The sequence below is a fragment of the Macaca fascicularis genome, chromosome 13 (assembly GCF_037993035.2).
Source record: "Macaca fascicularis isolate 582-1 chromosome 13, T2T-MFA8v1.1".
Lineage (NCBI taxonomy): Eukaryota > Metazoa > Chordata > Mammalia > Primates > Cercopithecidae > Macaca > Macaca fascicularis.
The window spans coordinates 28,290,972-28,435,150 of record NC_088387.1 but is presented as its reverse complement, the minus strand read 5'-3'; positions in this window follow the sequence as shown (position 1 = coordinate 28,435,150).

Sequence of the window (144,179 nt, the reverse complement as noted above, 5' to 3'; positions counted from 1 at the left end):
TTGTCCCTATAGACTTCAAAGGGATCCGAAATATCTGTTCTCAGATTCCACAGAAATTAGGCTAGCAAAGAGATCCACGAAATACAGATGTAACTCTGTGAGATGAATTACCAGAACACTGAGCAGTTTCTAAGAAACCTTCTTTCCAGATTTCATCTGAGGATATTTCCTTTTTCAACATAGCCCTCTATGGCCTTCCAAATATCACTTTGCCAATTCCACAAGAACTGTCTCAGCGAAAGGTTTCTTGAGGGGAAAGCTGTAACTCTGTGAGATGATTTCACAGAACACAAAGAAGTTTCTCAGAAAGCTTCTTTCTCTTTGTTATCGGAGGATATTTCCTTTGGCCCTATAGTCTTCAAAGGGATGGGAAATATCTGTTCTCAGATTAAACAGAAATAAGGCTAGCAAAGAGATCCACGTAATACAGATGTAACTCTGTGAGTGGAAGTCACATATAACAGAGCATTTTCTCAGAAAGCTACTTTCCAGATTTCATCTGAGGATATTTCCTTTTTCACCATATCCCTCTAGGGCGTTCCAAATATCACTTTGCCAATTCCACAAGAACTGTCTTAGCGAAAGGCTTCTTGAGGGGAAAGCTGTAACTCTGTGAGATGATTTCACAGAACACAAAGAAGTTTCTCAGAAAGCTTCTTTCTCTTTGTTATCGGAGGATATTTCCTTTGGCCCTATAGTCTTCAAAGGGATCCGAAATATCTGTTCTCAGATTCCACAGAAATAAGGCTAGCAAAGAGATCCACGAAATACAGATGTAATTCTGTGAGATGAATTAACAGAACACTAAGCAGTATCTCAGAAAGCTTCTTTCCAGATTTCATCTGAGGATATTTCCTTTTTCACCATATCCCTCTAGGGCGTTCCAAATATCACTTTGCCAATTCCACAAGAACTGTCTTAGTGAAAGGCTTCTTGAGGGGAAAGCTGTAACTCTGTGAGATGATTTCACAGAACACAAAGAAGTTTCTCAGAAAGCTTCTTTCTCTTTGTTATCGGGGGATATTTCCTTTGGCCCAATAGTATTCAAAGGGATCCGAAATATCTGTTCTCAGATTCCACAGAAATTAGGCTAGCAAAGAGATCCACGAAATACAGATGAAACTCTGTGAGATGAATTAACAGAACACTAAGCAGTTTCTCAGAAAGCTTCTTTCCAGATTTCATCTGAGGATATTTCCTTTTTCACCATAGCCCTCTATGGCATTCCAAATATCACTATGCCAATTCCACAAGAACTGTCTTAGCGGAAGAATTCTTGAGGGGAAAGCTGTAACTCTGTGAGATGATTTCACAGAACACAACGAAGTTTCTCAGAAAGCTTCTTTCTCTTTGTTATCGGATTATATTTCCTTTGGCCCTGTATTCTTCCAAGGGATCCGAAATATCTGTTCTCAGATTCCACAGAAATAATGCTAGCAAAGAAATCCACGAAATACAGATGTAACTCTGTGAGATGAATTAACAGAACACTAAGCAATTTCTCAGAAAGCTTCTTTCCAGACTTCATCTGAGGATATTTCCTTTTTCACCATAGCCCTCTATGGCGTTCCAAATATCACTTTGCCAATTCCACAAGAACTGTCTTAGCGAAAGGCTTCCTGAGGGGAAAGCTGTAACTCTGTGAGATGATTTCACAGAACACAAAGAAGTTTCTCAGAAAGCTTCTTTCTCTTTGTTATCGGAGGATATTTCCTTTGGCCCTATAGTCTTCAAAGGGATCCGAAATATCTGTTCTCAGATTCCACAGAAATTAGGCTAGCAAAGAGATCCACGAAATACAGATGTAACTCTGTGAGATGAATTACCAGAACACTGAGCAGTTTCTAAGAAACCTTCTTTCCAGATTTCATCTGAGGATATTTCCTTTTTCACCATAGCCCTCTATGGCCTTCCAAATATCACTTTGCCAATTCCACAAGAACTGTCTTAGCGAAAGGCTTCTTGAGGGGAAAGCTGTAACTCTGTGAGATGATTTCACAGAACACAAATAAGTTTCTCAGAAAGCTTCTTTCTCTTTGTTATCGGAGGATATTTCCTTTGGCCCTATAGTCTTCAAAGGGATCCGAAATATCTGTTCTCAGATTCCAGAGAAATAAGGCTAGGAAAGAGATCCACGTAATACAGATGTAACTCTGTGAGTGGAAGTCACATATAACAGAGCAGTTTCTCAGAATGCTTCTTTCCAGATTTCATCTGAGGATATTTCCTTTTTCACCATAGCCCTCTATGGCGTTCCAAATATCACTTTGCCAATTCCACAAGAACTGTCTTAGCGAAAGGCTCCTTGAGGGGAAAGCTGTAACTCTGTGAGATGATTTCACAGACCACAAAGAAGTTTCTCAGAAAGCTTCTTTCTCTTTGTTATCGGAGGATATTTCCTTTGGCCCTATAGTCTTCAAAGGGATCCGAAATATCTGTTCTCAGATTCCACAGAAATTAGGCTAGCAAAGAGATCCACGAAATACAGATGTAACTCTGTGAGATGAATTAACAGAACACTAAGCAGTTTCTCAGAAAGCTTCTTTCCAGATTTCATCTGAGTATATTTCCTTTTTCACCATAGCCCTCTAGGGCGTTCCAAATATCACTTTGCCAATTCCACAAGAACTGTCTTAGCGAAAGGCTTCTTGAGGGGAAAGCTGTAACTCTGTGAGATGATTTCACAGAACACAAAGAAGTTTCTCAGAAAGCTTCTTTCTCTTTGTTATCGGAGGACATTTCCTTTGGCCCTATAGTCTTCAAAGGGATGGGAAATATCTGTTCTCAGATTCCACAGAAATTAGGCTAGCAAAGAGATCCACGAAATACAGATGTAACTCTGTGAGATGAATTAACAGAACACTAAGCAGTTTCTCAGAAAGCTTCTTTCCAGATTTCATCTGAGGATATTTCCTTTTTCACCATAGCCCTCTATGGCCTTCCAAATATCCCTTTTCCAATTCCACAAGAACTGTCTTAGCGAAAGGCTTCTTGAGGGGAAAGCTGTAACTCTGTGAGATGATTTCATAGAACACAAAGAAGTTTCTCAGAAAGCTTCTTTCTCTTTGTTATCGGAGGATATTTCCTTTGGCCCTATAGTCTTCAAAGGGATCCGAAATATCTGTTCTCAGATTCCACAGAAATAAGGCTAGCAAAGAGATCCACGAAATACAGATGTAACTCTGTGAGATGAATGAACAGAACACTAAACAGATTCTCAGAAAGCTTCTTTCCAGATTTCATCTGAGGATATTTCCTTTTTCACCATAGCCCTCTAGGGGCTTCCAAATATCACTTTGCCAATTCCACAAGAACTGTCATAGCGAAAGGCTTCTTGAGGGGAAAGCTGTAACTCTGTGAGATGATTTCACAGAACACAAAGAGTTTCTCAGAAAGCTTCTTTCTCTTTGTTAACGGAGGATATTTCCTTTGGCCCTATAGTCTTCAAAGGGATCCGAAATATCTGTTCTCAGATTCCACAGAAATTAGGCTAGAAAAGAGATCCACGAAATACAGATGTAACTCTGTGAGATGATTTAACAGAACACTAAGCAGTTTCTCAGAAAGCTTCTTTCCAGATTTCTTCTGAGGATATTTCCTTTTTCACCATAGCCCTCTTTGGGCTTCCAAATATCACTTTGCCATTTCCACAAGAACTGTCTTAGCGAAAGGCTTCTTGAGGGGAAAGCTGTAACTCTGTGAGATGATTTCATAGAACACAAAGAAGTTTCTCAGAAAGTTTCTTTCTCTTTGTTATCGGATTATATTTCCTTTGGCCCTACAGTCTTCAAAGGGATCCGAAATATCTGTTCTCAGATTCCACAGAAATAAGGCTAGCAAAGAGATCCACGAAATACAGATGTAATTCTGTGAGATGAATTAACAGAACACTAAGCAGTTTCTCAGAAAACTTCCTTCCAGATTTCATCTGAGGATATTTCCTTTTTCACCATAGCCCTCTATGGCCTTCCAAATATCACTTTGCCAATTCCACAAGAACTGTCTTAGCGAAAGGCTTCTTGAGGGGAAAGCTGTAACTCTGTGAGATGATTTCACAGAACACAAAGAAGTTTCTCAGAAAGCTTCTTTCTCTTTGTTATCGGAGGATATTTCCTTTGGCCCTATAGACTTCAAAGGGATCCGAAATATCTGCTCTCAGATTCCACAGAAATAAGGCTAGCAAAGAGATCCACGAAATACAGATATAACTCTGTGAGATGAATTAACAGAACACTAAGCAGTTTCTCAGAAATCTTCTTTCCAGATTTCATCTGAGGATATTTCCTTTTTCACCATAGCCCTCTAAGGGCTTCCAAACATCACTTTGCCAATTCCACAAGAACTGTCTTAGCGAAAGGCTTCTTGAGGGGAAAGCTATAACTCTGTGAGATGATTTCACAGAACACAAAGAAGTTTCTCAGAAAGCTTCTTTCTCTTTGTTATCGGAGGATATTTCCTTTGGCCCTATAGTCTTCAAAGGGATCCGAAATATCTGTTCTCAGATTCCACAGAAATAAGGCTAGCAAAGAGATCCACGAAATAGAGATGTAACTCTGTGAGATGAATTAACAGAATACTAAGCAGTTTCTCAGAAAGCTTCTTTCCAGATTTCATCTGAGGATATTTCCTTTTTCACCATAGCCCTCTATGGCGTTCCAAATATCACTTTGCCAATTCCACAAGAACTGTCTTAGCGAAAGGCTTCTTGAGGGGAAAGCTGTAACTCTGTGAGATGATTTCACAGAACACAAAGAAGTTTCTCAGAAAGCTTCTTTCTCTTTGTTATCGGAGGATACTTCCTTTGGTCCTATAGTCTTCAAAGGGATGGGATATATTTGTTCTCAGATTCCACAGAAATTAGGCTAGCAAAGAGATCCACGAAATACAGATGTAACTCTGTGAGATGAATTAAAAGAACACTAAGCAGTTTCTCAGAAAGCTTCTTTCCAGATATCATCTGAGGATATTTCCTTTTTCACCATAGCCCTCTAGGGGCTTCCAAATATCACTTTGCCAATTCCACAAGAACTGTCATAGCGAAAGGCTTCTTGAGGGGAAAGCTGTAACTCTGTGAGATGATTTCACAGAACACAAAGAGTTTCTCAGAAAGCTTCTTTCTCTTTGTTAACGGAGGATATTTCCTTTGGCCCTATAGTCTTCAAAGGGATCCGAAATATCTGTTCTCAGATTCCACAGAAATTAGGCTAGAAAAGAGATCCACGAAATACAGATGTAACTCTGTGAGATGAATTAACAGAACACTAAGCAGTTTCTCAGAAAGCTTCTTTCCAGATTTCTTCTGAGGATATTTCCTTTTTCACCATAGCCCTCTTTGGGCTTCCAAATATCACTTTGCCATTTCCACAAGAACTGTCTTAGCGAAAGGCTTCTTGAGGGGAAAGCTGTAACTCTGTGAGATGATTTCATAGAACACAAAGAAGTTTCTCAGAAAGTTTCTTTCTCTTTGTTATCGGATTATATTTCCTTTGGCCCTACAGTCTTCAAAGGGATCCGAAATATCTGTTCTCAGATTCCACAGAAATAAGGCTAGCAAAGAGATCCACGAAATACAGATGTAATTCTGTGAGATGAATTAACAGAACACTAAGCAGTTTCTCAGAAAACTTCCTTCCAGATTTCATCTGAGGATATTTCCTTTTTCACCATAGCCCTCTATGGCCTTCCAAATATCACTTTGCCAATTCCACAAGAACTGTCTTAGCGAAAGGCTTCTTGAGGGGAAAGCTGTAACTCTGTGAGATGATTTCACAGAACACAAAGAAGTTTCTCAGAAAGCTTCTTTCTCTTTGTTATCGGAGGATATTTCCTTTGGCCCTATAGTCTTCAAAGGGATCCGAAATATCTGCTCTCAGATTCCACAGAAATAAGGCTAGCAAAGAGATCCACGAAATACAGATGTAACTCTGTGAGATGAATTAACAGAACACTAAGCAGTTTCTCAGAAATCTTCTTTCCAGATTTCATCTGAGGATATTTCCTTTTTCACCATAGCCCTCTAAGGGCTTCCAAACATCACTTTGCCAATTCCACAAGAACTGTCTTAGCGAAAGGCTTCTTGAGGGGAAAGCTGTAACTCTGTGAGATGATTTCACAGAACACAAAGAAGTTTCTCAGAAAGCTTCTTTCTCTTTGTTATCGGAGGATATTTCCTTTGGCCCTATAGTCTTCAAAGGGATCCGAAATATCTGTTCTCAGATTCCACAGAAATTAGGCTAGCAAAGAGATCCACGAAATACAGATGTAACTCTGTGAGATGAATTATCAGAACACTAAGCAGTTTCTCAGAAAGCTTCTTTCCAGATTTCATCTGAGGATATTTCCTTTTTCACCATAGCCCTCTATGGGCTTCCAAATATCACTTTGCCAATTCCACAAGAACTGTCTTAGCGAAAGGCTTCTTGAGGGGAAAGCTGTAACTCTGTGAGATGATTTCACAGAACACAAAGAAGTTTCTCAGAAAGCTTCTTTCTCTTTGTTATCGGAGGATATTTCCTTTGGCCTTATAGTCTTCAAAGGGATCCGAAATATCTGTTCTCAGATTCCACAGAAATAAGGCTAGCAAAGAGGTCCACGAAATACAGATGTAATTCTGTCAGATGAACCAAAAGAACACTAACCAAGTTCTCAGAAAGCTTCTTTCCAGATTTCATGTGAGGATATTTCCTTTTTCACCATAGCCCTCTATGGCCTCCAAATATCACTTTGCCAATTCCACAAGAACTGTCTTAGCGAAAGGCTTCTTGAGGGGAAAGCTGTAACTCTGTGAGATGATTTCACAGAACACAAAGAAGTTTCTCAGAAAGCTTCTTTCTCTTTGTTATCGGAGGATATTTCCTCTGGCCCTGTATTCTTCCAAGGGATCCGAAATATCTGTTCTCAGATTCCACAGAAATAATGTTGGCAAAGAGATCCACGAAATATAGATGTAACTCTGTGAGATGAATTAACAGAACACTAAGCAATTTCTCAGAAAGCTTCTTTCCAGACTTCATCTGAGGATATTTCCTTTTTCACCATAGCCCTCTATGGCGTTCCAAATATCACTTTGCCAATTCCACAAGAACTGTCTTAGCGAAAGGCTTCTTGAGGGGAAAGCTGTAACTCTGTGAGATGATTTCACAGAACACAAAGAAATTTCTCATAAAGCTTCTTTCTCTTTGTTATCGGAGGATATTTCCTTTGTCCCTATAGACTTCAAAGGGATCCGAAATATCTGTTCTCAGATTCCACAGAAATTAGGCTAGCAAAGAGATCCACGAAATACAGATGTAACTCTGTGAGATGAATTACCAGAACACTGAGCAGTTTCTAAGAAACCTTCTTTCCAGATTTCATCTGAGGATATTTCCTTTTTCAACATAGCCCTCTATGGCCTTCCAAATATCACTTTGCCAATTCCACAAGAACTGTCTCAGCGAAAGGTTTCTTGAGGGGAAAGCTGTAACTCTGTGAGATGATTTCACAGAACACAAAGAAGTTTCTCAGAAAGCTTCTTTCTCTTTGTTATCGGAGGATATTTCCTTTGGCCCTATAGTCTTCAAAGGGATGGGAAATATCTGTTCTCAGATTAAACAGAAATAAGGCTAGCAAAGAGATCCACGTAATACAGATGTAACTCTGTGAGTGGAAGTCACATATAACAGAGCATTTTCTCAGAAAGCTACTTTCCAGATTTCATCTGAGGATATTTCCTTTTTCACCATATCCCTCTAGGGCGTTCCAAATATCACTTTGCCAATTCCACAAGAACTGTCTTAGCGAAAGGCTTCTTGAGGGGAAAGCTGTAACTCTGTGAGATGATTTCACAGAACACAAAGAAGTTTCTCAGAAAGCTTCTTTCTCTTTGTTATCGGAGGATATTTCCTTTGGCCCTATAGTCTTCAAAGGGATCCGAAATATCTGTTCTCAGATTCCACAGAAATAAGGCTAGCAAAGAGATCCACGAAATACAGATGTAATTCTGTGAGATGAATTAACAGAACACTAAGCAGTATCTCAGAAAGCTTCTTTCCAGATTTCATCTGAGGATATTTCCTTTTTCACCATATCCCTCTAGGGCGTTCCAAATATCACTTTGCCAATTCCACAAGAACTGTCTTAGTGAAAGGCTTCTTGAGGGGAAAGCTGTAACTCTGTGAGATGATTTCACAGAACACAAAGAAGTTTCTCAGAAAGCTTCTTTCTCTTTGTTATCGGGGGATATTTCCTTTGGCCCAATAGTATTCAAAGGGATCCGAAATATCTGTTCTCAGATTCCACAGAAATTAGGCTAGCAAAGAGATCCACGAAATACAGATGAAACTCTGTGAGATGAATTAACAGAACACTAAGCAGTTTCTCAGAAAGCTTCTTTCCAGATTTCATCTGAGGATATTTCCTTTTTCACCATAGCCCTCTATGGCATTCCAAATATCACTATGCCAATTCCACAAGAACTGTCTTAGCGGAAGAATTCTTGAGGGGAAAGCTGTAACTCTGTGAGATGATTTCACAGAACACAACGAAGTTTCTCAGAAAGCTTCTTTCTCTTTGTTATCGGATTATATTTCCTTTGGCCCTGTATTCTTCCAAGGGATCCGAAATATCTGTTCTCAGATTCCACAGAAATAATGCTAGCAAAGAAATCCACGAAATACAGATGTAACTCTGTGAGATGAATTAACAGAACACTAAGCAATTTCTCAGAAAGCTTCTTTCCAGACTTCATCTGAGGATATTTCCTTTTTCACCATAGCCCTCTATGGCGTTCCAAATATCACTTTGCCAATTCCACAAGAACTGTCTTAGCGAAAGGCTTCCTGAGGGGAAAGCTGTAACTCTGTGAGATGATTTCACAGAACACAAAGAAGTTTCTCAGAAAGCTTCTTTCTCTTTGTTATCGGAGGATATTTCCTTTGGCCCTATAGTCTTCAAAGGGATCCGAAATATCTGTTCTCAGATTCCACAGAAATTAGGCTAGCAAAGAGATCCACGAAATACAGATGTAACTCTGTGAGATGAATTACCAGAACACTGAGCAGTTTCTAAGAAACCTTCTTTCCAGATTTCATCTGAGGATATTTCCTTTTTCACCATAGCCCTCTATGGCCTTCCAAATATCACTTTGCCAATTCCACAAGAACTGTCTTAGCGAAAGGCTTCTTGAGGGGAAAGCTGTAACTCTGTGAGATGATTTCACAGAACACAAATAAGTTTCTCAGAAAGCTTCTTTCTCTTTGTTATCGGAGGATATTTCCTTTGGCCCTATAGTCTTCAAAGGGATCCGAAATATCTGTTCTCAGATTCCAGAGAAATAAGGCTAGGAAAGAGATCCACGTAATACAGATGTAACTCTGTGAGTGGAAGTCACATATAACAGAGCAGTTTCTCAGAATGCTTCTTTCCAGATTTCATCTGAGGATATTTCCTTTTTCACCATAGCCCTCTATGGCGTTCCAAATATCACTTTGCCAATTCCACAAGAACTGTCTTAGCGAAAGGCTCCTTGAGGGGAAAGCTGTAACTCTGTGAGATGATTTCACAGACCACAAAGAAGTTTCTCAGAAAGCTTCTTTCTCTTTGTTATCGGAGGATATTTCCTTTGGCCCTATAGTCTTCAAAGGGATCCGAAATATCTGTTCTCAGATTCCACAGAAATTAGGCTAGCAAAGAGATCCACGAAATACAGATGTAACTCTGTGAGATGAATTAACAGAACACTAAGCAGTTTCTCAGAAAGCTTCTTTCCAGATTTCATCTGAGTATATTTCCTTTTTCACCATAGCCCTCTAGGGCGTTCCAAATATCACTTTGCCAATTCCACAAGAACTGTCTTAGCGAAAGGCTTCTTGAGGGGAAAGCTGTAACTCTGTGAGATGATTTCACAGAACACAAAGAAGTTTCTCAGAAAGCTTCTTTCTCTTTGTTATCGGAGGACATTTCCTTTGGCCCTATAGTCTTCAAAGGGATGGGAAATATCTGTTCTCAGATTCCACAGAAATTAGGCTAGCAAAGAGATCCACGAAATACAGATGTAACTCTGTGAGATGAATTAACAGAACACTAAGCAGTTTCTCAGAAAGCTTCTTTCCAGATTTCATCTGAGGATATTTCCTTTTTCACCATAGCCCTCTATGGCCTTCCAAATATCCCTTTTCCAATTCCACAAGAACTGTCTTAGCGAAAGGCTTCTTGAGGGGAAAGCTGTAACTCTGTGAGATGATTTCATAGAACACAAAGAAGTTTCTCAGAAAGCTTCTTTCTCTTTGTTATCGGAGGATATTTCCTTTGGCCCTATAGTCTTCAAAGGGATCCGAAATATCTGTTCTCAGATTCCACAGAAATAAGGCTAGCAAAGAGATCCACGAAATACAGATGTAACTCTGTGAGATGAATGAACAGAACACTAAACAGATTCTCAGAAAGCTTCTTTCCAGATTTCATCTGAGGATATTTCCTTTTTCACCATAGCCCTCTAGGGGCTTCCAAATATCACTTTGCCAATTCCACAAGAACTGTCATAGCGAAAGGCTTCTTGAGGGGAAAGCTGTAACTCTGTGAGATGATTTCACAGAACACAAAGAGTTTCTCAGAAAGCTTCTTTCTCTTTGTTAACGGAGGATATTTCCTTTGGCCCTATAGTCTTCAAAGGGATCCGAAATATCTGTTCTCAGATTCCACAGAAATTAGGCTAGAAAAGAGATCCACGAAATACAGATGTAACTCTGTGAGATGATTTAACAGAACACTAAGCAGTTTCTCAGAAAGCTTCTTTCCAGATTTCTTCTGAGGATATTTCCTTTTTCACCATAGCCCTCTTTGGGCTTCCAAATATCACTTTGCCATTTCCACAAGAACTGTCTTAGCGAAAGGCTTCTTGAGGGGAAAGCTGTAACTCTGTGAGATGATTTCATAGAACACAAAGAAGTTTCTCAGAAAGTTTCTTTCTCTTTGTTATCGGATTATATTTCCTTTGGCCCTACAGTCTTCAAAGGGATCCGAAATATCTGTTCTCAGATTCCACAGAAATAAGGCTAGCAAAGAGATCCACGAAATACAGATGTAATTCTGTGAGATGAATTAACAGAACACTAAGCAGTTTCTCAGAAAACTTCCTTCCAGATTTCATCTGAGGATATTTCCTTTTTCACCATAGCCCTCTATGGCCTTCCAAATATCACTTTGCCAATTCCACAAGAACTGTCTTAGCGAAAGGCTTCTTGAGGGGAAAGCTGTAACTCTGTGAGATGATTTCACAGAACACAAAGAAGTTTCTCAGAAAGCTTCTTTCTCTTTGTTATCGGAGGATATTTCCTTTGGCCCTATAGTCTTCAAAGGGATCCGAAATATCTGCTCTCAGATTCCACAGAAATAAGGCTAGCAAAGAGATCCACGAAATACAGATATAACTCTGTGAGATGAATTAACAGAACACTAAGCAGTTTCTCAGAAATCTTCTTTCCAGATTTCATCTGAGGATATTTCCTTTTTCACCATAGCCCTCTAAGGGCTTCCAAACATCACTTTGCCAATTCCACAAGAACTGTCTTAGCGAAAGGCTTCTTGAGGGGAAAGCTATAACTCTGTGAGATGATTTCACAGAACACAAAGAAGTTTCTCAGAAAGCTTCTTTCTCTTTGTTATCGGAGGATATTTCCTTTGGCCCTATAGTCTTCAAAGGGATCCGAAATATCTGTTCTCAGATTCCACAGAAATAAGGCTAGCAAAGAGATCCACGAAATAGAGATGTAACTCTGTGAGATGAATTAACAGAATACTAAGCAGTTTCTCAGAAAGCTTCTTTCCAGATTTCATCTGAGGATATTTCCTTTTTCACCATAGCCCTCTATGGCGTTCCAAATATCACTTTGCCAATTCCACAAGAACTGTCTTAGCGAAAGGCTTCTTGAGGGGAAAGCTGTAACTCTGTGAGATGATTTCACAGAACACAAAGAAGTTTCTCAGAAAGCTTCTTTCTCTTTGTTATCGGAGGATACTTCCTTTGGTCCTATAGTCTTCAAAGGGATGGGATATATTTGTTCTCAGATTCCACAGAAATTAGGCTAGCAAAGAGATCCACGAAATACAGATGTAACTCTGTGAGATGAATTATCAGAACACTAAGCAGTTTCTCAGAAAGCTTCTGTCCAGATTTCATCTGAGGATATTTCCTTTTTCACCATAGCCCTCTATGGGCTTCCAAATATCACTTTGCCAATTCCACAAGAACTGTCTTAGCGAAAGGCTTCTTGAGGGGAAAGCTGTAACTCTGTGAGATGATTTCACAGAACACAAAGAAGTTTCTCAGAAAGCTTCTTTCTCTTTGTTATCGGAGGATATTTCCTTTGGCCTTATAGTCTTCAAAGGGATCCGAAATATCTGTTCTCAGATGCCACAGAAATTAGGCTAGAAAAGAGATCCACGAAATACAGATGTAACTCTGTGAGATGAATTAACAGAACAATAAGCAGTTTCACAGAAAGCTTCTTTCTCTTTGTTATCGGAGGATATTTCCTTTGGCCCTATAGTCTTCAAAGGGATCCGAAATATCTGTTCTCAGATTCCACAGAAATAAGGCTAGCAAAGAGATCCACGAAATACAGATGTAACTCTGTGAGTGGAAGTCATATATAACAGAGCAGTTTCTCAGAAAGCTTCTTTCCAGATTTCATCTGAGGATATTTCCTTTTTCACCATAGTCCTCTAGGGCGTTCCAAATATCACTTTGCCAATTCTCAAGAACTGTTTTAGCGAAAGGCTTCTTGAGGGGAAAGCTGTAACTCTGTGGATGATTTAACAGAACACAAAGAAGTTTCTCAGAAAGCTTCTTTCTCTTTGTTATCAGAGGATATTTCCTTTGGCCCTATAGTCTTCAAAGGGATCCGAAATATCTGTTCTCAGATTCCACAGAAATAAGGCTAGCAAACAGATCCACGAAATACAGATGTAACTCTGTGAGATGAATTAACAGAACACTAAGCAGTTTCTCCGAAAGCTTCTTTCCAGATTTCATCTGAGGATATTTCCTTTTTCACCATAGCCCTCTATGGCATTCCAAATATCACTTTGCCAATTCCACAAGAACTGTCTTAGCGAAAGGCTTCTTGAGGGGAAAGCTGTAACTCTGTGAGATGATTTCACAGAACACAAAGAAGTTTCTCAGAAAGCTTCTTTCTCTTTGTTATCGGAGGATATTTCCTTTGGCCCTATAGTCTTCAAAGGGATGGGAAATGTGTGTTCTCAGATTCCACAGAAATTAGGCTAGCAAAGAGATCCACGAAATACAGATGTAACTCTGTGAGATGAATTAACAGAACACTAAGCAGTTTCTCAGAAAGCTGCTGTCCAGATTTCATCTGAGGATATTTCCTTTTTCACCATAGCCCTCTATGGCATTCCAAATATCACTTTGCCAATTCCACAAGAACTGTCTTAGCGAAAGGCTTCTTGAGGGGAAAGCTGTAACTCTGTGAGATGATTTCACAGAACACAAAGAAGTTTCTCAGAAAGCTTCTTTCTCTTTGTTATCGGAGGATATTTCCTTTGGCCCCATAGTCTTCAAAGGGATCCGAAATATCTGTTGTCACATTCCACAGAAATTAGGCTAGCAAAGAGATCCACGAAATACAGATGTAACTCTGTGAGATGAATTAACAGAACACTAAGCAGTTTCTCAGAAAGCTTCTTTCTCTTTGTTATCGGAGGATATTTCCTTTGGCCCTATAGTCTTCAAAGGGATCCGAAATATCTGTTCTCAGATTCCACAGAAATAAGGCTAGCAAAGAGATCCACGAAATACAGATGTAACTCTGTGAGTGGAAGTCATATATAACAGAGCAGTTTCTCAGAAAGCTTCTTTCCAGATTTCATCTGAGGATATTTCCTTTTTCACCATAGCCCTCTAGGGCGTTCCAAATATCACTTTGCCAATTCCACAAGAACTGTCTTAGCGAAAGGCTTCTTGAGAGGAAAGCTGTAACTCTGTGAGATGATTTCACAGAACACAAAGAAGTTTCTCAGAAAGCTTCTTTCTCTTTGTTATCGGAGGATATTTCCTTTGGCCCTATAGTCTTCAAAGGGATCCGAAATATCTGTTCTCAGATTCCACAGAAATAAGGCTAGCAAAGAGATCCACAAAATACAGATGTAACTCTATGACATGAATTAACAGAACACTAAGCAGTTTCTCAGAAAGCTTCTTTCCAGATTTCATCTGAGGATATTTCCTTTTTTCACCATAGCCCTCTATGGCATTCCAAATATCACTTTGCCAATTCCACAAGAACTGTCTTAGCGAAAGGCTTCTTGAGGGGAAAGCTGTAACTCTGTGAGATGGTTTCACAGAACACAAAGAAGTTTCTCAGAAAGCTTCTTTCTCTTTGTTATCGGAGGATATTTCCTTTCTCCCTATAGTCTTCAAAGGGATGGGAAATGTTTGTTCTCAGATTCCACAGAAATTAGGCTAGCAAAGAGATCCACGAAATACAGATGTAATTCTGTGAGATGAATTAACAGAACACTAAGCAGTTTCTCAGAAAGCTTCTGCCCAGATTTCATCTGAGGATATTTCCTTTTTCACCATAGCCCTCTATGGGCTTCCAAATATCACTTTGCAATTTGAACAAGAACTGTCTTAGGGAAAGGCTTCTTGAGGGGAAAGCTGTAACTCTGTGAGATGATTTCACAGAACACAAAGAAGTTTCTCAGAAAGCTTCTTTCTCTTTGTTATCGGAGGATATTTCCTTTGGCCCTATAGTCTTCAAAGGGATCCGAAATATCTGTTCTCAGATTCCACAGAAATAAAGCTAGCAAAGAGATCCACGAAATACAGATGTAACTCTGTGAGATGAATTAACAGAACACTAAGCAGTTTCTCAGAAATTTTCTTTCCAGACTTCATCTGAGGATATGTCCTTTTTCACCTAGCCCTCTATGGCGTTAAAATATCACTTTGCCAATTCCACAAGAACTGTCTTAGCGAAAGGCTTCTTGAGGGGAAAGCTGTAACTCTGTGAGATGACTTCACAGAAAACAAAGAAGTTTCTCAGAAAGCTACTTTCTCTTTGTTATCGGAGGATATTTCCTTTGGCCCTATAGTCTTCAAAGGGATCAGAAATATCTGTTCTCTGATTCCACAGAAATAAGGCTAGCAAAGAGGTCCACGAAATACAGATGTAACTCTGTGAGTGGAAGTCACATATAACAGAGCTGTTTCTCAGAAAGCTACTTTCCAGATTTCATCTGAGGATATTTCCTTTTTCACCATATCCCTCTAGGGCGTTCCAAATATCACTTTGCCAATTCCACAAGAACTGTCTTAGCGAAAGGCTTCTTGAGGGGAAAGCTGTAACTCTGTGAGATGATTTCACAGAACACAAAGAAGTTTCTCAGAAAGCTTCTTTCTCTTTGTTATCGGAGGATATTTCCTTTGGCCCTATAGTCTTCAAAGGGATCCGAAATATCTGTTCTCAGATTCCACAGAAATAAGGCTAGCAAAGAGATCCACGAAATACAGATGTAATTCTGTGAGATGAATTAACAGAACACTAAGCAGTATCTCAGAAAGCTTCTTTCCAGATTTCATCTGAGGATATTACCTTTTTCACCATATCCTTCTAGGGCGTTCCAAATATCACTTTGCCAATTCCACAAGAACTGTCTTAGTGAAAGGGTTCTTGAGGGGAAAGCTGTAACTCTGTGAGATGATTTCACAGAACACAAAGAAGTTTCTCAGAAAGCTTCTTTCTCTTTGTTATCGGGGGATATTTCCTTTGGCCCAATAGTATTCAAAGGGATCCGAAATATCTGTTCTCAGATTCCACAGAAATTAGGCTAGCAAAGAGATCCACGAAATACAGATGTAACTCTGTGAGATGAATTAACAGAACACTAAGCAGTTTCTCAGAAAGCTTCTTTCCAGATTTCATCTGAGGATATTTCCTTTTTCACCATAGCCCACTATGGCATTCCAAATATCACTATGCCAATTCCACAAGAACTGTCTTAGCGAAAGGCTTCTTGAGGGGAAAGCTGTAACTCTGTGAGATGATTTCACAGAACACAAAGAAGTTTCTCAGAAAGCTTCTTTCTCTTTGTTATCGGAGGATATTTCCTTTGGCCCTATAGTCTTCAAAGGGATCCGAAATATCTGTTCTCAGATTCCACAGAAATAAGGCTAGCAAAGAGATCCACGAAATACAGATGTAATTCTGTGAGATGAATTAACAGAACACTAAGCAGTTTCTCAGAAAGCTTCTTTCCAGATTTCATCTGAGGATATTTCCTTTTTCACCGTAGCCCTCTATGGGCTTACAAATATCACTTTGCAAATTCCACAAGAACTGTCTTAGCGATAGGCTTCTTGAGGGGAAAGCTGTAACTGTGTGAGATGATTTCACAGAACACAAAGAGGTTTCTCAGAAAACTTCTTTCTCTTTGTTATCGGAGGATATTTCCTTTGGCCCTATAGTCTTCAAAGGGATCCGAAATATCTGTTCTCAGATTCCACAGAAATAAGGCTACCAAAGAGATCAACGAAATACAGATGTAATTCTGTGAGTGGAAGTCACATATAACAGAGCAGTTTCTCAGAAAGCTTCTTTCCAGATTTCATCTGAGGATATTTCCTTTTTCACCATAGCCCTCTATGGCGTTCCAAATATCACTTTGCCAATTCCACAAGAACTGTCTTAGCGAAAGGCTTCTTGAGGGGAAAGCTGTAAATCTGTGAGATGATTTCACAGAACACAAAGAAGTTTCTCAGGAAGCTTCTTTCTCTTTGTTATCGGAGGATATTTCCTTTGGCCCTATAATCTTCAAAGGGATCCGAAATATCTGTTCTCAGATTCCACAGAAATAAGGCTAGCAAAGAGATCCACGAAATGCTGATGTAATTCTGTGACATGAATTAACAGAACACTAAGCAGTATCTCAGAAAGCTTCTTTCGAGATTTCATCTGAGGATATTTCCGTTTTCACCATATCCCTCTAGGGCGTTCCAAATATCACTTTGCCAATTCCACAAGAACTGTCTTAGCGAAAGGCTTCTTGAGGGGAAAGCTGTAACTCTGTGAGATGATTTCACAGAACACAAAGAAGTTTCTCAGAAAGCTTCTTTCTCTTTGTTATCGGGGGATATTTCCTTTGGCCCTATAGTATTCAAAGGGATGGGAAATATCTGTTCTCAGATTCCACAGAAATTAGGCTAGCAAAGAGATCCACGAAATACAGATGTAACTCTGTGAGATGAATTAACAGAACACTAAGCAGTTTCTCAGAAAGCTTCTTTCCAGATTTCATCTGAGGATATTTCCTTTTTCACCATAGCCCTGTATGGCATTCCAAATATCACTATGCCAATTCCACAAGAACTGTCTTAGCGAAAGGCTTCTTGAGGGGAAAGCTGTAACTCTGTGAGATGATTTCACAGAACACAAAGAAGTTTCTCAGAAAGCTTCTTTCTCTTTGTTATCGGAGGATATTTCCTTTGGCCCTATAGTCTTCAAAGGGATCCGAAATATCTGTTCTCAGATTCCACAGAAATAAGGCTAGCAAAGAGATCCACGAAATACAGATGTAATTCTGTGAGATGAATTAACAGAACACTAAGCAGTTTCTCAGAAAGCTTCTTTCCAGATTTCATCTGAGGATATTTCCTATTTCACCGTAGCCCTCTATGGGCTTCCAAATATCACTTTGCAAATTCCAAAGAACTGTCTTAGCGAAAGGCTTCTTGAGGGGAAAGCTGTAACTGTGTGAGATGATTTCACAGAACACAAAGAGGTTTCTCAGAAAACTTCTTTCTCTTTGTTATCGGAGGATATTTCCTTTGGCCCTATAGTCTTCAAAGGGATCCGAAATATCTGTTCTCAGATTCCACAGAAATAAGGCTAGGAAAGAGATCCACGAAATACAGATGTAATTCTGTGAGTGGAAGTCACATATAACAGAGCAGTTTCTCAGAAAGCTTCTTTCCAGATTTCATCTGAGGATATTTCCTTTTTCACCATAGCCCTCTATGGCGTTCCAAATATCACTTTGCCAATTCCACAAGAACTGTCTTAGCGAAAGGCTTCTTGAGGGGAAAGGTGTAACTCTGTGAGATGATTTCACAGAACACAAAGAAGTTTCTCAGAAAGCTTCTTTCTCTTTGTTATCGGAGGATATTTCCTTTGGCCCTATAGTCTTCAAAGGGATCCGAAATATCTGTTCTCAGATTCCACAGAAATTAGGCTAGCAAAGAGATCCACGAAATACAGATGTAACTCTGTGAGATGAATTAAAAGAACACTAAGCAGTTTCTCAGAAAGCTTCTTTCCAGATTTCATCTGAGGATATTTCCTTTTTCACCATAGCCCTCTATGGCATTCCAAATATCACTTTGCCAATTCCACAAGAACTGTCTTAGCGAAAGGCTTCTTCAGAGGAAAGCTGTAACTCTGTGAGATGATTTCACAGAACACAAAGAAGTTTCTCAGAAAGCTTCTTTCTCTTTGTTATCAGAGGATATTTCCTTTGGCCCTATAGTCTTCAAAGGGATCCGAAATATCTGTTCTCAGATTCCACAGAAATAAGGCTAGCAAAGAGATCCACGAAATACAGATGTAACTCTGTGAGATGAATTAACAGAACACTAAGCAGTTTCTCAGAAAGCTTCTTTCCAGATTTCATCTGAGGATATTTCCTTTTTCACCATAGCCCTCTATGGCGTTCCAAATATCACTTTGCCAATTCCACAAGAACTGTCTTAGTGAAAGGCTTCTTGAGGGGAAAGCTGTAACTCTGTGAGATGATTTCACAGAACACAAAGAAGTTTCTCAGAAAGCTTCTTTCTCTTTGTTATCGGAGGATACTTCCTTTGGCCCTATAGTCTTCAAAGGGATCCGAAATATCTGTTCTCAGATTCCACAGAAATTAGGCTAGCAAAGAGATCCACGAAATACAGATGTAACTCTGTGAGATGAATTAACAGAACACTAAGCAGTTTCTCAGAAAGCTTCTTTCCAGATTTCATCTGAGTATATTTCCTTTTTCACCATAGCCCTCTAGGGCGTTCCAAATATCACTTTGCCAATTCCACAAGAATTGTCTTAGCGAAAGGCTTCTTGAGGGGAAAGCTGTAACTCTGTGAGATGATTTCACAGAACACAAAGAAGTTTCTCAGAAAGCTTCTTTCTCTTTGTTATCGAAGGATATTTCCTTTGGCCCTATAGTCTTCAAAGGTATGGGAAATATTTGTTCTCAGATTCCACAGAAATTAGGCTAGCAAAGAGATCAACGAAATACAGATGTAACTCTGTGAGATGAATTAACAGAACACTAAGCAGTTTCTCAGAAAGCTTCTGTCCAGATTTCATCTGAGGATATTTCCTTTTTCACCATAGCCCTCTATGGCATTCCAAATATCACTTTGCCATTTCCACAAGAACTGTCTTAGCGAAAGGCTTCTTGAGGGGAAAGCTGTAACTCTGTGAGATGATTTCACAGAACACAAAGAAGTTTCTCAGAAAGCTTCTTTCTCTTTGTTATCGGAGGATATTTCCTTTGGCCCTATAGTCTTCAAAGGGATCCGAAATATCTGTTCTCAGATTCCACAGAAATAAGGCTAGCAAAGAGATCCACGAAATACAGATGTAACTCTGTGAGATGAATTAACAGAACACTAAGCAGTTTCTCAGAAAGCTTCTTTCCAGATTTCATCTGAGGATATTTCCTTTTTCACCATAGCCCTCTATGGCGTTCCAAATATCACTTTGCCAATTCCACAAGAACTGTCTTAGTGAAAGGCTTCTTGAGGGGAAAGCTGTAACTCTGTGAGATGATTTCACAGAACACAAAGAAGTTTCTCAGAAAGCTTCTTTCTCTTTGTTATCGGAGGATATTTCCTATGGCCCTATAGTCTTCAAAGGGATCCGAAATATCTGTTCTCATATTCCACAGAAATAAGGCTAGCAAAGAGATCCACGAAATACAGATGTAACTCTGTGAGATGAATTAACAGAATACTAAGCAGTTTCTCAGAAAGCTTCTTTCCAGATTTCATCTGAGGATATTTCCTTTTTCACCATAGACCTCTATGGCGTTCCAAATTTCACTTTGCCAATTCCACAAGAACTGTCTTAGTGAAAGGCTTTTTCAGGGGAAAGCTGTAACTCTGTGAGATGATTTCACAGAACACAAAGAAGTTTCTTAGAAAGCTTCTTTCTCTTTGTTATCGGAGGATATTTCCTTTGGCCCTATAGTCTTCAAAGGGATCCGAAATATCTGTTCTCAGATTCCACAGAAATTAGGCTAGCAAAGAGATCCACGAAATACAGATGTAACTCTGTGAGATGAGTTAACGGAACACTAAGCAGTTTCTCAGAAAGCTTCATTCCAGATTTCACCTGAGGATATTTCCTTTTTCACCATAGCACTCTATGGCATTCCAAATATCACTTTTCCAATTCCACAAGAACTGTCTTAGCGAAAGGCTTCTTGAGGGGAAAGCTGTAACTCTGTGAGATGATTTCACAGAACACAAAGAAGTTTCTCAGAAAGTTTCTTTCTCTTTTTTATCGGAGGATATTTCCTTTGGCCCTATTGTCTTCAAAGGGATCCGAAATATCTGTTCTCAGATTCCACAGAAATAAGGCTAGCAAAGAGATCCACGAAATACAGATGTAATTCTGTGAGTGGAAGTCACATATAACAGAGCTGTTTCTCAGAAAGCTTCTTTCCAGATTTCATCTGAGGATATTTGCTTTTTCACCATAGCCCTCTATGGCATTCCAAATATCACTTGGCCAATTCCACAAGAACTGTCTTAGCGAAAGGCTTCTTGAGGGGAAAGCTGTAACTCTCTGAGATGATTTCACAGAACACAAAGAAGTTTCTCTGAAAGCTTCTTTCTCTTTGTTATCGGAGGTTATTTCCTTTGGCCCAATAGTCTTCAAAGGGATGGGAAATATTTGTTCTCAGATTCCACAGAAATTAGGCTAGCAAAGAGATCCACGAAATACAGATGTAACTCTGTGAGATGAATTAACAGAACACTAAGCAGTTTCTCAGAAATCTTCTTTCCAGATTTCATCTGAGGATATTTCCTTTTTCACCATAGCCCTGTATGGGCTTCAAAATATCACTTTGCCAATTCCACAAGAACTGTCTTAGCGAAAGGCTTCTTGAGGGGAAAGCTGTAACTCTGTGAAATGATTTCACAGAACACAAAGAAGTTTCTCAGAAAGCTTCTTTCTCTTTGTTATCGGAGGATATTTCCTTTGGCCCTATAGTCTTCAAAGGGATCCGAAACATCTGTTCTCAGATTCCACAGAAATTTGGCTAGCAAAGAGATCCACGAAATACAGATGTAACTCTGTGAGATGAATTAAAAGAACACTAAGCAGTTTTTCAGAAAGCTTCTTTCCAGATTTCATCTGAGGATATTTCCTTTTTCACCATATCCCTCTATGGCATTCCAAATATCACTTTGCCAATTCCACAAGAACTGTCTTAGCGAAAGGCTTCTTGAGGGGAAAGCTGTAACTCTGTGAGAGGATTTCACAGAACACAAAGAAGTTTCTCAGAAAGCTTCTTTCTCTTTGTTATCGGAGGATATTTCCTTTGGCCCTATAGTCTTCAAAGGGATCCGAAATATCTGTTCTCAGATTCCACAGAAATAAGGCTAGCAAAGAGATCCACGAAATACAGATGTAACTCTGTGAGATGAATTAACAGAATACTAAGCAGTTTCTCAGAAAGCTTCTTTCCAGATTTCATCTGAGGATATTTCCTTTTTCACCATAGACCTCTATGGCGTTCCAAATTTCACTTTGCCAATTCCACAAGAACTGTCTTAGTGAAAGGCTTTTTCGGGGGAAAGCTGTAACTCTGTGAGATGATTTCACAGAACACAAAGAAGTTTCTCAGAAAGCTTCTTTCTCTTTGTTATCGGAGGATATTTCCTTTGACCCTATAGTCTTCAAAGGGATGGGAAATATCTGTTCTCAGATTCCAGAGAAATTAGGCTAGCAAAGAGATCCATGAAATAGAGATGTAACTCTGTGAGATGAATTAACAGAACACTAAGCAGTTTCTCAGAAAGCTTCTTTCCAGATTTCATCTGAGGATATTTCCTTTTTCACCATAGCCCTCTATGGGCTTCCAAATATCACTTTTCCAATTCCACAAGAACTGTCTTAGCGAAAGGCTTCTTGAGGGGAAAGCTGTAACTCTGTGAGATGATTTCACAGAACACAAAGAAGTTTCTCAGAAAGCTTCTTTCTCTTTGTTATCGGAGGATATTTCCTTTGGCCCTATAGTCTTCAAAGGGATCCGAAATATCTGTTCTCAGATTCCACAGAAATAAGGCTAGCAAAGAGATCCACGAAATACAGAAGTAATTCTGTGAGAGGAAGTCACATATAACAGAGCTGTTTCTCAGAAAGCTTCTTTCCAGATTTCATCTGAGGATATTTGCTTTTTCACCATAGACCTCTATGGCATTCCAAATATCACTTTGCCAATTCCACAAGAACTGTCATAACGAAAGGCTTCTTGAGGGGAAAGCTGTAACTCTGTGAGATGATTTCACAGAACACAAAGAAGTTTCTCAGAAAGCTTCTTTCTCTTTGTTATCGGAGGATATTTCCTTGGCACAATAGTCTTCAAAGGGATGGGAAATATTTGTTCTCAGATTCCACAGAAATTAGGCTAGCAAAGAGATCCACGAAACACAGATGTAACTCTGTGAGATGAATTAACAGAACACTAAGCAGTTTCTCAGAAAGCTTCTGTCCAGATTTCATCAGAGGATATTTCCTTTTTCACCATAGCCCTGTATGGGCTTCCAAATATCACTTTGCCAATTCCACAAGAACTGTCTTAGCGAAAGGCTTCTTGAGGGGAAAGCTGTAACTCTGTGAGATGATTTCACAGAACACAAAGAAGTTTCTCAGAAAGCTTCTTTCTCTTTGTTATCGGAGGATATTTCCTTTGGCCCTATAGTCTTCAAAGGGATCCGAAATATCTGTTCTCAGATTCCACAGAAATAAGGCTAGTAAAGAGATCCACGAAATACAGATGTAACTCTGTGAGTGGAAGTCACATATAGCAGAGCTGTTTCTCAGAAAGCTTCTTTCCAGATTTCATCTGAGGATATTTCCTTTTTCACCATAGCCCTCTATGGGCTTCCAAATATCACTTTGCCAATTCCAGAAGAACTGTCTTAGCGAAAGGCTTCCTGAGGGGAAAGCTGTAACTCTGTGAGATGATTTCACAGAACACAAAGAAGTTTCTCAGAAAGTTTCTTTCTCTTTGTTATCGGAGGATATTTCCTTTGGCCCTATAGTCTTCAAAGGGATCCGAAATATCTGTTCTCAGATTCCACAGAAATAAGGCTAACAAAGAGGTCCACGAAATACAGATGTAATTCTGTCAGATGAATTAACAGAACACTAAGCAGTTTCTCAGAAAGCTTCTTTCCAGATTTCATCTGAGGATATTTCCTTTTTCACCATAGCCCTCTAGGGCGTTCCAAATATCACTTTGCCAATTCCACAAGAACTGTCTTAGCGAAAGGCTTCTTGAGGGGAAAGCTGTAACTCTGTGAGATGATTTCACAGAACACAAAGAAGTTTCTCAGAAAGCTTCTTTCTCTTTGTTATCGGAGGATATTTCCTTTGGCCCTATAGTCTTCAAAGGGATCCGAAATATCTGTTCTCAGATTCCACAGAAATAAGGGTAGCAAAGAGATCCACGAAATACAGATGTAACTCTGTGAGATGAATTAACAGAACACTAAGCAGTTTCTCAGAAAGCTTCTTTCCAGATTTCATCTGAGGATATTTCCTTTTTCACCATAGCCCTCTATGGCGTTCCAAATATCACTTTGCCAATTCCACAAGAACTGTCTTAGTGAAAGGCTTCTTGAGGGGAAAGCTGTAACTCTGTGAGATGATTTCACAGAACACAAAGAAGTTTCTCAGAAAGCTTCTTTCTCTTTGTTATCGGAGGATATTTCCTTTGGCCCTATAGTCTTCAAAGGGATGGGAAATATCTGTTCTCAGATTCCACAGAAATTAGGCTTGCAAAGAGATCCACGAAATACCGATGTAACTCTGTGAGATGAATTAACAGAACACTAAGCAGTTTCTCAGAAAGCTTCTTTCCAGATTTCATCTGAGGATATTTCCTTTTTCACCATAGCCCTCTATGGAATTCCAAATATCACTTTGCCAATTCCACAAGATCTGTCTTAGCGAAAGGCTTCTTGAGGGGAAAGCTGTACCTCTGTGAGATGATTTCACAGAACACAAAGAAGTTTCTCAGAAAGCTTCTTTCTCTTTGTTATCGGAGGATATTTCCTTTGGCCCCATAGTCTTCCAAGGGATCCGAAATATCTGTTCTCAGATGCCACAGAAATTAGGCTAGCAAAGAGATCCACGAAATACAGATGTAACTCTGTGAGATGAATTAACAGAACAATAAGCAGTTTCACAGAAAGCTTCTTTCTCTTTGTTATCGGAGGATATTTCCTTTGGCCCTATAGTCTTCAAAGGGATCCGAAATATCTGTTCTCAGATTCCACAGAAATAAGGCTAGCAAAGAGATCCACGAAATACAGATGTAACTCTGTGAGTGGAAGTCATATATAACAGAGCAGTTTCTCAGAAAGCTTCTTTCCAGATTTCATCTGAGGATATTTCCTTTTTCACCATAGCCCTCTAGGGCGTTCCAAATATCACTTTGCCAATTCTCAAGAACTGTTTTAGCGAAAGGCTTCTTGAGGGGAAAGCTGTAACTCTGTGGATGATTTAACAGAACACAAAGAAGTTTCTCAGAAAGCTTCTTTCTCTTTGTTATCGGAGGATATTTCCTTTGGCCCTATAGTCTTCAAAGGGATCCGAAATATCTGTTCTCAGATTCCACAGAAATAAGGCTAGCAAACAGATCCACGAAATACAGATGTAACTCTGTGAGATGAATTAACAGAACACTAAGCAGTTTCTCCGAAAGCTTCTTTCCAGATTTCATCTGAGGATATTTCCTTTTTCACCATAGCCCTCTATGGCATTCCAAATATCACTTTGCCAATTCCACAAGAACTGTCTTAGCGAAAGGCTTCTTGAGGGGAAAGCTGTAACTCTGTGAGATGATTTCACAGAACACAAAGAAATTTCTCAGAAAGCTTCTTTCTCTTTGTTATCGGAGGATATTTCCTTTGGCCCTATAGTCTTCAAAGGGATGGGAAATGTGTGTTCTCAGATTCCACAGAAATTAGGCTAGCAAAGAGATCCACGAAATACAGATGTAACTCTGTGAGATGAATTAACAGAACACTAAGCAGTTTCTCAGAAAGCTGCTGTCCAGATTTCATCTGAGGATATTTCCTTTTTCACCATAGCCCTCTATGGCATTCCAAATATCACTTTGCCAATTCCACAAGAACTGTCTTAGCGAAAGGCTTCTTGAGGGGAAAGCTGTAACTCTGTGAGATGATTTCACAGAACACAAAGAAGTTTCTCAGAAAGCTTCTTTCTCTTTGTTATCGGAGGATATTTCCTTTGGCCCCATAGTCTTCAAAGGGATCCGAAATATCTGTTGTCACATTCCACAGAAATTAGGCTAGCAAAGAGATCCACGAAATACAGATGTAACTCTGTGAGATGAATTAACAGAACACTAAGCAGTTTCTCAGAAAGCTTCTTTCTCTTTGTTATCGGAGGATATTTCCTTTGGCCCTATAGTCTTCAAAGGGATCCGAAATATCTGTTCTCAGATTCCACAGAAATAAGGCTAGCAAAGAGATCCACGAAATACAGATGTAACTCTGTGAGTGGAAGTCATATATAACAGAGCAGTTTCTCAGAAAGCTTCTTTCCAGATTTCATCTGAGGATATTTCCTTTTTAACCATAGCCCTCTAGGGCGTTCCAAATATCACTTTGCCAATTCCACAAGAACTGTCTTAGCGAAAGGCTTCTTGAGAGGAAAGCTGTAACTCTGTGAGATGATTTCACAGAACACAAAGAAGTTTCTCAGAAAGCTTCTTTCTCTTTGTTATCGGAGGATATTTCCTTTGGCCCTATAGTCTTCAAAGGGATCCGAAATATCTGTTCTCAGATTCCACAGAAATAAGGCTAGCAAAGAGATCCACGAAATACAGATGTAACTCTATGACATGAATTAACAGAACACTAAGCAGTTTCTCATAAAGCTTCTTTCCAGATTTCATCTGAGGATATTTGCTTTTTCACCATAGCCCTCTATGGCATTCCAAATATCACTTTGCCAATTCCACAAGAACTGTCTTAGCGAAAGGCTTCTTGAGGGGAAAGCTGTAACTCTGTGAGATGATTTCACAGAACACAAAGAAGTTTCTCAGAAAGCTTCTTTCTCTTTGTTATCGGAGGATATTTCCTTTCTCCCTATAGTCTTCAAAGGGATGGGAAATGTTTGTTCTCAGATTCCACAGAAATTAGGCTAGCAAAGAGATCCACGAAATACAGATGTAATTCTGTGAGATGAATTAACAGAACACTAAGCAGTTTCTCAGAAAGCTTCTGCCCAGATTTCATCTGAGGATATTTCCTTTTTCACCATAGCCCTCTATGGGCTTCCAAATATCACTTTGCCATTTGAACAAGAACTGTCTTAGCGAAAGGCTTCTTGAGGGGAAAGCTGTAACTCTGTGAGATGATTTCACAGAACACAAAGAAGTTTCTCAGAAAGCTTCTTTCTCTTTGTTATCGGAGGATATTTCCTTTGGCCCTATAGTCTTCAAAGGGATCCGAAATATCTGTTCTCAGATTCCACAGAAATAAAGCTAGCAAAGAGATCCACGAAATACAGATGTAACTCTGTGAGATGAATTAACAGAACACTAAGCAGTTTCTCAGAAATTTTCTTTCCAGACTTCATCTGAGGATATGTCCTTTTTCACCTAGCCCTCTATGGCGTTAAAATATTACTTTGCCAATTCCACAAGAACTGTCTTAGCGAAAGGCTTCTTGAGGGGAAAGCTGTAACTCTGTGAGATGACTTCACAGAAAACAAAGAAGTTTCTCAGAAATCTACTTTCTCTTTGTTATCGGAGGATATTTCCTTTGGCCCTATAGTCTTCAAAGGGATCAGAAATATCTGTTCTCAGATTCCACAGAAATAAGGCTAGCAAAGAGATCCACGAAATACAGATGTAACTCTGTGAGTGGAAGTCACATATAACAGAGCTGTTTCTCAGAAAGCTTCTTTCCAGATTTCATCTGAGGATATTTACTTTTTCACCATAGCCCTCTACGGCGTTCCAAATATCACTTTGCCAATTCCACAAGAACTGTGTTAGCGAAAGGCTTCTTGAAGGGAAAGCTGTAACTCTGTGAGATGATTTCACAGAACACAAAGAAGTTTCTCCGAAAGCTTCTTTCTCTTTGTTATCGGAGGATATTTCCTTTGGCCCTATAGTCTTCAAAGGGATCCGAAATATCTGTTCTCAGATTCCACAGAAATACGGCTATCAAAGAGATCCAGGAAATACAGATGTAACTCTGTGAGATGAATTAACAGAACACTAAGCAGTTTCTCAGAAAGCTTCTTTCCAGATTTCATCTGAGGATATTTCCTTTTTCACCATAGCCCTCTATGGCGTTCCAAATATCACTTTGCCAATTCCACAAGAACTGTCTTAGCGAAAGGCTTCTTGAGGGGAAAGCTGTAACTCTGTGAGATGATTTCACAGAACACAAAGAAGTTTCTCAGAAAGTTTCTTTCTCTTTGTTATCGGAGGATATTTCCTTTGGCCCTATAGTCTTCAAAGGGATCCGAAATATCTGTTCTCAGATTCCACAGAAAGAAGGCTAGCAAAGAGGTCCACGAAATACAGATGTAATTCTGTCAGATGAATTAACAGAACACTAAGCAGTTTCTCAGAAAGCTTCTTTCCAGATTTCATCTGAGGATATTTCCTTTTTCACCATAGCCCTCTATGGCCTTCCAAATATCACTTTGCCAATTCCACAAGAACTGTCTTAGCGAAAGGCTTCTTGAGGGGAAAGCTGTAACTCTGTGAGATGATTTCACAGAACACAAAGAAGTTTCTCAGAAAGTTTCTTTCTCTTTGTTAACGGAGGATATTTCCTTTGGCCCTGTAGTCTTCAAAGGGATCCGAAATATCTGTTCTCAGATTCCACAGAAATAAAGCTAGCAAAGAGATCCACGAAATACAGATGTAACTCTGTGAGATGAATTAACAGAACACTAAGCATTCTCTCAGAAAGCTTCTTTCCAGACTTCATCTGAGGATATTTCCTTTTTCACCATAGCCCTCTATGGCCTTCCAAATATCACTTTGCCAATTCCACAAGAACTGTCTTAGCGAAAGGCTTCTTGAGGGGAAAGCTGTAACTCTGTGAGATGATTTCACAGAACACAAAGAAGTTTCTCAGAAAGCTTCTTTCTCTTTGTTATCGGAGGATATTTCCTTTGGCCCCATAGTCTTCAAAGGGATCCGAAATATCTGTTCTCAGATTCCACAGAAATAAGGCTAGCAAAGAGATCCACGAAATACAGATGTAACTCTGTGAGATGAATTAACAGAACACTAAGCAGTTTCTCAGAAAGCTTCTTTCCAGATTTCATCTGAGGATATTTCCTTTTTCACCATAGCCCTCTATGGCGTTCCAAATATCACTTTGCCAATTCCACAAGAACTGTCTTAGCGAAAGGCTTCTTGAGGGGAAAGCTGTAACTCTGTGAGATGATTTCACAGAACACAAAGAAGTTTCTCAGAAAGCTTCTTTCTCTTTGTTATCGGAGGATATTTCCTTTGGCCCTATAGTATTCAAAGGGATGGGAAATATCTGTTCTCAGATTCCACAGAAATTAGGCTAGCAAAGAGATCCACGAAATACAGATGTAACTCTGTGAGTGGAAGTCACATATAACAGAGCAATTTCTCAGAAAGCTTCTTTCCAGATTTCATCTGAGGATATTTCCTTTTTCACCATAGCCCTCTAGGTCGTTCCAAATATCACTTTGCCAATTCCACAAGAACTGTCGTAGCGAAAGGCTTCTTGAGGGGAAAGCTGTAACTCTGTGAGATGATTTCACAGAACACAAAGAAGTTTCTCAGAAAGCTTCTTTCTCTTTGTTATCGGAGGATATTTCCTTTGGCCCTATAGTCTTCAAAGGGATCCGAAATATCTGTTCTCAGATTCCACAGAAATAAGGCTAGCAAAGAGATCCACGAAATACAGATGTAACTCTGTGAGATGAATTAACAGAACACTAAGCAGTTTCTCAGAAAGCTTCTTTCCAGATTTCATCTGAGGATATTTCCTTTTTCAGCATAGCCCTCTATGGCGTTCCAAATATCACTTTGCCAATTCCACAAGAACTGTCTTAGCGAAAGGCTTCTTGAGGGGAAAGCTGTAACTCTGTGAGATGATTTCACAGAACACAAAGTAGTTTCTCAGAAAGCTTCTTTCTCTTTGTTATCGGAGGATATTTCCTTTGGCCCTATAGTCTTCAAAGGGATCCGAAATATCTGTTCTAAGATTCCACAGAAATAAGTCGAGCAAAGACATCCATGAAATACAGATGTAGCTCTGTGAGATGAATTAACAGAACACTAAGCAGTTTCTCAGAAAGCTTCTTTCCAGATTTCATCTGAGGATATTTCCTTTTTCACCATAGCCCTCTATGGCGTTCCAAATATCACTTTGCCAATTTCACAAGAACTGTCTTAGCGAAAGGCTTCTTGAGGGGAAAGCTGTAACTCTGTGAGATGATTTCACAGAACACAAAGAAGTTTCTCAGAAAGCTTCTTTCTCTTTGTTATCCGAAGATATTTCCTTTGGCCCTATAGTCTTCAAAGGGATCCGAAATATCTGTTCTCAGATTCCACAGAAATAAGGCTAGCAAAGAGATCCACGATATACAGATGTAACTCTCTGAGTGGAAGTCACATATAACAGAGCAGTTTCTCAGAAAGCTTCTTTCCAGATTTCATCTGAGGATATTTCCTTTTTCACCATAGCCCTCTATGGCATTCCAAATATCACTTTGCCAATTCCACAAGAACAGTCTTAGCGAAAGGCTTCTTGAGGGGAAAGCTGTAACTCTGTGAGATGATTTCACAGAACACAAAGAAGTTTCTCAGAAAGTTTCTTTCTCTTTGTTAACGGAGGATATTTCCTTTGGCCCTGTAGTCTTCAAAGGGATCCGAAATATCTGTTCTCAGATTCCACAGAAATAAAGCTAGCAAAGAGATCCACGAAATACAGATGTAACTCTGTGAGTTGAATTAACAGAACACTAAGCATTCTCTCAGAAAGCTTCTTTCCAGACTTCATCTGAGGATATTTCCTTTTTCACCATAGCCCTCTATGGCCTTCCAAATATCACTTTGCCAATTCCACAAGAACTGTCTTAGCGAAAGGCTTCTTGAGGGGAAAGCTGTAACTCTGTGAGATGATTTCACAGAACACAAAGAAGTTTCTCAGAAAGCTTCTTTCTCTTTGTTATCGGAGGATATTTCCTTTGGCCCCATAGTCTTCAAAGGGATCCGAAATATCTGTTCTCAGATTCCACAGAAATAAGGCTAGCAAAGAGATCCACGAAATACAGATGTAACTCTGTGAGATGAATTAACAGAACACTAAGCAGTTTCTCAGAAAGCTTCTTTCCAGATTTCATCTGAGGATATTTCCTTTTTCACCATAGCCCTCTATGGCGTTCCAAATATCACTTTGCCAATTCCACAAGAACTGTCTTAGCGAAAGGCTTCTTGAGGGGAAAGCTGTAACTCTGTGAGATGATTTCACAGAACACAAAGAAGTTTCTCAGAAAGCTTCTTTCTCTTTGTTATCGGAGGATATTTCCTTTGGCCCTATAGTATTCAAAGGGATGGGAAATATCTGTTCTCAGATTCCACAGAAATTAGGCTAGCAAAGAGATCCACGAAATACAGATGTAACTCTGTGAGTGGAAGTCACATATAACAGAGCAATTTCTCAGAAAGCTTCTTTCCAGATTTCATCTGAGGATATTTCCTTTTTCACCATAGCCCTCTAGGTCGTTCCAAATATCACTTTGCCAATTCCACAAGAACTGTCGTAGCGAAAGGCTTCTTGAGGGGAAAGCTGTAACTCTGTGAGATGATTTCACAGAACACAAAGAAGTTTCTCAGAAAGCTTCTTTCTCTTTGTTATCGGAGGATATTTCCTTTGGCCCTATAGTCTTCAAAGGGATCCGAAATATCTGTTCTCAGATTCCACAGAAATAAGGCTAGCAAAGAGATCCACGAAATACAGATGTAACTCTGTGAGATGAATTAACAGAACACTAAGCAGTTTCTCAGAAAGCTTCTTTCCAGATTTCATCTGAGGATATTTCCTTTTTCAGCATAGCCCTCTATGGCGTTCCAAATATCACTTTGCCAATTCCACAAGAACTGTCTTAGCGAAAGGCTTCTTGAGGGGAAAGCTGTAACTCTGTGAGATGATTTCACAGAACACAAAGTAGTTTCTCAGAAAGCTTCTTTCTCTTTGTTATCGGAGGATATTTCCTTTGGCCCTATAGTCTTCAAAGGGATCCGAAATATCTGTTCTAAGATTCCACAGAAATAAGTCGAGCAAAGACATCCATGAAATACAGATGTAGCTCTGTGAGATGAATTAACAGAACACTAAGCAGTTTCTCAGAAAGCTTCTTTCCAGATTTCATCTGAGGATATTTCCTTTTTCACCATAGCCCTCTAAGGCGTTCCAAATACCACTTTGCCAATTTCACAAGAACTGTCTTAGCGAAAGGCTTCTTGAGGGGAAAGCTGTAACTCTGTGAGATGATTTCACAGAACACAAAGAAGTTTCTCAGAAAGCTTCTTTCTCTTTGTTATCCGAAGATATTTCCTTTGGCCCTATAGTCTTCAAAGGGATCCGAAATATCTGTTCTCAGATTCCACAGAAATAAGGCTAGCAAAGAGATCCACGATATACAGATGTAACTCTCTGAGTGGAAGTCACATATAACAGAGCAGTTTCTCAGAAAGCTTCTTTCCAGATTTCATCTGAGGATATTTCCTTTTTCACCATAGCCCTCTATGGCATTCCAAATATCACTTTGCCAATTCCACAAGAACAGTCTTAGCGAAAGGCTTCTTGAGGGGAAAGCTGTAACTCTGTGAGATGATTTCACAGAACACAAAGAAGTTTCTCAGAAAGCTTCTTTCTCTTTGTTATCGGAGTATATTTCCTTTGGCCCTATAGACTTCAAAGGGATCCGAAATATCTGTTCTCAGATTCCACAGAAATTAGGCTAGCAAAGAGATCCACGAAATACAGATATAACTCTTTGAGATGAATTAACAGAACACTAAGCAGTTTCTCAGAAAGCTTCTTTCCAGATTTCATCTGAGGATATTTCCTTTTTCACCGTAGCCCTCTATGGGCTTCCAAATATCACTTTGCCAATGCCACAAGAACTGTCTTAGCGAAAGGCTTCTTGAGGGGAAAGCTGTAACTCTGTGAGATGATTTCACAGAACACAAAGAAGTTTCTCAGAAAGCTTCTTTCTCTTTGTTATCGGAGGATATTTCCTTTGGCCCTATAGTCTTCAAAGGGATCCGAAATATCTGTTCTCAGATTCCACAGAAATAAGGCTAGCAAAGAGATCCACGAAATACAGATGTAATTCTGTGAGTGGAAGTCACATATAACAGAGCTGTTTCTCAGAAAGCTTCTTTCCAGATTTCATCTGAGGATATTTGCTTTTTCACCATAGCCCTCTATGGCATTCCAAATATCACTTTGCCAATTCCACAAGAACTGTCTTAGCGAAAGGCTTCTTGAGGGGAAAGCTGTAACTGTGAGATGATTTCACAGAACACAAAGAAGTTTCTCAGAAAGCTTCTTTCTCTTTGTTATCGGAGGATATTTCCTTTGGCCCAATAGTCTTCAAAGGGATGGGAAATATTTGTTCTCAGATTCCACAGAAATTAGGCTAGCAAAGAGATCCACGAAATACAGATGTAACTCTGTGAGATGAATTAACAGAACACTAAGCAGTTTCTAAGAAAGCTTCTGTCCAGATTTCATCTGAGGATATTTCCTTTTTCACCATAGCCCTGTATGGGCTTCCAAATATCACTTTGCCAATTCCACAAGAACTGTCTTAGCGAAAGGCTTCTTGAGGGGAAAGCTGTAACTCTGTGAGATGATTTCACAGAACACAAAGAAGTTTCTCAGAAAGCTTCTTTCTCTTTGTTATCGGAGGATATTTCCTTTGGCCCTATAGTCTTCAAAAGGATGGGAAATATCTGTTCTCAGATTCCACAGAAATAAGGCTAGTAAAGAGATCCACGAAATACAGATGTAACTCTGTGAGTGGAAGTCACATATAGCAGAGCTGTTTCTCAGAAACTTCTTTCCAGATTTCATCTGAGGATATTTCCTTTTTCACCATAGCCCTCTATGGCGTTCCAAATATCACTTTGCCAATTCCACAAGAACTGTCTTAGCGAAAGGCTTCTTGAGGGGAAAGCTGCAACTCTGTGAGATGATTTCACAGAACATAAAGAAGTTTCTCAGAAAGCTTCTTTCTCTTTGTTATCGGAGGATATTTCCTTTGGCCCTATAGTCTTCAAAGGGATCCGAAATATCTGTTCTCAGATTCCACAGAAATAAGGCTAGCAAAGAGATCCACGAAATACAGATGTAACTCTGTGAGATGAATTAACAGAACACTAAGCAGTTTCTCAGAAAGCTTCTCTCCAGATTTCATCTGAGGATATTTCCTTTTTCACCATAGCCCTCTATGGGCTTCCAAATATCACTTTGCCAATTCCACAAGAACTGTCTTAGCGAAAGGCTTCTTGAGGGGAAAGCTGTAACTCTGTGAGATGATTTCACAGAACACAAAGAAGTTTCTCAGAAAGTTTCTTTCTCTTTGTTATCGGAGGATATTTCCTTTGGCCCCATAGTCTTCAAAGGGATCCGAAATATCTGTTCTCAGATTCCACAGAAATAAGGCTAACAAAGAGGTCCACGAAATACAGATGTAATTCTGTCAGATGAATTAACAGAACACTAAGCACTTTCTCAGAAAGCTTCTTTCCAGATTTCATCTGAGGACATTTCCTTTTTCACCATAGCCCTCTATGGCGCTCCAAATATCACTTTGCCAATTCCACAAGAACTGTCTTAGCGAAAGGCTTCTTGAGGGGAAAGCTGTAACTCTGTGAGATGATTTCACAGAACACAAAGAAGTTTCTCAGAAAGCTTCTTTCTCTTTGTTATCGGAGGATATTTCCTTTGGCCCTATAGTCTTCAAAGGGATCCGAAATATCTGTTCTCAGATTCCACAGAAATAAGGCTAGCAAAGAGATCCACGAAATACAGATGTAACTCTGTGAGATGAATTAACAGAACAGTAAGCAGTTTCTCAGAAAGCTTCTTTCCAGATTTCATCTGAGGATATTTCCTTTTTCACCATAGCCCTCTATGGCCTTCCAAATATCACTTTGCCAATTCCACAAGAACTGTCTTAGTGAAAGGCTTCTTGAGGGGAAAGCTGTAACTCTGTGAGATGATTTCACAGAACACAAAGAAGTTTCTCAGAAAGCTTCTTTCTCTTTGTTATCGGAGGATATTTCCTTTGGCCCTAGAGTATTCAAAGGGATGGGAATATCTGTTCTCAGATTCCACAGAAATTAGGCTTGCAAAGAGATCCACGAAATACCGATGTAACTCTGTGAGATGAATTAACAGAACACTAAGCAGTTTCTCAGAAAGCTTCTTTCTCTTTGTTATCGGAGGATATTTCCTTTGGCCCAATAGTCTTCAAAGGGATCCGAAATATCTGTTCTCAGATTCCACAGAAATAAGGCTAGCAAAGAGATCCACGAAATACAGATGTAACTCTGTGAGTGGAAGTCATATATAACAGAGCAGTTTCTCAGAAAGCTTCTTTCCAGATTTCATCTGAGGATATTTCCTTTTTCACCATAGCCCTCTAGGGCGTTCCAAATATCACTTTGCCAATTCCACAAGAACTGTTAAAGCGAAAGGCTTCTTGAGAGGAAAGCTGTAACTCTGTGAGATGATTTCACAGAACACAAAGAAGTTTCTCAGAAAGCTTCTTTCTCTTTGTTATCGGAGGATATTTCCTTTGGCCCTATAGTCTTCAAAGGGATCCGAAATATCTGTTCTCAGATTCCACAGAAATAAGGCTAGCAAAGAGATCCATGAAATACAGATGTAACTCTATGAGATGAATTAACAGAACACTAAGCAGTTTCTCATAAAGTTTCTTTCCAGATTTCATCTGAGGATATTTGCTTTTTCACCATAGCCCTCTACGGCATTCCAAATACCACTTTGCCAATTCCACAAGAACTGTCTTAGCGAAAGGCTTCTTGAGGGGAAAGCTGTAACTCTGTGAGATGATTTCACAGAACACAAAGAAGTTTCTCAGAAAGCTTCTTTCTCTTTGTTATCGGAGGATATTTCCTTTGGCCCTATAGTCTTCAAAGGTATCCGAAATATCTGTTCTCAGATTCCACAGAAATAAAGCTAGCAAAGAGATCCACGAAATACAGATGTAACTCTGTGAGATGAATTAACAGAACACTAAGCAGTTTCTCAGAAATTTTCTTTCCAGACTTCATCTGAGGATATTTCCTTTTTCACCTAGCCCTCTATGGCGTTAAAATATCACTTTGCCAATTCCACAAGAACTGTCTTAGCGAAAGGCTTCTTGAGGGGAAAGCTGGAACTCTGTGAGATGACTTCACAGAACACAAAGAAATTTCTCAGAAAGCTACTTTCTCTTTGTTATCGGAGGATATTTCCTTTGGCCCTATAGTCTTCAAAGGGATCAGAAATATCTGTTCTCAGATTCCACAGAAATAAGGCTAGCAAAGAGATCCACGAAATACAGATGTAACTCTGTGAGTGGAAGTCACATATAACAGAGCTGTTTCTCAGAAAGCTTCTTTCCAGATTTCATCTGAGGATATTTACTTTTTCACCATAGCCCTCTACGGCGTTCCAAATATCACTTTGCCAATTCCACAAGAACTGTGTTAGCGAAAGGCTTCTTGAAGGGAAAGCTGTAACTCTGTGAGATGATTTCACAGAACACAAAGAAGTTTCTCAGAAAGCTTCTTTCTCTTTGTTATCGGAGGATATTTCCTTTGGCCCTATAGTCTTCAAAGGGATGGGAAATATCTGTTCTCAGATTCCACAGAAATAAGGCTAGCCAAGAGATCCACGAAATACAGATGTAATTCTGTGAGATGAATTAACAGAACACTAAGCAGTTTCTAAGAAACCTTCTTTCCAGATTTCATCTGAGGATATTTCCTTTTTCACCATAGCCCTCTATGGCGTTCCAAATATCACTTTGCCAATTTCACAAGAACTGTCTTAGCGAAAGGCTTCTTGAGGGGAAAGCTGTAACTCTGTGAGATGATTTCACAGAACACAAAGAAGTTTCTCAGAAAGCTTCTTTCTCTTTGTTATCCGAGGATATTTCCTTTGACCCTATAGTCTTCAAAGGGATCCGAAATATCTGTTCTCAGATTCCACAGAAATAATCCTAGCAAAGAGATCCACGAAATACAGATGTAACTCTTTGAGATGAATTAACAGAACACTAAGCAGTTTCTCAGAAAACTTCTTTCCAGATTTCATCTGAGGATATTTCCTTTTTCACCATAGCCCTCTATGGCGTTCCAAATATCACTTTGCCAATTCCACAAGAACTGTTTAGTGAAAGGCTTCTTGAGGGGAAAGCTGTAACTCTGTGAGATGATTTCACAGAACACAAAGAAGTTTCTCAGAAAGCTTCTTTCTCTTTGTTATCGGAGGATATTTCCTTTGGCCCTATAGTCTTCAAAGGGATCCGAAATATCTGTTCTCAGATTCCACAGAAATTAGGCTAGCAAAGAGATCCACGAAATGCAGATGTAACACTGTGAGACGAATTAAAAGAACACTAAGCAGTTTCTCAGAAAGCTTCTTTCCAGATTTCATCTGAGGATATTTCCTTTTTCACCATAGCCCTCTATGGGTTTCCAAATATCACTTTGCCAATTCCACAAGAACTGTCTTAGCGAAAGGCTTCTTGAGGGGAAAGCTGTAACTCTGTGAGATGATTTCACAGAACACAAAGAAGTTTCTCAGAAAGCTTCTTTCTCTTTGTTATCGGAGGATATTTCCTTTGGCCCTATAGTCTTCAAAGGGATCCGAAATATCTGTTCTCAGATTCCACAGAACTAAGGCTAGCAAAGAGATCCACGAAATACAGATGTAACTCTGTGAGATGAATTAACAGAATACTAAGCAGTTTCTCAGAAAGCTTCTTTCCAGATTTCATCTGAGGATATTTCCTTTTTCACCATAGACCTCTATGGCGTTCCAAATTTCACTTTGCCAATTCCACAAGAACTGTCTTAGTGAAAGGCTTTTTCGGGGGAAAGCTGTAACTCTGTGAGATGATTTCACAGAACACAAAGAAGTTTCTCAGAAAGCTTCTTTCTCTTTGTTATCGGAGGATATTTCCTTTGGCCCTATAGTCTTCAAAGGGATGGGAAATATCTGTTCTCAGATTCCAGAGAAATTAGGCTAGCAAAGAGATCCATGAAATAGAGATGTAACTCTGTGAGATGAATTAACAGAACACTAAGCAGTTTCTCAGAAAGCTTCTTTCCAGATTTCATCTGAGGATATTTCCTTTTTCACCATAGCCCTCTATGGGCTTCCAAATATCACTTTTCCAATTCCACAAGAACTGTCTTAGCGAAAGGCTTCTTGAGGTGAAAGCTGTAACTCTGTGAGATGATTTCACAGAACACAAAGAAGTTTCTCAGAAAGTTTCTTTCTCTTTGTTATCGGAGGATATTTCCTTTGGCCCTATAGTCTTCAAAGGGATCCGAAATATCTGTTCTCAGATTCCACAGAAATAAGGCTAGCAAAGAGATCCACGAAATACAGATGTAATTCTGTGAGAGGAAGTCACATATAACAGAGCTGTTTCTCAGAAAGCTTCTTTCCAGATTTCATCTGAGGATATTTGCTTTTTCACCATAGACCTCTATGGCATTCCAAATATCACTTTGCCAATTCCACAAGAACTGTCTTAGCGAAAGGCTTCTTGAGGGGAAAGCTGTAACTCTGTGAGATGATTTCACAGAACACAAAGAAGTTTCTCAGAAAGCTTCTTTCTCTTTGTTATCGGAGGATATTTCCTTGGCACAATAGTCTTCAAAGGGATGGGAAATATTTGTTCTCAGATTCCACAGAAATTAGGCTAGCAAAGAGATCCACGAAATACAGATGTAACTCTGTGAGATGAATTAACAGAACACTAAGCAGTTTCTCAGAAAGCTTCTGTCCAGATTTCATCAGAGGATATTTCCTTTTTCACCATAGCCCTGTATGGGCTTCCAAATATCACTTTGCCAATTCCACAAGAACTGTCTTAGCGAAAGGCTTCTTGAGGGGAAAGCTGTAAGTCTGTGAGATGATTTCACAGAACACAAAGAAGTTTCTCAGAAAGCTTCTTTCTCTTTGTTATCGGAGGATATTTCCTTTGGCCCTATAGTCTTCAAAGGGATGGGAAATATCTGTTCTCAGATTCCACAGAAATAAGGTTAGTAAAGAGATCCACGAAATACAGATGTAACTCTGTGAGTGGAAGTCACATATAGCAGAGCTGTTTCTCAGAAAGCTTCTTTCCAGATTTCATCTGAGGATATTTCCTTTTTCACCATAGCCCTCTATGGCGTTCCAAATATCACTTTGCCAATTCCACAAGAACTGTCTTAGCGAAAGGCTTCTTGAGGGGAAAGCTGCAACTCTGTGAGATGATTTCACAGAACATAAAGAAGTTTCTCAGAAAGCTTCTTTCTCTTTGTTATCGGAGGATATTTCCTTTGGCCCTATAGTCTTAAAAGGGATCCGAAATATCTGTTCTCAGATTCCACAGAAATAAGGCTAGCAAAGAGATCCACGAAATACAGATGTAACTCTGTGAGATGAATTAACAGAACACTAAGCAGTTTCTCAGAAAGCTTCTTTCCAGATTTCATCTGAGGATATTTCCTTTTTCACCATAGCCCTCTATGGGCTTCCAAATATCACTTTGCCAATTCCACAAGAACTGTCTTAGCGAAAGGCTTCTTGAGGGGAAAGCTGTAACTCTGTGAGATGATTTCACAGAACACAAAGAAGTTTCTCAGAAAGTTTCTTTCTCTTTGTTATCGGAGGATATTTCCTTTGGCCCTATAGTCTTCAAAGGGATCCGAAATATCTGTTCTCAGATTCCACAGAAATAAGGCTAACAAAGAGGTCCATGAAATACAGATGTAATTCTGTCAGATGAATTAACAGAACACTAAGCAGTTTCTCAGAAAGCTTCTTTCCAGATTTCATCTGAGGATATTTCCTTTTTCACCATAGCCCTCTAGGGCGTTCCAAATATCACTTTGCCAATTCCACAAGAACTGTCTTAGCGAAAGGCTTCTTGAGGGGAAAGCTGTAACTCTGTGAGATGATTTCACAGAACACAAAGAAGTTTCTCAGAAAGCTTCTTTCTCTTTGTTATCGGAGGATATTTCCTTTGGCCCTATAGTCTTCAAAGGGATCTGAAATATCTGTTCTCAGATTCCACAGAAATAAGGCTAGCAAAGAGATCCACGAAATACAGATGTAACTCTGTGAGATGAATTAACAGAACACTAAGCAGTTTCTCAGAAAGCTTCTTTCCAGATTTCATCTGAGGATATTTCCTTTTTCACCATAGCCCTCTATGGCGTTCCAAATATCACTTTGCCAATTCCACAAGAACTGTCTTAGTGAAAGGCTTCTTGAGGGGAAAGCTGTAACTCTGTGAGATGATTTCACAGAACACAAAGAAGTTTCTCAGAAAGCTTCTTTCTCTTTGTTATCGGAGGATATTTCCTTTGGCCCTATAGTCTTCAAAGGGATGGGAAATATCTGTTCTCAGATTCCACAGAAATTAGGCTTGCAAAGAGATCCACGAAATACCGATGTAACTCTGTGAGATGAATTAACAGAACACTAAGCAGTGTCTCAGAAAGCTTCTTTCCAGATTTCATCTGACGATATTTCCTTTTTCACCATAGCCCTCTATGGAATTCCAAATATCACTTTGCCAAATCCACAAGATCTGTCTTAGCGAAAGGCTTCTTGAGGGGAAAGCTGTACCTCTGTGAGATGATTTCACAGAACACAAAGAAGTTTCTCAGAAAGCTTCTTTCTCTTTGTTATCGGAGGATATTTCCTTTGGCCCCATAGTCTTCCAAGGGATCCGAAATATCTGTTCTCAGATTCCACAGAAATTAGGCTAGCAAAGAGATCCACGAAATACAGATGTAACTCTGTGAGATGAATTAACAGAACAATAAGCAGTTTCACAGAAAGTTTCTTTCTCTTTGTTATCGGAGGATATTTCCTTTGGCCCTATAGTCTTCAAAGGGATCCGAAATATCTGTTCTCAGATTCCACAGAAATAAGGCTAGCAAAGAGATCCACGAAATACAGATGTAACTCTGTGAGTGGAAGTCATATATAACAGAGCAGTTTCTCAGAAAGCTTCTTTCCAGATTTCATCTGAGGATATTTCCTTTTTCACCATAGCCCTCTAGGGCGTTCCACATATCACTTTGCCAATTCTCAAGAACTGTTTTAGCGAAAGGCTTCTTGAGAGGAAAGCTGTAACTCTGTGAGATGATTTCACAGAACACAAAGAAGTTTCTCAGAAAGCTTCTTTCTCTTTGTTATCGGAGGATATTTCCTTTGGCCCTATAGTCTTCAAAGGGATCCGAAATATCTGTTCTCAGATTCCACAGAAATAAGGCTAGCAAAGAGATCCATGAAATACAGATGTAATTCTGTGAGAGGAAGTCACATATAACAGAGCTGTTTCTCAGAAAGCTTCTTTCCAGATTTCATCTGAGGATATTTGCTTTTTCACCATAGACCTCTATGGCATTCCAAATATCACTTTGCCAATTCCACAAGAACTGTGTTCTCTGAAATCATCTCACAGAGTTACAGCTTTCCCCTCAAGAAGCCTTTCGCTAAGACAGTTCTTGTGGAATTGGCAAAGTGATATTTGGAACGCCCTAGAGGGCTATGGTGAAAAAGGAAATATCCTCAGATGAAATCTGGATAGAAGCTTTCTGAGAAACTGCTCTGTGATATGTGACTTCCACTCACAGAGTTACATCTGTATTTCGTGGATCTCTTTGCTAGCCTTATTTCTGTGGAATCTGAGAACAGATATTTCGGATCCATTTGAAGACTATAGGGCCAAAGGAAATATCCTCCGATAACAAAGAGAAAGAAGCTTTCTGAGAAACTTCTTTGTGTTCTGTGAAATCATCTCACAGAGTTACAGCTTTCCCCTCAAGAAGCCTTTCGCTAAGACAGTACTTGTGGAATTGACAAAGTGATATTTGGAACGCCCTAGAGGGTTATGGTGAAAAAGGAAATATCCTCAGATGAAATTTGGAAAGAAGCTTTCTGAGAAACTGCTTAGTGTTCTGTTAATTCATCTCACAGAATTACATCTGTATTTCGTGGATCTCTTTGCTAGCCTTATTTCTGTGGAATCTGAGAACAGATATTTCGGATCCCTTTGAAGACTATAGGGCAAAAGGAAATATCCTCCGATAACAAAGAGAAAGAAGCTTTCTGAGAAACTTCTTTGCGTTCTGTGAAATCATCTCACAGAGTTACAGCTTTCCCCTCAAGAAGCCTTTCGCTAAGACAGTTCTTGTGGAATTGGCAAAGTGATATTTGGAATGCCATAGAGGGCTAGGGTGAAAAAGGAAATATCCTCAGATGAAATCTGGAAAGAAGCTTTCTGAGAAACTGCTTAGTGTTCTGTTAATTCATCTCACAGAGTTACATCTGTATTTCGTGGATCTCTTTGCTAGCCTTATTTCTGTGGAATCTGAGAACAGATATTTCGGATCCCTTTGAAGACTATAGGGCCAAAGGAAATATCCTCCGATAACAAACAGAAAGAAGCTTTCTGAGAAACTTCTTTGTGTTCTGTGAAATCATCTCACAGAGTTACAGCTTTCCCCTCAAGAAGCCTTTCGCTAAGAAAGTTCTTCTGGAATTGGCAAAGTGATATTTGGAACGCCATAGGGGGCTATGGTGAAAAAGGAAATATCCTCAGATGAAATCTGGAAAGAAACTTTCTGAGAAACTGCTTATTGTTCTGTTAATTCATCTCACAGAGTTACATCTCTATTTCGTGTATCTCTTTGCTAGCTTTATTTCTGTGGAATCTGAGAACAGATATTTCGGGTCCCTTTGAAGACTATAGGGCCAAAGGAAATATCCTCCGATAACAAAGAGAAAGAAGCTTTCTGAGAAACTTCTTTGTGTTCTGTGAAATCATCTCACAGAGTTACAGCTTTCCCCTCAAGAAGCCTTTCGCTACGACAGATCTTGTGGAATTGGCAAGGTGATATTTGGAAGGCCATAGAGGGCTATGGTGAAAAAGGAAGTATCCTCAGATAAAATCTGGAAAGAAGCTTTCTGAGAAACTGCTTAGTGTTGTTAATTCATCTCACAGAATTACATCTGTATTTCGTGGATCTCTTTGCTAGACTTATTTCTGTGGAATCTGAGAACAGATATTTCGGATCCCTTTGAAGACTATAGGGCCAAAGGAAATATCCTCCGATAACAAAGAGAAAGAAGCTTTCTGAGAAACTTCTTTGTGTTCTGTGAAATCATCTCACAGAGTTACAGCTTTCCCCTCAAGAAGCCTTTCGCTAAGACAGTTCTTGTGGAAATGGGAAAGTGATATTTGGAATGCCATAGAGGGCTACGGTGAAAAAGGAAATATCCTTAGATGAAATCTGGAAAGAAGCTTTCTGAGAAACTGCTTAGTGTTCTGTTAATTCATCTCACAGAGTTACATCTGTATTTCGTGGATCTCTTTGCTAGCCTTATTTCTGTGGAATCATAGAACAGATATTTCGGATCCCTTTGAAGACTATAGGGCCAAAGGAAATATCCTCCGATAACAAAGAGAAAGAAGCTTTCTGAGAAACATCTTTTTGTTCTATGAAATCATCTCACAGAGTTACAGCTTTCCCCTCAAGAAGCCTTTCGCTAAGACAGTTCTTTTGTAATTGGCAAAGTGATATTTGGAAGCCCATAGAGGGCTATGGTGAAAAAGGAAATATCCTCAGATGAAATCTGGAAAGAAGCTTTCTGAGAAACTGCTAAGTGTTCTGTTAATTCATCTCACAGAGTTACATCTGTATTTCGTGGATCTCTTTGCTAGCCTAATTTCTGTGGAATCTGAGAACAGATATTTCCCATCCCTTTGAAGACTATAGGGCCAAAGGAAATATCCTCCGATAACAAAGAGAAAGAAGCTTTCTGAGAAACTTCTTTGTGTTCTGTGAAATCATCTCACAGAGTTACAGCTTTCCCCTCAAGAAGCCTTTCGCTAAGACAGTTCTTGTGGAATTGGCAAAGTGATATTTGGAACGCCATAGAGGTCTATGTTGAAAAAGGAAATATCCGCCGATGAAATCTGGAAAGAAGCTTTCTGAGAAACTGCTTAGTGTTCTGTTAATTCATCTCACAGAGTTACATCTGTATTTCGTGGATCTCTTTGCTAGCCTTATTTCTGTGGAATCTGAGAACAGATATTTCGGATCCCTTTGAAGACTATAGGGCCAAAGGAAATATCCTCCGATAACAAAGAGAAAGAAGCTTTCTGAGAAACTTCTTTCTGTTCTGTGAAATCATCTCACAGAGTTACAGCTTTCCCTTCAAGAAGCCTTTCACTAAGACAGTTTTTGTGGAATTGGCAAAGTGATATTTGGAATGCCATAGAGGGCTATGGAGAAAAAGGAAATATCCTCAGATGAAATCTGGAAAGAAGCTTTCTGAGAAACTGCTTAGTGTTCTGTTAATTCATCTCACAGAGTTACATCTGTATTTCCTGGATCTCTTTGCTAGCCTTATTTCTGTGGAATCTGAGAACAGATATTTCGGATCCCTTTGAAGACTATAGGGCCAAAGGAAATATCCTCCGATAACAAACAGAAAGAAGCTTTCTGAGAAACTTCTTTGTGTTCTGTGAAATCATCTCACAGAGTTACAGCTTTCCCCTCAAGAAGCCTTTCGCTAAGACAGTTCTTGTAGAATTGGCAAAGTGATATTTGGAACGCCATAGAGGGCTATGGTGAAAAAGGAAATATCCTCAGATGAAATCTGGAAAGAAGCTTTCTGAGAAACTGCTCTGTGATATGTGACTTCCACTCACAGAGTTATATCTGTATTTCGTGGATCTCTTTGGTAGCCTTATTTCTGTGGAATCTGAGAACAGATATTTCGGATCCCTTTGAAGACTACAGGGCCAATGGAAATATCCTCCGATAACAAAGAGAAAGAAGCTTTCTGAGAAACTTCTTTGTGTTCTTTGAAATCATCTCACAGAGTTACAGCTTTCCCCTCAAGAAGCCTTTCGCTAAGACAGTACTTGTGGAATTGGCAAAGTGATATTTGGAACGCCCTAGAGGGTTATGGTGAAAAAGGAAATATCCTCAGATGAAATCTGGAAAGAAGCTTTCTGATAAACTGCTTAGTGTTCTGTTAATTCATCTCACAGAATTACATCTGTATTTCGTGGATCTCTTTGCTAGCCTTATTTCTGTGGAATCTGAGAACAGATATTTCGGATCCCTTTGAAGACTATAGGGCAAAAGGAAATATCCTCCGATAACAAAGAGAAAGAAGCTTTCTGAGAAACTTCTTTGTGTTCTGTGAAATCATCTCACAGAGTTACAGCTTTCCCCTCAAGAAGCCTTTCGCTAAGACAGTTCTTGTGGAATTGGCAAAGTGATATTTGGAATGCAATAGAGGGCTAGGGTGAAAAAGGAAATATCCTCAGATGAAATCTGGAAAGAAGCTTTCTGAGAAACTGCTTAGTGTTCTGTTAATTCATCTCACAGAGTTACATCTGTATTTCCTGGATCTCTTTGCTAGCCTTATTTCTGTGGAATCTGAGAACAGATATTTCGGATCCCTTTGAAGACTATAGGGCCAAAGGAAATATCCTCCGATAACAAAGAGAAAGAAGCTTTCTGAGAAACTTCTTTGTGTTCTGTGAAATCATCTCACATAGTTACAGCTTTCCCCTCAAGAAGCCTTTCGCTAAGACAGTTCCTGTGGAATTGGCAAAGTGATATTTGGAACGCCATAGAGGGCTATGGTGAAAAAGGAAATATCCTCAGATGAAATCTGGAAAGAAGCTTTCTGAGAAACTGCTTAGTGTTCTGTTAATTCATCTCACAGAGTTACATCTCTATTTCGTGTATCTCTTTTCTAGCTTTATTTCTGTGGAATCTGAGAACAGATATTTCGGGTCCCTTTGAAGACTATTGGGCCAAAGGAAATATCCTCCGATAACAAAGAGAAAGAAGCTTTCTGAGAAACTTCTTTGTGTTCTGTGAAATCATCTCACAGAGTTACAGCTTTCCCCTCAAGAAGCCTTTCGCTAAGACAGTTCTTGTGGAATTGGCAAAGTGATATTTGGAACGCCCTAGAGGGCTAAGGTGAAAAAGGAAATATCCTCAGATGAAATATGGAAAGAAGCTTTCTGAGAAACTGCTTAGTGTTCTGTTAATTCATCTCATAGAATTACATCTGTATTTCGTGGACCTCTTTGCTAGCCTTATTTCTGTGGAATCTGAGAACAGATATTTCAGATCCCTTTGAAGACAATAGGGCCAAAGGAAATATCCTCCGATAACAAAGAGAAAGAATCTTTCTGAGAAACTTCTTTGTGTTCTATGAAATCATCTCACAGAGTTACAGCTTTCTCCTCAAGAAGCCTTTCGCTAAGACAGTTCTTGTGGAATTGGCAAAGTGATATTTGGAATGCCATAGAGGGCTACGGTGAAAAAGGAATTATCCTCAGATGAAATCTGGAAAGAAGCTTTCTGAGAAACTGCTTAGTGTTCTGTTAATTCATCTCACAGAGTTACATCTGTATTTCGTGGATCTCTTTGCTAGCCTTATTTCTGTGGAATCATAGAAGAGATATTTCGGATCCCTTTGAAGACTATAGGGCCAAAGGAAATATCCTCCGATAACAAAGAGAAAGAAGCTTTCTGAGAAACATCTTTTTGTTCTATGAAATCTTCTCACAGAGTTACAGCTTTCCCCTCAAGAAGCCTTTCGCTAAGACAGTTCTTGTGGAATTGGCAAAGTGATATTTGGAAGCCCATAGAGGGCTATGGTGAAAAAGGAAATATGCTCAGATGAAATCTGGAAAGAAGCTTTCTGAGAAACTGCTAAGTGTTCTGTAAATTCATCTCACAGAGTTACATCTCTATTTCGTGGATCTCTTTGCTAGCCTAATTTCTGTGGAATCTGAGAAGAGATATTTCGGATCCCTTTGAAGACTAAAGGGCCAAAGGAAATATCCTCCGATAACAAAGAGAAAGAAGCATTCTGAGAAACTTCTTTGTGTTCTGTGAAATCATCTCACAGAGTTACAGCTTTCCCCTCAAGAAGCCTTTCGATAAGACATTTCTTGTGGAATTGGCAAAGTGATATTTGGAAGGCCATAGAGGGCTATGGTGAAAAAGGAAATATCCTCAGATGAAATCTGGAAAGAAGCTTTCTGAGAAACTGCTTAGTGTTCTGTTAATTCATCTCACAGCGTTACATCTCTATTTCGTGGATCTCTTTGCTAGCCTTATTTCTGTGGAATCTGAGAACAGATATATCGGATCCCTTTGAAGACTATAGGGCCAAAGGAAATATCCTCCGATAAGAAAGAGAAAGAATCTTTCTGAGAAACTTCTTTGTGTTCTATGAAATCATCTCACAGAGTTACAGCTTTCCCCTCAAGAAGCCTTTCGCTAAGACTGTTCTTGTGGAATTGGCAAAGTGATATTTGGAAGCCCATAGAGGGCTATGGTGAAAATGAAATATCCTCAGATGAAATCTGGAAAGAAGCTTTCTGAGAAACTGCTTAGTGTTCTTTTAATTCATCTCACAGAGTTACATCTGTATTTCGTGGATCTCTTTGCTAGCCTTATTTCTGTGGAATCTGAGAACAGATATTTCGGATCCCTTTGAAGACTATAGGGCCAAAGGAAATATCCTCCGATAACAAAGAGAAAGAAGCTTTCTGAGAAACTTCTTTGTGTTCTATGAAATCATCTCACAGAGTTACAGCTTTCCCCTCAAGAAGCCTTTCGCTAAGACAGTTCTTGTGGAATTGGCAAAGTGATATTTGGAACGCCCTAGAGGGCTAAGGTGAAAAAGGAAATATCCTCAGATGAAATATGGAAAGAAGCTTTCTGAGAAACTGCTTAGTGTTCTGTTAATTCATCTCATAGAATTACATCTGTATTTCGTGGACCTCTTTGCTAGCCTTATTTCTGTGGAATCTGAGAACAGATATTTCAGATCCCTTTGAAGACAATAGGGCCAAAGGAAATATCCTCCGATAACAAAGAGAAAGAATCTTTCTGAGAAACTTCTTTGTGTTCTATGAAATCATCTCACAGAGTTACAGCTTTCTCCTCAAGAAGCCTTTCGCTAAGACAGTTCTTGTGGAATTGGCAAAGTGATATTTGGAATGCCATAGAGGGCTACGGTGAAAAAGGAATTATCCTCAGATGAAATCTGGAAAGAAGCTTTCTGAGAAACTGCTTAGTGTTCTGTTAATTCATCTCACAGAGTTACATCTGTATTTCGTGGATCTCTTTGCTAGCCTTATTTCTGTGGAATCATAGAAGAGATATTTCGGATCCCTTTGAAGACTATAGGGCCAAAGGAAATATCCTCCGATAACAAAGAGAAAGAAGCTTTCTGAGAAACATCTTTTTGTTCTATGAAATCTTCTCACAGAGTTACAGCTTTCCCCTCAAGAAGCCTTTCGCTAAGACAGTTCTTGTGGAATTGGCAAAGTGATATTTGGAAGCCCATAGAGGGCTATGGTGAAAAAGGAAATATGCTCAGATAAAATCTGGAAAGAAGCTTTCTGAGAAACTGCTAAGTGTTCTGTAAATTCATCTCACAGAGTTACATCTCTATTTCGTGGATCTCTTTGCTAGCCTAATTTCTGTGGAATCTGAGAAGAGATATTTCGGATCCCTTTGAAGACTAAAGGGCCAAAGGAAATATCCTCCGATAACAAAGAGAAAGAAGCATTCTGAGAAACTTCTTTGTGTTCTGTGAAATCATCTCACAGAGTTACAGCTTTCCCCTCAAGAAGCCTTTCGATAAGACATTTCTTGTGGAATTGGCAAAGTGATATTTGGAAGGCCATAGAGGGCTATGGTGAAAAAGGAAATATCCTGAGATGAAATCTGGAAAGAAGCTTTCTGAGAAACTGCTTAGTGTTCTGTTAATTCATCTCACAGCGTTACATCTCTATTTCGTGGATCTCTTTGCTAGCCTTATTTCTGTGGAATCTGAGAACAGATATATCGGATCCCTTTGAAGACTATAGGGCCAAAGGAAATATCCTCCGATAAGAAAGAGAAAGAATCTTTCTGAGAAACTTCTTTGTGTTCTATGAAATCATCTCACAGAGTTACAGCTTTCCCCTCAAGAAGCCTTTCGCTAAGACTGTTCTTGTGGAATTGGCAAAGTGATATTTGGAAGCCCATAGAGGGCTATGGTGAAAATGAAATATCCTCAGATGAAATCTGGAAAGAAGCTTTCTGAGAAACTGCTTAGTGTTCTTTTAATTCATCTCACAGAGTTACATCTGTATTTCGTGGATCTCTTTGCTAGCCTTATTTCTGTGGAATCTGAGAACAGATATTTCGGATCCCTTTGAAGACTATAGGGCCAAAGGAAATATCCTCCGATAACAAAGAGAAAGAAGCTTTCTGAGAAACTTCTTTGTGTTCTATGAAATCATCTCACAGAGTTACAGCTTTCCCCTCAAGAAGCCTTTCGTTAAGACAGTTCTTGTGGAATTGGCAAAGTGATATTTGGAATGCCATAGTGGGCTATGGTGAAAAAGGAAATATCCTCAGATGAAATCTGGAAAGAAGCTTTCTGAGAAACTGCTTACTGTTCTGTTAATTCATCTCACAGAGTTACATCTGTATTTCGTGGATCTCTTTGCTAGCCTTATTTCTATGGAATCTGAGAACAGATATTTCGGATCCCTTTGAAGACTATAGGGCCAAAGGAAATATCCTTCGATAACAAAGAGAAAGAAGCTTTCTGAGAAACTTCTTTGTGTTCTATGAAATTATCTCACAGAGTTACAGCTTTCCCCTCAAGAAGCCTTTCGCTAAGACAGTTCTTGTGGAATTGGCAAAGTGATATTTGGAAGCCATACAGGGCTATGGTGAAAAAGGATATATCCTCAGATGAAATCTGGAAAGAAGCTTTTTGAGAAACTGCTTAGTGTTCTGTAAATTCATCTCACAGAGTTACATCTGTATTTCGTGGATCTCTTTGCTAGCCTTATTTCTGTGGAATCTGAGAACAGATATTTCGGATCCCTTTGAAGACTATAGGGCCAAAGGAAATATCCTCCGCTAACAAAGAGAAAGAAGCTTTCTGAGAAACTTCTTTGTGTTCTGTGAAATCAGCTCACAGAGTTACAGCTTTCCCCTCAAGAAGCCTTTCGCTAAGACAGTTCTTGTGGAATTGGCAAAGTGATATTTGGAACGCCTTAGAGGGCTAAGGTGAAAAAGGAAATATCCTCAGATGAAATCTGGAAAGAAGCTTTCTGAGAAACTGCTTAGTGTTCTGTTAATTCATCTCACAGAATTACATCTGTATTTCGTGGATCTCTTTGCTAGCCTTATTTCTGTGGAATCTGAGAACAGATATTTCGGATCCCTTTGAAGACTATAGCGCCAAAGGAAATATCCTCCGTAACAAAGAAAAAGAATCTTTCTGAGAAACGTCTTTGTGTTCTATGAAATCATCTCATAGAGTTACAGCTTTCCCCTCAAGAAGCCTTTCGCTAAGACAGTTCTTGTGGAAATGGCAAAGTGATATTTGGAAGCCCATAGAGGGCTATGGTGAAAAAGGAAATATCCTCAGATGAAATCTGGAAAGAAGCTTTTTGAGAAACTTCTTAGTGTTCCGTTAATACATCTCACAGAGTTACGTCTGTATTTCGTGGATCTCTTTGCTAGCCTAATTTCTGTGGAATCTGAGAACAGATATTTCGGATCCCTTTGAAGACTATAGGGCCAAAGGAAATATCCTCCGATAACAAAGAGAAAGAAGCTTTCTGAGAAATTTCGTTGTGTTCTGTGAAATCATCTCACAGAGTCACAGCTTTCCCCTCAAGAAGCCTTTCGCTAAGACAGTTCTTGTGGAATTGGCAAAGTGATATTTGGAATGCCATAGAGGGCTAGGGTGAAAAAGGAAACATCCTCAGATGAAATCTGGAAAGAAGCTTTCTGAGAAACTGCTTAGTGTTCTGTTAATTCATCTCACAGAGTTACATCTGTATTTCGTGGATCTCTTTGCTAGCCTAATTTCTGTGGAATCTGAGAACAGATATTTCGGATCCCTTTGAAGACTATAGGGCCAAAGGAAATATCCTACGATAACAAAGAGAAAGAATCTTTCTGAGAAACTTCTTTGTGGTCTATGAAATCAACTCACAGAGTTACAGCTTTCCCCTCAAGAAGCCTTTCGCTAAGACAGTTCTTTTGGAATTTGCAAAGTGATATTTGGAATGCCATAGAGGGCTATGGTAAAAAAGGAAATATCCTCAGATGAAATCTGGAAAGAAACTTTCTGAGAAACTGCTTAGTGTTCTGTTAATTCATCTCACAGAGTTACATCTGTATTTCGTGGATCTCTTTGCTAGCCTTATTTCTGTGGAATCTGAGAACACATATTTCGGATCCCTTTGAAGACTATAGGGCCAAAGGAAATATCCTCCGATAACAAAGAGAAAGAAGCTTTCTGAGAAACTTCTTTGTGTTCTGTGAAATCCTCTCACAGAGTTACAGCATTCCCCTCAAGAATCCTTTCGCTAAGACAGTTCTTGTGGAATTGGCAAAGTGATATTTGGAACGCCATAGAGGGCTATGGAGAAAAAGGAAATATCCTCAGATGATATCTGGAAAGAAGCTTTCTGAGAAACTGCTTAGTGTTCTTTTAATTCATCTCACAGAGTTACATCTGTATTTCGTGGATCTCTTTGCTAGCCTTATTTCTGTGGAATCTGAGAACAGATATTTCGGATCCCTTTGACGACTATAGGGCCAAAGGAAATATCCTCCGATAACAAAGAGAAAGAAGCTTTCTGAGAAACTTCTTTGTGTTCTCTGAAATCATCCCACAGAGTTACAGCTTTCCCCTCAAGAAGCCTTTCGCTAAGACAGTTCTTGTGGAATTGGTAAAGTGATATTTGGAAGGCCATAGAGGGCTATGGTGAAAAAGGAAATATCCTCAGATGAAATCTGGAAAGAAGCTTTCTGAGAAACTGCTTAGTGTTCTGTTAATTCATCTCACAGAGTTATATCTGTATTTCGTGGATCTCTTTGCTAGCCTAATTTCTGTGGAATCTGAGAACAGATATTTTGGATCCCTTTGAAGACTATAGGGCCAAAGGAAATATCCTCCGATAACAAAGAGAAAGAAGCTTTCTGAGAAACTTCTTTGTGTTCTGTGAAATTATCTCACAGAGTTACAGCATTCCCCTCAAGCATCCTTTCGCTAAGACAGTTCTTGTGGAATTGGCAAAGTGATATTTGGAACGCCATAGAGGGCTATGGTGAAAAAGGAAATATCCTCAGATGATATCTGGAAAGAAGCTTTCTGAGAAACTGCTTAGTGTTCTTTTAATTCATCTCACAGAGTTACATCGGTATTTTGTGGATCTCTTTGCTAGCCTTATTTCTGTGGAATCTGAGAACACATATTTCGGATCCCTTTGAAGACTATAGGGCCAAAGGAAATATCCTCCGATAACAAAGAGAAAGAAGCTTTCTGAGAAACTTCTTTGTGTTCTGTGAAATCCTCTCACAGAGTTACAGCATTCCCCTCAAGAATCCTTTCGCTAAGACAGTTCTTGTGGAATTGGCAAAGTGATATTTGGAACGCCATAGAGGGCTATGGTGAAAAAGGAAATATCCTCAGATGATATCTGGAAAGAAGCTTTCTGAGAAACTGCTTAGTGTTCTTTTAATTCATCTCACAGAGTTACATCTGTATTTCGTGGATCTCTTTGCTAGCCTTATTTCTGTGGAATCTGAGAACAGATATTTCGGATCCCTTTGAAGACTATAGGGCCAAAGGAAATATCCTCCGATAACAAAGAGAAAGAAGCTTTCTGAGAAACTTCTTTGTGTTCTCTGAAATCATCCCACAGAGTTACAGCTTTCCCCTCAAGAAGCCTTTCGCTAAGACAGTTCTTGTGGAATTGGTAAAGTGATATTTGGAAGGCCATAGAGGGCTATGGTGAAAAAGGAAATATCCTCAGATGAAATCTGGAAAGAAGCTTTCTGAGAAACTGCTTAGTGTTCTGTTAATTCATCTCACAGAGTTATATCTGTATTTCGTGGATCTCTTTGCTAGCCTAATTTCTGTGGAATCTGAGAACAGATATTTTGGATCCCTTTGAAGACTATAGGGCCAAAGGAAATATCCTCCGATAACAAAGAGAAAGAAGCTTTCTGAGAAACTTCTTTGTGTTCTGTGAAATCATCTCACAGAGTTACAGCATTCCCCTCAAGCATCCTTTCGCTAAGACAGTTCTTGTGGAATTGGCAAAGTGATATTTGGAACGCCATAGAGGGCTATGGTGAAAAAGGAAATATCCTCAGATGATATCTGGAAAGAAGCTTTCTGAGAAACTGCTTAGTGTTCTTTTAATTCATCTCACAGAGTTACATCTGTATTTCGTGGATCTCTTTGCTAGCCTTATTTCTGTGGAATCTGAGAACAGATATTTCGGATCCCTTTGAAGACTATAGGGCCAAAGGAAATATCCTCCGATAACAAAGAGAAAGAAGCTTTCTGAGAAACTTCTTTGTGTTCTCTGAAATCATCCCACAGAGTTACAGCTTTCCCCTCAAGAAGCCTTTCGCTAAGACAGTTCTTGTGGAATTGGTAAAGTGATATTTGGAAGGCCATAGAGGGCTATGGTGAAAAAGGAAATATCCTCAGATGAAATCTGGAAAGAAGCTTTCTGAGAAACTGCTTAGTGTTCTGTTAATTCATCTCACAGAGTTATATCTGTATTTCGTGGATCTCTTTGCTAGCCTAATTTCTGTGGAATGTGAGAACAGATATTTCGGATCCCTTTGAAGACTATAGGGCCAAAGGAAATATCCTCCGATAACAAAGAGAAAGAAGCTTTCTGAGAAACTTCTTTGTGTTCTGTGAAATCATCTCACAGAGTTACAGCATTCCCCTCAAGAAGCCTTTCGCTAAGACAGTTCTTGTGGAATTGGCAAAGTGATATTTGGAACGCCATAGAGGGCTATGTTGAAAAAGGAAATATCCGCAGGTGAAATCTGGAAAGAAGCTTTCTGAGAAACTGCTTAGTGTTCTGTTAATTCATCTCACAGAGTTACATCTGTATTTCGTGGATCTCTTTGCTAGCCTTATTTCTGTGGAATCTGAGAACAGATATTTCGGAATCCTTTGAAGACTATAGGGCCAAAGGAAATATCCTCCGATAACAAAGAGAAAGAAGCTTTCTGAGAAACTTCTTTGTGTTCTGTGAAATCATCTCACAGAGTTACAGCTTTCCTTTCAAGAAGCCTTTCACTAAGACAGTTTTTGTGGAATTGGCAAAGTGATATTTGGAATGCCATAGAGGGCTATGGTGAAAAAGGAAATATCCTCAGATGAAATCTGGATAGAAGCTTTCTGAGAAACTGCTTAGTGTTCTGTTAATTCATCTCACAGAGTTACATCTGTATTTCGTGGATCTCTTTGCCAGCCTTATTTCTGTGGAATCTGAGAACAGATATTTCGGATCCCTTTGAAGACTATAGGGCCAAAGGAAATATCCTCCGATAACAAACAGAAAGAAGCTTTCTGAGAAACTTCTTTGTGTTCTGTGAAATCATCTCACAGAGTTACAGCTTTCCCCTCAAGAAGCCGTTCGCTAAGACAGTTCTTGTGGAATTGGCAAAGTGATATTTGGAACGCCATAGAGGGCTATGGTGAAAAAGGAAATATCCTCAGATGAAATCTGGAAAGAAGCTTTCTGAGAAACTGCTTATTGTTCTGTTAATTCATCTCACAGAGTTACATCTCTATTTCGTGTATCTCTTTGCTAGCTTTATTTCTGTGGAATCTGAGAACAGATATTTCGGGTCCCTTTGAAGACTATAGGGCCAAAGCAAATATCCTCCGATAACAAAGAGAAAGAAGCTTTCTGAGAATCTTCTTTGTGTTCTGTGAAATCATCTCACAGAGTTACAGCTTTCCCCTCAAGAAGCCTTTCGCTAAGACAGTTCTTGTGGAATTGGCAAGGTGATATTTGGAAGGCCATAGAGGGCTATGGTGAAAAAGGAAGTATCCTCAGATGAAATCTGGAAAGAAGCTTTCTGAGAAACTGCTTAGTGTTGTTAATTCATCTCACAGAATTACATCTGTATTGCGTGGATCTCTTTGCTAGACTTATTTCTGTGGAATCTGAGAACAGATATTTCGGATCCCTTTGAAGACTATAGGGCCAAAGGAAATATCCTCCGATAACAAAGAGAAAGAAGCTTTCTGAGAAACTTCTTTGTGTTCTGTGAAATCATCTCACAGAGTTACAGCTTTCCCCTCAAGAAGCCTTTCGCTAAGACAGTTCTTGTGGAAATGGCAAAGTGATATTTGGAAGGCCATAGAGGGCTATGGTGAAAAAGGAAGTATCCTCAGATGAAATCTGTAAAGAAGCTTTCTGAGAAACTGCTTAGTGTTCTGTTAATTCATCTCACAGAATTACATCTGTATTTCGTGGATCTCTATGCTAGCCTAATTTCTGTGCAATCGGAGAACAGATTTTTCGGATCCCTTTGAAGACTATAGGGCCAAAGGAAATATCCTCCGATAACAAAGAGAAAGAAGCTTTCTGACAAACTTCTTTGTGTTCTGTGAAATCATCTCACAGAGTTACAGCTTTCCCCTCAAGAAGCCTTTCGCTAAGACAGTTCTTGTGGAATTGGCAAAGTGATATTTGGAATGCCATAGAGGGATATGGTGAAAAAGGAAATATCCTCAGATGAAATCTGGAAAGAAGCTTTCTGAGAAACTGCTTAGTGTTCTGTTGATTCATCTCACAGAGTTACATCTGTATTTCGTGGATCTCCTTACTAGCCTAATTTCTGTGGAATCTGAGAACAGATATTTCGGATCCCTTTGAAGACTATAGGGCCAAAGGAAATATCCTCTGATAACAAAGAGAAAGAAGCTTTCTCAGAAACTTCTTTGTGTTCTGTGAAATCATCTCACAGAGTTACAGCTTTCCCCTCAAGAAGCCTTTCACTAAGACAGTTCTTGTGGAATTGGGAAAGTGATATTTGGAACGCCATAGAGGGCTATGGTGAAAAATGAAATATCCTCAGATGAAATCTGGAAAGAAGCTTTCTCAGAAATTGCTTAGTGTTCTGTTAATTCATCTCACAGAGTTACATCTGTATTTCGTGGATCTCTTTGCAAGCCTTATTTCTGTGGAATATGAGAACAGATATTTCGGATCCCTTTGAAGACTATAGGGCCAAAGGAAATATCCTCCGATAACAAAGAGAAAGAAGCTTTCTGAGAAACTTCTTTGTGTTCTGTGAAATCATTTCACAGAGTTACAGCTTTCCCCTCAAGAAGCCTTTCGCTAAGACAGTTCTTGTGGAATTGGAAAAGTGATATTTGGAACGCCCTAGAGGGCTAAGGTGAAAAAGAAATATCCTCAGATGAAATATGGAAAGAAGCTTTCTGAGAAACTGCTTAGTGTTCTGTTAATTCATCTCACAGAATTACATCTGTATTTCGTGGACCTCTTTGCTAGCCTTATTTCTGTGGAATCTGAGAACAGATATTTCAGATCCCTTTGAAGACAATAGGGACAAAGGAAAAATCCTCCGATAACAAAGAGAAAGAATCTTTCTGAGAAACTTCTTTGTGTTCTATGAAATCATCTCACAGAGTTACAGCTTTCTCCTCAAGAAGCCTTTCGCTAAGACAGTTCTTGTGGAATTGGCAAAGTGATATTTGGAATGCCATAGAGGGCTACGGTGAAAAGGAAATATCCTCAGATGAAATCTGGAAAGAAGCTTTCTGAGAAACTGCTTAGTGTTCTGTTAATTCATCTCACAGAGTTACATCTGTATTTCGTGGATCTCTTTGCTAGCCTTATTTCTGTGGAATCATAGAACAGATATTTCGGATCCCTTTGAAGACTATAGGGCCAAAGGAAATATCCTCCGATAACAAAGAGAAAGAAGCTTTCTGAGAAACATCTTTTTGTTCTATGAAATCATCTCACAGAGTTACAGCTTTCCCCTCAAGAAGTCCTTCGCTAAGACAGTTCTTGTGGAATTGGCAAAGTGATATTTGGAAGCCCATAGAGGGCTATGGTGAAAAAGGAAATATCCTCAGATGAAATCTGGAAAGAAGCTTTCTGAGAAACTGCTAAGTGTTCTGTTAATTCATCTCACAGAGTTACATCTCTATTTCGTGGATCTCTTTGCTAGCCTAATTTCTGTGGAATCTGAGAACAGATATTTCGGATCCCTTTGAAGACTAAAGGGCCAAAGGAAATATCCTCCGATAACAAAGAGAAAGAAGCATTCTGAGAAACTTCTTTGTGTTCTGTGAAATCATCTCACAGAGTTACAGCTTTCCCCTCAAGAAGCCTTTCGATAAGACATTTCTTGTGGAATTGGCAAAGTGATATTTGGAAGGCCATAGAGGGCTATGGTAAAAAAGGAAATATCCTCAGATGAAATCTGGAAAGAAGCTTTCTGAGAAACTGCTTAGTGTTCTGTTAATTCATCTCACAGCGTTACATCTCTATTTCGTGGATCTCTTTGCTAGCCTTATTTCTGTGGAATCTGAGAACAGATATATCGGATCCCTTGGAAGACTATAGGGCCAAAGGAAATATCCTCCGATAAGAAAGAGAAAGAATCTTTCTGAGAAACTTCTTTGTGTTCTATGAAATCATCTCACAGAGTTACAGCTTTCCCCTCAAGAAGCCTTTCGCTAAGACTGTTCTTGTGGAATTGGAAAAGTGATATTTGGAAGCCCATAGAGGGCTATGGTGAAAATGAAATATCCTCAGATGAAATCTGGAAAGAAGCTTTCTGAGAAACTGCTTAGTGTTCTTTTAATTCATCTCACAGAGTTACATCTGTATTTCGTGGATCTCTTTGCTAGCCTTATTTCTGTGGAATCTGAGAACAGATATTTCGGATCCCTTTGAAGACTATAGGGCCAAAGGAAATATCCTCCGATAACAAAGAGAAAGAAGCTTTCTGAGAAACTTCTTTGTGTTCTATGAAATCATCTCACAGAGTTACAGCTTTCCCCTCAAGAAGCCTTTCGCTAAGACAGTTCTTGTGGAATTGGCAAAGTGATATTTGGAATGCCATAGTGGGCTATGGTGAAAAAGGAAATATCCTCAGATGAAATCTGGAAAGAAGCTTTCTGAGAAACTGCTTACTGTTCTGTTAATTCATCTCACAGAGTTACATCTGTATTTCGTGGATCTCTTTGCTAGCCTTATTTCTATGGAATCTGAGAACAGATATTTCGGATCCCTTTGAAGACTATAGGGCCAAAGGAAATATCCTCCGATAACAAAGAGAAAGAAGCTTTCTGAGAAACTTCTTTGTGTTCTGTGAAATCATCTCCCAGAATTACAGCTTTCCCCTCAAGAAGCCTTTCACTAAGACAGTTCTTGTGGAATTGGCAAAGTGATATTTGGAAGCCCATAGAGGGCTATGGTGAAAAATGAAATATCCTCAGATGAAATCTGGAAAGAAGCATTCTGAGAAACTGCTTAGTGTTCTGTTAATTAATCTCACAGAGTTACATCTGTATTTCGTGGATCTCTTTGCTAGCCTAATTTCTGTGGAATCTGAGAACAGATATTTCCCATCCCTTTGAAGACTGTAAGGCCAAAGGAAATGTCCTCCGATAACAAAGAGAAAGAAGCTTTCTGAGAAACTTCTTTGTGTTCTGTGAAATCATCTCACAGAGTTACAGCTTTCCCCTCAAGAAGCCTTTCGCTAAGACAGTTCTTGTGGAATTGGAAAAGTGATATTTGGAATTCCCTAGAGGGCTATGGTGAAAAAGGAAATATCCTCAGATGAAATCTGGAAAGAAGCTTTCTGAGAAACTGCTTAGTGTTCTGTTAATTCATCTGACAGAATTACATCTGTATTTCGTAGATCTCTTTGCTAGCCTTATTTCTGTGGAATCTGAGAACAGATATTTCGGATCCCTTTAAAGACTATAGGGCCAAAGGAAATATCCTCCGATAACAAAGAGAAAGAATCTTTCTTAGAAACTTCTTTGTGTTCTATGAAATCATCTCACAGAGTTTCAGCTTTCCCCTCAAGAAGCCTTTCGCTAAGACAGTTCTTGTGGAAATGGCAAAGTGATATTTGGAAGCCCACAGAGAGCTATGGTGAAAAAGGAAATATCCTCAGATGAAATCTGGAAAGAAGCTTTCTGAGAAACTGCTTAGTGTTCTGTTAATTCATCTCACAGAGTTACATCTCTATTTCGTGGATCTCTTTGCTAGCCTAATTTCTGTGAAATCTGAGAACAGATATTTCGGATCCCTTTGAAGACTATAGGGCCAAAGGAAATATCCTCCGATAACAAAGAGAAAGAATCTTTCTGAGAAACTTCTTTGTGTTCTCTGAAATCATCTCACAGAGTTACAGCTTTCCCCTCAAGAAGCCTTTCGCTAAGACAGTTCTTCTGGAATCGGCAAAGTGATATTTGGAACGCCCTAGAGGGCTATGGTGAAAAAGGAAATATCCTCAGATGAAATCTGGAAAGAAGCTTTCTGAGAAACTGCTCTGTGATATGTGACTTCCACTCACAGAGTTACATCTGTATTTCGTGGATCTCTTTGCTAGCCTTATTTCTGTGGAATCTGAGAACAGATATTTCGGATCCCTTTGAAGACTATAGGGCCTAAGGAAATATCCTCCGATAACAAAGAGAAAGAAGCTTTCTGAGAAACTTCTTTGTGTTCTATGAAATCATCTCACAGAGTTACAGCTTTCCCCTCAAGAAGCCTTTCGCTAAGACAGTTCTTGTGGAAATGGCAAAGTGATATTTGGAAGCCCATAGAGGGCTATGGTGAAAAAGGAAATATCCTCAGATGAAATCTGGAAAGAAGCTTTCTGAGAAACTGCTTAGTGTTCTGTTAATTCATCTCACAGAGTTACATCTGTATTTCATGGATCTCTTTGCTAGCCTAATTTCTGTGGAATCTGAGAACAGATATTTCGGATCCCTTTGAAGACTATAGGGCCAAAGGAAATATCCCTCGATAACAAAGAGAAAGAAGCTTTCTGAGAAACTTCTTTGTGTTCTGTGAAATCATCTCACAGAGTTACAGCTTTCCCCACAAGAAGCCTTTCGCTAAGACAGTTCTTGTGGAATTGGCAAAATGATATTTGGAATGCCATAGAGGGCTATGGTGAAAAAGGAAATATCCTCAGATGAAATCTGGAAAGAAGCTTTCTGAGAAACTGCTTAGTGTTCTGTTAATTCATCTCACAGAGTTACATCTGTATTTCGTGGATCTCCTTGCTAGCCTAATATCTGTGGAATCTGAGAACAGATATTACGGATCCTTTTGAAGACTATAGGGCCAAAGGAAATATCCTCCGATAACAAAGAGAAAGAAGCTTTCTGAGAAACTTCTTTGTGTTCTGTGAAATCATCTCACAGAGTTACAGCTTTCCCCTCAAGAAGCCTTTCACTAAGACAGTTCTTGTGGAATTGGCAAAGTGATATTTGGAACGCCATAGAGGGCTATGGTGAAAAAGGAAATATCCTCAGATGAAATCTGGAAAGAAGCTTTCTGAGAAACTGCTTAGTGTTCTTTTAATTCATCTCACAGAGTTACATCTGTATTTCGTGGATCTCTTTGCTAGCCTTATTTCTGTGGAATCTGAGAACAGATATTTCGGATCCCTTTGAAGACTATAGGGCCAAAGGAAATATGCTCCGATAACAAAGAGAAAGAAGCTTTCTGAGAAACTTCTTTGTGTTCTGTGAAATCATCTCACAGAGTTACAGCTTTCCCCTCAAGAAGCCTTTCGCTAAGACAGTTCTTGTGGAATTGGCAAAGTGATATTTGGAACGCCCTAGAGGGCTATGGTGAAAAAGGAAATATCCTCAGATGAAATCTGGATAGAAGCTTTCTGAGAAACTGCTCTGTGATAAGTGACTTCCACTCACAGAGTTACATCTGTATTTCGTGGATCTCCTTGCTAGCCTAATTTCTGTGGAATCTGAGAACAGATATTTCGGATCCCTTTGAAGACTATAGGGCCAAAGGAAATATCCTCCGATAACAAAGAGAAAGAAGCTTTCTGAGAAACTTCTTTGTGTTCTGTGAAATCATCTCACAGAGTTACAGCTTTCCCCTCAAGAAGCCTTTCACTAAGACATTTCTTGTGGAATTGGCAAAGTGATATTTGGAACGCCATAGAGGGCTATGGTGAAAAAGGGAATATCCTCAGATGAAATCTGGAAAGAAGATTTCTGAGAAATTGCTTAGTGTTCTGTGAATTCATCTCACAGAGTTACATCTGTATTTCGTGGATCTCTTTGCTAGCCTTATTTCTGTGGAATCTGAGAACAGATATTTCGGATCCCTTTGAAGACTATAGGGCCAAAGGAAATATCCTCCGATAACAAAGACAAAAAAGCTTTCTGAGAAACTGCTTTGTGTTCTGTGAAATCATCTCACAGAGTTACAGCTTTCCCCTCAAGAAGCCTTTCGCTAAGACAGTTCTTGTGGAATTGGCAAAGTGATATTTGGAACGCCCTAGAGGGCTAAGGTGAAAAAGGAAATATCCTCAGATGAAATCTGGAAAGAAGGTTTCTGAGAAACTGCTTAGTGATTTGTTAATTCATCTCACAGAGTTACATCTGTATTTCGTGGATCTCTTTGCTAGCCTTATTTCTGTGGAATCATAGAACAGATATTTCGGATCCCTTTGAAGACTATAGGGCCAAAGGAAATATCCTCCGATAACATAGAGAAAGAATCTCTCTGAGAAACTTCTTTGTGTTCTATGAAATCATCTCACAGAGTTACAGCTTTCCCCTCAAGAAACCTTTCGCTAAGACAGTTCTTGTGGAATTGGCAAAGTGATATTTGGAAGCCCCTAGAGGGCTATGGTGAAAAAGGAAATATCCTCAGATGAAATCTGGAAAGAAGCTTTCTGAGAAACTGCTTAGTGTTCTGTTAATTCATCTCACAGAGTTACATCTGTATTTCGTGGATCTCTTTGCTAGCCTTATTTCTGTGGAATCTGAGAACAGATATTTCGGATCCCTTTGAAGACTATAGGGCCAAAGGAAATATCCTCCGATAACAAAGAGAAAGAAGCTTTCTGAGAAACTTCTTTGTGTTCTGTGAAATCATCTCACAGAGTTACAGCTTTCCCCTCAAGAAGCCTTTCGCTAAGACAGTTCTTGTGGAATTTGCAAAGTGATATTTGGAACGCCCTAGAGGGCTATGGTGAAAAAGGAAATATCCTCAGATGAAATCTGGAAAGAAGCTTTCTGAGAAACTGCTTAGTGTTTTGTTAATTCATCTCACAGAGTTACATCTGTATTTCGTGGATCTCTTTGCTAGCCTTATATCTGTGGAATCTGAGAACAGGTATTTCCCATCCCTTTGAAGACTATAAGGCCAAAGGAAATATCCTCCGATAACAAAGAGAAAGAAGATTTCTGAGAAACTTCTTTGTGTTCTGTGAAATCATCTCACAGAGTTACAGCTTTCCCCTCAAGAAGCCTTTCGCTAAGACAGTTCTTGTGGAATTGGCAAAGTGATATTTGGAAGCCCCTAGAGGGCTATGGTGAAAAAGGAAATATCCTCAGATGAAATCTGGAAAGAAGCTTTCTGAGAAACTGGTTAGTGTTCTGTTAATTCATCTCACAGAGTTACATCTCTATTTCGTGGATCTCTTTGCTAGCTTTATTTCTGTGCAATCTGAGAACAGATATTTCGGATCCCTTTGAAGACTATAGGGCCAAAGGAAATATCCTCCGATAACAAGGAGAAAGAAGCTTTCTGAGAAACTTCTTTGTGTTCTGTGAAATCATCTCACAGAGTTACAGCTTTCCCCTCAATAAGCCTTTCGCTAAGACAGTTCTTGTGGAATTGGCAAAGTGATATTTGGAAGCCCCTAGAGGGCTTTGGTGAAAAAAGATATATCCTCAGATGAAATCTGGAAAGAAGCTTTCTGAGAAACTGCTTAGTGTTCTGTTAATTCATCTCACAGAGTTACATCTGTATTTCGTGGATCTCTTTGCTAGCCTTATTTCTGTGGAATCTGAGAACAGATATTTCGGATCCCTTTGAAGACTATAGGGCCAAAGGAAATATCCTCCGATAACAAAGAGAAAGAAGCTTTCTGAGAAACTTCTTTGTGTTCTGTGAAATCATCTCACAGAGTTACAGCTTTCCCTTCAAGAAGCCTTTCGCTAAGACAGTTCTTGTGGAATTGGGAAAGTGATATTTGGAACGCCACAGAGGTCTATGGTGAAAAAGGAAATATCCTCAGATGAAATCTGGAAAGAAGCTTTCTGAGAAACTGCTAGGTGATATGTGACTTCCACTCACAGAGTTACATCTGTATTTTGTGGATCTCTTTGCTAGCCTTATTTCTGTGGAATCTGAGAACAGATATTTCGGATCCCTTTGAAGACTATAGGGCCAAAGGAAATATCCTCCGATAACAAAGAGAAAGAAGCTTTCTGAGAAACTTCTTTGTGTTCTGTGAAATCATCTCACAGAGTTACAGCTTTCCCCTCAAGAAGCCTTTCGCTAAGACAGTTCTTGTGGAATTGGCAAAGTGATAGTTTGAATGCCTTAGAGGGCTATGGTGAAAAAGGAAATATCCTCAGATGAAATCTGGAAAGAAGCTTTCTGAGAAACTGCTTAGTGTTCTGTTAATTCATCTCACAGAGTTACATCTGTATTTCGTGGATCTCTTTGCTAGAATTATTTCTGTGGAATCTGAGAACAGATATTTCGGATCCCTTTGACGACTATAGGGCCGAAGGAAATAATCCTACGATAACAAAGAGAAAGAAGCTTTCTGAGAAACTTCTTTGTGTTCTGTGAAATCATCTCACCGAGTTACAACTTTCCCCTCAAGAAGCGTTTCGCTAAGACAGTTCTTGTGGAATTGGCAAAGTGATATTTGGAATGCCATAGAGGGCTATGGTGAAAAAGGAAATATCCTCAGATGAAATCTGGAAACAAGCTTTCTGAGAATCTGCTTAGTGTTCTGTTAATTCATCTCAAGGAGTTACATCTGTATTTCGTGGATCTCTTTGCTGGCCTTATTTCTGTGGAATCTGAGAACAGATATTTCGGATCCCTTTGAAGACTATAGGGCCAAAGGAAATATCGCCGAAAACAAAGAGAAAGAAGCTTTCTGAGAAACTTCTTTGTGTTCTGTGAAATCATCTCACAGAGTTACAGCTTTCCCCTCCAGAAGCCTTTCGCTAAGACAGTTCTTGTGGAATTGGCAAGGTGATATTTGGAACGCCATAGAGGGCTATGGTGAAAAAGGAAATATCCTCAGATGAAATCTGGACAGAAGCTTTCTGAGAAACTGCTCTGTTATATGTGACTTCCACTCACAGAGTTACATCTGTATTTCGTGGATGTCTTTGCTAGCCTTATTTCTGTGGAATCTGAGAACAGATATTTCGGATCCCTTTGAAGACTATAGGGCCAAAGGAAATATCCTCCGATAACAAAGAGAAAGAAGCTTTCTGAGAAACTTCTTTGTGTTCTATGAAATCATCTCACAGAGTTACAGCTTTCCCCTCAAGAAGCCTTTCGCTAAGACAGTTCTTGTGGAAATGGCAAAGTGATATTTGGAAGCCCATAGAGGGCTATGGTGAAAAAGGAAATATCCTCAGATGAAATCTGGAAAGAAGCTTTCTGAGAAACTGCTTAGAGTTCTGTTAATTCATCTCACAGAGTTACATCTGTATTTCGTGGATCTCTTTGCTAGCCTTATTTCTGTGGAATCTGAGAACAGATATTTCGGATCCCTTTGAAGACTATAGGGCCAAAGGAAATATCCTCCGATAACAAAGAGAAAGAAGCTTTCTGAGAAACTTCTTTGTGTTCTGTGAAATCATCTCACAGAGTTACAGCTTTCCCCTCAAGAAGCCTTTCGCTAAGACAGTTCTTGTGGAATTGGCAAAGTGATATTTGGAACGCCATAGAGGGCTATGGTGAAAAAGGAAATATCCTCAGATGAAATCTGGACAGAAGCTTTCTGAGAAACTGCTCTGTTATATGTGACTTCCACTCACAGAGTTACATCTGTATTTCGTGGATCTCTTTGCTAGCCTTATTTCTGTGGAATCTGAGAACAGATATTTCGGATCCCTTTGAAGACTATAGGGCCAAAGGAAATATCCTCCGATAACAAAGAGAAAGAAGCTTTCTGAGAAACTTCTTTGTGTTCTATGAAATCATCTCACAGAGTTACAGCTTTCCCCTCAAGAAGCCTTTGGCTAAGACAGTTCTTGTGGAAATGGCAAAGTGATATTTGGAAGCCCATAGAGGGCTATGGTGAAAAAGGAAATATCCTCAGATGAAATCTGGAAAGAAGCTTTCTGAGAAACTGCTTAGTGTTCTGTTAATTCATCTCACAGAGTTACATCTGTATTTCGTGGATCTCTTTGCTAGCCTAATTTCTGTGGAATCTGAGAACAGATATTTCGGATCCCTTTGAAGACTATAGGGCCAAAGGAAATATCCTCCGATAACAAAGAGAAAGAAGCTTTCTGAGAAACTTCTTTGTGTTCTGTGAAATCATCTCACAGAGTTACAGCTTTCCCCTCAAGAAGCCTTTCGCTAAGACAGTTTTGTGGAATTGGCAAAGTGATATTTGGTACGCCATAGAAGGCTATGGTGAAAAAGGAAATATCCTCAGATGAAATCTGGAAAGAAGCTTTCTGAGAAACTGCTCTGTGATATGTGACTTCCACTCACAGAGTTACATCTGTATTTCGTGGATCTCTTTGCTAGCCTTATTTCTGTGGAATCTGAGAACAGATATTTCGGATCCCTTTGAAGACTATAGGGCCAAAGGAAATATCCTCCGATAACAAAGAGAAAGAAGCTTTCTGAGAAACTTCTTTGTGTTCTGTGAAATCATCTCACAGAGTTACAGCTTTCCCCTCAGGAAGCCTTTCACTAAGACAGTTCTTGTGCAATTGGCAAAGTGATATTTGGAACGCCATAGAGGGCTATGGTGAAAAAGGAAATATCCTCAGATGAAATCTGGACAGAAGCTTTCTGAGAAACTGCTCTGTTATATGTGACTTCCACTCACAGAGTTACATCTGTATTTCGTGGATCTCTTTGCTAGCCTTATTTCTGTGGAATCTGAGAACAGATATTTCGGATCCCTTTGAAGACTATAGGGCCAAAGGAAATATCCTCCGATAACAAAGAGAAAGAAGCTTTCTGAGAAACTTCTTTCTGTTCTGTGAAATCATCTCACAGAGTTACAGCTTTCCCCTCAAGAAGCCTTTCGCTAAGACAGTTCTTGTGGAATTGGCAAAGTGATATTTGGAAGGCCATAGAGGGCTATGGTGAAAAAGGAAATATCCTCAGATGAAATCTGGAAAGAAGCTTTCTGAGAAACTGCTTAGTGTTCTGTTAATTCATCTCACAGAATTACATCTGTATTTCTTGGATCTCTTTGCTAGCCTTATTTCTGTGGAATCTGAGAACAGATATTTCGGATCCCTTTGAAGACTATAGGGCCAAAGGAAATATCCTCCGATAACAAAGAGAAAGAAGCTTTCTGAGAAACTTCTTTGTGTTCTGTGAAATCATCTCACAGAGTTACAGCTTTCCCCTCAATAAGCCTTTCGCTAAGACAGTTCTTGTGGAATTGGCAAAGTGATATTTGGAAGCCCCTAGAGGGCTATGGTGAAAAAGGATATATCCTCAGATGAAATATGGAAAGAAGCTTTCTGAGAAACTGCTTAGTGTTCTGTTAATTCATCTCACAGAGTTACATCTGTATTTCGTGGATCTCTTTGCTAGCCTTATTTCTGTGGAATCTGAGAACAGATATTTCGGATCTCTTTGAAGACTATAGGGCCAAAGGAAATATCCTCCGATAACAAAGAGAAAGAAGCTTTCTGAGAAACTTCTTTGTGTTCTGTGAAATCATCTCACAGAGTTACAGCTTTCCCTTCAAGAAGCCTTTCGCTAAGAGATTTCTTGTGGAATTGGCAAAGTGATATTTGGAACGCCACAGAGGGCTATGGTGAAAAAGGAAATATCCTCAGATGAAATCTGGAAAGAAGCTCTCTGAGAAACTGCTTAGTGTTCTGTTAATTCATCTCACAGAGTTACATCTGTATTTCGTGGATCTCTTTGCTAGCCTTATTTCTGTGGAATCTGAGAACAGATATTTCGGATCCCTTTGACGACTATAGGGCCGAAGGAAATATCCTCCGATAACAAAGAGAAAGAAGCTTTCTGAGAAACTTCTATGTGTTCTGTGAAATCATCTCACAGAGTTACAGCTTTCCCCTCAAGAAGACTTTTGCTAAGACAGTTCTTGTGGAATTGGCAAAGTGATATTTGGAAGCCCATAGAGGGCTATGGTGAAAAAGGAATTATCCTCAGATGAAATCTGGAAAGAAGCTTTCTGAGAAACTGCTTAGTGTTCTCTTAATTCATCTCACAGAGTTACATCTGTATTTCGTGGATCTCTTTGCTAGCCTTATTTCTGTGGAATCTGAGAACAGATATTTCGGATCCCTTTGGAGACTATAGGGCCAAAGGAAATATCCTCCGATAACAAAGAGAAACAAGCTTTCTGAGAAACTTCTTTGTGTTCTGTGAAATCATCTCACAGAGTTACAGCTTTCCCCTCAAGAAGCCTTTCACTAAGACATTTCTTGTGGAATTGGCAAAGTGATATTTGGAACGCCATAGAGGGCTATGGTGAAAAAGGGAATATCCTCAGATGAAATCTGGAAAGAAGATTTCTGAGAAATTGCTTAGTGTTCTGTGAATTCATCTCACAGAGTTACATCTGTATTTCGTGGATCTCTTTGCTAGCCTTATTTCTGTGGAATCTGAGAACAGATATTTCGGATCCCTTTGAAGACTATAGGGCCAAAGGAAATATCCTCCGATAACAAAGACAAAAAAGCTTTCTGAGAAACTGCTTTGTGTTCTGTGAAATCATCTCACAGAGTTACAGCTTTCCCCTCAAGAAGCCTTTCGCTAAGACAGTTCTTGTGGAATTGGCAAAGTGATATTTGGAACGCCCTAGAGGGCTAAGGTGAAAAAGGAAATATCCTCAGATGAAATCTGGAAAGAAGGTTTCTGAGAAACTGCTTAGTGATTTGTTAATTCATCTCACAGAGTTACATCTGTATTTCGTGGATCTCTTTGCTAGCCTTATTTCTGTGGAATCATAGAACAGATATTTCGGATCCCTTTGAAGACTATAGGGCCAAAGGAAATATCCTCCGATAACATAGAGAAAGAATCTCTCTGAGAAACTTCTTTGTGTTCTATGAAATCATCTCACAGAGTTACAGCTTTCCCCTCAAGAAACCTTTCGCTAAGACAGTTCTTGTGGAATTGGCAAAGTGATATTTGGAAGCCCCTAGAGGGCTATGGTGAAAAAGGAAATATCCTCAGATGAAATCTGGAAAGAAGCTTTCTGAGAAACTGCTTAGTGTTCTGTTAATTCATCTCACAGAGTTACATCTGTATTTCGTGGATCTCTTTGCTAGCCTTATTTCTGTGGAATCTGAGAACAGATATTTCGGATCCCTTTGAAGACTATAGGGCCAAAGGAAATATCCTCCGATAACAAAGAGAAAGAAGCTTTCTGAGAAACTTCTTTGTGTTCTGTGAAATCATCTCACAGAGTTACAGCTTTCCCCTCAAGAAGCCTTTCGCTAAGACAGTTCTTGTGGAATTTGCAAAGTGATATTTGGAACGCCCTAGAGGGCTATGGTGAAAAAGGAAATATCCTCAGATGAAATCTGGAAAGAAGCTTTCTGAGAAACTGCTTAGTGTTTTGTTAATTCATCTCACAGAGTTACATCTGTATTTCGTGGATCTCTTTGCTAGCCTTATATCTGTGGAATCTGAGAACAGGTATTTCCCATCCCTTTGAAGACTATAAGGCCAAAGGAAATATCCTCCGATAACAAAGAGAAAGAAGATTTCTGAGAAACTTCTTTGTGTTCTGTGAAATCATCTCACAGAGTTACAGCTTTCCCCTCAAGAAGCCTTTCGCTAAGACAGTTCTTGTGGAATTGGCAAAGTGATATTTGGAAGCCCCTAGAGGGCTATGGTGAAAAAGGAAATATCCTCAGATGAAATCTGGAAAGAAGCTTTCTGAGAAACTGGTTAGTGTTCTGTTAATTCATCTCACAGAGTTACATCTCTATTTCGTGGATCTCTTTGCTAGCTTTATTTCTGTGCAATCTGAGAACAGATATTTCGGATCCCTTTGAAGACTATAGGGCCAAAGGAAATATCCTCCGATAACAAGGAGAAAGAAGCTTTCTGAGAAACTTCTTTGTGTTCTGTGAAATCATCTCACAGAGTTACAGCTTTCCCCTCAATAAGCCTTTCGCTAAGACAGTTCTTGTGGAATTGGCAAAGTGATATTTGGAAGCCCCTAGAGGGCTTTGGTGAAAAAAGATATATCCTCAGATGAAATCTGGAAAGAAGCTTTCTGAGAAACTGCTTAGTGTTCTGTTAATTCATCTCACAGAGTTACATCTGTATTTCGTGGATCTCTTTGCTAGCCTTATTTCTGTGGAATCTGAGAACAGATATTTCGGATCCCTTTGAAGACTATAGGGCCAAAGGAAATATCCTCCGATAACAAAGAGAAAGAAGCTTTCTGAGAAACTTCTTTGTGTTCTGTGAAATCATCTCACAGAGTTACAGCTTTCCCTTCAAGAAGCCTTTCGCTAAGACAGTTCTTGTGGAATTGGGAAAGTGATATTTGGAACGCCACAGAGGTCTATGGTGAAAAAGGAAATATCCTCAGATGAAATCTGGAAAGAAGCTTTCTGAGAAACTGCTAGGTGATATGTGACTTCCACTCACAGAGTTACATCTGTATTTTGTGGATCTCTTTGCTAGCCTTATTTCTGTGGAATCTGAGAACAGATATTTCGGATCCCTTTGAAGACTATAGGGCCAAAGGAAATATCCTCCGATAACAAAGAGAAAGAAGCTTTCTGAGAAACTTCTTTGTGTTCTGTGAAATCATCTCACAGAGTTACAGCTTTCCCCTCAAGAAGCCTTTCGCTAAGACAGTTCTTGTGGAATTGGCAAAGTGATAGTTTGAATGCCTTAGAGGGCTATGGTGAAAAAGGAAATATCCTCAGATGAAATCTGGAAAGAAGCTTTCTGAGAAACTGCTTAGTGTTCTGTTAATTCATCTCACAGAGTTACATCTGTATTTCGTGGATCTCTTTGCTAGAATTATTTCTGTGGAATCTGAGAACAGATATTTCGGATCCCTTTGACGACTATAGGGCCGAAGGAAATAATCCTACGATAACAAAGAGAAAGAAGCTTTCTGAGAAACTTCTTTGTGTTCTGTGAAATCATCTCACCGAGTTACAACTTTCCCCTCAAGAAGCGTTTCGCTAAGACAGTTCTTGTGGAATTGGCAAAGTGATATTTGGAATGCCATAGAGGGCTATGGTGAAAAAGGAAATATCCTCAGATGAAATCTGGAAACAAGCTTTCTGAGAATCTGCTTAGTGTTCTGTTAATTCATCTCAAGGAGTTACATCTGTATTTCGTGGATCTCTTTGCTGGCCTTATTTCTGTGGAATCTGAGAACAGATATTTCGGATCCCTTTGAAGACTATAGGGCCAAAGGAAATATCGCCGAAAACAAAGAGAAAGAAGCTTTCTGAGAAACTTCTTTGTGTTCTGTGAAATCATCTCACAGAGTTACAGCTTTCCCCTCCAGAAGCCTTTCGCTAAGACAGTTCTTGTGGAATTGGCAAGGTGATATTTGGAACGCCATAGAGGGCTATGGTGAAAAAGGAAATATCCTCAGATGAAATCTGGACAGAAGCTTTCTGAGAAACTGCTCTGTTATATGTGACTTCCACTCACAGAGTTACATCTGTATTTCGTGGATGTCTTTGCTAGCCTTATTTCTGTGGAATCTGAGAACAGATATTTCGGATCCCTTTGAAGACTATAGGGCCAAAGGAAATATCCTCCGATAACAAAGAGAAAGAAGCTTTCTGAGAAACTTCTTTGTGTTCTATGAAATCATCTCACAGAGTTACAGCTTTCCCCTCAAGAAGCCTTTCGCTAAGACAGTTCTTGTGGAAATGGCAAAGTGATATTTGGAAGCCCATAGAGGGCTATGGTGAAAAAGGAAATATCCTCAGATGAAATCTGGAAAGAAGCTTTCTGAGAAACTGCTTAGAGTTCTGTTAATTCATCTCACAGAGTTACATCTGTATTTCGTGGATCTCTTTGCTAGCCTTATTTCTGTGGAATCTGAGAACAGATATTTCGGATCCCTTTGAAGACTATAGGGCCAAAGGAAATATCCTCCGATAACAAAGAGAAAGAAGCTTTCTGAGAAACTTCTTTGTGTTCTGTGAAATCATCTCACAGAGTTACAGCTTTCCCCTCAAGAAGCCTTTCGCTAAGACAGTTCTTGTGGAATTGGCAAAGTGATATTTGGAACGCCATAGAGGGCTATGGTGAAAAAGGAAATATCCTCAGATGAAATCTGGACAGAAGCTTTCTGAGAAACTGCTCTGTTATATGTGACTTCCACTCACAGAGTTACATCTGTATTTCGTGGATCTCTTTGCTAGCCTTATTTCTGTGGAATCTGAGAACAGATATTTCGGATCCCTTTGAAGACTATAGGGCCAAAGGAAATATCCTCCGATAACAAAGAGAAAGAAGCTTTCTGAGAAACTTCTTTGTGTTCTATGAAATCATCTCACAGAGTTACAGCTTTCCCCTCAAGAAGCCTTTGGCTAAGACAGTTCTTGTGGAAATGGCAAAGTGATATTTGGAAGCCCATAGAGGGCTATGGTGAAAAAGGAAATATCCTCAGATGAAATCTGGAAAGAAGCTTTCTGAGAAACTGCTTAGTGTTCTGTTAATTCATCTCACAGAGTTACATCTGTATTTCGTGGATCTCTTTGCTAGCCTAATTTCTGTGGAATCTGAGAACAGATATTTCGGATCCCTTTGAAGACTATAGGGCCAAAGGAAATATCCTCCGATAACAAAGAGAAAGAAGCTTTCTGAGAAACTTCTTTGTGTTCTGTGAAATCATCTCACAGAGTTACAGCTTTCCCCTCAAGAAGCCTTTCGCTAAGACAGTTTTGTGGAATTGGCAAAGTGATATTTGGTACGCCATAGAAGGCTATGGTGAAAAAGGAAATATCCTCAGATGAAATCTGGAAAGAAGCTTTCTGAGAAACTGCTCTGTGATATGTGACTTCCACTCACAGAGTTACATCTGTATTTCGTGGATCTCTTTGCTAGCCTTATTTCTGTGGAATCTGAGAACAGATATTTCGGATCCCTTTGAAGACTATAGGGCCAAAGGAAATATCCTCCGATAACAAAGAGAAAGAAGCTTTCTGAGAAACTTCTTTGTGTTCTGTGAAATCATCTCACAGAGTTACAGCTTTCCCCTCAGGAAGCCTTTCACTAAGACAGTTCTTGTGCAATTGGCAAAGTGATATTTGGAACGCCATAGAGGGCTATGGTGAAAAAGGAAATATCCTCAGATGAAATCTGGACAGAAGCTTTCTGAGAAACTGCTCTGTTATATGTGACTTCCACTCACAGAGTTACATCTGTATTTCGTGGATCTCTTTGCTAGCCTTATTTCTGTGGAATCTGAGAACAGATATTTCGGATCCCTTTGAAGACTATAGGGCCAAAGGAAATATCCTCCGATAACAAAGAGAAAGAAGCTTTCTGAGAAACTTCTTTCTGTTCTGTGAAATCATCTCACAGAGTTACAGCTTTCCCCTCAAGAAGCCTTTCGCTAAGACAGTTCTTGTGGAATTGGCAAAGTGATATTTGGAAGGCCATAGAGGGCTATGGTGAAAAAGGAAATATCCTCAGATGAAATCTGGAAAGAAGCTTTCTGAGAAACTGCTTAGTGTTCTGTTAATTCATCTCACAGAATTACATCTGTATTTCTTGGATCTCTTTGCTAGCCTTATTTCTGTGGAATCTGAGAACAGATATTTCGGATCCCTTTGAAGACTATAGGGCCAAAGGAAATATCCTCCGATAACAAAGAGAAAGAAGCTTTCTGAGAAACTTCTTTGTGTTCTGTGAAATCATCTCACAGAGTTACAGCTTTCCCCTCAATAAGCCTTTCGCTAAGACAGTTCTTGTGGAATTGGCAAAGTGATATTTGGAAGCCCCTAGAGGGCTATGGTGAAAAAGGATATATCCTCAGATGAAATATGGAAAGAAGCTTTCTGAGAAACTGCTTAGTGTTCTGTTAATTCATCTCACAGAGTTACATCTGTATTTCGTGGATCTCTTTGCTAGCCTTATTTCTGTGGAATCTGAGAACAGATATTTCGGATCTCTTTGAAGACTATAGGGCCAAAGGAAATATCCTCCGATAACAAAGAGAAAGAAGCTTTCTGAGAAACTTCTTTGTGTTCTGTGAAATCATCTCACAGAGTTACAGCTTTCCCTTCAAGAAGCCTTTCGCTAAGAGATTTCTTGTGGAATTGGCAAAGTGATATTTGGAACGCCACAGAGGGCTATGGTGAAAAAGGAAATATCCTCAGATGAAATCTGGAAAGAAGCTCTCTGAGAAACTGCTTAGTGTTCTGTTAATTCATCTCACAGAGTTACATCTGTATTTCGTGGATCTCTTTGCTAGCCTTATTTCTGTGGAATCTGAGAACAGATATTTCGGATCCCTTTGACGACTATAGGGCCGAAGGAAATATCCTCCGATAACAAAGAGAAAGAAGCTTTCTGAGAAACTTCTATGTGTTCTGTGAAATCATCTCACAGAGTTACAGCTTTCCCCTCAAGAAGACTTTTGCTAAGACAGTTCTTGTGGAATTGGCAAAGTGATATTTGGAAGCCCATAGAGGGCTATGGTGAAAAAGGAATTATCCTCAGATGAAATCTGGAAAGAAGCTTTCTGAGAAACTGCTTAGTGTTCTCTTAATTCATCTCACAGAGTTACATCTGTATTTCGTGGATCTCTTTGCTAGCCTTATTTCTGTGGAATCTGAGAACAGATATTTCGGATCCCTTTGGAGACTATAGGGCCAAAGGAAATATCCTCCGATAACAAAGAGAAACAAGCTTTCTGAGAAACTTCTTTGTGTTCTGTGAAATCATCTCACAGAGTTACAGCTTTCCCCTCAAGAAGCCTTTCGCTAAGACAGTTCTTGTGGAATTGGCAAAGTGATATTTGGAAGCCCATAGAGGGCTATGGTGAAAAAGGAAATATCCTCAGATGAAATCTGGAAAGAAGCTTTCTGAGAAACTGCTTAGTGTTCTCTTAATTCATCTCACAGAGTTACATCTGTATTTCGTGGATCTCTTTGCTAGCCTTATTTCTGTGGAATCTGAGAACAGATATTTCGGATCCCTTTGGAGACTATAGGGCCAAAGGAAATATCCTCCGATAACAAAGAGAAAGAAGCTTTCTGAGAAACTTCTTTGTGTTCTGTGAAATCATCTCACAGAGTTACAGCTTTCCCCTCCAGAAGCCTTTCGCTAAGACAGTTCTTGTGGAATTGGCAAAGTGATATTTGGAACGCCCTAGAGGGCTATGGTGAAAAAGGAAATATCCTCAGATGAAATCTGGACAGAAGATTTCTGAGAAACTGCTCTGTTATATGTGACTTCCACTCACAGAGTTACATCTCTATTTCGTGGATCTCTTTGCTAGCCTTATTTCTGTGGAATCTGAGAACAGATATTTCGGATCCCTTTGAAGACTATAGGGCCAAAGGAAATATCCTCCGATAAAAAAGAGAAAGAAGCTTTCTGAGAAACTTCTTTGTGTTCTGTGAAATCATCTCACAGAGTTACAGCTTTCCCCTCAAGAAGCCTTTCGCTAAGACAGTTCTTGTGGAATTGGCAAAGTGATATTTGGAAGCCCATAGAGGTCTATGGTGAAAAAGGAAATATCCTCAGATGAAATCTGGAAAGAAGCTTTCTGAGAAACTGGTTAGTGTTCTGTTAATTCATCTCACAGAGTTACATCTGTATTTCGTGGATCTCTTTGCTAGCCTTATTTCTGTGGAATCTGAGAACAGATATTTCGGATCCCTTTGGAGACTATAGGGCCAAAGGAAATATCCTCCGATAACAAAGAGAAAGAAGCTTTCTGAGAAACTTCTTTGTGTTCTGTGAAATCATCTCACAGAGTTACAGCTTTCCCCTCCAGAAGCCTTTCGCTAAGACAGTTCTTGTGGAATTGGCAAAGTGATATTTGGAACGCCATAGAGGGCTATGGTGAAAAAGGAAATATCCTCAGTTGAAATCTGGACAGACGCTTTCTGAGAAACTGCTCTGTTATATGTGACTTCCACTCACAGAGTTACATCTGTATTTCGTGGATCTCTTTGCTAGCCTTATTTCTGTGGAATCTGAGAACAGATATTTCGGATCCCTTTGAAGACTATAGGGCCAAAGGAAATATCCTCCGATAACAAAGAGAAAGAAGCTTTCTGAGAAACTTCTTTGTGTTCTGTGAAATCATCTCACAGAGTTACAGCTTTCCCCTCAAGAAGCGTTTCGCTAAGACAGTTCTTGTGGAATTGGCAAAGTGATATTTGGAAGCCCATAGAGGTCTGTGGTGAAAAAGGAAATATCCTCAGATGAAATCTGGAAAGAAGCTTTCTGAGAAACTGCTTAGTGTTCTGTTAATTCATCTCACAGAGTTACATCCGTATTTCGTGGATCTCTTTGCTAGCCTTATTTCTGTGGAATCTGAGAACAGATATTTCGGATCCCTTTGAAGACTATAGGGCCAAAGGAAATATCCTCCGATAACAAAGAGAAAGAAGCTTTCTGAGAAACTTCTTTGTGTTCTGTGAAATCATCTCACAGAATTACAGCTTTCCCCTCAAGAAGCCTTTCGCTAAGACAGTTCTTGTGGAATTATCAAAGTGATAGTTGGAACGCCATAGAGGGCTATGGTGAAAAAGGAAATATCCTCAGATGAAAAAAGGACAGAAGCTTTCTGAGAAACTGCTCTGTTATATGTGACTTCCACTCACAGAGTTACATCTGTATTTCGTGGATGTCTTTGCTAGCCTTATTTCTGTGGAATCTGAGAACAGATATTTCGGATCCCTTTGAAGACTATACGGTCAAAGGAAATATCCTCCCATAACAAAGAGAAAAAGCTTTCTGAGAAACTTCTTTGTGTTCTGTGAAGTCATCTCACAGAGTTACAGCTTTCCCCTCAAAAAGCCTTTCGCTAAGACAGTTCTTGTGGAATTGGCAAAGTGATATTTGGAACGCCATAGAGGGCTATGGTGAAAAAGGAAATATCCTCAGACGAAATCTGGAAAGAAGCTTTCTGAGAAACTGCTCTGTTATATGTGACTTCCACTCACAGAGTTACATCTGTATTTCGTGGATCTCTTTGCTAGCCTTATTTCTGTGGAATCTGAGAACAGATATTTCGGATCCCTTCGGAGACTATAGGGCCAAAGGAAATATCCTCCGATAACAAAGAGAAAGAAGCTTTCTGAGAAACTTCTTTGTGTTCTGTGAAATCATCTCACAGAGTTACAGCTTTCCCCTCCAGAAGCCTTTCGCTAAGACAGTTCTTGTGGAATTGGCAAAGTGATATTTGGAACGCCATAGAGGGCTATGGTGAAAAAGGAAATATCCTCAGTTGAAATCTGGACAGAAGCTTTCTGAGAAACTGCTCTGTTATATGTGACTTCCACTCACAGAGTTACATCTGTATTTCGTGGATCTCTTTGCTAGCCTTATTTCTGTGGAATCTGAGAACAGATATTTCGGATCCCTTTGAAGACTATAGGGCCAAAGGAAATATCCTCCGATAACAAAGAGAAAGAAGCTTTCTGAGAAACTTCTTTGTGTTCTGTGAAATCATCTCACAGAGTTACAGCTTTCCCCTCAAGAAGCCTTTCGCTAAGACAGTTCTTGTGGAATTGGCAAAGTGATATTTGGAAGCCCATAGAGGTCTGTGGTGAAAAAGGAAATATCCTCAGATGAAATCTGGAAAGAAGCTTTCTGAGAAACTGCTTAGTGTTCTGTTAATTCATCTCACAGAGTTACATCCGTATTTCGTGGATCTCTTTGCTAGCCTTATTTCTGTGGAATCTGAGAACAGATATTTCGGATCCCTTTGAAGACTATAGGGCCAAAGGAAATATCCTCCGATAACAAAGAGAAAGAAGCTTTCTGAGAAACTTCTTTGTGTTCTGTGAAATCATCTCACAGAGTTACAGCTTTCCCCTCAAGAAGCCTTTCGCTAAGACAGTTCTTGTGGAATTATCAAAGTGATAGTTGGAACGCCATAGAGGGCTATGTTGAAAAAGGAAATATCCTCAGATGAAATCTGGACAGAAGCTTTCTGAGAAACTGCTCTGTTATATGTGACTTCCACTCACAGAGTTACATCTGTATTTCGTGGATGTCTTTGCTAGCCTTATTTCTGTGGAATCTGAGAACAGATATTTCGGATCCCTTTGAAGACTATACGGTCAAAGGAAATATCCTCCCATAACAAAGAGAAAGAAGCTTTCTGAGAAACTTCTTTGTGTTCTGTGAAGTCATCTCACAGAGTTACAGCTTTCCCCTCAAAAAGCCTTTCGCTAAGACAGTTCTTGTGGAATTGGCAAAGTGATATTTGGAACGCCATAGAGGGCTATGGTGAAAAAGGAAATATCCTCAGACGAAATCTGGAAAGAAGCTTTCTGAGAAACTGCTCTGTGATATGTGACTTCCACTCACTGAGTTACATCTGTATTTCGTGGATCTCTTTGCTAGCCTTATTTCTGTGGAATCTGAGAACAGATATTTCGGATCCCTTTGAAGAATATAGGGCCAAAGGAAATATCCTCCGATAACAAAGAGAAAGAAGCTTTCTGAGAAACTTCTTTGTGTTCTGTGAAATCATCTCACAGAGTTACAGCTTTCCCCTCAAGAAGCCTTTCGCTAAGACAGTTCTTGTGGAATTGGCAAAGTGATATTTGGAAGCCCATAGAGGGCTATGGTGATAAAGGAAATATCCTCAGATGAAATCTGGAAAGAAGCTTTCTGAGAAACTGCTTAGTGTTCTGTTAATTCATCTCACAGAGTTACATTTGTATTTCGTGGATCTCTTTGCTAGCCTTATTTCTGTGGAATCTGAGAACAGATATTTCGGATCCCTTTGAAGACTATAGGGCCAAAGGAAATATCCTCCGATAACAAAGAGAAAGAAGCTTTCTGAGAAACTTCTTTGTGTTCTGTGAAATCATCTCACAGAGTTACAGCTTTCCCCTCAAGAAGCCTTTCGCTAAGACAGTTCTTGTGGAATTGGCAAAGTGATATTTGGAAGCCTTAGAGGGCTATGGTGAAAAAGGAAATATCCTCAGATGAAATCTGGAAAGAAGCTTTCTGAGAAACTGCTCTGTGATATGTGACTTCCACTCACAGAGTTACATCTGTATTTCGTGGATCTCTTTGCTAGCCTTATTTCTGTGGAATCTGAGAACAGATATTTCGGACCCCTTTTGAAGACTATAGGGCCAAAGGAAATATCATCCGATAACAAAGAGAAAGAAGCTTTCTGAGAAACTTCTTTGTGTTCTGTGAAATCATCTCACAGAGTTACAGCTTTCCCCTCAAGAAGCCTTTCGCTAAGACAGTTCTTGTGGAATTGGCAAAGTGATATTTGGAATGCCCTAGAGGGCTATGGTGAAAAAGGAAATATCCTCAGATGAAATCTGGAAAGAAGCTTTCTGAGAAACTGCTTAGTGTTCTGTTAATTCATCTCACAGAGTTACATCTGTATTTCGTGGATCTCTTTGCTAGCCTTATTTCTGTGGAATCTGAGAACAGATATTTCAGATCCCTTTGAAAACTATAGGGCCAAAGGAAATATCCTCCGATAACAAAGAGAAAGAAGCTTTCTGAGAAACTTCTTTGTGTTCTGTGAAATCATCTCACAGAGTTACAGCTTTCCCCTCAAGAAGCCTTTCGCTAAGACAGTTCTTGTGGAATTGGCAAAGTGATATTTGGAATGCCATAGAGGGCTATGGTGAAAAAGGAAATATCCTCAGATGAAATCTGGATAGAAGCTTTCTGAGAAACTGCTTAGTGTTCTGTTGATTCATCTCACAGAGTTACATCTGTATTTCGTGGATCTCTTTGCTAGCCTTATTTCTGTGGAATCTGAGAACAGATATTTCGGATCCCTTTGAAAACTATAGGGCCAAAGGAAATATCCTCCGATAACAAAGAGAAAGAATCTTTCTGAGAAACTTCTTTGTGTTCTGTGAAATCATCTCACAGAGTTACAGCTTTCCCCTCAAGAAGCCTTTAGCTAAGACAGTTCTTGTGGAATTGGCAAAGTGATATTTGGAATGCCACAGAGGGCTATGGTGAAAAAGGAAATATCCTCAGATGAAATCTGGAAAGAAGCTTTCTGAGAATCTGCTTAGTGTTCTGTTAATTCATCTCACAGAGTTACATCTGTATTTCGTGGATCTCTTTGCTAGCCTTATTTCTGTGGAATCTGAGAACAGATATTTCGGATCCCTTTGAGGACTATAGGGCCAAAGGAAATATCCTCCGATAACAAAGAGAAAGAAGCTTTCTGAGAAACTTCTTTGTGTTCTGTGAAATCATCTCACAGAGTTACAGCTTTCCCCTCCAGAAGCCTTTCGTTAAGACAGTTCTTGTGGATTTGGCAAAGTGATATTTGGAACGCCATAGAGGGCTAGGGTGAAAAAGGAAATATCCTCAGATGAAATCTGGACGGAAGCTTTCTGAGAAACTGCTCTGTTATATGTGACTTCCACTCACAGAGTTACATCTGTATTTCGTGGATCTCTTTGCTAGCCTTATTTCTGTGGAATCTGAGAACAGATATTTCGGATCCCTTTGAAGACTATAGGGCCAAAGGAAATATCCTCCGATAACAAAGAGAAAGAAGCTTTCTGAGAAACTTCTTTGTGTTCTGTGAAATCATCTCACAGAGTTACAGCTTTCCCCTCAAGAAGCCTTTCGCTAAGACAGTTCTTGTGGAATTGGCAAAGTGATATTTGGAAGCACATAGAGGGCTATGGTGAAAAAGGAAATATCCTCAGATGAAATCTGGAAAGAAGCTTTCTGAGAAGCTGCTTAGTGTTCTGTTAATTCATCTCACAGAGTTACATCTGTATTTCGTGGATCTCTTTGCTAGCCTTATTTCTGTGGAATCTGAGAACAGATATTTCGGATCACTTTGGAGAATATAGGGCCAAAGGAAATATCCTCCGATAACAAAGAGAAAGAAGCTTTCTGAGAAACTTCTTTGTGTTCTGTGAAATCATCTCACAGAGTTACAGCTTTCCCCTCAAGAAGCCTTTCGCTAAGACAGTTCTTGTGGAATTGGCAAAGTGATAGTTGGAACGCCATAGAGGGCTATGGTGAAAAAGGAAATATCCTCAGATGAAATCTGGACAGAAGCTTTCTGAGAAACTGCTCTGTTATATGTGACTTCCACTCACAGAGTTACATCTGTATTTCGTGGATCTCTTTGCTAGCCTTATTTCTGTGGAATCTGAGAACAGATATTTCGGATCCCTTTGAAGACTATAGGGCCAAAGGAAATATCCTCCGATAACAAAGAGAAAGAAGCTTTCTGAGAAACTTCTTTGTGTTCTGTGAAATCATCTCACAGAGTTACAGATTTCCCCTCAAGAAGCCTTTCGCTAAGACAGTTCTGGTGGAATTGGCAAAGTGATATGTGGAAGCCCATAGAGGGCTATGGTGAAAAAGGAAATATCCTCAGATGAAATCTGGAAAGAAGCTTTCTGAGAAACTGCTCTGTTATATGTGACTTCCACTCACAGAGTTACATCTGTATTTCGGGGATCTCTTTGCTAGCCTTATTTCTGTGGAATCTGAGAACAGATATTTCGGATCCCTTTGAAGACTATAGGGCCGAAGGAAATATCCTCCGATAACAAAGAGAAAGAAGCTTTCTGAGAAACTTCTTTGTGTTCTGTGAAATCATCTCACAGTGTTACAGCTTTCCCCTCAAGAAGCCATTCGCTAAGACAGTTCTTGTGGAATTGGCAAAGTGATATTTGGAAGCCCATAGAGGGCTATGGTGAAAAAGGAAATATCCTCAGATGAAATCTGGAAAGAAGCTTTCTGAGAAACTGCTTACTGTTCTGTTAATTCATCTCACAGAGTTACATCTGTATTTCGTGGATCTCTTTGCTAGCCTTATTTCTGTGAAATCTGAGAACAGATATTTCAGATCCCTTTGAAGACTATAGGGCCAAAGGAAATATCCTCCGATAACAAAGAGAAAGAAGCATTCTGAGAAACTTCTTTGTGTTCTGTGAAATCATCTCACAGAGTTACAGCTTTCCCCTCAAGAAGCCTTTCGCTAAGACAGTTCTTGTGGAATTGGCAAAGTGATATTTGGAAGGCCCTAGAGGGCTATGGTGAAAAAGGAAATATCCTCAGATGAAATCTGGACAGAAGCTTTCTGAGAAACTGCTCTGTGATATGTGACTTCCACTCACAGAGTTACATCAGTATTTCGTGGATCTCTTTGCTAGCCTTATTTCTGTGGAATCTGAGAACAGATATTTCGGATCCCTTTAAGACTATAGGGCCAAAGGAAATATCCTCCGATAACAAAGAGAAAGAAGCTTTCTGAGAAACTTCTTTGTGTTCTGTGAAATCATCTCACAGAGTTACAGCTTTCCCCTCAAGGAGCCTTTCGCTAAGACAGTTCTTGTGGAATTGGCAAAGTGATATTTGGAATGCCATAGAGGGCTATGGTGAAAAAGGAAATATCCTCAGATGAAATCTGGAAAGAAGCTTTCTGAGAAACTGCTTAGTGTTCTGTTAATTCATCTCACAGAGTTACATCTGTATTTCGTGGATCTCTTTGCTAGCCTTATTTCTGTGGAATCTGAGAACAGATATTTCGGATCTCTTTGAAGAGTATAGGGCCAAAGGAAATATCCTCCGAAAACAAAGAGAAAGAAGCTTTCTGAGAAACTTCTTTGTGTTCTGTGAAATCATCTCACAGAGTTACAGCTTTCCCCTCAAGAAGCCTTTCGCTAAGACAGTTCTTGTGGAATTGGCAAAGTGATATTTGGAAGCCCATAGAGGGCTATGGTGAAAAAGGAAATATCCTCATTTGAACTCTTTAAAGAAGCTTTCTGAGAAACTGCTTAGTGTTCTGTTAATTCATCTCACAGAGTTACATCTGTATTTCGTGGATCTCTTTGCTAGACTTATTTCTGTGGAATCTGAGAACAGATATTTCGGATCCCTTTGAGGACTACAGGGCCAAAGGAAATATCCTCCGATAACAAAGAGAAAAAAGCTTTCTGAGAAACTTCTTTGTGTTCTGTGAAATCATCTCACAGAGTTACAGCTTTCCCCTCCAGAAGCCTTTCGCTAAGACAGTTCTTGTGGAATTGGCAAAGTGATATTTGGAAGCCCACTGAGGGCTATGGTGAAAAAGGAAATATCCTCAGATGAAATCTCGAAAGAAGCTTTCTGAGAATCTGCTCTGTGATATGTGACTTCCACAGACAGAGTTACATCTGTATTTCGTGGATCTCTTTGCTAGCCTTATTTCTGTGGAATCTGAGAACAGATATTTCCCATCCCTTTGAAGACTATAGGGCCAAAGGAAATATCCTCCGATAACAAAGAGAAAGAAGCTTTCTGAGAAACTTCTTTGTGTTCTGTGAAATCATCTCACAGAGTTACAGCTTTCCCCTCAAGAAGCCTTTCGCAAAGACATTTCTTGTGGAAATGGCAAAGTGATATGTGGAAGCCCAGAGAGGGCTATGGTGAAAAAGGAAATATCCTCAGATGAAATCTGGAAAGAAGCTTTCTGAGAAACTTCTTTGTGTTCTGGGAAATCATCTCACAGAGTTACAGATTTCCCCTGAAGAAGCCTTTCGCTAAGACAGTTCTTGTGGAATTGGCAAAGTGATATGTGGAAGCCCATAGAGGGCTATGGTGAAAAAGGAAATATCCTCAGATGAAATCTAGAAAGAAGCTTTCTGAGAAACTGCTCTGTTATATGTGACTTCCACTCACAGAGTTACATCTGTATTTCGGGGATCTCTTTGCTAGCCTTATTTCTGTGGAATCTGAGAACACATATTTCGGATCCCTTTGAAGACTATAGGGCCAAAGGAAATATCCTCCGATAACAAAGAGAAAGAAGCTTTCTGAGAAAATTCTTTATGTTCTGTGAAATCATCTCACAGAGTTACAGCTTTCCCCTCAAGAACCCTTTCGCTAAGATATTTCTTGTGGAATTGGCAAAGTGATATTTGGAAGCCCATAGAGGGCTATGGAGAAAAAGGAAATATCCTCAGATGAAATCTGGAAAGAAGCTTTCTGAGAATCTGCTTAGTGTTCTGTTAATTCATCTCACAGAGTTACATCTGTATTTCGTGGATCTCTTTGCTAGCCTAATTTCTGTGGAATGTGAGAACAGATATTTCCCATCCCTTTGAAGACTATAGGGCCAAAGGAAATATCCTCCGATAACAAAGAGAAAGAAGCTTTCTGAGAAACTTGTTTGTGTTCTGTGAAATCATCTCACAGAGTTACAGCTTTCCCCTCAAGAAGCCCTTCGCTAAGACAGTTCTTGTGGAATTGGCAATGTGATATTTGGAATGCCATAGAGGGCTATGGTGAAAAAAGAAATACCCTCAGATGAAATCTTGAAAGAAGCTTTCTGAGAAACTGCTCTGTGATATGTGACTTCCACTCACAGAGTTACATCTGTATTTCGTGGATCTCTTTGCTAGCCTTATTTCTGTGGAATCTGAGAACAGATATTTCGGATCCCTTTGAAGACTATAGGGCCAAAGGAAATATCCTCCGATAACAAAGAGAAAGAAGCTTTCTGAGAAACTTCTTTGTGTTCTGTGAAATCATCTCACAGAGTTACAGCTTTCCCCTCAAGAAGCCTTTCGCTATGACAGTTCTTGTGGAATTGGCAAAGTGATATTTGGAACGCCATAGAGGGCTATGGTGAAAAAGGAAATATCCTCAGATGAAATCTGGACAGAAGCTTTCTGAGAAACTGCTCTGTTATATGTGACTTCCACTCACAGAGTTACATCAGTATTTCGTGGATCCCTTTGCTAGCCTTATTTCTGTGGAATCTGAGAACACATATTTCGGATCCCTTTAAGACTATAGGGCCAATGGAAATATCCTCCGATAACAAAGAGAAAGAAGCTTTCTGAGAAACTTCTTTGTGTTCTGTGAAATCATCTCACAGAGTTACAGCTTTCCCCTCAAGGAGCCTTTCGCTAGGACAGTTCTTGTGGAATTGGCAAAGTGATATTTGGAATGCCATAGAGGGCTATGGTGAAAAAGGAAATATCCTCAGATGAAATCTGGAAAGAAGCTTTCTGAGAAACTGCTTAGTATTCTGTTAATTCATCTCACAGAGTTACATCTGTATTTCGTGGATCTCTTTGCTAGCCTTATTTCTGTGGAATCTGAGAACAGATATTTCGAATCTCTTTGAAGAGTATAGGGCCAAAGGAAATATCCTTCGAAAAAAAAGAGAAAGAAGCTTTCTGAGAAACTTCTTTGTGTTCTGTGAAATCATCTCACAGAGTTACAGCTTTCCACTCAAGAAGCCTTTCGCTAAGACAGTTCTTGTGGAATTGGCAAAGTGATATTTGGAATGCCATAGAGGGCTATGGTGAAAAAGGAAATATCCTCAGATGAAATCTGGAAAGAAGCTTTCTGAGTAACTGCTTAGTGTTCTGTTAATTCATCTCACAGAGTTACATCTGTATTTCGTGGATCTCTTTGCTAGCCTTATTTCTGTGGAATCTGAGAACAGATATTTCGGATCCCTTTGAAGACTATAGGGCCAAAGGAAATATCCTCCGATAACAAAGAGAAAGAAGCTTTCTGAGATACTTCTTTGTGTTCTGTGAAATCATTCTAGAGAGTTACAGCTTTCCCCTCCAGAAGCCTTTCGCTAAGACAGTTCTTGTGGAATTGGCAAAGTGATATTTGGAACGCCATAGAGGGCTATGGTGAAAAAGGAAATATCCTCAGATGAAATCTGGAAAGAAGCTTTCTGAGAAACTGCTCTGTTATATGTGACTTCCACTCACAGAGTTACATCTGTATTTCGTGGATCTCTTTGCTAGCCTTATTTCTGTGGAATCTGAGAACAGATATTTCGGATCCCTTTGAAGACTATAGGGCCAAAGGAAATATCCTCCGATAACAAAGAGAAAGAAGCTTTCTGAGAAACTTCTTTGTGTTCTGTGAAATCATCCCACAGAGTTACAGCTTTCCCCTCAAGAAGCCTTTCGCTAAGACAGTTCTTGTGGATTTGGCAAAGTGATATTTGGATCGCCATAGAGGGCTATGGTGAAAAAGGAAATATCCTCAGATGAAATCTGGACAGAAGCTTTCTGAGAAACTGCTCTGTTATATGTGACTTCCACTCACAGAGTTACATCTGTATTTCGTGGATCTCTTTGCTAGCCTTATTTCTGTGGAATCTGAGAATAGATATTTCGGATCCCTTTGAAGACTATAGGGCCAAAGGAAATATCCTCCGATAACAAAGAGAAAGAAGCTTTCTGAGAAACTTCTTTGTGTTCTGTGAAATCATCTCACAGAGTTACAGATTTCCCCTCAAGAAGCCTTTCGCTAAGACAGTTCTTGTGGAATTGGAAAAGTGATATGTGGAAGCCCATAGAGGGCTATGGTGAAAAAGGAAATATCCTCAGATGAAATCTGGAAAGAAGCTTTCTTAGAAACTGCTTAGTGTTCTGTTGATTCATCTCACAGAGTTACATCTGTATTTCGTGGATCTCTTTGCTAGCCTTATTTCTGTGGAATCTGAGAACAGATATTTCGGATCCCTTTGAAGACTATAGGGCCAAAGGAAATATCCTCCGATAACAAAGAGAAAGAAGCTTTCTGAGATACTTCTTTGTGTTCTGTGAAATCATCTCACAGAGTTACAGCTTTCCCCTCCAGAAGCCTTTCGCTAAGACAGTTCTTGTGGAATTGGCAAAGTGATATTTGGAACGCCATAGAGGGCTATGGTGAAAAAGGAAATATCCTCAGATGAAATCTGGAAAGAAGCTTTCTGAGAAACTGCTCTGTTATATGTGACTTCCACTCACTGAGTTACATCTGTATTTCGTGGATCTCTTTGCTAGCCTTATTTCTGTGGAATCTGAGAACAGATATTTCGGATCCCTTTGAAGACTATAGGGCCAAAGGAAATATCCTCCGATAACAAAGAGAAAGAAGCTTTCTGAGAAACTTCTTTGTGTTCTGTGAAATCATCTCACAGAGTTACAGCTTTCCCCTCAAGGAGCCTTTCGCTAAGACATTTCTTGTGGAATTGGCAAAGTGATATTTGGATCGCCATAGAGGGCTATGGTGAAAAAGGAAATATCCTCAGATGAAATCTGGACAGAAGCTTTGTGAGAAACTGCTCTGTTATATGTGACTTCCACTCACAGAGTTACATCTGTATTTCGTGGATCTCTTTGCTAGCCTTATTTCTGTGGAATCTGAGAATAGATATTTCGGATCCCTTTGAAGACTATAGGGCCAAAGGAAATATCCTCCGATAACAAAGAGAAAGAAGCTTTCTGAGAAACTTCTTTGTGTTCTGTGAAATCATCTCACAGAGTTACAGCTTTCCCCTCAAGAAGCCTTTCGCTAAGACAGTTCTTGTGGAATTGGCAAAGTGATATGTGGAAGCTCATTGAGGGCTATGGTGAAAAAGGAAATATCCTCAGGTGAAATCTGGAAAGAAGTTTTCTGAGAAACTGCTCTGTTATATGTGACTTCCACTCACAGAGTTACATCTGTATTTCGTGGATCTCTTTGCTAGCCTTATTTCTGTGGAATCTGAGAACAGATATTTCGGACCCCTTTGAAGACTATAGGGCCAAAGGAAATATCCTCCGATAACAAAGAGAAAGAAGCTTTCTGAGAAACTTCTTTGTGTTCTGTGAAATCATCTCACAGAGTTACAGATTTCCCCTCAAGAAGCCTTTCGCTAAGACAGTTCTTGTGGAATTGGCAAAGTGATATGTGGAAGCCCATAGAGGGCTATGGTGAAAAAGGAAATATCCTCAGATGAAATCTGGAAAGAAGCTTTCAGAGAAACTGCTCTGTTATATGTGACTTCCACTCACAGAGTTACATCTGTATTTCGTGGATCTCTTTGCTAGCCTTATTTCTGTGGAATCTGAGAACAGATATTTCGGATCCCTTTGAAGACTATAGGGCCAAAGGAAATATCCTCCGATAACAAAGAGAAAGAAGCTTTCTGAGAAAATTCTTTGTGTTCTGTGAAATCATCTCACAGAGTTACAGCTTTCCCCTCAAGAAGCCTTTCGCTAAGACATTTCTTGTGGAATTGGCAAAGTGATATTTGGAAGCCCATAGAGGGCTATGGAGAAAAAGGAAATATCCTCAGATGAAATCTGGAAAGAAGCTTTCTGAGAAACTGCTTAGTGTTCTGTTAATTCATCTCACAGAGTTACATCTGTATTTCGTGGATCTCTTTGCTAGCCTAATTTCTGTGGAATCTGAGAACAGATATTTCCCATCCCTATGAAGACTATAGGGCCAAAGGAAATATCCTCCGATAACAAAGAGAAAGAAGCTTTCTGAGAAACTTCTTTGTGTTCTGTGAAATCATCTCACAGAGTTACAGCTTTCCCCTCAAGAAGCCTTTCGCTAAGACAGTTCTTGTGGAAAAGGCAAAGTGATATTTGGAATGCCATAGAGGGCTATGGTGAAAAAGGAAATATCCTCAGATGAAATCTGGACAGAAGCTTTCTGAGAAACTGCTCTGTGATATGTGACTTCCACTCACAGAGTTACATCTGTATTTCGTGGATCTCTTTGCTAGCCTTATTTCTGTGGAATCTGAGAACAGATATTTCGGATCCCTTTGAAGACTATAGGGCCAAAGGAAATATCCTCCGATAACAAAGAGAAAGAAGCTTTCTGAGAAACTTCTTTGTGTTCTGTGAAATCATCTCACAGAGTTACAGCTTTCCCCTCAAGAAGCCTTTCGCTAAGACAGTTCTTGTGGAATTGGCAAAGTGATATTTGGAAGGCCATAGAGGGCTATGGTGAAAAAGGAAATATCCTCAGATGAAATCTGGAAAGAAGCTTTCTGAGAAACTGCTTAGTGTTCTGTTAATTCATCTCACAGAGTTACATCTGTATTTCGTGGATCTCTTTGCTAGCCTTATTTCTGTGGAATCTGAGAACAGATATTTCGGATCCCTTTGACGACTATGGGGCCGAAGGAAATATCCTCCGATAACAAAGAGAAAGAAGCTTTCTGAGAAACTTCTTTGTGTTCTGTGAAATCATCTCACAGAGTTACAGCTTTCCCCTCAAGAAGCCTTTCGCTAAGACAGTTCTTGTGGAATTGGCAAAGTGATATTTGGAATGCCATAGAGGGCTATGGTGAAAAAGGAAATATCCTCAGATGAAATCTGGAAACAAACTTTCTGAGAATCTGCTTAGTGTTCTGTTAATTCATCTCACAGAGTTACATCTGTATTTCGTGGATCTCTTTGCGAGCCTTATTTCTGTGGAATCTGAGAACACATATTTCGGATCCCTTTGAAGACTATAGGGCCAAAGGAAATATCCTCCGATAACAAAGAGAAAGAAGCTTTCTGAGAAACTTCTTTGTGTTCTGTGAAATCATCTCACAGAGTTACAGCTTTCCCCTCCAGAAGCCTTTCGCTAAGACAGTTCTTGTGGAATTGGCAAAGTGATATTTGGAACGCCATAGAGGGCTATGGTGAAAAAGGAAATATCCTCAGATGAAATCTGGACAGAAGCTTTCTGAGAAACTGCTCTGTTATATGTGACTTCCACTCACAGAGTTACATCTGTACTTCGTGGATCTCTTTGCTAGCCTTATTTCTCTGGAATCTGAGAACAGATATTTCGGATCCCTTTGAAGACTATAGGGCCAAAGGAAATATCCTCCGATAACAAAGAGAAAGAAGCTTTCTGAGAAACTTCTTTGTGTTCTGTGAAATCATCTCACAGAGATACAGCTTTCCCCTCAAGAAGCCTTTCGCTAAGACAGTTCTTGTGGAATTGGTAAAGTGATATTTGGAACGCCATAGAGGGCTATGGTGAAAAAGGAAATATCCTCAGATGAAATCTGGACAGAAGCTCTGAGAAACTGCTCTGTTATATGTGACTTCCACTCACAGAGTTACATCTGTATTTCGTGGATCTCTTTGCTAGCCTTATTTCTGTGGAATCTGAGAACAGATATTTCGGATCCCTTTGAAGACTATAGGGCCAAAGGAAATATCCTCCGATAACAAAGAGAAAGAAGCTTTCTGAGAAACTTCTTTGTGTTCTATGAAATCATCTCACAGAGTTACACCTTTCCCCTCAAGAAGCCTTTCGCTAAGACAGTTCTTGTGGAAATGGCAAAGTGATATTTGGAAGCCCATAGAGGGCTATGGTGAAAAAGGAAATATCCTCAGATGAAATCTGGAAAGAAGCTTTCTGAGAAACTGCTGAGTGTTTCGTTAATTCATCTCACAGAGTTACATCTGTATTTCGTGGATCTCTTTGCTAGCCTAATTTCTGTGGAATCTGAGAACAGATATTTCGGATCCCTTTGAAGACTATAGGGCCAAAGGAAATATCCTCCGATAACAAAGAGAAAGAAGCTTTCTGAGAAACTTCTTTGTGTTCTGTGAAATCATCTCACAGAGTTACAGCTTTCCCCTCAAGAAGCCTTTCGCTAGACAGTTCTTGTGGAATTGGCAAAGTGATATTTGGAACGCCATAGAGGGCTATGGTGAAAAAGGAAATATCCTCAGATGAAATCTGGACAGAAGCTTTCTGAGAAACTGCTCTGTGATATGTGACTTCCACTCACAGAGTTACATCTGTATTTCGTGGATCTCTTTGCTAGCCTTATTTCTGTGGAATCTGAGAACAGATATTTCGGATCCCTTTGAAGACTATGGGGCCAAAGGAAATATCCTCTGATAACAAAGAGAAAGAAGCTTTCTGAGAAACTTCTTTGTGTTCTGTGAAATCATCTCACAGAGTTACAGCTTTCCCCTCAAGCAGCCTTTCGCTAAGACAGTTCTTGTGGAATTGGCAAAGTGATATTTGGAATGCCATAGAGGGCTATGGTGAAAAAGGAAATATCCTCAGATGAAATCTGGAAACAAGCTTTCTGAGAATCTGCTTAGTGTTCTGTTAATTCATCTCACAGAGTTACATCTGTATTTCGTGGATCTCTTTGCTAGCCTTATTTCTGTGGAATCTGAGAACAGATATTTCGGATCCCTTTGAAGACTATAGGGCCAAAGGAAATATCCTCCGATAACAATGAGAAAGAAGCTTTCTGAGAAACTTCTTTGTGTTCTGTGAAATCATCTCACAGAGTTACAGCTTTCCCCTCCAGAAGCCTTTCGCTAAGACAGTTCTTGTGGAATTGGCAAAGTGATATTTGGAACGCCATAGAGGGCTATGGTGAAAAAGGAAATATCCTCAGATGAAATCTGGACAGAAGCTTTCTGAGAAACTGCTCTGTCATATGTGTGACTTCCACTCACAGAGTTACATCTGTATTTCGTGGATCTCTTTGCTAGCCTTATTTCTGTGGAATCTGAGAACAGATATTTCGGATCCCTTTGAAGACTATAGGGCCAAAGGAAATATCCTCCGATAACAAAGAGAAAGAAGCTTTCTGAGAAACTTCTTTGTGTTCTGTGAAATCATCTCACAGAGTTACAGCTTTCCCCTCAAGAAGCCTTTCGCTAAGACAGTTCTTGTGGAATTGGCAAAGTGATATTTGGAATGCCATAGAGGACTATGGTGAAAAAGGAAATATCCTCAGATGAAATCTGGAAAGAAGCTTTCTGAGAAACTGCTCTGTGATATGTGACTTCCACTCACAGAGTTACATCTGTATTTCGTGGATCTCTTTGCTAGCCTTATTTCTGTGGAATCTGAGAACAGATATTTCGGATCCCTTTGAAGACTATAGGGCCAAAGGAAATATCCTCCGATAACAAAGAGAAAGAAGCTTTCTGAGAAACTTCTTTGTGTTCTGTGAAATCATCTCACAGAGTTACAGCTTTCCCCTCAAGAAGCCTTTCGCTAAGACAGTTCTTGTGGAATTGGCAAAGTGATATTTGGAATGCCATAGAGGGCTATGGTGAAAAAGGAAATATCCTCAGATGAAATCTGGAAAGAAGCTTTCTGAGAATCTGCTTAGTGTTCTGTTAATTCATCTCACAGAGTTACATCTGTATTTCGTGGATCTCTTTGCTAGCCTTATTTCTGTGGAATCTGAGAACAGATATTTCGGATCCCTTTGAAGACTATAGGGCCAAAGGAAATATCCTCCGATAACAAAGAGAAAGAAGCTTTCTGAGAAACTTCTTTGTGTTCTGTGAAATCATCTCACAGAGTTACAGCTTTCCCCTCCAGAAGCCTTTCGCTAAGACAGTTCTTGTGGAATTGGCAAAGTGATATTTGGAACGCCATAGAGGGCTATGGTGAAAAAGGAAATATCCTCAGATGAAATCTGGAAAGAAGCTTTCTGAGAAACTGCTCTGTGATATGTGACTTCCACTCACAGAGTTACATCTGTATTTCGTGGATCTCTTTGCTAGCCTTATTTCTGTGGAATCTGAGAACAGATATTTCGGATCCCTTTGAAGACTATAGGGCCAAAGCAAATATCCTCCGATAACAAAGAGAAAGAAGCTTTCTGAGAAACTTCTTTGTGTTCTGTGAAATCATCTCACAGAGTTACAGCTTTCCCCTCAAGAAGCCTTTCGCTAAGACAGTTCTTGTGGAATTGGCAAAGTGATATTTGGAAGCCCATAGAGGGATATGGTGAAAAAGGAAATATCCTCAGATGAAATCTGGAAAGAAGCTTTCTGAGAAACTGCTTAGTGTTCTGTTAATTCATCTCACAGAGTTACATCTGTATTTCGTGGATCTCTTTGCTAGCCTTATTTCTGTGGAATCTGAGAACAGATATTTCGGATCCCTTTGAAGACTATAGGGCCAAAGGAAATATCCTCCGATAACAAAGAGAAAGAAGCTTTCTGAGAAACTTCTTTGTGTTCTGTGAAATCATCTCACAGAGTTACAGCTTTCCCCTCAAGAAGCCTTTCGCTAAGACAGTTCTTGTGGTATTGGCAAAGTGATATTTGGAACGCCCTAGAGGGCTATGGTGAAAAAGGAAATATCCTCAGATGAAATCTGGACAGAAGCTTTCTGAGAAACTGCTCTGTGATATGTGACTTCCACTCACAGAGTTACATCTGTATTTCGTGGATCTCTTTGCTAGCCTTATTTCTGTGGAATCTGAGAACAGATATTTCGGATCGCTTTGACGACTATAGGGCCGAAGGAAATATCCTCCGATAACAAAGAGAAAGAAGCTTTCTGAGAAACTTCTTTGTGTTCTGTTAAATCATCTCACAGAGTTACAGCTTTCCCCTCCAGAAGCCTTTCGCTAAGACAGTTCTTGTGGAATTGGCAAAGTGATATTTGGAACGCCATAGAGGGCTATGGTGAAAAAGGAAATATCCTCAGATGAAATCTGGACAGAAGCTTTCTGAGAAACTGCTCTGTCATATGTGTGACTTCCACTCACAGAGTTACATCTGTATTTCGTGGATCTCTTTGCTAGCCTTATTTCTGTGGAATCTGAGAACAGATATTTCGGATCCCTTTGAAGACTATAGGGCCAAAGGAAATATCCTCCGATAACAAAGAGAAAGAAGCTTTCTGAGAAACTTCTTTGTGTTCTGTGAAATCATCTCACAGAGTTACAGCTTTCCCCTCAAGCAGCCTTTCGCTAAGACAGTTCTTGTGGAATTGGCAAAGTGATATTTGGAATGCCATAGAGGGCTATGGTGAAAAAGGAAATATCCTCAGATGAAATCTGGAAACAAGCTTTCTGAGAATCTGCTTAGTGTTCTGTTAATTCATCTCACAGAGTTACATCTGTATTTCGTGGATCTCTTTGCTAGCCTTATTTCTGTGGAATCTGAGAACAGATATTTCGGATCCCTTTGAAGACTATAGGGCCAAAGGAAATATCCTCCGATAACAATGAGAAAGAAGCTTTCTGAGAAACTTCTTTGTGTTCTGTGAAATCATCTCACAGAGTTACAGCTTTCCCCTCCAGAAGCCTTTCGCTAAGACAGTTCTTGTGGAATTGGCAAAGTGATATTTGGAACGCCATAGAGGGCTATGGTGAAAAAGGAAATATCCTCAGATGAAATCTGGACAGAAGCTTTCTGAGAAACTGCTCTGTCATATGTGTGACTTCCACTCACAGAGTTACATCTGTATTTCGTGGATCTCTTTGCTAGCCTTATTTCTGTGGAATCTGAGAACAGATATTTCGGATCCCTTTGAAGACTATAGGGCCAAAGGAAATATCCTCCGATAACAAAGAGAAAGAAGCTTTCTGAGAAACTTCTTTGTGTTCTGTGAAATCATCTCACAGAGTTACAGCTTTCCCCTCAAGAAGCCTTTCGCTAAGACAGTTCTTGTGGAATTGGCAAAGTGATATTTGGAATGCCATAGAGGGCTATGGTGAAAAAGGAAATATCCTCAGATGAAATCTGGAAAGAAGCTTTCTGAGAAACTGCTCTGTGATATGTGACTTCCACTCACAGAGTTACATCTGTATTTCGTGGATCTCTTTGCTAGCCTTATTTCTGTGGAATCTGAGAACAGATATTTCGGATCCCTTTGAAGACTATAGGGCCAAAGAAATATCCTCCGATAACAAAGAGAAAGAAGCTTTCTGAGAAACTTCTTTGTGTTCTGTGAAATCATCTCACAGAGTTACAGCTTTCCCCTCAAGAAGCCTTTCGCTAAGACAGTTCTTGTGGAATTGGCAAAGTGATATTTGGAATGCCATAGAGGGCTATGGTGAAAAAGGAAATATCCTCAGATGAAATCTGGAAAGAAGCTTTCTGAGAATCTGCTTAGTGTTCTGTTAATTCATCTCACAGAGTTACATCTGTATTTCGTGGATCTCTTTGCTAGCCTTATTTCTGTGGAATCTGAGAACAGATATTTCGGATCCCTTTGAAGACAATAGGGCCAAAGGAAATATCCTCCGATAACAAAGAGAAAGAAGCTTTCTGAGAAACTTCTTTGTGTTCTGTGAAATCATCTCACAGAGTTACAGCTTTCCCCTCCAGAAGCCTTTCGCTAAGACAGTTCTTGTGGAATTGGCAAAGTGATATTTGGAACGCCATAGAGGGCTATGGTGAAAAAGGAAATATCCTCAGATGAAATCTGGAAAGAAGCTTTCTGAGAAACTGCTCTGTGATATGTGACTTCCACTCACAGAGTTACATCTGTATTTCGTGGATCTCTTTGCTAGCCTTATTTCTGTGGAATCTGAGAACAGATATTTCGGATCCCTTTGAAGACTATAGGGCCAAAGGAAATATCCTCCGATAACAAAGAGAAAGAAGCTTTCTGAGAAACTTCTTTGTGTTCTGTGAAATCATCTCACAGAGTTACAGCTTTCCCCTCAAGAAGCCTTTCGCTAAGACAGTTCTTGTGGAATTGGCAAAGTGATATTTGGAAGCCCATAGAGGGCTATGGTGAAAAAGGAAATATCCTCAGATGAAATCTGGAAAGAAGCTTTCTGAGAAACTGCTTAGTGTTCTGTTAATTCATCTCACAGAGTTACATCTGTATTTCGTGGATCTCTTTGCTAGCCTTATTTCTGTGGAATCTGAGAACACATATTTCGGATCCCTTTGAAGACTATAGGGCCAAAGGAAATATCCTCCGATAACAAAGAGAAAGAAGCTTTCTGAGAAACTTCTTTGTGTTCTGTGAAATCATCTCACAGAGTTACAGCTTTCCCCTCAAGAAGCCTTTCGCTAAGACAGTTCTTGTGGTATTGGCAAAGTGATATTTGGAACGCCCTAGAGGGCTATGGTGAAAAAGGAAATATCCTCAGATGAAATCTGGACAGAAGCTTTCTGAGAAACTGCTCTGTGATATGTGACTTCCACTCACAGAGTTACATCTGTATTTCGTGGATCTCTTTGCTAGCCTTATTTCTGTGGAATCTGAGAACAGATATTTCGGATCGCTTTGACGACTATAGGGCCGAAGGAAATATCCTCCGATAACAAAGAGAAAGAAGCTTTCTGAGAAACTTCTTTGTGTTCTGTTAAATCATCTCACAGAGTTACAGCTTTCCCCTCCAGAAGCCTTTCGCTAAGACAGTTCTTGTGGAATTGGCAAAGTGATATTTGGAACGCCATAGAGGGCTATGGTGAAAAAGGAAATATCCTCAGATGAAATCTGGACAGAAGCTTTCTGAGAAACTGCTCTGTCATATGTGTGACTTCCACTCACAGAGTTACATCTGTATTTCGTGGATCTCTTTGCTAGCCTTATTTCTGTGGAATCTGAGAACAGATATTTCGGATCCCTTTGAAGACTATAGGGCCAAAGGAAATATCCTCCGATAACAAAGAGAAAGAAGCTTTCTGAGAAACTTCTTTGTGTTCTGTGAAATCATCTCACAGAGTTACAGCTTTCCCCTCAAGAAGCCTTTCGCTAAGACAGTTCTTGTGGAATTGGCAAAGTGATATTTGGAATGCCATAGAGGGCTATGGTGAAAAAGGAAATATCCTCAGATGAAATCTGGAAAGAAGCTTTCTGAGAAACTGCTCTGTGATATGTGACTTCCACTCACAGAGTTACATCTGTATTTCGTGGATCTCTTTGCTAGCCTTATTTCTGTGGAATCTGAGAACAGATATTTCGGATCCCTTTGAAGACTATAGGGCCAAAGGAAATATCCTCCGATAACAAAGAGAAAGAAGCTTTCTGAGAAACTTCTTTGTGTTCTGTGAAATCATCTCACAGAGTTACAGCTTTCCCCTCAAGAAGCCTTTCGCTAAGACATTTCTTGTGGAATTGGCAAAGTGATATTTGGAATGCCATAGAGGGCTATGGTGAAAAAGGAAATATCCTCAGATGAAATCTGGAAAGAAGCTTTCTGAGAATCTGCTTAGTGTTCTGTTAATTCATCTCACAGAGTTACATCTGTATTTCGTGGATCTCTTTGCTAGCCTTATTTCTGTGGAATCTGAGAACAGATATTTCGGATCCCTTTGAAGACTATAGGGCCAAAGGAAATATCCTCCGATGACAAAGAGAAAGAAGCTTTCTGAGAAACTTCTTTGTGTTCTGTGAAATCATCTCACAGAGTTACAGCTTTCCCCTCCAGAAGCCTTTCGCTAAGACAGTTCTTGTGGAATTGGCAAAGTGATATTTGGAACGCCATAGAGGGCTATGGTGAAAAAGGAAATATCCTCAGATGAAATCTGGAAAGAAGCTTTCTGAGAAACTGCTCTGTGATATGTGACTTCCACTCACAGAGTTACATCTGTATTTCGTGGATCTCTTTGCTAGCCTTATTTCTGTGGAATCTGAGAACAGATATTTCGGATCCCTTTGAAGACTATAGGGCCAAAGGAAATATCCTCCGATAACAAAGAGAAAGAAGCTTTCTGAGAAACTTCTTTGTGTTCTGTGAAATCATCTCACAGAGTTACAGCTTTCCCCTCAAGAAGCCTTTCGCTAAGACAGTTCTTGTGGAATTGGCAAAGTGATATTTGGAAGCCCATAGAGGGCTATGGTGAAAAAGGAAATATCCTCAGATGAAATCTGGAAAGAAGCTTTCTGAGAAACTGCTTAGTGTTCTGTTAATTCATCTCACAGAGTTACATCTGTATTTCGTGGATCTATTTGCTAGCCTTATTTCTGTGGAATCTGAGAACACATATTTCGGATCCCTTTGAAGACTATAGGGCCAAAGGAAATATCCTCCGATAACAAAGAGAAAGAAGCTTTCTGAGAAACTTCTTTGTGTTCTGTGAAATCATCTCACAGAGTTACAGCTTTCCCCTCAAGAAGCCTTTCGCTAAGACAGTTCTTGTGGTATTGGCAAAGTGATATTTGGAACCCCCTAGAGGGCTATGGTGAAAAAGGAAATATCCTCAGATGAAATCTGGACAGAAGCTTTCTGAGAAACTGCTCTGTGATATGTGACTTCCACTCACAGAGTTACATCTGTATTTCGTGGATCTCTTTGCTAGCCTTATTTCTGTGGAATCTGAGAACAGATATTTCGGATCCCTTTGACGACTATAGGGCCGAAGGAAATATCCTCCAATAACAAAGAGAAAGAAGCTTTCTGAGAAACTTCTTTGTGTTCTGTTAAATCATCTCACAGAGTTACAGCTTTCCCCTCAAGAAGCCTTTCGCTAAGACAGTTCTTGTGGAATTGGCAAAGTGATATTTGGAATGCCATAGAGGGCTATGGTGAAAAAGGAAATATCCTCAGGTGAAATCTGGAAACAAGCTTTCTGAGAATCTGCTTAGTGTTCTGTTAATTCATCTCACAGAGTTACATCTGTATTTCGTGGATCTCTTTGCTAGCCTTATTTCTGTGGAATCTGAGAACAGATATTTCGGATCCCTTTGAAGACTATAGGGCCAAAGGAAATATCCTCCGATAACAAAGAGAAAGAAGCTTTCTGAGAAACTTCTTTGTGTTCTGTGAAATCATCTCACAGAGTTACAGCTTTCCCCTCCAGAAGCCTTTCGCTAAGACAGTTCTTGTGGAATTGGCAAAGTGATATTTGAAACGCCATAGAGGGCTATGGTGAAAAAGGAAATATCCTCAGATGAAATCTGGAAAGAAGCTTTCTGAGAAACTTCTTAGTGTTCTGTTAATTCATCTCACAGAGTTACATCTGTATTTCGTGGATCTCTTTGCTAGCCTTATTTCTGTGGAATCTGAGAACAGATATTTCGGATCCCTTTGTCGACTATAGGGTCAAAGGAAATATCCTCCGATAAGAAAGAGAAAGAAGCTTTCTGAGAAACTTCTTTGTGTTCTGTGAAATCATCTCACAGAGTTACAGCTTTCCCCTCAAGAAGCCTTTCGCTAAGACAGTTCTTGTGGAATTGGCAAAGTGATATTTGAAAGCCCATAGAGGGCTATGCTGAAAAAGGAAATATCCTCAGATGAAATCTGGAAAGAAGCTTTCTGAGAAACTGCTTAGTGTTCTGTTAATTCATCTCACAGAGTTACATCTGTATTTCGTGGATCTCTTTGCTAGCCTTATTTCTGTGGAATCTGAGAACAGATATTTCGGATCCCTTTGAAGACTATAGGGCCAAAGGAAATATCCTCCGATAACAAAGAGAAAGAAGCTTTCTGAGATACTTCTTTGTGTTCTGTGAAATCATTCTAGAGAGTTACAGCTTTCCCCTCCAGAAGCCTTTCGCTAAGACAGTTCTTGTGGAATTGGCAAAGTGATATTTGGAACGCCATAGAGGGCTATGGTGAAAAAGGAAATATCCTCAGATGAAATCTGGAAAGAAGCTTTCTGAGAAACTGCTCTGTTATATGTGACTTCCACTCACAGAGTTACATCTGTATTTCGTGGATCTCTTTGCTAGCCTTATTTCTGTGGAATCTGAGAACAGATATTTCGGATCCCTTTGAAGACTATAGGGCGAAAGGAAATATCCTCCGATAACAAAGAGAAAGAAGCTTTCTGAGAAACTTCTTTGTGTTCTGTGAAATCATCCCACAGAGTTACAGCTTTCCCCTCAAGAAGCCTTTCGCTAAGACAGTTCTTGTGGATTTGGCAAAGTGATATTTGGATCGCCATAGAGGGCTATGGTGAAAAAGGAAATATCCTCAGATGAAATCTGGACAGAAGCTTTCTGAGAAACTGCTCTGTTATATGTGACTTCCACTCACAGAGTTACATCTGTATTTCGTGGATCTCTTTGCTAGCCTTATTTCTGTGGAATCTGAGAATAGATATTTCGGATCCCTTTGAAGACTATAGGGCCAAAGGAAATATCCTCCGATAACAAAGAGAAAGAAGCTTTCTGAGAAACTTCTTTGTGTTCTGTGAAATCATCTCACAGAGTTACAGATTTCCCCTCAAGAAGCCTTTCGCTAAGACAGTTCTTGTGGAATTGGAAAAGTGATATGTGGAAGCCCATAGAGGGCTATGGTGAAAAAGGAAATATCCTCAGATGAAATCTGGAAAGAAGCTTTCTTAGAAACTGCTTAGTGTTCTGTTAATTCATCTCACAGAGTTACATCTGTATTTCGTGGATCTCTTTGCTAGCCTTATTTCTGTGGAATCTGAGAACAGATATTTCGGATCCCTTTGAAGACTATAGGGCCAAAGGAAATATCCTCCGATAACAAAGAGAAAGAAGCTTTCTGAGATACTTCTTTGTGTTCTGTGAAATCATCTCACAGAGTTACAGCTTTCCCCTCCAGAAGCCTTTCGCTAAGACAGTTCTTGTGGAATTGGCAAAGTGATATTTGGAACGCCATAGAGGGCTATGTTGAAAAAGGAAATATCCTCAGATGAAATCTGGAAAGAAGCTTTCTGAGAAACTGCTCTGTTATATGTGACTTCCACTCACTGAGTTACATCTGTATTTCGTGGATCTCTTTGCTAGCCTTATTTCTGTGGAATCTGAGAACAGATATTTCGGATCCCTTTGAAGACTATAGGGCCAAAGGAAATATCCTCCGATAACAAAGAGAAAGAAGCTTTCTGAGAAACTTCTTTGTGTTCTGTGAAATCATCTCACAGAGTTACAGCTTTCCGCTCAAGAAGCCTTTCGCTAAGACATTTCTTGTGGAATTGGCAAAGTGATATTTGGATCGCCATAGAGGGCTATGGTGAAAAAGGAAATATCCTCAGATGAAATCTGGACAGAAGCTCTGTGAGAAACTGCTCTGTTATATGTGACTTCCACTCACAGAGTTACATCTGTATTTCGTGGATCTCTTTGCTAGCCTTATTTCTGTGGAATCTGAGAATAGATATTTCGGATCCCTTTGAAGACTATAGGGCCAAAGGAAATATCCTCCGATAACAAAGAGAAAGAAGCTTTCTGAGAAACTTCTTTGTGTTCTGTGAAATCATCTCACAGAGTTACAGCTTTCCCCTCAAGAAGCCTTTCGCTAAGACAGTTCTTGTGGAATTGGCAAAGTGATATGTGGAAGCTCATTGAGGGCTATGGTGAAAAAGGAAATATCCTCAGGTGAAATCTGGAAAGAAGTTTTCTGAGAAACTGCTCTGTTATATGTGACTTCCACTCACAGAGTTACATCTGTATTTCGTGGATCTCTTTGCTAGCCTTATTTCTGTGGAATCTGAGAACAGATATTTCGGACCCCTTTGAAGACTATAGGGCCAAAGGAAATATCCTCCGATAACAAAGAGAAAGAAGCTTTCTGGGAAAATTCTTTGTGTTCTGTGAAATCATCTCACAGAGTTACAGCTTTCCCCTCAAGAAGCCTTTCACTAAGACATTTCTTGTGGAATTGGCAAAGTGATATTTGGAAGCCCATAGAGGGCTATGGAGAAAAAGGAAATATCCTCAGATGAAATCTGGAAAGAAGCTTTCTGAGAAACTGCTTAGTGTTCTGTTAATTCATCTCACAGAGTTACATCTGTATTTCGTGGATCTCTTTGCTAGCCTGATTTCTGTGGAATCTGAGAACAGATATTTCCCATCCCTTTGAAGACTATAGGGCCAAAGGAAATATCCTCCGATAACAAAGAGAAAGAAGCTTTCTGAGAAACTTGTTTGTGTTCTGTGAAATCATCTTACAGAGTTACAGCTTTCCCCTCAAGAAGCCTTTCGCTAAGACAGTTCTTGTGGAATTGGCAAAGTGATATTTGGAAAGCCCTAGAGGGCTATGGTGAAAAAGGAAATATCCTCAGATGAAATCTGGAAAGAAGCTTTCTGAGAAACTGCTCTGTGATATGTGACTTCCACTCACAGAGTTACATCTGTATTTCGTGGATCTCTTTGCTAGCCTTATTTCTGTGGAATCTGAGAACAGATATTTCGGATCCCTTTGAGACTATAGGGCCAAAGGAAATATCCTCCGATAACAAAGAGAAAGAAGCTTTCTGAGAAACTTCTTTGTGTTCTGTGAAATCATCTCACAGAGTTACAGCTTTCCCCTCAAGAAGCCTTTCGCTAAGACAGTTCTTGTGGAATTGGCAAAGTGATATTTGGAACGCCATAGAGGGCTATGGTGAAAAAGGAAATATACTCAGATGAAATCTGGAAAGAAGCTTTCTGAGAAACTGCTCGGTGATATGTGACTTCCACTCACAGAGTTACATCTGTATTTCGTGGATCTCTTTGCTAGCCTTATTTCTGTGGAATCTGAGAACAGATATTTCGGAACCCTTTGAAGACTATAGGGCCAAAGAAATATCCTCCGATAACAAAGAGAAAGAAGCTTTCTGAGAAACTTCTTTGTGTTCTGTGAAATCATCTCACAGAGTTACAGCTTTCCCCTCAAGGAGCCTTTCGCTAAGACAGTTCTTGTGGAATTGGCAAAGTGATATTTGGAATGCCATAGAGGGCTAAGGTGAAAAAGGAAATATCCTCAGATGAAATCTGGAAAGAAGCTTTCTGAGAAACTTCTTAGTGTTCTGTTAATTCATCTCACAGAGTTACATCTGTATTTCGTGGATCTCTTTGCTAGCCTTATTTCTGTGGAATCTGAGAACAGATATTTCGGATCCCTTTGTCGACTATAGGGTCAAAGGAAATATCCTCCGATAAGAAAGAGAAAGAAGCTTTCTGAGAAACTTCTTTGTGTTCTGTGAAATCATCTCACAGAGTTACAGCTTTCCCCTCAAGAAGCCTTTCGCTAAGTCAGTTCTTGTGGAATTGGCAAAGTGATATTTGGAACGCCATAGAGGGCTATGGTGAAAAAGGAAATATCCTCAGATGAAATCTGGACAGAAGCTTTCTTAGAATCTGCTCTGTTATATGTGACTTCCACTCACAGAGGTACATCGGTATTTCGTGGATCTCTTTGCTAGCCTTATTTCTGTGGAATCTGAGAATAGATATTTCGGATCCCTTTGAAGACTATAGGGCCAAAGGAAATATCCTCCGATAACAAAGAGAAAGAAGCTTTCTGAGAAACTTCTTTGTGTTCTGTGAAATCATCTCACAGAGTTACAGATTTCCCCTCAAGAAGCCTTTCGCTAAGACAGTTCTTGTGGAATTGGCAAAGTGATATGTGGAAGCCCATAGAGGGCTATGGTGAAAAAGGAAATATCCTCAGATGAAATCTGGAAAGAAGCTTTCAGAGAAACTGCTCTGTTATATGTGACTTCCACTCACAGAGTTACATCTGTATTTCGTGGATCTCTTTGCTAGCCTTATTTCTGTGGAATCTGAGAACAGATATTTCGGATCCCTTTGAAGACTATAGGGCCAAAGGAAATATCCTCCGATAACAAAGAGAAAGAAGCTTTCTGAGAAAATTCTTTGTGTTCTGTGAAATCATCTCACAGAGTTACAGCTTTCCCCTCAAGAAGCCTTTCGCTAAGACATTTCTTGTGGAATTGGCAAAGTGATATTTGGAAGCCCATAGAGGGCTATGGAGAAAAAGGAAATATCCTCAATGAAATCTGGAAAGAAGCTTTCTGAGAAACTGCTTAGTGTTCTGTTAATTCATCTCACAGAGTTACATCTGTATTTCGTGGATCTCTTTGCTAGCCTAATTTCTGTGGAATCTGAGAACAGATATTTCCCATCCCTATGAAGACTATAGGGCCAAAGGAAATATCCTCCGATAACAAAGAGAAAGAAGCTTTCTGAGAAACTTCTTTGTGTTCTGTGAAATCATCTCACAGAGTTACAGCTTTCCCCTCAAGAAGCCTTTCGCTAAGACTGTTCTTGTGGAAAAGGCAAAGTGATATTTGGAATGCCATAGAGGGCTATGGTGAAAAAGGAAATATCCTCAGATGAAATCTGGAAAGAAGCTTTCAGAGAAACTGCTCTGTGATATGTGACTTCCACTCACAGAGTTACATCTGTATTTCGTGGATCTCTTTGCTAGCCTTATTTCTGTGGAATCTGAGAACAGATATTTCGGATCCCTTTGAAGACTATAGGGCCAAAGGAAATATCCTCCGATAACAAAGAGAAAGAAGCTTTCTGAGAAACTTCTTTGTGTTCTGTGAAATCATCTCACAGAGTTACAGCTTTCCCCTCAAGAAGCCTTTCGCTAGACAGTTCTTGTGGAATTGGCAAAGTGATATTTGGAACGCCATAGAGGGCTATGGTGAAAAAGGAAATATCCTCAGATGAAATCTGGACAGAAGCTTTCTGAGAAACTGCTCTGTGATATGTGACTTCCACTCACAGAGTTACATCTGTATTTCGTGGATCTCTTTGCTAGCCTTATTTCTGTGGAATCTGAGAACAGATATTTCGGATCCCTTTGAAGACTATAGGGCCAAAGGAAATATCCTCCGATAACAAAGAGAAAGAAGCTTTCTGAGAAACTTCTTTGTGTTCTGTGAAATCATCTCACAGAGTTACAGCTTTCCCCTCAAGAAGCCTTTCGCTAAGACAGTTCTTGTGGAATTGGCAAAGTGATATTTGGAAGGCCATAGAGGGCTATGGTGAAAAAGGAAATATCCTCAGATGAAATCTGGAAAGAAGCTTTCTGAGAAACTGCTTAGTGTTCTGTTAATTCATCTCACAGAGTTACATCTGTATTTCGTGGATCTCTTTGCTAGCCTTATTTCTGTGGAATCTGAGAACAGATATTTCGGATCCCTTTGACGACTATGGGGCCGAAGGAAATATCCTCCGATAACAAAGAGAAAGAAGCTTTCTGAGAAACTTCTTTGTGTTCTGTGAAATCATCTCACAGAGTTACAGCTTTCCCCTCAAGAAGCCTTTCGCTAAGACAGTTCTTGTGGAATTGGCAAAGTGATATTTGGAATGCCATAGAGGGCTATGGTGAAAAAGGAAATATCCTCAGATGAAATCTGGAAACAAACTTTCTGAGAATCTGCTTAGTGTTCTGTTAATTCATCTCACAGAGTTACATCTGTATTTCGTGGATCTCTTTGCGAGCCTTATTTCTGTGGAATCTGAGAACACATATTTCGGATCCCTTTGAAGACTATAGGGCCAAAGGAAATATCCTCCGATAACAAAGAGAAAGAAGCTTTCTGAGAAACTTCTTTGTGTTCTGTGAAATCATCTCACAGAGTTACAGCTTTCCCCTCCAGAAGCCTTTCGCTAAGACAGTTTTTGTGGAATTGGCAAAGTGATATTTGGAACGCCATAGAGGGCTATGGTGAAAAAGGAAATATCCTCAGATGAAATCTGGACAGAAGCTTTCTGAGAAACTGCTCTGTTATATGTGACTTCCACTCACAGAGTTACATCTGTATTTCGTGGATCTCTTTGCTAGCCTTATTTCTCTGGAATCTGAGAACAGATATTTCGGATCCCTTTGAAGACTATAGGGCCAAAGGAAATATCCTCCGATAACAAAGAGAAAGAAGCTTTCTGAGAAACTTCTTTGTGTTCTGTGAAATCATCTCACAGAGATACAGCTTTCCCCTCAAGAAGCCTTTCGCTAAGACAGTTCTTGTGGAATTGGTAAAGTGATATTTGGAACGCCATAGAGGGCTATGGTGAAAAAGGAAATATCCTCAGATGAAATCTGGACAGAAGCTCTGAGAAACTGCTCTGTTATATGTGACTTCCACTCACAGAGTTACATCTGTATTTCGTGGATCTCTTTGCTAGCCTTATTTCTGTGGAATCTGAGAACAGATATTTCGGATCCCTTTGAAGACTATAGGGCCAAAGGAAATATCCTCCGATAACAAAGAGAAAGAAGCTTTCTGAGAAACTTCTTTGTGTTCTGTGAAATCATCTCACAGAGTTACACCTTTCCCCTCAAGAAGCCTTTCGCTAAGACAGTTCTTGTGGAAATGGCAAAGTGATATTTGGAAGCCCATAGAGGGCTATGGTGAAAAAGGAAATATCCTCAGATGAAATCTGGAAAGAAGCTTTCTGAGAAACTGCTGAGTGTTTCGTTAATTCATCTCACAGAGTTACATCTGTATTTCGTGGATCTCTTTGCTAGCCTAATTTCTGTGGAATCTGAGAACAGATATTTCGGATCCCTTTGAAGACTATAGGGCCAAAGGAAATATCCTCCGATAACAAAGAGAAAGAAGCTTTCTGAGAAACTTCTTTGTGTTCTGTGAAATCATCTCACAGAGTTACAGCTTTCCCCTCAAGAAGCCTTTCGCTAAGACAGTTCTTGTGGAATTGGCAAAGTGATATTTGGAACGCAATAGAGGGCTATGGTGCAAAAGGAAATATCCTCAGATGAAATCTGGACAGAAGCTTTCTGAGAAACTGCTCTGTTATATGTGACTTCCACTCACAGAGTTACATCTGTATTTCGTGGATCTCTTTGCTAGCCTTATTTCTGTGGAATCTGAGAACAGATATTTCGGATCCCTTTGAAGACTATAGGGCCAAAGGAAATATCCTCCGATAACAAAGAGAAAGAAGCTTTCTGAGAAACTTCTTTGTGTTCTGTGAAATCATCTCACAGAGTTACAGCTTTCCCCTCCAGAAGCCTTTCGCTAAGACAGTTCTTGTGGAATTGGCAAAGTGATATTTGGAACGCCATAGAGGGCTATGGTGAAAAAGGAAATATCCTCAGATGAAATCTGGACAGAAGCTTTCTGAGAAACTGCTCTGTCATATGTGTGACTTCCACTCACAGAGTTACATCTGTATTTCGTGGATCTCTTTGCTAGCCTTATTTCTGTGGAATCTGAGAACAGATATTTCGGATCCCTTTGAAGACTATAGGGCCAAAGGAAATATCCTCCGATAACAAAGAGAAAGAAGCTTTCTGAGAAACTTCTTTGTGTTCTGTGAAATCATCTCACAGAGTTACAGCTTTCCCCTCAAGAAGCCTTTCGCTAAGACAGTTCTTGTGGAATTGGCAAAGTGATATTTGGAATGCCATAGAGGGCTATGGTGAAAAAGGAAATATCCTCAGATGAAATCTGGAAAGAAGCTTTCTGAGAAACTGCTCTGTGATATGTGACTTCCACTCACAGAGTTACATCTGTATTTCGTGGATCTCTTTGCTAGCCTTATTTCTGTGTAATCTGAGAACAGATATTTCGGATCCCTTTGAAGACTATAGGGCCAAAGGAAATATCCTCCGATAACAAAGAGAAAGAAGCTTTCTGAGAAACTTCTTTGTGTTCTGTGAAATCATCTCACAGAGTTACAGCTTTCCCCTCAAGAAGCCTTTCGCTAAGACAGTTCTTGTGGAATTGGCAAAGTGATATTTGGAATGCCATAGAGGGCTATGGTGAAAAAGGAAATATCCTCAGATGAAATCTGGAAACAAGCTTTCTGAGAATCTGCTTAGTGTTCTGTTAATTCATCTCACAGAGTTACATCTGTATTTCGTGGATCTCTTTGCTAGCCTTATTTCTGTGGAATCTGAGAACAGATATTTCGGATCCCTTTGAAGACTATAGGGCCAAAGGAAATATCCTCCGATAACAAAGAGAAAGAAGCTTTCTGAGAAACTTCTTTGTGTTCTGTGAAATCATCTCACAGAGTTACAGCTTTCCCCTCCAGAAGCCTTTCGCTAAGACAGTTCTTGTGGAATTGGCAAAGTGATATTTGGAACGCCATAGAGGGCTATGGTGAAAAAGGAAATATCCTCAGATGAAATCTGGAAAGAAGCTTTCTGAGAAACTGCTCTGTGATATGTGACTTCCACTCACAGAGTTACATCTGTATTTCGTGGATCTCTTTGCTAGCCTTATTTCTGTGGAATCTGAGAACAGATATTTCGGATCCCTTTGAAGACTATAGGGCCAAAGGAAATATCCTCCGATAACAAAGAGAAAGAAGCTTTCTGAGAAACTTCTTTGTGTTCTGTGAAATCATCTCACAGAGTTACAGCTTTCCCCTCAAGAAGCCTTTCGCTAAGACAGTTCTTGTGGAATTGGCAAAGTGATATTTGGAAGCCCATAGAGGGCTATGGTGAAAAAGGAAATATCCTCAGATGAAATCTGGAAAGAAGCTTTCTGAGAAACTGCTTAGTGTTCTGTTAATTCATCTCACAGAGTTACATCTGTATTTCGTGGATCTCTTTGCTAGCCTTATTTCTGTGGAATCTGAGAACACATATTTCGGATCCCTTTGAAGACTATAGGGCCAAAGGAAATATCCTCCGATAACAAAGAGAAAGAAGCTTTCTGAGAAACTTCTTTGTGTTCTGTGAAATCATCTCACAGAGTTACAGCTTTCCCCTCAAGAAGCCTTTCGCTAAGACAGTTCTTGTGGTATTGGCAAAGTGATATTTGGAACGCCCTAGAGGGCTATGGTGAAAAAGGAAATATCCTCAGATGAAATCTGGACAGAAGCTTTCTGAGAAACTGCTCTGTGATATGTGACTTCCACTCACAGAGTTACATCTGTATTTCGTGGATCTCTTTGCTAGCCTTATTTCTGTGGAATCTGAGAACAGATATTTCGGATCCCTTTGACGACTATAGGGCCGAAGGAAATATCCTCCGATAACAAAGAGAAAGAAGCTTTCTGCGAATCTTCTTTGTGTTCTGTTAAATCATCTCACAGAGTTACAGCTTTCCCCTCCAGAAGCCTTTCGCTAAGACAGTTCTTGTGGAATTGGCAAAGTGATATTTGGAACGCCATAGAGGGCTATGGTGAAAAAGGAAATATCCTCAGATGAAATCTGGACAGAAGCTTTCTGAGAAACTGCTCTGTCATATGTGTGACTTCCACTCACAGAGTTACATCTGTATTTCGTGGATCTCTTTGCTAGCCTTATTTCTGTGGAATCTGAGAACAGATATTTCGGATCCCTTTGAAGACTATAGGGCCAAAGGAAATATCCTCCGATAACAAAGAGAAAGAAGCTTTCTGAGAAACTTCTTTGTGTTCTGTGAAATCATCTCACAGAGTTACAGCTTTCCCCTCAAGAAGCCTTTCGCTAAGACAGTTCTTGTGGAATTGGCAAAGTGATATTTGGAATGCCCTAGAGGGCTATGGTGAAAAAGGAAATATCCTCAGATGAAATCTGGAAAGAAGCTTTCTGAGAAACTGCTCTGTGATATGTGACTTCCACTCACAGAGTTACATCTGTATTTCGTGGATCTCTTTGCTAGCCTTATTTCTGTGGAATCTGAGAACAGATATTTCGGATCCCTTTGAAGACTATAGGGCCAAAGGAAATATCCTCCGATAACAAAGAGAAAGAAGCTTTCTGAGAAACTTCTTTGTGTTCTGTGAAATCATCTCACAGAGTTACAACTTTCCCCTCAAGAAGCCTTTCGCTAAGACATTTCTTGTGGAATTGGCAAAGTGATATTTGGAATGCCATAGAGGGCTATGGTGAAAAAGGAAATATCCTCAGATGAAATCTGGAAAGAAGCTTTCTGAGAATCTGCTTAGTGTTCTGTTAATTCATCTCACAGAGTTACATCTGTATTTCGTGGATCTCTTTGCTAGCCTTATTTCTGTGGAATCTGAGAACAGATATTTCGGATCCCTTTGAAGACTATAGGGCCAAAGGAAATATCCTCCGATAACAAAGAGAAAGAAGCTTTCTGAGAAACTTCTTTGTGTTCTGTGAAATCATCTCACAGAGTTACAGCTTTCCCCTCCAGAAGCCTTTCGCTAAGACAGTTCTTGTGGAATTGGCAAAGTGATATTTGGAACGCCATAGAGGGCTATGGTGAAAAAGGAAATATCCTCAGATGAAATCTGGAAAGAAGCTTTCTGAGAAACTGCTCTGTGATATGTGACTTCCACTCACAGAGTTACATCTGTATTTCGTGGATCTCTTTGCTAGCCTTATTTCTGTGGAATCTGAGAACAGATATTTCGGATCCCTTTGAAGACTATAGGGCCAAAGGAAATATCCTCCGATAACAAAGAGAAAGAAGCTTTCTGAGAAACTTCTTTGTGTTCTGTGAAATCATCTCACAGAGTTACAGCTTTCCCCTCAAGAAGCCTTTCGCTAAGACAATTCTTGTGGAATTGGCAAAGTGATATTTGGAAGCCCATAGAGGGCTATGGTGAAAAAGGAAATATCCTCAGATGAAATCTGGAAAGAAGCTTTCTGAGAAACTGCTTAGTGTTCTGTTAATTCATCTCACAGAGTTACATCTGTATTTCGTGGATCTCTTTGCTAGCCTTATTTCTGTGGAATCTGAGAACACATATTTCGGATCCCTTTGAAGACTATAGGGCCAAAGGAAATATCCTCCGATAACAAAGAGAAAGAAGCTTTCTGAGAAACTTCTTTGTGTTCTGTGAAATCATCTCACAGAGTTACAGCTTTCCCCTCAAGAAGCCTTTCGCTAAGACAGTTCTTGTGGTATTGGCAAAGTGATATTTGGAACGCCCTAGAGGGCTATGGTGAAAAAGGAAATATCCTCAGATGAAATCTGGACAGAAGCTTTCTGAGAAACTGCTCTGTGATATGTGACTTCCACTCACAGAGTTACATCTGTATTTCGTGGATCTCTTTGCTAGCTTTATTTCTGTGGAATCTGAGAACAGATATTTCGGATCCCTTTGACGACTATAGGGCCGAAGGAAATATCCTCCGATAACAAAGAGAAAGAAGCTTTCTGAGAAACTTCTTTGTGTTCTGTTAAATCATCTCCCAGAGTTACAGCTTTCCCCTCAAGAAGCCTTTCGCTAAGACAGTTCTTGTGGAATTGGCAAAGTGATATTTGGAATGCCATAGAGGGCTATGGTGAAAAAGGAAATATCCTCAGGTGAAATCTGGAAACAAGCTTTCTGAGAATCTGCTTAGTGTTCTGTTAATTCATCTCACAGAGTTACATCTGTATTTCGTGGATCTCTTTGCTAGCCTTATTTCTGTGGAATCTGAGAACAGATATTTCGGATCCCTTTGAAGACTATAGGGCCAAAGGAAATATCCTCCGATAACAAAGAGAAAGAAGCTTTCTGAGAAACTTCTTTGTGTTCTGTGAAATCATCTCACAGAGTTACAGCTTTCCCCTCCAGAAGCCTTTCGCTAAGACAGTTCTTGTGGAATTGGCAAAGTGATATTTGAAACGCCATAGAGGGCTATGGTGAAAAAGGAAATATCCTCAGATGAAATCTGGACAGAAGCTTTCTGAGAAACTGCTCTGTTATATGTGACTTCCACTCACAGAGTTACATCTGTATTTCGTGGATCTCTTTGCTAGCCTTATTTCTGTGGAATCTGAGAACAGATATTTCGGATCCCTTTGAAGACTATAGGGCCAAAGGAAAAATCCTCCGATAACAAAGAGAAAGAAGCTTTCTGAGAAACTTCTTTCTGTTCTGTGAAATCATCTCACAGAGTTACAGCTTTCCCCTCAAGAAGCCTTTCGCTAAGACAGTTCTTGTGGAATTGGCAAAGTGATATTTGGAAGCCCATAGAGGGCTATGGTGAAAAAGGAAATATCCTCAGATGAAATCTGCACAGAAGCTTTCTGAGAAACTGCTTAGTGTTCTGTTAATTCATCTCACAGAGTTACATCTGTATTTCGTGGATCTCTTTGCTAGCCTTATTTCTGTGGAATCTGAGAACACATATTTCGTATCCCTTTGAAGACTATAGGGCCAAAGGAAATATCCTCCGATAACAAAGAGAAAGAAGCTTTCTGAGAAACTTCTTTGTGTTCTGTGAAATCATCTCACAGAGTTACAGCTTTCCCCTCAAGAAGCCTTTCGCTAAGACAGTTCTTGTGGAATTGGCAAAGTGATATTTGGAACGCCCTAGAGGGCTATGGTGAAAAAGGAAATATCCTCAGATGAAATCTGGACAGAAGCTTTCTGAGAAACTGCTCTGTGATATGTGACTTCCACTCACAGAGTTACATCTGTATTTCGTGGATCTCTTTGCTAGCCTTATTTCTGTGGAATCTGAGAACAGATATTTCGGATCCCTTTGACGACTATAGGGCCGAAGGAAGTATCCTCCGATAACAAAGAGAAAGAAGCTTTCTGAGAAACTTCTTTGTGTTCTGTTAAATCATCTCACAGAGTTACAGCTTTCCCCTCAAGAAGCCTTTCGCTAAGACAGTTCTTGTGGAATTGGCAAAGTGATATTTGGAATGCCATAGAGGGCTATGGTGAAAAAGGAAATATCCTCAGGTGAAATCTGGAAACAAGCTTTCTGAGAATCTGCTTAGTGTTGTGTTAATTCATCTCACAGAGTTACATCTGTATTTCGTGGATCTCTTTGCTAGCCTTATTTCTGTGGAATCTGAGAACAGATATTTCGGATCCCTTTGAAGACTATAGGGCCAAAGGAAATATCCTCCGATAACAAAGAGAAAGAAGCTTTCTGAGAAACTTCTTTGTGTTCTGTGAAATCATCTCACAGAGTTACAGCTTTCCCCTCCAGAAGCCTTTCGCTAAGACAGTTCTTGTGGAATTGGCAAAGTGATATTTGGAAGCCCATAGAGGGCTATGGTGAAAAAGGAAATATCCTCAGATGAAATCTGGAAAGAAGCTTTCTGAGAAACTGCTTAGTGTTCTGTTAATTCATCTCACAGAGTTACATCTGTATTTCGTGGATCTCTTTGCTAGCCTTATTTCTGTGGAATCTGAGAACAGATATTTCGGATCCCTTTGAAGACTATAGGGCCAAAGGAAATATCCTCCGATAACAAAGAGAAAGAAGCTTTCTGAGAAACTTCTTTGTGTTCTGTGAAATCATCTCACAGAGTTACAGCTTTCCCCTCAAGAAGCCTTTCGCTAAGACAGTTTTGTGGAATTGGCAAAGTGATATTTGGAACGCCCTAGAGGGCTATGGTGAAAAAGGAAATATCCTCAGATGAAATCTGGACAGAAGCTTTCTGAGAAACTGCTCTGTGATTGTGACTTCCACTCACAGAGTTACATCTGTATTTCGTGGATCTCTTTGCTAGCCTTATTTCTGTGGAATCTGAGAACAGATATTTCGGATCCCTTTGACGACTATAGGGCCGAAGGAAATATCCTCCGATAACAAAGAGAAAGAACCTTTCTGAGAAACTTCTTTGTGTTCTGTTAAATCATCTCACAGAGTTACAGCTTTCCCCTCAAGAAGCCTTTCGCTAAGACAGTTCTTGTGGAATTGGCAAAGTGATATTTGGAATGCCATAGAGGGCTATGGTGAAAAAGGAAATATCCTCAGGTGAAATCTGGAAACAAGCTTTCTGAGAATCTGCTTAGTGTTCTGTTAATTCATCTCACAGAGTTACATCTGTATTTCGTGGATCTCTTTGCTAGCCTTATTTCTGTGGAATCTGAGAACAGATATTTCGGATCCCTTTGAAGACTATAGGGCCAAAGGAAATATCCTCCGATAACAAAGAGAAAGAAGCTTTCTGAGAAACTTCTTTGTGTTCTGTGAAATCATCTCACAGAGTTACAGCTTTCCCCTCCAGAAGCCTTTCGCTAAGACAGTTCTTGTGGAATTGGCAAAGTGATATTTGGAACGCCATAGAGGGCTATGGTGAAAAAGGAAATATCCTCAGATGAAATCAGGACAGAAGCTTTCTGAGAAACTGCTCTGTTATATGTGACTTCCACTCACAGAGTTACATCTGTATTTCGTGGATCTCTTTGCTAGCCTTATTTCTGTGGAATCTGAGAACAGATATTTCGGATCCCTTTGAAGACTATAGGGCCAAAGGAAATATCCTCCGATAACAAAGAGAAAGAAGCTTTCTGAGAAACTTCTTTGTGTTCTGTTAAAGCATCTCACAGAGTTACAGCTTTCCCCTCAATAAGCCTTTCGCTAAGACAGTTCTTGTGGAATTGGCAAAGTGATATTTGGAATGCCATAGAGGGCTATGGTGAAAAAGGAAATATCCTCAGGTGAAATCTGGAAACAAGCTTTCTGAGAATCTGCTTAGTGTTCTGTTAATTCATCTCACAGAGTTACATCTGTATTTCGTGGATCTCTTTGCTAGCCTTATTTCTGTGGAATCTGAGAACAGATATTTCGGATCCCTTTGAAGACTATAGGGCCAAAGGAAATATCCTCCGATAACAAAGAGAAAGAAGCTTTCTGAGAAACTTCTTTGTGTTCTGTGAAATCATCTCACAGAGTTACAGCTTTCCCCTCCAGAAGCCTTTCGCTAAGACAGTTCTTGTGGAATTGGCAAAGTGATATTTGGAACGCCATAGAGGGCTATGGTGAAAAAGGAAATATCCTCAGATGAAATCTGGACAGAAGCTTTCTGAGAAACTGCTCTGTTATATGTGACTTCCACTCACAGAGTTACATCTGTATTTCGTGGATCTCTTTGCTAGCCTTATTTCTGTGGAATCTGAGAACAGATATTTCGGATCCCTTTGAAGACTATAGGGCCAAAGGAAATATCCTCCGATAACAAAGAGAAAGAAGCTTTCTGAGAAACTTCTTTGTGTTCTGTGAAATCATCTCACAGAGTTACAGCTTTCCCCTCAAGAAGCCTTTCGCTAAGACAGTTCTTGTGGAATTGGCAAAGTGATATTTGGAAGCCCATAGAGGGCTATGGTGAAAAAGGAAATATCCTCAGATGAAATCTGGAAAGAAGCTTTCTGAGAAACTGCTTAGTGTTCTGTTAATTCATCTCACAGAGTTACATCTGTATTTCGTGGATCTCTTTGCTAGCCTTATTTCTGTGGAATCTGAGAACAGATATTTCGGATCCCTTTGAAGACTATAGGGACAAAGGAAATATCCTCCGATAACAAAGAGAAAGAAGCTTTCTGAGGAACTTCTTTGTGTTCTGTGAAATCATCTCACAGAGTTACAGCTTTCCCCTCAAGAAGCCTTTCGCTAAGACAGTTTTGTGGAATTGGCAAAGTGATATTTGGAACGCCCTAGAGGGCTATGGTGAAAAAGGAAATATCCTCAGATGAAATCTGGACAGAAGCTTTCTGAGAAACTGCTCTGTGATATGTGACTTCCACTCACAGAGTTACATCTGTATTTCGTGGATCTCTTTGCTAGCCTTATTTCTGTGGAATCTGAGAACAGATATTTCGGATCCCTTTGACGACTATAGGGCCGAAGGAAATATCCTCCGATAACAAAGAGAAAGAAGCTTTCTGAGAAACTTCTTTGTGTTCTGTTAAATCATCTCACAGAGTTACAGCTTTGCCCTCAAGAAGCCTTTCGCTAAGACAGTTCTTGTGGAATTGACAAAGTGATATTTGGAATGCCATAGAGGGCTATGGTGAAAAAGGAAATATCCTCAGGTGAAATCTGGAAACAAGCTTTCTGAGAATCTGCTTAGTGTTCTGTTAATTCATCTCACAGAATTACATCTGTATTTCGTGGATCTCTTTGCTAGCCTTATTTCTGTGGAATCTGAGAACAGATATTTCGGATCCCTTTGAAGACTATAGGGCCAAAGGAAATATCCTCCGATAACAAAGAGAAAGAAGCTTTCTGAGAAACTTCTTTGTGTTCTGTGAAATCATCTCAGAGAGTTACAGCTTTCCCCTCAAGAAGACTTTCGCTAAGACAGTTCTTGTGGAATTGGCAAAGTGATATTTGGAACGCCATAGAGGGCTATGGTGAAAAAGGAAATATCCTCAGATGAAATCTGGACAGAAGGTTTCTGAGAAACTGCTCTGTTATATGTGACTTCCACTCACAGAGTTACATCTGTATTTCGTGGATCTCTTTGCTAGCCTTATTTCTGTGGAATCTGAGAACAGATATTTCGGATCCCTTTGAAGACTATAGGGCCAAAGGAAATATCCTCCGATAACAAAGAGAAAGAAGCTTTCTGAGAAACTTCTTTGTGTTCTGTGAAATCATCTCACAGAGTTACAGCTTTCCCCTCAAGAAGCCTTTCGCTAAGACAGTTCTTGTGGAATTGGCAAAGTGATATTTGGAAGCCCATAGAGGGCTATGGTGAAAAAGGAAATATCCTCAGATGAAATCTGGAAAGAAGCTTTCTGAGAAACTGCTTAGTGTTCTGTTAATTCATCTCACAGAGTTACATCTGTATTTCGTGGATCTCTTTGCTAGCCTTATTTCTGTGGAATCTGAGAACAGATATTTCGGATCACTTTGACGACTATAGGGCCGAAGGAAATATCCTCCGATAACAAAGAGAAAGAAGCTTTCTGAGAAACTTCTTTGTGTTCTGTGAAATCATCTCACAGAGTTACAGCTTTCCCCTCAAGAAGCCTTTCGCTAAGACAGTTCTTGTGGAATTGGCAAAGTGATATTTGGAATGCCATAGAGGGCTATGGTGAAAAAGGAAATATCCTCAGGTGAAATCTGGAAACAAGCTTTCTGAGAATCTGCTTAGTGTTCTGTTAATTCATCTCACAGAGTTACATCTGTATTTCGTGGATCTCTTTGTTAGCCTTATTTCTGTGGAATCTGAGAACAGATATTTCGGATCCCTTTGAAGACTATAGGGCCAAAGGAAATATCCTCCGATAACAAAGAGAAAGAAGCTTTCTGAGAAACTTCTTTGTGTTCTGTGAAATCATCTCACAGAGTTACAGCTTTCCCCTCCAGAAGCCTTTCGCTAAGACAGTTCTTGTGGAATTGGCAAAGTGATATTTGGAACGCCATAGAGGGCTATGGTGAAAAAGGAAATATCCTCAGATGAAATCTGGACAGAAGCTTTCTGAGAAACTGCTCTGTTATATGTGACTTCCACTCACAGAGTTACATCTGTATTTCGTGGATCTCTTTGCTAGCCTTATTTCTGTGGAATCTGAGAACAGATATTTCGGATCCCTTTGAAGACTATAGGGCCAAAGGAAATATCCTCTGATAACAAAGAGAAAGAAGCTTTCTGAGAAACTTCTTTGGGTTCTGTGAAATCATCTCACAGAGTTACAGCTTTCCCCTCAAGAAGCCTTTCGCTAAGACAGTTCTTGTGGAATTGGCAAAGTGATATTTGGAAGCCCATAGAGGGCTATGGTGAAAAAGGAAATATCCTCAGATGAAATCTGGAAAGAAGCTTTCTGAGAAACTGCTTAGTGTTCTGTTAATTCATCTCACAGAGTTACATCTGTATTTCGTGGATCTCTTTGCTAGCCTTATTTCTGTGGAATCTGAGAACACATATTTCGGATCCCTTTGAAGACTATAGGGCCAAAGGAAATATCCTCCGATAACAAAGAGAAAGAAGCTTTCTGAGAAACTTCTTTGTGTTCTGTGAAATCATCTCACAGAGTTACAGCTTTCCCCTCAAGAAGCCTTTCGCTAAGACAGTTCTTGTGGAATTGGCAAAGTGATATTTGGAACGCCCTAGAGGGCTATGGTGAAAAAGGAAATATCCTCAGATGAAATCTGGACAGAAGCTTTCTGAGAAACTGCTCTGTGATATGTGACTTCCACTCACAGAGTTACATCTGTATTTCGTGGATCTCTTTGCTAGCCTTATTTCTGTGGAATCTGAGAACAGATATTTCGGATCCCTTTGACGACTATAGGGCCGAAGGAAATATCCTCCGATAACAAAGAGAAAGAAGCTTTCTGAGAAACTTCTTTGTGTTCTGTTAAATCATCTCACAGAGTTACAGCTTTCCCCTCAAGAAGCCTTTCGCTAAGACAGTTGTTGTGGAATTGGCAAAGTGATATTTGGAATGCCATAGAGGGCTATGGTGAAAAAGGAAATATCCTCAGGTGAAATCTGGAAACAAGCTTTCTGAGAATCTGCTTAGTGTTCTGTTAATTCATCTCACAGAGTTACATCTGTATTTCGTGGATCTCTTTGCTAGCCTTATTTCTGTGGAATCTGAGAACAGATATTTCGGATCCCTTTGAAGACTATAGGGCCAAAGGAAATATCCTCCGATAACAAAGAGAAAGAAGCTTTCTGAGAAACTTCTTTGTGTTCTGTGAAATCATCTCACAGAGTTACAGCTTTCCCCTCCAGAAGCCTTTCGCTAAGACAGTTCTTGTGGAATTGGCAAAGTGATATTTGGAACGCCATAGAGGGCTATGGTGAAAAAGGAAATATCCTCAGATGAAATCTGGACAGAAGCTTTCTGAGAAACTGCTCTGTTATATGTGACTTCCACTCACAGAGTTACATCTGTATTTCGTGGATCTCTTTGCTAGCCTTATTTCTGTGGAATCTGAGAACAGATATTTCGGATCCCTTTGAAGACTATAGGGCCAAAGGAAATATCCTCCGATAACAAAGAGAAAGAAGCTTTCTGAGAAACTTCTTTGTGTTCTGTGAAATCATCTCACAGAGTTACAGCTTTCCCCTCAAGAAGCCTTTCGCTAAGACAGTTCTTGTGGAATTGGCAAAGTGATATTTGGAAGCCCATAGAGGGCTATGGTGAAAAAGGAAATATCCTCAGATGAAATCTGGAAAGAAGCTTTCTGAGAAACTGCTTAGTGTTCTGTTAATTCATCTCACAGAGTTACATCTGTATTTCGTGGATCTCTTTGCTAGCCTTATTTCTGTGGAATCTGAGAACACATATTTCGGATCCCTTTGAAGACTATAGGGCCAAAGGAAATATCCTCCGATAACAAAGAGAAAGAAGCTTTCTGAGAAACTTCTTTGTGTTCTGTGAAATCATCTCACAGAGTTACAGCTTTCCCCTCAAGAAGCCTTTCGCTAAGACAGTTCTTGTGGAATTGGCAAAGTGATATTTGGAACGCCCTAGAGGGCTATGGTGAAAAAGGAAATATCCTCAGATGAAATCTGGACAGAAGCTTTCTGAGAAACTGCTCTGTGATATGTGACTTCCACTCACAGAGTTACATCTGTATTTCGTGGATCTCTTTGCTAGCCTTATTTCTGTGGAATCTGAGAACAGATATTTCGGATCCCTTTGACGACTATAGGGCCGAAGGAAATATCCTCCGATAACAAAGAGAAAGAAGCTTTCTGAGAAACTTCTTTGTGTTCTGTTAAATCATCTCACAGAGTTACAGCTTTCCCCTCAAGAAGCCTTTCGCTAAGACAGTTCTTGTGGAATTGGCAAAGTGATATTTGGAATGCCATAGAGGGCTATGGTGAAAAAGGAAATATCCTCAGGTGAAATCTGGAAACAAGCTTTCTGAGAATCTGCTTAGTGTTCTGTTAATTCATCTCACAGAGTTACATCTGTATTTCGTGGATCTCTTTGTTAGCCTTATTTCTGTGGAATCTGAGAACAGATATTTCGGATCCCTTTGAAGACTATAGGGCCAAAGGAAATATCCTCCGATAACAAAGAGAAAGAAGCTTTCTGAGAAACTTCTTTGTGTTCTGTGAAATCATCTCACAGAGTTACAGCTTTCCCCTCAAGAAGCCTTTCGCTAAGACAGTTCTTGTGGAATTGGCAAAGTGATATTTGGAAGCCCATAGAGGGCTATGGTGATAAAGGAAATATCCTCAGATGAAATCTGGAAAGAAGCTTTCTGAGAAACTGCTTAGTGTTCTGTTAATTCATCTCACAGAGTTACATCTGTATTTCGTGGATCTCTTTGCTAGCCTTATTTCTGTGGAATCTGAGAACAGATATTTCGGATCCCTTTGACGACTATAGGGCCGAAGGAAATATCCTCCGATAACAAAGAGAAAGAAGCTTTCTGAGAAACTTCTTTGTGTTCTGTGAAATCATCTCACAGAGTTACAGCTTTCCCCTCAAGAAGCCTTTCGCTAAGACAGTTCTTGTGGAATTGGCAAAGTGATATTTGGAATGCCATAGAGGGCTATGGTGAAAAAGGAAATATCCTCAGGTGAAATCTGGAAACAAGCTTTCTGAGAATCTGCTTAGTGTTCTGTTAATTCATCTCACAGAGTTACATCTGTATTTCGTGGATCTCTTTGTTAGCCTTATTTCTGTGGAATCTGAGAACAGATATTTCGGATCCCTTTGAAGACTATAGGGCCAAAGGAAATATCCTCCGATAACAAAGAGAAAGAAGCTTTCTGAGAAACTTCTTTGTGTTCTGTGAAATCATCTCACAGAGTTACAGCTTTCCCCTCCAGAAGCCTTTCGCTAAGACAGTTCTTGTGGAATTGGCAAAGTGATATTTGGAACGCCATAGAGGGCTATGGTGAAAAAGGAAATATCCTCAGATGAAATCTGGACAGAAGCTTTCTGAGAAACTGCTCTGTTATATGTGACTTCCACTCACAGAGTTACATCTGTATTTCGTGGATCTCTTTGCTAGCCTTATTTCTGTGGAATCTGAGAACAGATATTTCGGATCCCTTTGAAGACTATAGGGCCAAAGGAAATATCCTCCGATAACAAAGAGAAAGAAGCTTTCTGAGAAACTTCTTTGTGTTCTGTGAAATCATCTCACAGAGTTACAGCTTTCCCCTCAAGAAGCCTTTCGCTAAGACAGTTCTTGTGGAATTGGCAAAGTGATATTTGGAAGCCCATAGAGGGCTATGGTGAAAAAGGAAATATCCTCAAATGAAATCTGGAAAGAAGCTTTCTGAGAAACTGCTTAGTGTTCTGTTAATTCATCTCACAGAGTTACATCTGTATTTCGTGGATCTCTTTGCTAGCCTTATTTCTGTGGAATCTGAGAACACATATTTCGGATCCCTTTGAAGACTATAGGGCCAAAGGAAATATCCTCCGATAACAAAGAGAAAGAAGCTTTCTGAGAAACTTCTTTGTGTTCTGTGAAATCATCTCACAGAGTTACAGCTTTCCCCTCAAGAAGCCTTTCGCTAAGACAGTTCTTGTGGAATTGGCAAAGTGATATTTGGAACGCCCTAGAGGGCTATGGTGAAAAAGGAAATATCCTCAGATGAAATCTGGACAGAAGCTTTCTGAGAATCTGCTCTGTGATATGTGACTTCCACTCACAGAGTTACATCTGTATTTCGTGGATCTCTTTGCTAGCCTTATTTCTGTGGAATCTGAGAACAGATATTTCGGATCCCTTTGACGACTATAGGGCCGAAGGAAATATCCTCCGATAACAAAGAGAAAGAAGCTTTCTGAGAAACTTCTTTGTGTTCTGTTAAATCATCTCACAGAGTTACAGCTTTCCCCTCAAGAAGCCTTTCGCTAAGACAGTTGTTGTGGAATTGGCAAAGTGATATTTGGAATGCCATAGAGGGCTATGGTGAAAAAGGAAATATCCTCAGGTGAATTCTGGAAACAAGCTTTCTGAGAATCTGCTTAGTGTTCTGTTAATTCATCTCACAGAGTTACATCTGTATTTCGTGGATCTCTTTGCTAGCCTTATTTCTGTGGAATCTGAGAACAGATATTTCGGATCCCTTTGAAGACTATAGGGCCAAAGGAAATATCCTCCGATAACAAAGAGAAAGAAGCTTTCTGAGAAACTTCTTTGTGTTCTGTGAAATCATCTCATAGAGTTACAGCTTTCCCCTCCAGAAGCCTTTCGCTAAGACAGTTCTTGTGGAATTGGCAAAGTGATATTTGGAACGCCATAGAGGGCTATGGTGAAAAAGGAAATATACTCAGATGAAATCTGGAAAGAAGCTTTCTGAGAAACTGCTCGGTGATATGTGACTTCCACTCACAGAGTTACATCTGTATTTCGTGGATCTCTTTGCTAGCCTTATTTCTGTGGAATCTGAGAACAGATATTTCGGATCCCTTTGAAGACTATAGGGCCAAAGGAAATATCCTCCGATAACAAAGAGAAAGAAGCTTTCTGAGAAACTTCTTTGTGTTCTGTGAAATCATCTCACAGAGTTACAGCTTTCCCCTCAAGAAGCCTTTCGCTAAGACAGTTCTTGTGGAATTGGCAAAGTGATATTTGGAAGCCCATAGAGGGCTATGGTGAAAAAGGAAATATCCTCAGATGAAATCTGGAAAGAAGCTTTCTGAGAAACTGCTTAGTGTTCTGTTAATTCATCTCACAGAGTTACATCTGTATTTCGTGGATCTCTTTGCTAGCCTTATTTCTGTGGAATCTGAGAACACATATTTCGGATCCCTTTGAAGACTATAGGGCCAAAGGAAATATCCTCCGATAACAAAGAGAAAGAAGCTTTCTGAGAAACTTCTTTGTGTTCTGTGAAATCATCTCACAGAGTTACAGCTTTCCCCTCAAGAAGCCTTTCGCTAAGACAGTTCTTGTGGAATTGGCAAAGTGATATTTGGAACGCCCTAGAGGGCTATGGTGAAAAAGGAAATATCCTCAGATGAAATCTGGACAGAAGCTTTCTGAGAAACTGCTCTGTGATATGTGACTTCCACTCACAGAGTTACATCTGTATTTCGTGGATCTCTTTGCTAGCCTTATTTCTGTGGAATCTGAGAACAGATATTTCGGATCCCTTTGACGACTATAGGGCCGAAGGAAATATCCTCCGATAACAAAGAGAAAGAAGCTTTCTGAGAAACTTCTTTGTGTTCTGTTAAATCATCTCACAGAGTTACAGCTTTCCCCTCAAGAAGCTTTTCGCTAAGACAGTTCTTGTGGAATTGGCAAAGTGATATTTGGAATGCCATAGAGGGCTATGGTGAAAAAGGAAATATCCTCAGGTGAAATCTGGAAACAAGCTTTCTGAGAATCTGCTTAGTGTTCTGTTAATTCATCTCACAGAGTTACATCTGTATTTCGTGGATCTCTTTGCTAGCCTTATTTCTGTGGAATCTGAGAACAGATATTTCGGATCCCTTTGAAGACTATAGGGCCAAGGGAAATATCCTCCGATAACAAAGAGAAAGAAGCTTTCTGAGAAACTTCTTTGTGTTCTGTGAAATCATCTCACAGAGTTACAGCTTTCCCCTCCAGAAGCCTTTCGCTAAGACAGTTCTTGTGGAATTGGCAAAGTTATATTTGGAACGCCATAGAGGGCTATGGTGAAAAAGGAAATATCCTCAGATGAAATCTGGACAGAAGCTTTCTGAGAAACTGCTCTGTTATATGTGACTTCCACTCACAGAGTTACATCTGTATTTCGTGGATCTCTTTGCTAGCCTTATTTCTGTGGAATCTGAGAACAGATATTTCGGATCCCTTTGAAGACTATAGGGCCAAAGGAAATATCCTCCGATAACAAAGAGAAAGAAGCTTTCTGAGAAACTTCTTTGTGTTCTGTGAAATCATCTCACAGAGTTACAGCTTTCCCCTCAAGAAGCCTTTCGCTAAGACAGTTCTTGTGGAATTGGCAAAGTGATATTTGGAAGCCCATAGAGGGCAATGGTGAAAAAGGAAATATCCTCAGATGAAATCTGGAAAGAAGCTTTCTGAGAAACTGCTTAGTGTTCTGTTAATTCATCTCACAGAGTTACATCTGTATTTCGTGGATCTCTTTGCTAGCCTTATTTCTGTGGAATCTGAGAACACATATTTCGGATCCCTTTGAAGACTATAGGGCCAAAGGAAATATCCTCCGATAACAAAGAGAAAGAAGCTTTCTGAGAAACTTCTTTGTGTTCTGTGAAATCATCTCACAGAGTTACAGCTTTCCCCTCAAAAAGCCTTTCGCTAAGACAGTTCTTGTGGAATTGGCAAAGTGATATTTGGAACGCCCTAGAGGGCTATGGTGAAAAAGGAAATATCCTCAGATGAAATCTGGACAGAAGCTTTCTGAGAAACTGCTCTGTGATATGTGACTTCCACTCACAGAGTTACATCTGTATTTCGTGGATCTCTTTGCTAGCCTTATTTCTGTGGAATCTGAGAACAGATATTTCGGATCCCTTTGACGACTATAGGGCCGAAGGAAATATCCTCCGATAACAAAGAGAAAGAAGCTTTCTGAGAAACTTCTTTGTGTTCTGTTAAATCATCTCACAGAGTTACAGCTTTCCCCTCAAGAAGCCTTTCGCTAAGACAGTTCTTGTGGAATTGGCAAAGTGATATTTGGAATGCCATAGAGGGCTATGGTGAAAAAGCAAATATCCTCAGGTGAAATCTGGAAACAAGCTTTCTGAGAATCTGCTTAGTGTTCTGTTAATTCATCTCACAGAGTTACATCTGTATTTCGTGGATCTCTTTGCTAGCCTTATTTCTGTGGAATCTGAGAACAGATATTTCGGATCCCTTTGAAGACTATAGGGCCAAAGGAAATATCCTCCGATAACAAAGAGAAAGAAGCTTTCTGAGAAACTTCTTTGTGTTCTGTGAAATCATCTCACAGAGTTACAGCTTTCCCCTCCAGAAGCCTTTCGCTAAGACAGTTCTTGTGGAATTGGCAAAGTGATATTTGGAACGCCATAGAGGGCTATGGTGAAAAAGGAAATATCCTCAGATGAAATCTGGACAGAAGCTTTCTGAGAAACTGCTCTGTTATATGTGACTTCCACTCACAGAGTTACATCTGTATTTCGTGGATCTCTTTGCTAGCCTTATTTCTGTGGAATCTGAGAACAGATATTTCGGATCCCTTTGAAGACTATAGGGCCAAAGGAAATATCCTCCGATAACAAAGAGAAAGAAGCTTTCTGAGAAACTTCTTTGTGTTCTGTGAAATCATCTCACAGAGTTACAGCTTTCAGCTCAAGAAGCCTTTCGCTAAGACAGTTCTTGTGGAATTGGCAAAGTGATATTTGGAAGCCCATAGAGGGCTATGGTGAAAAAGGAAATATCCTCAGATGAAATCTGGACAGAAGCTTTCTGAGAAACTGCTCTGTGATATGTGACTTCCACTCACAGAGTTACATCTGTATTTCGTGGATCTCTTTGCTAGCCTTATTTCTGTGGAATCTGAGAACACATATTTCGGATCCCTTTGAAGACTATAGGGCCAAAGGAAATATCCTCCGATAACAAAGAGAAAGAAGCTTTCTGAGAAACTTCTTTGTGTTCTGTGAAATCATCTCACAGAGTTACAGCTTTCCCCTCAAGAAGCCTTTCGCTAAGACAGTTTTGTGGAATTCGCAAAGTGATATTTGGAACGCCCTAGAGGGCTATGGTGAAAAAGGAAATATCCTCAGATGAAATCTGGACAGAAGCTTTCTGAGAAACTGCTCTGTGATATGTGACTTCCACTCACAGAGTTACATCTGTATTTCGTGGATCTCTTTGCTAGCCTTATTTCTGTGGAATCTGAGAACAGATATTTCGGATCCCTTTGACGACTATAGGGCCGAAGGAAATATCCTCCGATAACAAAGAGAAAGAAGCTTTCTGAGAAACTTCTTTGTGTTCTGTTAAATCATCTCACAGAGTTACAGCTTTCCCCTCAAGAAGCCTTTCGCTAAGACAGTTCTTGTGGAATTGGCAAAGTGATATTTGGAATGCCATAGAGGGCTATGGTGAAAAAGGAAATATCCTCAGGTGAAATCTGGAAACAAGCTTTCTGAGAATCTGCTTAGTGTTCTGTTAATTCATCTCACAGAGTTACATCTGTATTTCGTGGATCTCTTTGCTAGCCTTATTTCTGTGGAATCTGAGAACAGATATTTCGGATCCCTTTGAAGACTATAGGGCCAAAGGAAATATCCTCCGATAACAAAGAGAAAGAAGCTTTCTGAGAAACTTCTTTGTGTTCTGTGAAATCATCTCACAGAGTTACAGCTTTCCCCTCCAGAAGCCTTTCGCTAAGACAGTTCTTGTGGAATTGGCAAAGTGATATTTGGAACGCCATAGAGGGCTATGGTGAAAAAGGAAATATCCTCAGATGAAATCTGGACAGAAGCTTTCTGAGAAACTGCTCTGTTATATGTGACTTCCACTCACAGAGTTACATCTGTATTTCGTGGATCTCTTTGCTAGCCTTATTTCTGTGGAATCTGAGAACAGATATTTCGGATCCCTTTGAAGACTATAGGGCCAAAGGAAATATCCTCCGATAACAAAGAGAAAGAAGCTTTCTGAGAAACTTCTTTGTGTTCTGTGAAATCATCTCACAGAGTTACAGCTTTCCCCTCAAGAAGCCTTTCGCTAAGACAGTTCTTGTGGAATTGGCAAAGTGATATTTGGAAGCCCATAGAGGGCTATGGTGAAAAAGGAAATATCCTCATATGAAATCTGGAAAGAAGCTTTCTGAGAAACTGCTTAGTGTTCTGTTAATTCATCTCACAGAGTTACATCTGTATTTCGTGGATCTCTTTGCTAGCCTTATTTCTGTGGAATCTGAGAACAGATATTTCGGATCCCTTTGACGACTATAGGGCCGAAGGAAATATCCTCCGATAACAAAGAGAAAGAAGCTTTCTGAGAAACTTCTTTGTGTTCTGTGAAATCATCTCACAGACTTACAGCTTTCCCCTCAGGAAGCCTTTCGCTAAGACAGTTCTTGTGGAATTGGCAAAGTGATATTTGGAACGCCATGGAGGGCTATGGTGAAAAAGGAAATATCCTCAGATGAAATCTGGAAAGAAGCTTTCTGAGAAACTGCTCTGTGATATGTGACTTCCACTCACAGAGTTACATCTGTATTTCGTGGATCTCTTTGCTAGCCTTATTTCTGTGGAATCTGAGAACAGATATTTCGGATCCCTTTGAAGAGTATAGGGCCAAAGGAAATATCCTCCGATAACAAAGAGAAAGAAGCTTTCTGAGAAACTTCTTTGTGTTCTGTGAAATCATCTCACAGAGTTACAGCTTTCCCCTCAAGAAGCCTTTCGCTAAGACAGATCCTGTGGAATTGGCAAAGTGATATTTGGAATGCCATAGAGGGCTATTGTGAAAAAGGAAATATCCTCAGATGAAATCTGGAAAGAAGCTTTCTGAGAAACTGCTTAGTGTTCTGTTAATTCATCTCACAGAGTTACATCTGTATTTCGTGGATCTCTTTGCTAGCCTTATTTCTGTGGAATCTGAGAACACATATTTCGGATCCCTTTGAAGACTATAGGGCCAAAGGAAATATCCTCAGATAACAAAGAGAAAGAAGCTTTCTGAGAAACTTCTTTGTGTTCTGTGAAATCATCTCACAGAGTTACAGCTTTCCCCTCAAGAAGCCTTTCGCTAAGACAGTTCTTGTGGAATTGGAAAAGTGATATTTGGAAGCCCATAGAGGGCTATGGTGAAAAAGGAAATATCCTCAGATGAAATCTGGACAGAAGCATTCTGAGAAACTGCTCTGTGATATGTGACTTCCACTCACAGAGTTACATCTGTATTTCGTGGATCTCTTTGCTAGCCTTATTTCTGTGGAATCTGAGAACAGATATTTCGGATCCCTTTGACGACTATAGGGCCGAAGGAAATATCCTCCGATAACAAAGAGAAAGAAGCTTTCTGAGAAACTTCTTTGTGTTCTGTGAAATCATCTCACAGAGTTACAGCTTTCCCCTCAAGAAGCCTTTCGCTAAGACAGTTCTTGTGGAATTGGCAAAGTGATATTTGGAATGCCATAGAGGGCTATGGTGAAAAAGGAAATATCCTCAGGTGAAATCTGGAAACAAGTTTTCTGAGAATCTGCTTAGTGTTCTGTTAATTCATCTCACAGAGTTACATGTGTATTTCGTGGATCTCTTTGCTAGCCTTATTTCTGTGGAATCTGAGAACAGATATTTCGGATCCCTTTGAAGACTATGGGGCCAAAGGAAATATCCTCCGATAACAAAGAGAAAGAAGCTTTCTGAGAAACTTCTTTGTGTTCTGTGAAATCATCTCACAGAGTTACAGCTTTCCCCTCAAGAAGCCTTTCGCTAAGACAGTTCTTGTGGAATTGGCAAAGTGATATTTGGATCGCCATAGAGGGCTATGGTGAAAAAGGAAATATCCTCAGGTGAAATCTGGACAGAAGCTTTCTGAGAAACTGCTCTGTTATATGTGACTTCCACTCACAGAGTTACATCTGTATTTCGTGGATCTCTTTGCTAGCCTTATTTCTGTGGAATCTGAGAACAGATATTTCGGATCCCTTTGAAGAGTATAGGGCCAAAGGAAATATCCTCCGATAACAAAGAGAAAGAAGCTTTCTGAGAAACTTCTTTGTGTTCTGTGAAATCATCTCACAGAGTTACAGCTTTCCCCTCAAGAAGCCTTTCGCTAAGACAGTTCCTGTGGAATTGGCAAAGTGATATTTGGAATGCCATAGAGGGCTATTGTGAAAAAGGAAATATCCTCAGATGAAATCTGGAAAGAAGCTTTCTGAGAAACTGCTTAGTGTTCTGTTAATTCATCTCACAGAGTTACATCTGTATTTCGTGGATCTCTTTGCTAGCCTTATTTCTGTGGAATCTGAGAACAGATATTTCGGATCCCTTTGAAGACTATAGGGCTGAAGGAAATATCCTCCGATAACAAAGAGAAGGAAGCTTTCTGAGAAACTTCTTTGTGTTCTGTGAAATCATCTCACAGAGTTACAGCTTTCCCCTCAAGAAGCCTTTCGCTAAGACAGTTCTTGTGGAATTGGCAAAGTGATATTTGGAATGCCATAGAGGGCTATGGTGAAAAAGGAAATATCCTCAGATGAAATCTGGAAACAAGCTTTCTGAGAATCTGCTTAGTGTTCTGTTAATTCATCTCACAGAGTTACATCTGTATTTCGTGGATCTCTTTGCTAGCCTTATTTCTGTGGAATCTGAGAACAGATATTTCGGATCCCTTTGAAGACTATAGGGCCAAAGGAAATATCCTCCGATAACAAAGAGACAGAAGCTTTCTGAGAAACTTCTTTGTGTTCTGTGAAATCATCTCACAGAGTTACAGCTTTCCCCTCCAGAAGCCTTTCGCTAAGACAGTTCTTGTGGAATTGGCAAAGTGATATTTGGAAGGCCATAGAGGGCTACGGTGAAAAAGGAAATATCCTCAGATGAAATCTGGAAAGAAGCTTTCTGAGAAACTGCTTAGTGTTCTGTTAATTCATTTCATAGAGTTACATCTGTATTTCGTGGATCTCTTTGCTAGCCTTATTTCTGTGGAATCTGAGAACACATATTTCGGATCCCTTTGAAGACTATAGGGCCAAAGGAAATATCCTCCGATAACAAAGAGAAAGAAGCTTTCTGAGAAACTTCTTTGTGTTCTGTGAAATCATCTCACAGAGTTACAGCTTTCCCCTCAAGAAGCCTTTCGCTAAGACAGTTCTTGTGGAATTGGCAAAGTGATATTTGGAAGCCCCTAGAGGGCTATGGTGAAAAAGGAAATATCCTCAGATGAAATCTGGACAGAAGCTTTCTGAGAAACTGCTCTGTGATATGTGACTTCCACTCACAGAGTTACATCTGTATTTCGTGGATCTCTTTGCTACCCTTATTTCTGTGGAATCTGAGAACAGATATTTCGGATCCCTTTGAAGACTATAGGGCCAAAGGAAATATCCTCCGATAACAAAGAGAAAGAAGCTTTCTGAGAAACTTCTTTGTGTTCTGTGAAATCATCTCACAGAGTTACAGCTTTCCCCTCAAGAAGCCTTTCGCTAAGACAGTTCTTGTGGAATTGGCAAAGTGATATTTGGAACGCCATAGAGGGCTATGGTGAAAAAGGAAATATCCTCAGATGAAATCTGGAAAGAAGCTTTCTGAGAAACTGCTTAGTGTTCTGTTAATTCATCTCACAGAGTTATATCTGTATTTCGTGGATCTCTTTGCTAGCCTTATTTCTGTGGAATCTGAGAACAGATATTTCGGATCCCTTTGACGACTATAGGGCCGAAGGAAATATCCTCCGATAACAAAGAGAAAGAAGCTTTCTGAGAAACTTCTTTGTGTTCTGTGAAATCATCTCACAGAGTTACAGCTTTCCCCTCAAGAAGCCTTTCGCTAAGACAGATCCTGTGGAATTGGCAAAGTGATATTTGGAATGCCATAGAGGGCTATTGTGAAAAAGGAAATATCCTCAGATGAAATCTGGAAAGAAGCTTTCTGAGAAACTGCTTAGTGTTCTGTTAATTCATCTCACAGAGTTACATCTGTATTTCGTGGATCTCTTTGCTAGCCTTATTTCTGTGGAATCTGAGAACACATATTTCGGATCCCTTTGAAGACTATAGGGCCAAAGGAAATATCCTCAGATAACAAAGAGAAAGAAGCTTTCTGAGAAACTTCTTTGTGTTCTGTGAAATCATCTCACAGAGTTACAGCTTTCCCCTCAAGAAGCCTTTCGCTAAGACAGTTCTTGTGGAATTGGAAAAGTGATATTTGGAAGCCCATAGAGGGCTATGGTGAAAAAGGAAATATCCTCAGATGAAATCTGGACAGAAGCATTCTGAGAAACTGCTCTGTGATATGTGACTTCCACTCACAGAGTTACATCTGTATTTCGTGGATCTCTTTGCTAGCCTTATTTCTGTGGAATCTGAGAACAGATATTTCGGATCCCTTTGACGACTATAGGGCCGAAGGAAATATCCTCCGATAACAAAGAGAAAGAAGCTTTCTGAGAAACTTCTTTGTGTTCTGTGAAATCATCTCACAGAGTTACAGCTTTCCCCTCAAGAAGCCTTTCGCTAAGACAGTTCTTGTGGAATTGGCAAAGTGATATTTGGAATGCCATAGAGGGCTATGGTGAAAAAGGAAATATCCTCAGGTGAAATCTGGAAACAAGTTTTCTGAGAATCTGCTTAGTGTTCTGTTAATTCATCTCACAGAGTTACATGTGTATTTCGTGGATCTCTTTGCTAGCCTTATTTCTGTGGAATCTGAGAACAGATATTTCGGATCCCTTTGAAGACTATGGGGCCAAAGGAAATATCCTCCGATAACAAAGAGAAAGAAGCTTTCTGAGAAACTTCTTTGTGTTCTGTGAAATCATCTCACAGAGTTACAGCTTTCCCCTCAAGAAGCCTTTCGCTAAGACAGTTCTTGTGGAATTGGCAAAGTGATATTTGGATCGCCATAGAGGGCTATGGTGAAAAAGGAAATATCCTCAGGTGAAATCTGGACAGAAGCTTTCTGAGAAACTGCTCTGTTATATGTGACTTCCACTCACAGAGTTACATCTGTATTTCGTGGATCTCTTTGCTAGCCTTATTTCTGTGGAATCTGAGAACAGATATTTCGGATCCCTTTGAAGAGTATAGGGCCAAAGGAAATATCCTCCGATAACAAAGAGAAAGAAGCTTTCTGAGAAACTTCTTTGTGTTCTGTGAAATCATCTCACAGAGTTACAGCTTTCCCCTCAAGAAGCCTTTCGCTAAGACAGTTCCTGTGGAATTGGCAAAGTGATATTTGGAATGCCATAGAGGGCTATTGTGAAAAAGGAAATATCCTCAGATGAAATCTGGAAAGAAGCTTTCTGAGAAACTGCTTAGTGTTCTGTTAATTCATCTCACAGAGTTACATCTGTATTTCGTGGATCTCTTTGCTAGCCTTATTTCTGTGGAATCTGAGAACAGATATTTCGGATCCCTTTGAAGACTATAGGGCTGAAGGAAATATCCTCCGATAACAAAGAGAAGGAAGCTTTCTGAGAAACTTCTTTGTGTTCTGTGAAATCATCTCACAGAGTTACAGCTTTCCCCTCAAGAAGCCTTTCGCTAAGACAGTTCTTGTGGAATTGGCAAAGTGATATTTGGAATGCCATAGAGGGCTATGGTGAAAAAGGAAATATCCTCAGATGAAATCTGGAAACAAGCTTTCTGAGAATCTGCTTAGTGTTCTGTTAATTCATCTCACAGAGTTACATCTGTATTTCGTGGATCTCTTTGCTAGCCTTATTTCTGTGGAATCTGAGAACAGATATTTCGGATCCCTTTGAAGACTATAGGGCCAAAGGAAATATCCTCCGATAACAAAGAGACAGAAGCTTTCTGAGAAACTTCTTTGTGTTCTGTGAAATCATCTCACAGAGTTACAGCTTTCCCCTCCAGAAGCCTTTCGCTAAGACAGTTCTTGTGGAATTGGCAAAGTGATATTTGGAAGGCCATAGAGGGCTACGGTGAAAAAGGAAATATCCTCAGATGAAATCTGGAAAGAAGCTTTCTGAGAAACTGCTTAGTGTTCTGTTAATTCATTTCATAGAGTTACATCTGTATTTCGTGGATCTCTTTGCTAGCCTTATTTCTGTGGAATCTGAGAACACATATTTCGGATCCCTTTGAAGACTATAGGGCCAAAGGAAATATCCTCCGATAACAAAGAGAAAGAAGCTTTCTGAGAAACTTCTTTGTGTTCTGTGAAATCATCTCACAGAGTTACAGCTTTCCCCTCAAGAAGCCTTTCGCTAAGACAGTTCTTGTGGAATTGGCAAAGTGATATTTGGAAGCCCGTAGAGGGCTATGGTGAAAAAGGAAATATCCTCAGATGAAATCTGGACAGAAGCTTTCTGAGAAACTGCTCTGTGATATGTGACTTCCACTCACAGAGTTACATCTGTATTTCGTGGATCTCTTTGCTAGCCTTATTTCTGTGGAATCTGAGAACAGATATTTCGGATCCCTTTGAAGACTATAGGGCCAAAGGAAATATCCTCCGATAACAAAGAGAAAGAAGCTTTCTGAGAAACTTCTTTGTGTTCTGTGAAATCATCTCACAGAGTTACAGCTTTCCCCTCAAGAAGCCTTTCGCTAAGACAGTTCTTGTGGAATTGGCAAAGTGATATTTGGAAGCCCATAGAGGGCTATGGTGAAAAAGGAAATATCCTCAGATGAAATCTGGAAAGAAGCTTTCTGAGAAACTGCTTAGTGTTCTGTTAATTCATCTCACAGAGTTATATCTGTATTTCGTGGATCTCTTTGCTAGCCTTATTTCTGTGGAATCTGAGAACAGATATTTCGGATCCCTTTGACGACTATAGGGCCGAAGGAAATATCCTCCGATAACAAAGAGAAAGAAGCTTTCTGAGAAACTTCTTTGTGTTCTGTGAAATCATCTCACAGAGTTACAGCTTTCCCCTCAAGAAGCCTTTCGCTAAGACAGTTCTTGTGGAATTGGCAAAGTGATATTTGGAATGCCATAGAGGGCTATGGTGAAAAAGGAAATATCCTCAGGTGAAATCTGGAAACAAGCTTTCTGAGAATCTTCTTAGTGTTCTGTTAATTCATCTCACAGAGTTACATCTGTATTTCGTGGATCTCTTTGCTAGCCTTATTTCTGTGGATTCTGAGAACAGATATTTCGGATCCCTTTGAAGACTATAGGGCCAAAGGAAATATCCTCCGATAACAAAGAGAAAGAAGCTTTCTGAGAAACTTCTTTGTGTTCTGTGAAATCATCTCACAGAGTTACAGCTTTCCCCTCAAGAAGCCTTTCGCTAAGACAGTTCTTGTGGAATTGGCAAAGTGATATTTGGAAGCCCCTAGAGGGCTATGGTGAAAAAGGAAATATCCTCAGATGAAATCTGGACAGAAGCTTTCTGAGAAACTGCTCTGTGATATGTGACTTCCACTCACAGAGTTACATCTGTATTTCGTGGATCTCTTTGCTACCCTTATTTCTGTGGAATCTGAGAACAGATATTTCGGATCCCTTTGAAGACTATAGGGCCAAAGGAAATATCCTCCGATAACAAAGAGAAAGAAGCTTTCTGAGAAACTTCTTTGTGTTCTGTGAAATCATCTCACAGAGTTACAGCTTTCCCCTCAAGAAGCCTTTCGCTAAGACAGTTCTTGTGGAATTGGCAAAGTGATATTTGGAACGCCATAGAGGGCTATGGTGAAAAAGGAAATATCCTCAGATGAAATCTGGAAAGAAGCTTTCTGAGAAACTGCTTAGTGTTCTGTTAATTCATCTCACAGAGTTATATCTGTATTTCGTGGATCTCTTTGCTAGCCTTATTTCTGTGGAATCTGAGAACAGATATTTCGGATCCCTTTGACGACTATAGGGCCGAAGGAAATATCCTCCGATAACAAAGAGAAAGAAGCTTTCTGAGAAACTTCTTTGTGTTCTGTGAAATCATCTCACAGAGTTACAGCTTTCCCCTCAAGAAGCCTTTCGCTAAGACAGTTCTTGTGGAATTGGCAAAGTGATATTTGGAATGCCATAGAGGGCTATGGTGAAAAAGGAAATATCCTCAGGTGAAATCTGGAAACAAGCTTTCTGAGAATCTTCTTAGTGTTCTGTTAATTCATCTCACAGAGTTACATCTGTATTTCGTGGATCTCTTTGCTAGCCTTATTTCTGTGGATTCTGAGAACAGATATTTCGGATCCCTTTGAAGACTATAGGGCCAAAGGAAATATCCTCCGATAACAAAGAGAAAGAAGCTTTCTGAGAAACTTCTTTGTGTTCTGTGAAATCATCTCACAGAGTTACAGCTTTCCCCTCCAGAAGCCTTTCGCTAAGACAGTTCTCGTGGAATTGGCAAAGTGATATTTGGAACGCCATAGAGGGCTATGGTGAAAAAGGAAATATCCTCAGATGAAATCTGGACAGAAGCTTTCTGAGAAACTGCTCTGTTATATGTGACTTCCACTCACAGAGTTACATCTGTATTTCGTGGATCTCTTTGCTAGCCTTATTTCTGTGGAATCTGAGAACAGATATTTCGGATCACTTTGAAGACTATAGGGCCAAAGGAAATATCCTCCGATAACAAAGAGAAAGAAGCTTTCTGAGAAACTTCTTTGTGTTCTGTGAAATCATCTCACAGAGTTACAGCTTTCCCCTCCAGAAGCCTTTCGCTAAGACAGTTCTTGTGGAATTGGCTAAGTGATATTTGGAATGCCCTAGAGGGCTATGGTGAAAAAGGAAATATCCTCAGATGAAATCTGGAAAGAAGCTTTCTGAGAAACTGCTCAGTGTTCTGTTATTTCATCTCACAGAGTTACATCTATATTTCGTGGATCTCTTTGCTAGCCTTATTTCTGTGGAATCTGAGAACAGATATTTCGGATCCCTTTGAAGACTATAGGGCCAAAGGAAATATCCTCCGATAACAAAAGGAAAGAAGCTTTCTGAGAAACATCTTTGTGTTCTGTGAAATCATCTCACAGAGTTACAGCTTTCCTCTCAAGAAGCCTTTCGCTAAGACAGTTTTTGTGGAATTGGCAAAGTGATATTTGGAACGCCTTAGAGGGCTATGGTGAAAAAGGAAATATCCTCAGATGAAATCTGGACAGTAGCTTTCTGAGAAACTGCTCTGTTATCTGTGACTTCCACTCACAGAGTTACATCTGTATTTCGTGGATCTCTTTGCTAGCCTTATTTCTGTGGAATCTGAGAACAGATATTTCGGATCCCTTTGAAGACTATAGGGCCAAAGGAAATATCCTCCGATAACAAAGAGAAAGAAGCTTTCTGAGAAACTTCTTTGTGTTCTGTGAAATCATCTCACAGAGTTACAGCTTTCCCCTCAAGAAGCCTTTCGCTAAGACAGTTCTTGTGGAATTGGCAAAGTGATATTTGGAAGGCCATAGAGGGCTATGGTGAAAAAGGAAATATCCTCAGATGAAATCTGGAAAGAAGCTTTCTGAGAAACTGCTCTGTGATATGTGACTTCCACTCACAGAGTTACATCTGTATTTCGTGGATCTCTTTGCTAGCCTTATTTCTGTGGAATCTGAGAACAGATATTTCGGATCCCTTTGAAGACTATAGGGCCAAAGGAAATATCCTCCGATAACAAAGAGATAAAAGCTTTCTGAGAAACTTCTTTGTGTTCTGTGAAATCATCTCACAGAGTTACAGCTTTCCCCTCAAGAAGCCTTTCGCTAAGACAGTTCTTGTGGAATTGGCAAAGTGATATTTGGAAGCCCATTGAGGGCTATGGTGAAAAAGGAAATATCCTCAGATGAAATCTGGAAAGAAGCTTTCTGAGAAACTGCTCTGTGATATGTGACTTCCACTCACAGAGTTACATCTGTATTTCGTGGATCTCTTTGCTAGCCTTATTTCTGTGGAATCTGAGAACAGATATTTCGGATCCCTTTGACGACTATAGGGCCGAAGGAAATATCCTCCGATAACAAAGAGAAAGAAGCTTTCTGAGAAACTTCTTTGTGTTCTGTGAAATCATCTCACAGAGTTACAGCTTTCCCCTCAAGAAGCCTTTCGCTAAGACAGTTCTTGTGGAATTGGCAAAGTGATATTTGGAATGCCATAGAGGGCTATGGTGAAAAAGGAAATATCCTCAGATGAAATCTGGAAAGAAGCTTTCTGAGAAACTGCTTAGTGTTCTGTTAATTCATCTCACAGAGTTACATCTGTATTTCGTGGATCTCTTTGCTAGCCTTATTTCTGTGGAATCTGAGAACAGATATTTCGGATCCCTTTGAAGACTATAGAGCCAAAGGAAATATCCTCCGATAACAAAGAGAAAGAAGCTTTCTGAGAAACTTCTTTGTGTTCTGTGAAATCATCTCACAGAGTTACAGCTTTCCCCTCCAGGAGCCTTTCGCTAAGACAGTTCTTGTGGAATTGGCAAAGTGATATTTGGAACGCCATAGAGGGCTATGGTGAAAAAGGAAATATCCTCAGATGAAATCTGGACAGAAGCTTTCTGAGAAACTGCTCTGTTATATGTGACTTCCACTCACAGAGTTACATCGGTATTTCGTGGATCTCTTTGCTAGCCTTATTTCTGTGGAATCTGAGAACAGATATTTCGGATCCCTTTGAAGACTATAGGGCCAAAGGAAATATCCTCCGATAACAAAGAGAAAGAAGCTTTCTGAGAAACTTCTTTGTGTTCTGTGAAATCATCTCACAGAGTTACAGCTTTCCCCTCAAGAAGCCTTTCGCTAAGACAGTTCTTCTGGAATTGGCAAAGTGATATTTGGAACGCCATAGAGGGCTATGGTGAAAAAGGAAATATCCTCAGATGAAATCTGGACAGAAGCTTTCTGAGAAACTGCTCTGTGATATGTGACTTCCACTCACAGAGTTACATCTGTATTTCGTGGATCTCTTTGCTAGCCTTATTTCTGTGGAATCTGAGAACAGATATTTCGGATCCCTTTGAAGACTATAGGGCCAAAGGAAATATCCTCCGATAACAAAGAGAAAGAAGCTTTCTGAGAAACTTCTTTGTGTTCTGTGAAATCATCTCACAGAGTTACAGCTTTCCCCTCAAGAAGCCTTTCGCTAAGACAGTTCTTGTGGAATTGGCAAAGTGATATTTGGAAGCCCATAGAGGGCTATGGTGAAAAAGGAAATATCCTCAGATGAAATCTGGAAAGAAGCTTTCTGAGAAACTGCTTAGTGTTCTGTTAATTCATCTCACAGAGTTACATCTGTATTTCGTGGATCTCTTTGCTAGCCTTATTTCTGTGGAATCTGAGAACAGATATTTCGGATCCCTTTGACGACTATAGGGCCGAAGGAAATATCCTCCGATAACAAAGAGAAAGAAGCTTTCTGAGAAACTTCTTTGTGTTCTGTGAAATCATCTCACAGAGTTACAGCTTTCCCCTCAAGAAGCCTTTCGCTAAGACAGTTCTTGTGGAATTGGCAAAGTGATATTTGGAATGCCATAGAGGGCTATGGTGGAAAAGGAAATATCCTCAGGTGAAATCTGGAAACAAGCTTTCTGAGAATCTGCTTAGTGTTCTGTTAATTCATCTCACAGAGTTACATCTGTATTTCGTGGATCTCTTTGCTAGCCTTATTTCTGTGGAATCTGAGAACAGATATTTCGGATCCCTTTGAAGACTATAGGGCCAAAGGAAATATCCTCCGATAACAAAGAGAAAGAAGCTTTCTGAGAAACTTCTTTGTGTTCTGTGAAATCATCTCACAGAGTTACAGCTTTCCCCTCAAGAAGCCTTTCGCTAAGACAGTTCTTGTGGAATTGGCAAAGTGATATTTGGAACGCCATAGAGGGCTATGGTGAAAAAGGAAATATCCTCAGATGAAATCTGGACAGAAGCTTTCTGAGAAACTGCTCTGTTATATGTGACTTCCACTCACAGAGTTACATCTGTATTTCGTGGATCTCTTTGCTAGCCTTATTTCTGTGGAATCTGAGAACAGATATTTCGGATCCCTTTGAAGACTATAGGGCCAAAGGAAATATCCTCCGATAACAAAGAGAAAGAAGCTTTCTGAGAAACTTCTTTGTGTTCTGTGAAATCATCTCACAGAGTTACAGCTTTCCCCTCCAGAAGCCTTTCGCTAAGACAGTTCTTGTGGAATTGGCAAAGTGATATTTGGAATGCCATAGAGGGCTATGGTGAAAAAGGAAATATCCTCAGATGAAATCTGGAAAGAAGCTTTCTGAGAAACTGCTTAGTATTCTGTTAATTCATCTCACAGAGTTACATCTATATTTCGTAGATCTCTTTGCTAGCCTTATTTCTGTGGAATCTGAGAACAGATATTTCGGATCCCTTTGAAGACTATAGGGCCAAAGGAAATATCCTCCGATAACAAAGAGAAAGAAGCTTTCTGAGAAACTTCTTTCTGTTCTGTGAAATCATCTCACAGAGTTACAGCTTTCCCCTCAAGAAGCCTTTCGCTAAGGCAGTTCCTGTGGAATTGGCAAAGTGATATTTGGAATGCCATAGAGGGCTATGGTGAAAAAGGAAATATCCTCAGATGAAATCTGGAAAGAAGCTTTCTGAAAAACTGCTTAGTGTTCTGTTAATTCATCTCACAGAGTTACATCTGTATTTCGTGGATCTCTTTGCTAGCCTTATTTCTGTGGAATCTGAGAACAGATATTTCGGATCCCTTTGACGACTATAGGGCCGAAGGAAATATCCTCCGATAACAAAGAGAAAGAAGCTTTCTGAGAAACTTCTTTGTGTTCTGTGAAATCATCTCACAGAGTTACAGATTTCCCCTCAAGAAGCCTTTCGCTAAGACAGTTCTTGTGGAATTGGCAAAGTGATATTTGGAATGCCATAGAGGGCTATGGTGAAAAAGGAAATATCCTCAGATGAAATCTGGAAACAAGCTTTCTGACAATCTGCTTAGTGTTCTGTTAATTCATCTCACACAGTTACATCTGTATTTCGTGGATCTCTTTGCTAGCCTTATTTCTGTGGAATCTGAGAACAGATATTTCGGATCCCTTTGAAGACTATAGGGCCAAAGGAAATATCCTCCGATAACAAAGAGAAAGAAGCTTTCTGAGAAACTTCTTTGTGTTCTGTGAAATCATCTCACAGAGTTACAGCTTTCCCCTCCAGAAACCTTTCGCTAAGACAGTTCTTGTGGAATTGGCAAAGTGATATTTGGAAGGCCATAGAGGGCAACGGTGAAAAAGGAAATATCCTCAGATGAAATCTGGAAAGAAGCTTTCTGAGAAACTGCTTAGTGTTCTGTTAATTCATCTCACCGAATTACATCTGTATTTCGTGGATCTCTTTGCTAGCCTTATTTCTGTGGAATCTGAGAACAGATATTTCGGATCCCTTTGAAGACTATAGGGCCAAAGGAAATATCCTCCGATAACAAAGAGAAAGAAGCTTTCTGAGAAACTTCTTTGTGTTCTGTGAAATCATCTCACAGAGTTACAGCTTTCGCCTCAAGAAGCCTTTCGCTAAGACAGTTCTTGTGGAATTGGCAAAGTGATATTTGGAAGCCCATAGAGGGCTATGGTGAAAAAGGAAATATCCTCAGATGAAATCTGGAAAGAAGCTTTCTGAGAAACTGCTTAGTGTTCTGTTAATTCATCTCACAGAGTTACATCTGTATTTCGTGGATCTCTTTGCTAGCCTTATTTCTGTGGAATCTGAGAACAGATATTTCGGATCCCTTTGAAGACTATAGGGCCAAAGGAAATATCCTCCGATAACAAAGAGAAAGAAGCTTTCTGAGAAACTTCTTTGTGTTCTGTGAAATCATCTCACAGAGTTACAGCTTTCCCCTCAAGAAGCCTTTCGCTAAGACAGTTCTTGTGGAATTGGCAAAGTGATATTTGGAAGGCCATAGAGGGCTATGGTGAAAAAGGAAATATCCTCAGATGAAATCTGGAAAGAAGCTTTCTGAGAAACTGCTCTGTGATATGTGACTTCCACTCACAGAGTTACATCTGTATTTCGTGGATCTCTTTGCTAGCCTTATTTCTGTGGAATCTGAGAACAGATATTTCGGATCCCTTTGAAGACTATAGGGCCAAAGGAAATATCCTCCGATAACAAAGAGATAAAAGCTTTCTGAGAAACTTCTTTGTGTTCTGTGAAATCATCTCACAGAGTTACAGCTTTCCCCTCAAGAAGCCTTTCGCTAAGACAGTTCTTGTGGAATTGGCAAAGTGATATTTGGAAGCCCATTGAGGGCTATGGTGAAAAAGGAAATATCCTCAGATGAAATCTGGAAAGAAGCTTTCTGAGAAACTGCTCTGTGATATGTGACTTCCACTCACAGAGTTACATCTGTATTTCGTGGATCTCTTTGCTAGCCTTATTTCTGTGGAATCTGAGAACAGATATTTCGGATCCCTTTGACGACTATAGGGCCGAAGGAAATATCCTCCGATAACAAAGAGAAAGAAGCTTTCTGAGAAACTTCTTTGTGTTCTGTGAAATCATCTCACAGAGTTACAGCTTTCCCCTCAAGAAGCCTTTCGCTAAGACAGTTCTTGTGGAATTGGCAAAGTGATATTTGGAATGCCATAGAGGGCTATGGTGAAAAAGGAAATATCCTCAGATGAAATCTGGAAAGAAGCTTTCTGAGAAACTGCTTAGTGTTCTGTTAATTCATCTCACAGAGTTACATCTGTATTTCGTGGATCTCTTTGCTAGCCTTATTTCTGTGGAATCTGAGAACAGATATTTCGGATCCCTTTGAAGACTATAGAGCCAAAGGAAATATCCTCCGATAACAAAGAGAAAGAAGCTTTCTGAGAAACTTCTTTGTGTTCTGTGAAATCATCTCACAGAGTTACAGCTTTCCCCTCCAGGAGCCTTTCGCTAAGACAGTTCTTGTGGAATTGGCAAAGTGATATTTGGAACGCCATAGAGGGCTATGGTGAAAAAGGAAATATCCTCAGATGAAATCTGGACAGAAGCTTTCTGAGAAACTGCTCTGTTATATGTGACTTCGACTCACAGAGTTACATCGGTATTTCGTGGATCTCTTTGCTAGCCTTATTTCTGTGGAATCTGAGAACAGATATTTCGGATCCCTTTGAAGACTATAGGGCCAAAGGAAATATCCTCCGATAACAAAGAGAAAGAAGCTTTCTGAGAAACTTCTTTGTGTTCTGTGAAATCATCTCACAGAGTTACAGCTTTCCCCTCAAGAAGCCTTTCGCTAAGACAGTTCTTGTGGAATTGGCAAAGTGATATTTGGAAGCCCATAGAGGGCTATGGTGAAAAAGGAAATATCCTCAGATGAAATCTGGAAACAAGCTTTCTGAGAAACTGCTTAGTGTTCTGTTAATTCATCTCACAGAGTTACATCTGTATTTCGTGGATCTCTTTGCTAGCCTTATTTCTGTGGAATCTGAGAACACATATTTCGGATCCCTTTGAAGACTATAGGGCCAAAGGAAACATCCTCCGATAACAAAGAGAAAGAAGCTTTCTGAGAAACTTCTTTGTGTTCTGTGAAATCATCTCACAGAGTTACAGCTTTCCCCTCAAGAAGCCTTTCGCTAAGACAGTTCTTGTGGAATTGGCAAAGTGATATTTGGAACGCCATAGAGGGCTATGGTGAAAAAGGAAATATCCTGAGATGAAATCTGGACAGAAGCTTTCTGAGAAACTGCTCTGTGATATGTGACTTCCACTCACAGAGTTACATCTGTATTTCGTGGATCTCTTTGCTAGCCTTATTTCTGTGGAATCTGAGAACAGATATTTCGGATCCCTTTGAAGACTATAGGGCCAAAGGAAATATCCTCCGATAACAAAGAGAAAGAAGCTTTCTGAGAAACTTCTTTGTGTTCTGTGAAATCATCTCACAGAGTTACAGCTTTCCCCTCCAGAAGCCTTTCGCTAAGACAGTTCTTGTGGAATTGGCAAAGTGATATTTGGAATGCCATAGAGGGCTATGGTGAAAAAGGAAATATCCTCAGATGAAATCTGGAAAGAAGCTTTCTGAGAAACTGCTTAGTATTCTGTTAATTCATCTCACAGAGTTACATCTATATTTCGTAGATCTCTTTGCTAGCCTTATTTCTGTGGAATCTGAGAACAGATATTTCGGATCCCTTTGAAGACTATAGGGCCAAAGGAAATATCCTCCGATAACAAAGAGAAAGAAGCTTTCTGAGAAACTTCTTTCTGTTCTGTGAAATCATCTCACAGAGTTACAGCTTTCCCCTCAAGAAGCCTTTCGCTAAGGCAGTTCCTGTGGAATTGGCAAAGTGATATTTGGAATGCCATAGAGGGCTATGGTGAAAAAGGAAATATCCTCAGATGAAATCTGGAAAGAAGCTTTCTGAAAAACTGCTTAGTGTTCTGTTAATTCATCTCACAGAGTTACATCTGTATTTCGTGGATCTCTTTGCTAGCCTTATTTCTGTGGAATCTGAGAACAGATATTTCGGATCCCTTTGACGACTATAGGGCCGAAGGAAATATCCTCCGTTAACAGAGAAAGAAGCTTTCTGAGAAACTTCTTTGTGTTCTGTGAAATCATCTCACGGAGTTACAGATTTCCCCTCAAGAAGCCTTTCGCTAAGACAGTTCTTGTGGAATTGGCAAAGTGATATTTGGAATGCCATAGAGGGCTATGGTGAAAAAGGAAATATCCTCAGATGAAATCTGGAAACAAGCTTTCTGACAATCTGCTTAGTGTTCTGTTAATTCATCTCACAGAGTTACATCTGTATTTCGTGGATCTCTTTGCTAGCCTTATTTCTGTGGAATCTGAGAACAGATATTTCGGATCCCTTTGAAGACTATAGGGCCAAAGGAAATATCCTCCGATAACAAAGAGAAAGAAGCTTTCTGAGAAACTTCTTTGTGTTCTGTGAAATCATCTCACAGAGTTACAGCTTTCCCCTCCAGAAACCTTTCGCTAAGACAGTTCTTGTGGAATTGGCAAAGTGATATTTGGAAGGCCATAGAGGGCAACGGTGAAAAAGGAAATATCCTCAGATGAAATCTGGAAAGAAGCTTTCTGAGAAACTGCTTAGTGTTCTGTTAATTCATCTCACCGAATTACATCTGTATTTCGTGGATCTCTTTGCTAGCCTTATTTATGTGGAATCTGAGAACAGATATTTCGGATCCCTTTGAAGACTATAGGGCCAAAGGAAATATCCTCCGATAACAAAGAGAAAGAAGCTTTCTGAGAATCTTCTTTGTGTTCTGTGAAATCATCTCACAGAGTTACAGCTTTCCCCTCAAGAAGCCTTTCGCTAAGACAGTTCTTGTGGAATTGGCAAAGTGATATTTGGAAGCCCCTAGAGGGCTATGGTGAAAAAGGATATATCCTCAGATGAAATCTGGAAAGAAGCTTTCTGAGAAACTGCTTAGTGTTCTGTTAATTCATCTCACAGAGTTACATCTATATTTCGTGGATCTCTTTGCTAGCCTTATTTCTGTGGAATCTGAGAACAGATATTTCGGATCCCTTTGAAGACTATAGGGCCAAAGGAAATATCCTCCGATAACAAAGAGAAAGAAGCTTTCTGAGAAACTTCTTTGTGTTCTGTGAAATCATCTCACAGAGTTACAGCTTTCCCCTCAAGAAGCCTTTCGCTAAGACAGTTCTTGTGGAATTGGCAAAGTGATATTTGGAATGCCATAGAGGGCTATGGTGAAAAAGGAAATATCCTCAGATGAAATCTGGAAAGAAGCTTTCTGAGAAACTGCTTAGTGTTCTGTTAATTCATCTCACAGAGTTACATCTGTATTTCGTGGATCTCTTTGCTAGCCTTATTTCTGTGGAATCTGAGAACAGATATTTCGGATCCCTTTGACGACTATAGGGCCGAAGGAAATATCCTCCGATAACAAAGAGAAAGAAGCTTTCTGGGAAACTTCTTTGTGTTCCGTGAAATCATCTCACAGAGTTACAGCTTTCCCCTCAAGAAGCCTTTCGCTAAGACAGTTCTTGTGGAATTGGCAAAGTGATATTTGGACTGCCATAGAGGTCTATGGTGAAAAAGGAAATATCCTCAGATGAAATCTGGAAACAAGCTTTCTGAGAATCTGCTTAGTGTTCTGTTAATTCATCTCACAGAGTTACATCTGTATTTCGTGGATCTCTTTGCTAGCCTTATTTCTGTGGAATCTGAGAACAGATATTTCCCATCCCTTTGAAGACTATAGGGCCAAAGGAAATATCCTCCGATAAAAAAGAGAAAGAAGCTTTCTGAGAAACTTCTTTGTGTTCTGTGAAATCATCTCACAGAGTTACAGCTTTCCCCTCCAGAAGCCTTTCGCTAAGACAGTTCTTGTGGAATTGGCAAAGTGATATTTGGAACGCCATAGAGGGCTATGGTGAAAAAGGAAATATCCTCAGATGAAATCTGGACAGAAGCTTTCTGAGAAACTGCTCTGTTATATGTGACTTCCACTCACAGAGTTACATCTGTATTTCGTGGATCTCTTTGCTAGCCTTATTTCTGTGGAATCTGAGAACAGATATTTCGGATCCCTTTGAAGACTATAGGGCCAAAGGAAATATCCTCCGATAACAAAGAGAAAGAAGCTTTCTGAGAAACTTCTTTGTGTTCTGTGAAATCATCTCACAGAGTTACAGCTTTCCCCTCAAGAAGCCTTTCGCTAAGACAGTTCTTGTGGAATTGGCAAAGTGATATTTGGAAGCCCATAGAGGGCTATGGTGAAAAAGGAAATATCCTCAGATGAAATCTGGAAAGAAGCTTTCTGAGAAACTGCTTAGTGTTCTGTTAATTCATCTCACAGAGTTACATCTGTATTTCGTGGATCTCTTTGCTAGCCTTATTTCTGTGGAATCTGAGAACAGATATTTCGGATCCCTTTGAAGACTATAGGGCCAAAGGAAATATCCTCCGATAACAAAGAGAAAGAAGCTTTCTGAGAAACTTCTTTGTGTTCTGTGAAATCATCTCACAGAGTTACAGCTTTCCCCTCAAGAAGCCTTTCGCTAAGACAGTTCTTGTGGAATTGGCAAAGTGATATTTGGAACGCCATAGAGGGCTATGGTGAAAAAGGAAATATCCTCAGATGAAATCTGGACAGAAGCTTTCTGAGAAACTGCTCTGTGATATGTGACTTCCACTCACAGAGTTACATCTGTATTTCGTGGATTTCTTTGCTAGCCTTATTTCTGTGGAATCTGAGAACAGATATTTCGGATCCCTTTGAAGACTATGGGGCCAAAGGAAATATCCTCCGATAACAAAGAGAAAGAAGCTTTCTGAGAAACTTCTTTGTGTTCTGTGAAATCATCTCACAGAGTTACAGCTTTCCCCTCAAGAAGCCTTTCGCTAAGACAGTTCTTGTGGAATTGGCAAAGTGATATTTGGAATGCCATATAGGTCTATGGTGAAAAAGGAAATATCCTCAGATGAAATCTGGAAAGAAGCTTTCTGAGAAACTGCTTAGTGTTCTGTTAATTCATCTCACAGAGTTACATCTGTATTTCGTGGATCTCTTTGCTAGGCTTATTTCTGTGGAATCTGAGAACAGATATTTCGGATCCCTTTGAAGACTATAGGGCCAAAGGAAATATCCTCCGATAACAAAGAGAAAGAAGCTTTCTGAGAAACTTCTTTGTGTTCTGTGAAATCATCTCACAGAGTTACAGCTTTCCCCTCAAGAAGCCTTTCGCTAAGACAGTTCCTGTGGAATTGGCAAAGTGATATTTGGAATGCCATAGAGGGCTATGGTGAAAAAGGAAATATCCTCAGATCAAATCTGGAAAGAAGCTTTCTGAGAAACTGCTTAGTGTTCTGTTAATTCATCTCACAGAGTTACATCTGTATTTCGTGGATCTCTTTGCTAGCCTTATTTCTGTGGAATCTGAGAACAGATATTTCGGATCCCTTTGACGACTATAGGGCCGAAGGAAATATCCTCCGATAACAAAGAGAAAGAAGCTTTCTGAGAAACTTCTTTGTGTTCTGTGAAATCATCTCACAGAGTTACAGATTTCCCCTCAAGAAGCCTTTCGCTAAGACAGTTCTTGTGGAATTGGCAAAGTGATATTTGGAATGCCATAGAG